This window comes from Musa acuminata, chromosome BXJ2-2, assembly GCF_036884655.1.
Source record: "Musa acuminata AAA Group cultivar baxijiao chromosome BXJ2-2, Cavendish_Baxijiao_AAA, whole genome shotgun sequence".
Taxonomy (NCBI): Eukaryota; Viridiplantae; Streptophyta; class Magnoliopsida; order Zingiberales; family Musaceae; genus Musa; species Musa acuminata.
Window position 1 is genome coordinate 19,351,780 of NC_088339.1, and position 113,786 is coordinate 19,465,565.

The 113,786-nt window shown below is 41.0% G+C and overlaps 6 protein-coding genes and 2 non-coding genes across 11 annotated transcripts; 6 read left to right on the forward strand and 2 right to left on the reverse strand.

The window, feature by feature from the left end:
* The first annotated feature begins 15,154 nt into the window (after positions 1-15,154).
* Positions 15,155-19,535, forward strand: LOC135605230 (uncharacterized). Its single transcript, XM_065095071.1, has 5 exons — positions 15,155-15,925; positions 16,495-16,962; positions 17,099-17,476; positions 17,549-17,616; positions 19,010-19,535. The coding sequence occupies exons 1-5, from the start codon at positions 15,338-15,340 to the stop codon at positions 19,215-19,217; spliced, it is 1,710 nt and encodes a 569-aa protein (XP_064951143.1). The 5' UTR covers positions 15,155-15,337; the 3' UTR covers positions 19,218-19,535.
* A 1,623-nt stretch (positions 19,536-21,158) lies between these two features.
* Positions 21,159-43,880, forward strand: LOC104000229 (protein PSK SIMULATOR 1). Its single transcript, XM_009422222.3, has 13 exons — positions 21,159-21,374; positions 21,556-22,031; positions 23,384-23,709; positions 23,896-23,988; positions 24,076-24,166; positions 26,270-26,363; positions 27,997-28,094; positions 28,225-28,294; positions 41,286-41,389; positions 42,458-42,574; positions 42,698-42,774; positions 42,869-42,913; positions 43,039-43,880. Exons 2-13 carry the CDS (start codon positions 21,702-21,704, stop codon positions 43,562-43,564), a joined length of 1,971 nt encoding a protein of 656 aa, XP_009420497.2. The 5' UTR covers positions 21,159-21,374; positions 21,556-21,701; the 3' UTR covers positions 43,565-43,880.
* An 892-nt stretch (positions 43,881-44,772) lies between these two features.
* Positions 44,773-54,313, forward strand: LOC135582746 (3-phosphoinositide-dependent protein kinase 2-like). 2 transcript variants are annotated; one of them, XM_065095072.1, is made up of 11 exons: positions 44,773-45,392; positions 48,202-48,382; positions 48,517-48,569; positions 48,650-48,751; positions 48,826-48,936; positions 49,014-49,092; positions 50,208-50,383; positions 52,789-52,923; positions 53,039-53,208; positions 53,516-53,738; positions 53,824-54,313. In XM_065095072.1, the coding sequence occupies exons 1-11, from the start codon at positions 45,186-45,188 to the stop codon at positions 53,905-53,907; spliced, it is 1,521 nt and encodes a 506-aa protein (XP_064951144.1). In that variant the 5' UTR covers positions 44,773-45,185; the 3' UTR covers positions 53,908-54,313. The 2 variants fall into 2 exon arrangements, with proteins under 2 accessions (XP_064951144.1, XP_064951145.1); XM_065095073.1 differs by having other exon boundaries at positions 48,826-48,931; positions 50,218-50,383.
* Positions 54,314-56,215: 1,902 nt separating this feature from the next.
* On the forward strand, positions 56,216-59,195 carry LOC135605231 (G-type lectin S-receptor-like serine/threonine-protein kinase At1g34300). Its single transcript, XM_065095074.1, has one exon. The coding sequence runs from the start codon at positions 56,338-56,340 to the stop codon at positions 58,975-58,977; it is 2,640 nt and encodes an 879-aa protein (XP_064951146.1). The 5' UTR covers positions 56,216-56,337; the 3' UTR covers positions 58,978-59,195.
* Positions 59,196-60,020: 825 nt separating this feature from the next.
* Positions 60,021-60,092, forward strand: TRNAQ-UUG (transfer RNA glutamine (anticodon UUG)). Its single transcript has one exon. It is a non-coding gene; the product is annotated as a tRNA-Gln (tRNA).
* A 2,701-nt stretch (positions 60,093-62,793) lies between these two features.
* TRNAQ-UUG (transfer RNA glutamine (anticodon UUG)) lies at positions 62,794-62,865 on the forward strand. Its single transcript has one exon. It is a non-coding gene; the product is annotated as a tRNA-Gln (tRNA).
* A 33,726-nt stretch (positions 62,866-96,591) lies between these two features.
* Positions 96,592-97,953, reverse strand: LOC135604915 (vignain-like). Its single transcript, XM_065094565.1, has 4 exons — positions 97,509-97,953; positions 97,198-97,433; positions 96,984-97,124; positions 96,592-96,903 (listed from the first exon to the last, which is right to left on the reverse strand). The coding sequence occupies exons 1-4, from the start codon at positions 97,951-97,953 to the stop codon at positions 96,655-96,657; spliced, it is 1,071 nt and encodes a 356-aa protein (XP_064950637.1). The 3' UTR covers positions 96,592-96,654.
* A 5,656-nt stretch (positions 97,954-103,609) lies between these two features.
* Positions 103,610-112,476, reverse strand: LOC135582741 (26S proteasome non-ATPase regulatory subunit 11 homolog). Of its 3 annotated transcripts, none has more exons than XR_010484400.1 (3): positions 112,337-112,469; positions 103,882-105,238; positions 103,610-103,759 (listed from the first exon to the last, which is right to left on the reverse strand). XR_010484400.1 is itself a non-coding variant. In XM_065095076.1 (3 exons), exon 3 carries the CDS (start codon positions 105,200-105,202, stop codon positions 103,934-103,936), a length of 1,269 nt encoding a protein of 422 aa, XP_064951148.1. In that variant the 5' UTR covers positions 105,203-105,238; positions 105,754-105,812; positions 112,337-112,476; the 3' UTR covers positions 103,610-103,933. The 3 variants fall into 3 exon arrangements, 2 of the variants coding, with proteins under 2 accessions (XP_064951148.1, XP_064951147.1); XM_065095076.1 differs by adding an exon at positions 105,754-105,812 and having other exon boundaries at positions 103,610-105,238; positions 112,337-112,476; XM_065095075.1 differs by having other exon boundaries at positions 103,610-105,238.
* Between the last annotated feature and the right edge of the window lie 1,310 nt (positions 112,477-113,786).

Consider the following 113,786-nt stretch of genomic DNA (forward strand, 5'->3'; position numbering starts at 1 on the left):
TAGATATTTCTATCATGTTTTATTGGATAAGGTAACCAAAACAGTTGTTATATCCTTTCATGATCCAATACATGGTACCTAGTTCCATTTGACTTACTTCATCATGATGGTATTGTTTCAGAAAAATGATACTAATCAAGATGTGATGAAGTATTTTGGTGCTTAATGGTAATAAATGTTCACAGCTTTTTGGAAGTATCATTAAGTTGGGATTACCAAAAATTATTCCTAAGGTATCAACATACGTGGTCCCAACTGTTTCATCATCCCATTGTCTTCTAAAATAACAACCTCTTTCTTTTACCGGGATGCCTATAATGTCGCAAATGGATTTATCCGTAATGGATATATGATGTCCTGAAAGATAGGTAGACACCCTTTCTTCTTCATATACATGTAGATTGTTATAAAACAACATAATAAGTCTAGGGTAGATAGGTTCACTTATTTGTAGGATTGGGAGAAGGTCTAGATTTGCAAACCATTGAATAGGTTCTAAATCACTTAGTTCATCTAAATCAACATATTTTCCCTTATGAACATTTCTAAATTCTATGGATGCAAATTTTAGGGCATGTTGATTTGAATCAAAAAGTATGGAATCATATTTTTCTTCTAATCTCCTCTTCCCTTTATCCCTAGAGGATCTTCTAGAACCTATAAATACTGATATTATGAAGATAAATATTGAGTAAGAGTAGATGATACACAAAAGAAATCAAGGCCTTTTAGAGAATACCTTAGTTGAGATCTTCGAGAAGATGTAGGATTGATCCTTGATCTTACAGGAAATAGAGAGTTTTAGGTAGCTAGAGGGAGAGAATGGAGTTGAAGGAGGGTTTAGAGCTGCAAGGGGGAGTGAAAAAAGAGTTGGGGTTAGTTTTACCGTCGGCCCTAGCTCGGTTTTAAAAAGGGGCAGATTGCGAGCGGTGGCACCGTTGGTTGGGCGGTGCAACTACCTGCCACCCGTGACAGTTGGTGGTTCGACCGCCAATTGGGCGATGCCACCGCCTACATGCAGTGAGCACTGCTTACAGGGGTGTGTGGGCTAATGTGGGTGATTTCAATTTGAAGGGAGTGTTTGTTTGTGGAGCACACAACCCTAATTACATAATCATATAAAGATTCATATCATAAGATGAGAAAATTCGTACATTCATGATCGATCTTGTGAAATGCATACTCTACTCAAATGTTATATAGAACTTATATGTTTTCAATATGTTTATGACTCATCATGCAAGCATCGCAAGTTGTAAGTTCATGATCTTGTAAGATATAGTTGGATTCGGAAGAATTGAGGGAGAAATGTATCCGATAAATTCGAAAATCCGGAGGATATGTGAAGGGGAATTTATGCATAAGAGTTTACAAGTTTCAAAATTTTGAGGGATCAAACTTAAATGTTTTACAAGATTCCATCATTAACGTATGGAATATAAGTATCATTTTGTAATTGATAGTTTTAATTCTACTAATCATCTTTTTGTCATTTTAGCTAGAGAGCGTTATGAGTCATTTTGGATTTCTGGTCATAAACCTTGAGCACCCAAAATGCAACATATCATCTCTTGCTTCTAGCTTATGATGGTATACATTTCTAAAAAAAAGGATGATTCTTAGGTACCCATTTGACCTTGGGTGCCTCAAAAACTGATCTAAATTGCTTATCATGTTGCATGAAGTTCTTTATGGTTCCTTTAGGAACCCAAATCAATTTATTTGGATTAACCTTCTTGAATGGACAATAATAAGCTTTATGTCCATGTTTGCAACAAAAGTTACATTTGTTTTGGTGCGAAATATGCAAGATAGGGCCTTTAATGAAGGTGGTTGGATTTTGGTGAGAGCTTCTCACAAATCCGATTCCACTTCTTTTATAAACGTGACCCTTATTGGTAAGGTTCATATTCAAGGACTTGTTATCAACCTCAAATTTCTTCAAGGTATCATTGAGTAGCAAGTTCTCCTTTTGAATTATTTCTAAATCATGACATTTCGTATATGGAGCTAAGCTATCATTATGCTCAATTTTTAATTTATCGAAATTACTAACAAGAGAATCATGCTCCTTTTTTAATAATTTATATTTTCTACTAATTATTTTATATTCATCAAATAAATCATGAAAAAGTATTTAATAATTCATCAAATGATAAATTTGCATCAATTAAACTTGATACCTCCTCTCCAATGGCCATTAGTGCATAATGAGCAACTTACTCGGTGTTGGGCTCCTCTTCTTCGGATGCGCTTTAGTCATCCCATGTTGCTTTGAGTATCTTCTTCTTTGGTATCCTCTTCTTAGCACATTCACTTTTGTAGTGTCCCAGCTTCATGCATTCGTAATAAATTACTTGATCTTTTTTGGGTTCAAATTTATTTTTAGTATCATTTTTAAATTTTTTTTTAATAAATTTTTTGAATTTTCTTGTTAAAAGTGCCAAGTCATCGTCAAAGTCCTCGTCACTTGAGTTTTTTCTTAAGTGGTTTCTTATGTTCTAAGTGTCATATCCTTCCTATTCTTTGGAAGAGCGTCCTCATGCTCTTCATGAGCTTTGCATGTCATTTCGTAGGTCATTAGTGACCTAATTAATTCTTCAAGAGGAAAGTCATTTAAATCTTTGGCCTCTTGAATGGCTGTGACTTTAGGGTCCCAACTCTTTGGAAGTGATCTTAAAACTTTATTAACAAACTCAAAATCTGAAAAACCTTTACCGAGTCCTTTCAGACCATTGACGACATCCGTAAAACGGGTGTACATATCTCCTATAGTCTGACTTGGTTTCATTCGAAATAGTTTATAAGAATGTACTAAAAGGTTAATTTTTGACTCTTTGACTCTACTCGTGCATTCGTGAGTCACTTAGAGTGTGTGTCAAATATCAAAAGCAGTTTCATAAATTGAAACACGATTGAACTCGTTTTTATCTAGTGCACAAAATAAGGCATTCATAGCCTTTGCATTTAGAGCGAAAGTTGTCTTCTCCAATTCATTCCAATCAGTCATTGGAAGAGAAGACTTTTGAAATCCATTTTCTAAATATTCCAAAGCTCAAAATCCATAGAAATAAGGAAGATCCTCAATTGAGTCATCCAATAGGTGTACTCTGTCCCATTGAACATGGGCGGACGTGTAATTGAGTGACCCTCTTGGTTCCCGACAAATGTCATCTCTCTTTTGTTTTAAGCCAACTAAGAGTGAACCTTACTCTGATACCAATTGTTAGGATCAAGAGCGCACTAAGAGGGGGGGGGGGGGGTGAATTAGTGCAGCTAAAAACTTTTACGATTTCAAAACCCTTTTTTTCGATTAAAGTCGATTCAACGAGAATGAGTTCAACTCAATTCGTTTCGGAAGGAATTTGAACTTGAAGTCTTAAGTGAAAATGAAAGAGAAGACTAAGGTGATTTGCAATAGTGTAAATCATAAAAACATAGATTTCGTAAAGTCTTCGTAGAAAGCATATCGCAGAAGATGTTTTACGTCAAAATGAATGTAGACGTATTTAAAGCACAGTAAGGAGGAGAGGCAGTTTGCTATAAAGGAAAGATGCTCAAAGTAAATGCAAACCAAGATTTTAGAGTGGTTTGGTTAACGTGACCTACATCCACTATCGGCTTCCTCCTCCGACAAGGTCACCGGCGTCCACTAGAGGCCTTCCTTCAATAGGCAAAGGCCAACCACCCTTTTACAGTTTTTCTCCTTTTGTTAGGCTTAGGAGACAACCCTTACAAGTTTCACTCCTCTCTTGAATTATCTCAACACTTAGAAGAAAGAAGGAGGAGAACTCTAGCTTTTACAACACTTTTAAGGCCTCAAAGACTAAAGATAATATCAAGTTTTTATTGCCCTTTCATGTAGGAAAGGGTGGGGTTTATATAGGCCCCAACGAGTTTGAAAATGAAGCCTAAAAGTGTCCATTCTTGGATTTTCGGGGTCCTGGCGGTACCACCACGAAACTGAGGCGATACCACCGCCTGACAGAGCTTGGAGACCGAGCTCTGGCAGTACCACTACCTGCCTGGGGTCGTACCACTACCTAATAGAGCTCGAAGACCAAGCTCTGGCAGTACCACCATTGGCAGCAATAACTGTCGGTGGTGCCACTGCCTGACAGGGGTGATACCACCGCTAAGAATTCTTGGGAGACTGAGTCTCCTGGGCGGTGCCACCGCCGGCCAGGAATTATAGGTCCGAATGGGCTATTCCATTCGGCCCAATTTGGGTCTGTTAAGGGCCCAATTGGCCCCTAATTAAATTAGTGGGATTACCTCCCAACCCTAACTTAATCTATACTCTAACTATGACAATTACGACATGATTACTGCAATTCTGTGTTCCGGTGCGTCAATCGCTTCTTCCGGCGAGCTTCCGACGTACTTCCGACGAACATTCGACGAACCCTCGGTGATGCTCCAGCGGACTCCAGGCAAGCTCCTGGACTTCGCGACGATCTTCTTAGCGAGTTCCGACGAGCTTCTATGGCAAGCTCTTGGACTTCTCGGTTGGTTCCCGTAGAACTTCCGACGAACGTCCGGACTTTCAACGAACTCTCGTACTCCCAACGTGATCTTGATCTTGACTCCGGCATAACACCTGCTGCATGTCTTACTGCCATCATAGTTAATCTTACGCACTTTTCTCAACATATAGATTAGATCAACAAATGATAATTGACTTCATCATCAAAATCTGAGATTCAACAGTAACTTAGGATAGATAGGTCCAATGGATTGGATTCCCCTATATCGCTTGGGGACTACGACGTAGTGGCCTAGTACATTCGTAGTCGATGAGTTGAGTGAATTATTATGGAGATAATAATTCACTGAGCTAGAAGGAGTTCTGACATGTATGACTTACGGCCAACTCGATATTGGGCCTAGAGGGTCACACACATATGGTAGGTGTTGCGATGAGTAGAGGTTCAGATATGAGATATCCGTCGGAGTCCCTATCTTATTGGATATCTAATAAGCCCCTGAATTATTGGATCTTATGGATGTGATCCAATAAGGGTCAATGAGAGATTATTAGATAGAGATCCATTAATCTAAAAGGCTTGGGTAGTTGGATGAAGATCTAATACTCAATATGGCTGGATCCATTAGGGTTAAGTTGATAGAGGACCTCTATAAATAGGAGGGAACTAATGGTTCATATGCTAGAGCCTTTTTGAGTTGTTATCTCCTATTCTCCTCTCATCTTCTCCTCCTCAGATAGTAGGCCTGGAGATTTGAGAAGCATCATCGTAGCCCTGCTGTGTGGATCACCGCTAGAGAAGAGGATGCTTGACCTCCTTCACCCTTTCCTACAGATCTGCAGGGATTCAGGGATATATAATCTCCCTAGGTAACAAAATCTTTCATATACGTAGTTTTAAGTTTTACGGATTTTGCGCATCAATCTTCACATGATGATGAACATATCTTTGGGAAATTGGAGATTTTATTATTTTTATATTCTTCCGCTTATGCATATGATGTGGCCCCCAGATTTTCCTACATTCATAGCTCCTGTCATATGGATCACTGCTAGAGAGGAGGACAGTTAACCTCATTCATCATTTCCTATAGATTTGTAGGAATTCATAGGTATACAATCTCCCTAGGTAACATAATCTCTCTTGTGTGTGTAGTTTATCGGTTTTATGGGTTTTTACGCACCTTCATGATGATGAAATCTTATTTTCTGTGAAAAATTCTAAAATTTTATTTTTTTTGTTCTTCCACTACGCATGTGATATCACTTAAGATTTCCTAGCAGTACTAACAACGACTTGACTGCTAAGTTAGTGGCAACAAGGTTGAGGCTTAGAGGTTCACTTGAGATAGAGAAGGTGATATGGCAACTAAGCGAGGTGGTCCTTTAACCTTTCGAAATGCTCTAGACACTCCTCAAACCATAGGAAACCCTTTGGGTTTTTTAATGTCCGAAAGAAAGGTAGATATCCATCACTTGATTGAGATAAGAATCGATTGAGTGCTACTATCCCACCCATTAACTATTGGACTTCCCTTATTGATCGATATATGTCATCTCTAATATGAGCCTTACCTTCTATAGGTTTATGTTTTATCCCCTCCGATGCACAATGAATATAAGGAACTTTCCTGAGTTGACTCCAAAGATGCACTTAGTTAAATTGAGGTGTATGTTGAATTTCTTTAGAATTTGAAATGTCTCGACTAAATCCGCCAAATACGAATCAATTATCTTACTCTTCACTATCATGTTATCTACATATTCTTTAATATTTCTTCGATCTTATGCTTGAATATTTTACTCACCTATCTTTTGGTATGTTGCCCTCATAGTTTTTAATCCGAAGGGCATGACTCGATAGTAATACATGCCTCGGTCGGTGATAAAGGAAATGTGTTCCCGATCCTTTGATATTATTCTGATTTGAGAATATCTTGAGAATGCATCCATGAAGGTGAGGAGCTCATGAACCAAGGTAGTATTAACCAACTGATCAATCCAAGAAAAGGGATAGTTGTCCTTTGGGCATTCCCTATTAAGATCAATATAGTCAACATACATCATCCAATTTTTATTAGATTTTTTAACGAGTACAACATTGATGAGCCAATGGAGGTTTATTACTAAAGTACGAGTACTGTACTTTGGTAATAAACCCTTCTGCTGACAACTTGTTTATCTCATCACTAACTGTCTACTTACAATCAAGCACAAACTTATGAGGTCTTTACTTCATTGGTCATTTCTCGGGAGAAATGTTCAGGTGATGCTGAGCTACGTTGGGGTCGATTCTTAACATGTCTCTCAACAACCACGTAAACACCTTGACATTCTCTTGAAAAAAGTTCATAAGTTGCACCCATCTCTTTCCGGGAAATACTATCCTGACCTTGACAACTCAATTGGATTGAGCCTTGTCTAGGGGTGCTTCAATAGGTGGCTCTATTATCTCAAGATGTGAGATGGACTTGGTGAAGTATTGGCGAGACTCCCTTAGGTTGCTTCCCAGCTCTCCAATATCGGTTCTCATCGAGAAATTCATCACCAAGTGATAGATCAACACTACCACCTTCAGTTTGTTCAGTATAGGTAAACCTATGATTATATTATATGCTAAGGGAATATCCATCATTATGAATTTAGCCAGTATCGTTTTGGAGTAAGGTTCATCTTCAATTGTGTTGCGGGTTTATGATCCCGAGAGATAAGATAGAGTCGCTAGTGAATCTCAACAGTGAAGAAGTCATAGGAGTAAGGTCATCAGTTAAGAGCTTGAGTTTTTGGAAAGTATCAAAATAGGGGATATCAATAGAGTTACTTGTGTCAATTATGACCCTCTTCACCGAGCATTGATCATCCTTATAGAAACTACTAATGGTTTGGGTCAAGGTACTTTGTCTCATTTTCCTTGAAAGTTATCTCTAGGTCACCCTCCATCCTTGGGCATTTTTTCAATGGTAACTTGGGAATAAGCTTTATAACCCAGAGAGCTATCTCCCCTCGAGATGAATCCATCAATGATGGTATAAATATGTATCTTCACTGACCCCTTAGGTCGAGGTGAGGGTTCTCGGTGCTTTCGGACAAACCACCTGAGGTGTCCCCGACATAAGAGTTCTTCAACCTACTCTTTCAAGTTGTGATAATCCTCCATGTTATGATCATAATCTCAGTAGAACTAATAGTATTTGGACCTATCTCTTTTCACCAACAGAGTCTTCATCACGTAAGGGTCTTTTAAGAGTCCATTCTCTTCTATTTGTTAAAAAAATTTAATTCTAGTCATATTCAAGAGAGTCAGCTTGGACCTTGGGCATGGTAACTTAGGTTGTTCATTTCTCCTTTGCTACAATAACCTCGAGATCAAAGTAGATTGTGTCTGCTCCTATATCAACCTCTTGCATAACTCCTCACACTTACTCAGGACCATTATCTCAATGGCAATGCATTGATTGGTCCTCTGAAATACCTTTAATACAATCACTAATGGTTTCTCTATCAATGACCAAAAGAGGCAAGAGAAATTGAGCCTCATCATGAAAGTTTATATTATAAGCGACGGATGGGCATCTACTATGCCTCGAATTTCATTCGTGAATCGAGCGACAAAGTCTACAAGCATTTCCTCCTCACCTTGCCTAAGTCCGAAAAGCATTATCATGAATGGCCTCGAGTGCACGTTCCTGAGGAAGTGAAATTTAAACTCTCTCATGAGTTGGGCAAAAGAACTAATGAAAAACAACTACAAGCGAGTACATCATTCTCATGCTAGGCCTCTTAACATGGTCAAAAAGGTACAACATATCAGGGCATCTGAAATATTATATGATAATATTTATGCATGAAAAACTACAATGTGCCCTATCAAATTAGCATTATCATCGAATTCCTCCAATGATAAGAGACGAAAGTTCGTTATGATCAGTTCCCCCTAGATTTTCTAGGTGAATGGCAATCGACCCAATGTGAGGTCAACCAACTTTTCTCATTTTGATTATTAAAACTCTCGTTGTATTTCCCCCAAACATTGGCCCATTTATCATAGTTAGATCATAGGGAATCCTCCATCAAATTCGTTGATTAGGTCTTAGATTTAGGCAGGATAGAGTGGTGATGCAATCTACCAAATTCCATGGTTGGGGACTGAAGTGCCCCCTCAATTAATGGTTTGACGGATCTCAAGCACTCTTGAGACATCGACACTACATTGAGTAAGGGAACCTTGACGGATGTCGATGCCAATAGCGGTTGAGATGGTGACCATGGTTGAGCTGGTGGTATCAGTTATTGGGCTAACTAGGGCAAAAATGGAGTAATAACCTATATCATTCGCATTAACATTTGCACTTGTTGAATGAGATTTAAGAATACCTCGGTAGGGATAAGCAGGTGGCTCGAGATCATCCTTAGGGGTGAGAGACTTAGTTCGTTGAATAGATGCTACTATCACATCAATGTTTGTGCTGAGTTGGATGCGTCCATGTGCAAAATAGATGATTGTTGCCCACTAGGTAAAAATACTATAGATCGAGGGCAAAGTCTCCTCACTCAAGCGTTCACTCGGAGGATCGATAGGCTAGCATTCCTACAACATTGAGCTCTCTTTCTAACACTAAAAAATATTGAGAGAAGAAATCATTGATGTCATTGTCACCCTGATGTAGTCCAGACTTGTATGGGTAGAATTGTTTGATGTGCCTACAACGTAAAAACAACGAGCTCTCAAGGTACCACCTGCATGAAGACCAATGTAGAGAGAGGTTTTCCAACTTAGTCCCTCCAACACTCAAGTTAGTAACCCGAGATATATAAGTATAGACGCGAATGGTCAAAAAGATGATCCTGACTTTTTATTATGTTGAAAATGAATTTTTATATCAGATTATAAAGAAATAGAATATTACATGAAATATTCTACGAGGAGAGATAGAAAGTGATCTCTTTATCCAAAAATATTTTTGATACCATATGACGGTCATTATTATTAATGAACGATGTACTTCCTATCAAAAAAATATTTTAAAAAAAATTCTTAAAAATTTATCCAGTATAATATATTATATTTAATTACCACTTTCTGGTAGGGTTAATTCCAAGTATAAGAAGATGGTATTATGTATAAGTTCCCTAAAATCTCAGAACTCTTAACAGAAAGTTTAGCATGTGGGCTTCGTGACTTCTCTTTCTAGCTGGTATCAGTTTGTGGATATGAGAAAGTAGAGCTTAATGCCACTGGAAAAAGACATGGCATCTAATGTACTGAACATAATTAATATGTGCCGGAAACTGTCACTCTTGGAGGAGAGTTCTGTCACTGCTGGTTTGAGAGGTCCCTGCTACTTCATTGATGGCGTACAGCAGTATCTGATGGGTTTCCTATTATTTTCTTCAGTATAAGTGTCTCCATTTGCTCTATAAGCTTTCAGACAAAGATGTCAGACTTTGAAGCTTCAGGTAAAAAGGTTGGTGGCATCTTCACTCCCTCTTTTCTCCTTTGCTTCCTTTCGGCGAATCAGCCATTACCTGTCTAAAAAGATAAGCTGTTAACTTAACTTAGTGTGTGAGACACAAGATTCTCATGTTTTCCTTCAGAAATGTCAAAGCAAGATTGCTGTGGGGTTCCAATGGAATATCTACTTGCCCCTTTGAAAGGCCTAAACTTTTAGATCATTACCACACATGCAAGGAAAAGGACTTCATCACTGGGTAAGGATGGGGGAGTTCAAACAAAGGTCTCTCTCGGTGTGGGTATATGGCCTTCGGATGAGGGTGTTTGATGGGAGACAGTTTGCAAGGGAGAGTGCTGATGAGACTGCTTGGACAAGCTGTTGGCACTTAGCATCACTGATAGCTTCATTGGGTAATTTTGTGTTAGTGATCTAACAAATTATTAACTCAAGCTGGAAGAATGGAGAGTTCAAAAGGTTCTGAAATATATCATCAGCTTGTCATACAAATAAATCTCTGCATTTTTATTCATGGATAAACAGTGTTAGGACAGGCAAAAGAAATGTACTCTCCATCATTACAACAGCGAAACAGTGATAGGAAAAGAGAAAAGTAGACAGAAATAATGTTATAAAATTAACAAATATTTTTGGATTGATGAAGTTACTATCCTTTGAGATTTAAAAAAATTAATATGCAAAGACTTTCTTGTAACGAAAAAAAAGGGATTTGATTATTCTATAAATATCTTATACATCTCTAGTATTTGAAAAAACTTTGAGTGCTCATTCTATGTTTTTTAGAGATAAAAAAAAAGTTTTGGATTTATATAAGAGGATGTAAAGTAAATTTATACGTAAGTTAAAGTTAGCTTAAAAGTACTTATAATTTGATCTCATATATTAGAAATATTAATTTCCAACATGAACATATGAACATAAGAAAATATTGTTAAATCACATAAATTTTGCATCAATTTTTAAAATTTATTTTGTTAATTATTGATCTCTAAATTTATTTTTAATCTTGACATCGAGATCTTTTCTCCCAACAATTTATGATGAATATTTAACATTGCATCTTACAACAGTATCATCAAAGAAATTACTACTTCAGGATAATGTAAACAGGTTATATTTCCCATCCTTTTCTTAGGATCTTATTTGACTAAACATTCAACAATGAAAATATAACAACTTATGTCCCCAATTATCAATTGGTAAAAGAAAAAAAAATTGCCAACATCATTCTATTTGGGATGTAGTAGTGGTTGGAGGTCATAAATGTTTCCACTTCAGCATTGGAATAAGAAAAGTAAAATAAAAGAAAAGCAGGTGCAAATGATGAAACCAATCTGACAGTGAATATGTGTTTGAATGAAAATTCATAAAAGTTCAACAGACTGGAAGAATATCTTCTAGTTTTGGCTTTCAGTATTCTGACAAAATATATATTATATATATAACAATTGCTTCAGCATTTAATCTGATTTCTGTAAACAAGAAGCTAAAGGAACAAATGCTTGAAACTTCTCACTACATCTTGTCTTTGTCTGAACTGTAGTGAGATATAGGAGAATAAGTGGATGAGTTGGTAGGCAAACACATCCCTGAATCTATGTGGAACCCTAAAAAGTAGTGGACAGTTGACAAACACATGCCTGGCAATAATGAATCAATGGGACCCTGAGTGATGTGAACTCCTGACCTGCCCTTCTCCATTATTTTCCTGTGACTTCTCTGTCACCATTAATATTGATGTTTGTGGTGATGCAGGCAGCAAAGGCAGGCCTTGGCACCTTGTTGAGCTACCACAAATTGCACCTCCCCCAATCACTTGTCACTGCTCCATACCCTTGTTCTGTATGAACATGCTTTTATGCCATTGTTTTCTTTATTGTCAATTTTAATATTAAAATTAGTCACATATATATAATTAATCAATCAGGCTCACACATTTTTTAAAGAATTGTGGAGATTTTTTTTTTGAAGCAACTCTCTTTTTTTTTGTTTCTTAAGTTGCAAGTATTACTTACAAAACTAACTTCTAAACTGAAGAATATTATCCCCTTTCGTCTCATCTTCATGTTATTGATCCGACTGGCCAAATATCAAGTCCTGATTGACATGAGATATTAGCTATATCAATTTATCAAGAATATAAATAATAAATCCCAATTCAAATTTTGGGATTATATCAGGAAAGGTGTTTGTTGGAATGATCTACAAGTCACTCAAACATTGGTAAGAACATAAATACAAAAAAATACATATTACATCATCTACAAACTTGAGCTTTAAGTGGAATGACAATGACCAATAGCTTAAAGATAATTTAGAGAACATAACTAAATAAATATTGCCTTATCTACCAGCTTTATTTTTTTATATGGAATATATTGATCATTGAGTCAATGTCAAATTGCTTCTAAGGTTAAAACACAATGAGACGTTCTTTTCTTGTAATTAATGGGGCTTGTTGCGCTGTGCCTATCAGCATTATTGAGCTCTATGAACTCCACAGTCAATGAAATTATCTTTCGAGAAGTGATACGAATGCACCATCTCTCTCTCACATAGCATGGCTTTTTAGACTTATCTATCTAATGCTTCTGAAGTAATAATATCTTATGATTTTTTTATGGGGAAACAGTCATGGGGAGTATTCATTTCCTACTCTCACATTTGATGCTTCATCCTTTTTTATTTGATCAATCATATCAAACAACAATAATGAAAATTATAAGTTGTAATGTTCCTATCAATATATGGGATTAACTACTATTATAGATCTTTGTTGTCGATCTATAAAAAAATAATATTTGAATTAAATTTAGAGCATCTAAATTATTTTAATTTTTCTAACTATAGTATTTACAAATATACTTAATGTCCATACTATCATAAATGATTCTTTATCATTTTATCCTTTTTGAAAGTTATATCAAATTGTTTGAACAATTTTTTTATATTTATCTCAATAATTTTATATCATCAATATAGGTCTGTTGTGCATGTTATTTTTAATTCTACAACATTCAGATCTACAAAGTATTAATAATAAATATTTCTCATATTGCATGTAGAAAATAGCATATCCAATCATCTCATGAAAAAAAAATCAACTGTGATAATGTTGTATGAATCTTCTCTATTTTATTATTTCATGATTTACATTAAATATACTCTTTTTATTATATTCATATAGAGTCTTTCGAACAAAAATCAATACCATCATTTTTTGTAAGGATCGAAGCTGCTATTTCCTAATCCAAAACAACATTTACTATTATTATTATTAATTTTTCGGTTAAAAAATATAAAATATATTTTACATTAATTTAAGAAGTGAGCAACTTGCCTGTCACTATTAGCATCTCGACTAGTCAAGCAAATTAATACATTCAAAATAATATATCGGATAATGTTTCAAACCCTCATCGAGCCTGATACGACCAAAGTTTAAAGTGTATATATATGTGTGAGATTTGTTCCTAAGGAAATCCAAAATTTTCCAACGTTCTCATGTGTTTTACCATAAAATTTGACTCATTGTTAATTATATTTAACCATTAGAATTATTAATTTGATTTTAAATTGTATATTATTATTCAGTCATTTCATTGTTTTTCATGATTATTACTTGATTTATACCTTGGAAATTTCATGTGCTTAGTGTTGTAACTATTAAGGAGCCCACATGGTTAATTATTAGCCCATGACATGCATCTTTCACCCTTTCTTATTACTATGCTATCAAATTCTCTTGAGATTATTGATTCTCCACTATAACCCGCACGAGAGGCATGGTTAATTATTAGTCTTCTACAATGATTTCACCTTTTTTTATTGTTTATACATTTTTCTTTCAAATATTATTTGATTATATGTTTTGAATCAAACTAGTGCAATTTTGATATACTACTCGTGTACAAGCTACTCTTTCGAGTTAGATGAGATAGATGTTGAATCTAAAGATGACAAGGGGAGAGTGGTATGAAGCTGAGACCTCAACGGTGTGAATCTGTTCTCTTCCATGCCCTTCGATTCTTAGCAGCAGTTTGCTTCTACATCGAGTCTACCCCTTGTTCGTATACGAAGTGCTTCATGCTACTGACACTTGCACGTAGCTTACATCAGATGAGGGTGTTCTTCATTACACTTGTACTGCAACAGTGTGAATCTTCTCTCAGCAGTAGTTTGGCGTCTTTAACTCCTTGTTTATATACTTCGTTGCATGGCATCGCATCTCGTCTCGCAGCAGATTCATTTGAAGAGTTCAGGCAGCAACAGGCGTCAGATGAGATGAAAAGGTGTCGGCCTTTGCATGCATCGGATCAGCACTTAATTCTACGTCTGAGATCCGACGATGTGTTTACTTCGTTGCTCTCAGCTTCTTGCAGCTTGTTGCCAGCGACAGCAGACTGGTTTATAGAGTTCTTGTAGCGGGCACTGAGATCAGACGAGGGAGTTTTCTGATAACACTCAAACTGCAACTCTGAGAGAGAGAGAGAGAGAGAGAGAGAGAGAGAGAGAGAGAGAGGTTACAAGGCAAAGGAACGCTATCATCGAAGTTTCGAAATCTCTTAAGATGGCAGCTCGAGTCATCCTTCTCTCGATGAAAGCAATGCGAGATAGATTGGAGAAAACACATAGGTTTTGACCGAAAGAATAATTCCGTCTCCTCGTTACAAGTTATTTCAGGAATTCGAGTCTTAGTCAACTGATCCCAGTCAACATACGTGAAGGTCAACCAAGAAATCCATAGTTTAACATATGTTACAATCAAAGTTAAATATAATTTTTGGATGATGTTTGTATTTGCAGGAAATTTCTTTATTGTTGAAATGAAACTTGCTGAGGACTCATGTAATTATATAAATTATCTGATATATTTGAATTTAATTTCCAATTTACGGAACCAAACAAATACATTACAAAGAGTTTGAACGGATCAGCTTCTCCCATCTTGGTCGTCCGTTCAACCTTTTAACAGATCATGACCGTTCGTTTTCTATTCACCCCCTATTACTATGGGTTGTGCGACGAGAAATGTTCAGGTACAGCTAATATCAAATGGACGGTTGAGGTGTGAGGATAAGGGTACAGAGACGGTTGAGATGGCGGTTTGGATTCTGTCCTTTTTGCCGTATTTCACGTGATGTATTTCCTTCTATCCGTGACATATCGACGGCCGAGGAGCGAAAGGAATCCAATCTTACGGCTGAGTTCTCCCTCAGCTTCTCCTCTTCCCAAGGGAACATTCGAATCCCCAAAACCCTAACCCCGCCCCTTCCTTCGTATTTCCCCAAACCCTAACCCATTTCTCTCTGTCCCTTCATTTTTCTTCTTCTACGGTTCTTCATGTACACCAGAGGCAGCAGCAGCAGCAGCGGAAGCTATGCACAAGCTCTGGCATGGAACTCCCGTCCTCTCCACTGCCGGCTGGATTGAGACCACCGCCACCCGAGCCTTCCTGCTAACATCGATGCCCGCACTCCGCCTTCTGCCTCCACCCTCCCCCGCCATCCTCCAGCGAAGCCACAATCCCTTTCGAAAACCTGATCCCGTGTCCGTCCCCGCCGACAATGGTTCCCGCCTCTTCTGCCGAGCTCGGATGTCGGCCTTAGCCCCATTGTTGCGCGGCGGTTGGGCGAGGAGCTTTGGGACGGTCGAAGCTTTGAGGGTTCGGGACAAAGGTGGGAGCTTCGAGGGTTCTGTTGGGAACGGGAGTAGCCAAGAAGAGGACGATGAGGAGAAGGGCGCGGTGGTGAAGGGGGAGAAGAAGAATAGGGTAACGCAGCAGAGGGCTGCGTCGGCTGGCAGCAGTACCGTGGAGAGGAGACCGAGGGGTGGAATTTTGGACGCATCCCCGGAAAGGAGCTTGGAACTATTGACGATTCCTGGGGTTGGGCCTCGGAATCTGAGGAAGTTGGTGAACAAAGGTTTCGGTGGCGTGGCCCAGCTCAAACAGCTATACATCGATAAGGTATATGATAATGTTCCTCCCATTGACCTGATTTTAGCTGTTGCAGTATTTCTTTGAAGCTCAAGAAATGTCCTTGAAGCTTAAGAAACTTGCATTCTTATATAAAATATAGTCCAGGGGCTGAATTAAGAATTAAATGTATTTTTTTGTTATGACATTATGTAGAATGATACTATGTTTAACTAATTCTATTGGTTCTTATAGACAAGGTTGAGTTGTTTCTCAAGTGATAAGCACTAGAGAATCAACACGATGGAGATATGGCTTGACGCCTTCATTGATCATTCTGCAATGTAATATAAATGAGTATATTCTGTTATATGATTTTTTTTACCTTTTTTGTTTTATGAGTTTCATCATCCTTTTCTTAGTATCTGTTATGAGTTCCAAGGTGTTTATTTGCTAAACATGTTGTTGGGAGATTATACGATGACACCCATATCTATGATTGTTTCAGTAGCTATTATGGATCCTCTAGAATGATTAGTTCTTTGAATGTTCACATTTTAATAAATGTTGTGTTTATGGCTTCCATTCCATAGTCTCTAATAAATTCTGTGTTCTTGCAGTTTGTCGGCGAATCCAGCCACAAGATGGTTGAATACTTACAGAGCTCTGTGGGAATCATTCACAAAAACCATGCAGAGAGCATAACCTCCTTTATCAAAGAAAAAGTAGATGAAGAGTTGAAAGAGGACACCACAGAGTCTAATGTGAAACTTGCAACAAAGAACAGGCTCACATTTTGTGTTGAAGGAAATATTAGTGTTGGGAAGACTACTTTCCTTCAAAGAATAGCTAATGAGACAATTGAATTACGTGATCTTGTGGAAATAGTGCCAGAACCTATTGCCAAGTGGCAGGATATTGGTCCTGATCACTTTAATATTTTGGATGCGTTCTATGCTGAGCCACAGAGGTATGCTTACACCTTCCAGAATTATGTATTTGTGACAAGGGTCATGCAGGAAAGAGAGTCATCTGGTGGAATAAAACCTCTCAGGCTCATGGAAAGAAGTGTTTTCAGTGATAGAATGGTAAGCCCATTATGTGATAAATTAATAACATGACCCTAGCCATTTTCTCCATAACACTGTTTTCATTTGACAGTGCATTTGTGCAATTCAATACTTGCTTCTCAGATATTGAAGCTGTCTGATCTCCTATATGCAGGTCTTTGTGCGTGCTGTTCATGAGGCCAACTGGATGAATGAGATGGAGATTAGCATCTATGACTCATGGTTTGATCCTGTTGTATCATGCCTTCCAGGGCTTATTCCTGATGGTTTCATTTATCTTAGAGCAAGCCCTGACACTTGTCACAAAAGAATGATGCTGCGAAATAGGGCAGAAGAAGGTGGTGTTAATCTGGAGTACTTGAGAGGTTTGCATGAGAAACATGAAAGCTGGTTGTTCCCTTCTCAACATGGAAACCATGGTGTATTGTCAGTCAGTCAGTTGCCTCTGCACATGGATGACTCCCTGCATCCTGATATAAGGGATCGTGTGTTCTTGTTAGAAGGCGATCACATGCATCCAAGTATCCAAAAGGTAGTTTTTCATTTTTTTTCCCTCACTAGTAATGAATTTCTTCATTTGATGTAAATGAACTTTGTTAATTAGGTTCCAGCTCTGATTCTGGACTGCGAACCCAACATTGATTTCAGCAAAGACATTGAAGCTAAAAGACAGTAAGTTTGCTTACCTCACTTTCTTCTCTAAGATAATGGTTTAAACTGAATCTTTGTGGTTTAATTATTTAATCATTGTATTTACTAAAAGGCAATAAGGTTGAATGCTTGGCCGAGCTAGGTCTGCTGTCTATATGGATCAGATTTTCTGTGCACTCCTTTTCTCACTGGTCTGCAGAAATACATATGATATATGAAGTCAGCTCAACAGTTTGGTTCTCTTTAATGGGTTAGATTCTGATACAGTGATGCATCCTCAGCTTATAGGATTTGTTCTTCTAGTTGTAGCCCCATACTTTTTAAATTTTAAATATGATTCCTCTAATCTTTTGAAAGATACCAACATGCCAAAATAAATATTTTTAAGCAATATTAGCTGTCGAAATGCGAGCTTAACTCCTTTGTAAACTGGTTAGTTTCAAAACCATGGGGCTTATGTGTTATTCTGAACCTTGACGATGCACAAGTTCATGTGCCCTGATGCAGAAGTTCAAAACTGGTTAATGATGATTCTTTGACACACATTATAACATGAATGTTTAATAACTAAAGTGACACTGTTAGCTACTAGTTTTTAAGAAGAACAAATGCTTGTAGTGTTGGAAATAGTAACATGTTTGCTTGTTGGGTCATTTTAGAGCGGTGTGTGCAATCTAGTTGATCTTACAAGAAATTGAAAAAATATCAATATTGTTCCAGTCAACTGACAGAATATTGAGTACCCTCTATGGATGTGGATAGGTGGTAATTTTTCTTGGCATGCCAGTACTGTGTTTAGTCTTACTCCAGCATTCAGAGAAACTGTGCCTGTTTTCTCAAACCCATGACCCTCATGTTGCAATATAGCATTGCATCTGCACTGAGGCCTTCCATCTGTTTTACTGTTATGAATGAGGGACACAGATTGGATGTTGGATGGAATGATGTGCTGAAGGACCACAAAATGAAAATGTATCTAACTGCCTTTGGTTGTGATAAAGGTTTGCTGTTCATCTGGAGTTAAATTTGTGTTTGTGAAAGGATTCACTGATAAATAGGAGCAAGCTTAAAGGATTGCTTACTATGGCTTGATGTATGCTGGTATTATCCAAATTAAATCTCTATCATGTGATGGTTCATTACAACTTTACATGGAGTTAAGGAATGAAACTCTTGCCTTTGTTCGGCATCTGACCTTTAAAATTGCTATATTGCATTCATCTTTATGTAGTTCTGTTATGCTGTGCTGACAACTGTTATAGGGTTTCCTGTACTATGGATGCCCCGCTGAGAAAATGAGATTCCACACTGGATCAGTTTAGATATGACTTTTATGCCATATGTGTGGAAGTGAGAGCTATTGAATGCATAAATGATAGTGATTTACTTATATCATGTTTAACTTTTTTCAAAGGTATGCCCGGCAAGTTGCAGAATTCTTCGAGTTTGTGAAGAAAAAGAAAGAAGCTTCGTCTGCAGAAACTGGCAATGATGGAAAGAACCAAGGCCAAAAGATAATGCTTCCTCATGAAGGTGCTTTGTGGATTCCACAAGGCACTCACTTCCCTGATTCTGCCCTATCTCTGGATTTCAAAAAAGCGATGTCTTTCCTTTCTGGTTAGCTGCTTGTTGACCAGCTCTCTATGGATGACCCAAGCCTTCTAAGGGGATGCTGATTCTTGGGTGCATTGTACTTCATTCTACTTGTCCCTGATCCAGGTTCACCTGTAGCTAATTTTGGCTTTAAGATAATTTATTCTTGTGGTAAGCACAGTGTGCCAATTTTGTAAATGAACTTGTCATCCAAAAGGCTGGGGAACGTCCAAATGTTCCTCACATGAACAAGATGTTAGAAACGTTTTTCTCATTTGTAAATGGTCTGATGCTTGTATGATAATTCTGGAGCGGCTGAAGTATGATATTTGTTTTCTTTTTGTTTTTGCATCAGGAACTTAATGCTGTATAATTGGATTTGGGTTTATGATGCTGAAAGCAGTATCACTGGGTGCTTAGCTTATGAGTTCACTTAGCATTCTAGCTGCACTTGAATTTGATGATTTGATCAGATGCCATCTAAGATACTTTTGCTTTCATTTTCCTGAATGAGTTGGGTGACCTTTCGCCAGCAATGCTTCATTAGTTCCTGTTATCATATATATATATATATAACCTTGCATCCTTTTCACTGGGAAAGCTTATGGTTTGCTGTGGAAATATGGCCATGTCTTTCTCTCTCACGCACATGCAGCCAAAGCAGAGAAGATGAAGAAGCTCTGTAGTCCATAAATTGCCATAAAGCATAAACAAGTGGTAAGATTTCTTGGTTGTGGAATTAGTCAACAAGATTCTTCTTTGAACAAGTTGTTCCTTGATAGCTTCATATCAAACATGATTGCTTTTATGACCATCTTGAATCACAGATATTAATTACATATGATTATTAAATCTTTTCCGATAATTAATTTTCCCTAGTAAATATTTTTTACCTGTAATGTTTTTTTATAAAAAAATATTACTTTCTTAATTTCTTAACCATGCATCTGATATCTTAATTTAACCGCTGGCATATCTCCTTAAAATCCTACCAATGACACAGTAGTTTACTGTCTACTAAGACATTTTAACTCAACAAAACGGTAATAAAGCATGTCTAAAGTTAAAATAAGTTACCTTTGAATAGATCATTAATCTTCCTCAGTTTGAGTTGTGTTACTCAATATTTACTCTCATGATCATTATTATTTTTTATCTAGATCTAAGATTTACTCCTAATTGCTTTTTTAGTAGGGTTATGCTAAATTAATAAAAACCATCACTACTCCTTAGAATTTCAATAAATTTTACATATACTATCAAAAGAATTAAGAGAATGAGTCTTTATTTCATGACAAGCCTACTAAATTATCAAGATTCCAATATGATAAGCCTACTAAAATAGCATAATTTAATAGCATATATATTGACCGATTCTATATTTTGAGACTAAATATTTCTAATTCAAAATAAACAACCCACGTGACATTGAATTTAAATTATGCAAGGATAAAGTTTATTCTTGTTAAATAGATGTATATTGATTCTCTTTAGATTCTATACTATAATATTTTTAACTTCTTTTTATAATAATTAAGTGATAAATAATTTATTGAAATATTTACCGATTACATTATTAGTCAAAAGCGATGAAATGATTATTATTAATAATATATAAAGAGTAAAAAAGAGAAAAAAATTTAATAGAAATATAAAATAAAAAAAATAAATATCATTAAGTTTACTAAACATATGAATTTTTATTTATCAGCAAAAAAATTATATGATATATCCTAAATAATTACATTTATGAGCTTTGTTGTTGTTAAAGGACTGAATTAAGTAACGAGATGTAATTAATACGTTGTCAGGGTTAAGTAACGAGATGTAATTAATAGAACATAATCACGTCATAACTTTGTACCTTCTTTCCACGGTGATCTCAAATGCGAATCTTAAAGACTAAGACGCAATAGACAACGACCCACTTGTAAAATAGAAGAAGGAGAAGTTTGTGTGGGTCTGTGGAGAAGACTTGAGAGGAGCTGAGTGGAGACTTGGACGGCCCAGTTTGGATTTGACCATTTCTCTCTCTCTCTCAGTGCTGCGGTAGACTGTGTGGTCTCCTCTCTCTAGTCTTCTTGCTACCTCGTGCTGCCGTGGGAAGCATAAAGCTGGATCTTGATCGACCGCACCATCAATCAATCGATCGATCAATCGCTTAGCCATTTTATTCTGCCCCAAAGGTCCGGCCTTTTTCTTTCCCTTGCTAGTTTTCTCGTGTTTGGCTACTGTAGGTTTCTCGAAGAATCTCAATCTTGTTTTCGTTTTCTGCCGGTTTTGGGTTTTGGATTCGGAGTTCTACTCGTTATGGCGTCGGACTTGGCTTTAGATTTTAAATCCAGATGTTTTCCCCCTTTTGTTTAGGTGTTACGCTGCTAGATCGACTCGGAGCTGCGGTGGCGATCCCTGTGGAATTTGCTCCTGGCGTCGTTTCTTTGAAAGATTGTCCGCGAAGAATTTGTGCATGCGAAAGGAGAAGAAGGATTGAGATTGGTTAGACGCTCAGCACAATGGGCGGGCTTTGCTCGAAACGATCTGCTGTAGATAAATCGCCCAGCGAGAGTACCCTCGATTCCAATGGGCTCAGGGATCAACCGATGCCGAATCAATCCCGTAGTAAGATGAAAGGGGCTTTGGCTTATTCGATAGCAGGAGAAACTATGGAGAAGCGGCTGCAAGAACAGACCGTTTCCGTTACGGAGGGGATGAGTGTGCCCGCTGAAGACTTACATGCCGCTTCTGCAGAGGCCACGGAGCCACAGTTATCGAGGGCTTTCTCACAAAAGTCCAGGTCAACCATGTCAAAGCCCTCCGACCCTGGGCAGTCTGGGACTACTAAGGCAAGTGTATCTAGTGATAGTTTCCTTTTGTACAATTGGATGGTAAGGAGTGGCAGTAGAACAAGTTATATTTGTTTGGTTGCCACCACTAGTAGTGTAGAAGATCATGGTCACTGGGAAGATGAAATGGCTTTCTATGGCATGTCTCCTTTGAATTATTTGAATTTAATAGACTATATATAAAACTGAGTAAGTGGGTGGTGGTGCACAGTTGAAATGAATCAGTGGAAGCAAGTTATGAATGTTGTTGAGTTCTTCATCCATCGTATTTCTGCTGAGACAATGTTTTCTAACATTCTATGTAATGAATATATTGTTGAATTTGATGCTTTAGATGTTCCGGTAATTGCAGAATCGTTACAATGATAGTGTAACATATTGCTACCAACCAAAATGAGTCACGGAGGCCTGATAGTCAATATGAAATTTGCTCTTGCCTCATCCATTGCTGGTAAAGGGCCATTCTTAGAACCAGGGTTTGTCATTTCGGGTACCAGATTTGTCTTGGAGATTTGTCGGGTCGGTACATACCAGTTTGTATTGATGTATTGACGCACGGTACGTTGGGGTGTGCCGATGGAGATTCGGGTGATTGACATCTTGGTCGCTAGTTGTACCGGTCCATATCACCCGTACCATACCGACTCGGGCTATACAACAAACGTTGCAAAGAACACAAACTTGTGATGCAAGTGTTTTTTTTTTTCAATTATAGAATAAAATCGTACAAAATTATATAGGCTCTCAAATGGAAGAAAACTTGATCAATCATAACAAAGAAGTGGCATAACTAATTTGCTTTCTGAATTCTGATTGGGGATCTCTTGTTTGGACTCAGCTTATGCTTTTTTCTTTTTTTTTTCTCATCTATACATTTGACCATCATAATTTCCTGTTCATATTGCTGAGTTGTGCTTCATATTTGCTACTTCACCTTTAGTTTTTAATTTATAAATTTAACTGTTCTTTTTAAACAAGTTTCGTAATTTGTGCTGGCTTTGGTCAAATTTTTTTAATGGAGGTAAAATCATTGTGTATTCTGTAAGAAATAATGTTGCCATAAACATGTCATCTCAGCTGGCACGGCTAAATTTTTTCCTTCATTTAAGCAATACACATTTTGCTGAGTTTGATCAAGTTAAATTGTTGTTATGGAACACACGTTCCTTTCTAATGTCTTCCAGATTCATCTAGAAACAACAGAACAAAATGTGATATAGATTCTTGCTTGTTCTAGTTATATGCATAAGAAGACTTGCTTTCTGTCGCCTATTGTTGCATATTCTGATTCATTGAACGTTGACTTATTAGATGTGAACTAGGCAAATTAATTATAATTTGTTGTATAGCAGGTTTCAGAAGTGAGCTCAGTTTTGGGCAAGGCAGGTAGTGTTGGGTTTGGCAAAGCTGTGGAGGTATTGGATACACTCGGTAGTACCATGACGAATTTGCACCTGAATAGTAGTTTTGTATCAGGAGTTTCAACAAAGGGAAACAAAATATCTATATTATCTTTTGAAGTTGCCAATACCGTTGTTAAAGGTTTTAATCTAATGCAATCGCTTTCAAAGGAGAACATAAAGTATTTGAAGCAAGTGGTACTTCGATCAGAAGGTGTACAATATTTAATATCCAAAGACATGGATGAGTTGCTGAGGGTTGCTGCTGCTGACAAAAGGTCCATAATCTCAAACTTTCTCATTCAATTGATTCAGTCAAATGCTAAAAAAATTGTACAATTTTTATATTTATGATGTTTTAGTCTGTTCAACAAGTAAACTATCAGAAAATATGATAGCCTTGGTCAATTAAAAGATTGCTTTTATCAATAAAGGTGTGTCAGCTTTTGATGTCAATTCAACAGGGAAGAGCTGAAAGTATTTTCCAAAGAGGTTGTTCGCTTTGGAAATCGTTGTAAAGATCCTCAATGGCACAACTTGGAACGCTATTTTGACAAGTAAAATTCCAACCTTTGTTCTATTGGATTACCCGAATGTATTTTGCTTCTGACAGAATTCATAGATCTTATGTTTATTTACACTAGACTAGCATCAGAACTTACCCATCAAAAACAGTTGAAAAAAATAGCTGAAACTGCAATGGAGCAGCTCATGACATTGGCTCATTATACAGCTGTGAGTATCTCTACCTTACCTTTAATGGTTGATTGTTGTCAAAATGGTCTTACTTCTTTTCCATTAGCATAATCTGCTAGTTGCCTATGGTTCTCAGATATGAAAATTAGCTTTGTCAAATACCATGCATATGTTTGGCGGATGGTACATGCTTATGGTTGCTTTTGATCTCTGTGGACATGCTTGAGATGAATTTTATTTGTGGGGGACTTGCATATTTACTGGAAGTATTTGATGAGAACTGTAGTGAATTACTGAAACATGATTGCCAACATCATGAGCAGATTTGCTTTTACATTTTCCTTGTTTATAAAATGAAGGCATCAGTCGTGTTGTTCTCTTAAAGAGATATTTCTCTTGGAGTTGATTTTCTGCCACCAAATTTCTAAGACCATAGATGCAACCTGAAACGATGGTTCTGTGCTTCTCAGTAAATTTCAATTGTATTCGATAAAGATTGTCATGCAGAGGGTTTCGGAGCATACCGTCTTTGTTCAGTCATTGGTTTGGAGTCTCTTGTGGTGCTGAGGCATGGCTACACACTCTTGGCAATGTGAATGGCGGTATAGCGGCGGTTGACTTATGCACCATTCCATGCAAAGATTGATATAGTACTGAAATATGACACTTTTTGATCTTCCAACAAAATGATCTTTGTTATTATCAAATTTTTTAATCATTTTTGCTTAGTCATTGAACTCAATGGTTTACACTCAAAAGGAAATACAAACATAGAGAAATTGTCATTTTATCGCCATAACAGCAGTGCTATTCTGGCCTTAGAGGAATTAGTATTGTATGGGATTCACACATAATCTGTTTAATTTTACTTATGTTTACTTGTCGTCTGATTGAATAATGCATTTTAGATGTTCGAGTTCCTTTTGACAATCAATATTGATATGTTAACATTTTGATTACTGAAATATTTGCGAGAGTTGCTTAATAGGTGAGCTATCTTATATCAAAACAATACAATTCATGATGCCCTTTCAATGAGAGGTTTAAATAATAGAATAAATGGAGTGAATTATGGTGAAGAACCAGTTGTGGTAGGGAAGAGAGAGACTGGGAATGGGACAGAACCACTCAACATTAAGGAAGAAGATAGTAATTAAAGTCACTGGCCTAAGTAGAAACTTGAAGGTTTCATTGAAATATCTTGTTTTTCATCACTGCTCTTTTCCTAACAAAAAGATCATAGAGAGAGAAACAGGATATTACAATTAAAATTTATGTATCTGAATTTTCTGCATTCAGTAGGTCACATCAAAATCACCTTATATCATGGCTGGTATGAAATCTGCATCTTTTCTGTGAAGCACATAACTAATTGGAATCTTATCAAACATGGGCTGTGGAATGACTTGTTCTGCAAGTCAGAAGCTTGCCTTTAGCCCTGCATATGGCCAGCAACAGTTGAGTCCATATATATACAGCTTAAAATATGTCACAACCCTCCAGTAGAAACCAATTCTGCTACAGGATGGAGGTTATTTTGTTCTACCGTTTCCCAGATCAAGACTCTTGAAGTGTATGGTAGTTCCCTGTTATTCACTCATAGGAAGTACTTGACCATGGATTACTTCCTAGTCGAGGAATCCATTTGAAAAGATATGCTCAATCTTTATTTCAGACCAACGAAATGAAAGTAAGGGAACAACTGATTAATGCTTACCTTCCAAACTTGGACTCTTTGGCACTTAATATTGAACTAAAATTCAACTAGGTCTTACTCAACATTTTTAAGTAAATACTAAAAGGTTTTGATTTAAGTTAGACTCAAGTCTGAATCAAATAAACTTTAACTGGACTCATATTCAGAATAACCTAACAGCTCATAATCAACATTAATTTCTGCATATCTTACTAAAAATAACTCCAAAATTATTTAAAAAATAGAAAAATGATTCATAATTAAACTTTAAAATACCCATAAATTAAATCTTAAGGTGCAGAAAAAAAAGAAAAAAAAGTGTTTCTTAACTTGTTCAGCAGCTTCATTTTCTGGTGAATTTGGTTATTGCCCATATGGGGTTTGTGCTTGATTCTTGAAAAATTTCTTGGTAATATAATTTGTATTTCTGTTTTATGTTTCTATAGGAACTATACCATGAGTTGCATGCCTTGGATAAATTTGAGCAAGATTATAAGAGAAAACATCAAGAAGATAATAGTGCAAATGGAGTACAAAGAGGTTAGCTGCTCTTCTAGATTATTTGTATGTGGCTGTGATTTACAATATAGGTTATCATATTCCCATTTATCTTTTTGTTATCAGAATGATATTTTGCTTGGAGGAACCGGAAGTTGTTCCGATAACTGTCCCTATCCTGTTCTTCTAATGTTTTGAACAAGCATTAACCATTTCGAGAGTGTTGGACTATTCCTTGAAAATGGAAAAACAAAACCTGTCTTTATTGCTTCTGATTTACATTAGCTATCTTTACTGGATACCTTTTGTTCGAATTCCTGAATGTGATTGAAAAGAGTTATTAAATGCTATATTACTCGAGAGTTATTTGTTTATCAAATTAGTTTAGATATTGTGTAAGCCCTTATCTAGATTCATCAATCTAAGTTCATAGTCTAATGATACATCTGAATTCTTTGTGTAGAATAGAGCTAAGTTCGCAATCAATCTTATTACTTGACACTCTTTCCAACTGAATGATCTCCTTCATGCTTGGTTTCTTTCATAATAATGAATGTAATGATTTTTTTTTAAAGCAGGATCTGTAATTGTCAATCTACCTGTTTTGTCAGCTCAAATTAGCTATATAATTTTATATGTGCAATGAATATGTATTGTAACTCATTAATTGTGTTGAATTGATTGCTCAGTCTGAAAGCTTGTTCGTCCAGTACAAATGCCCTTGAATGGGTAATAAATAATAACACATTAAGTGAAACTTTCCTTTACAAATTAACTACACTAGATCCCCTCTTTAGAAATTGTGCATCACTTTAGTGACTGCTACCTTAACTGGTCTGTCCTCAATTCTTATTGATACTTTGTTCTACTATTTACTTGCCATCAAAATTTTCTACCTTTGCTTCGAAACCACTTGTTTCCCTAATATACTTTCTACTGACCAGTGAAAGGTCTATCAACAATTTGCATGATTGGCATTGATATTAGTATCGTGATAGACTAAGGAGCAAGGACTATGTGATTGATGTCAGCATGATTGGCTAGGTCGGATCAGTGAGATTGGAATTGGACAAGAAAATATTTAAAAATAAAAAACTAAAGTACAAAATAACAAAATATTTTTTTTCAAAGGATAAGTAATGAAGGCAGGATTCAAGCCTAAGATTTTGCAATAAATTTTCAAAGTCTTTACCAGCCAAATAATAGAATATTAAAGTCTTTACCAGCCAAATAATAAAGCAATAAATTTTGCAATAACTAACACATTCAAATAATAAAATATTAAATTTTTTAAAAAATAAAAATATTATGTATTATAAAATTCTTTTATGATCATACTTCATGCAAGACAACAACGAGAAATTTTTGAAGTCCCAACCATTTGGGGATTGATACAACAATGATATGAGGAGTAACAACTATTAATTTGATCACACCCTTATGCCCGCATTAAGACTGCAAAATCTACTTGATGTGAAATTGAAGTAGGTGAGTGGCATTGTTTTCTATAAGAATTTCTCATTTTAGTATTATTATATACACTGGCTTGTATTTGTGCTGATCTTTACCGGAAATACACCTATGTGAATTGAAAGATGGTTTCTCTCATAGGTGTGGTTATTTATTATTTATTTGATAAATACCATCTTCAATTAAGTATTTTATTGATTTTTAGGTGATAATCTCCAAAACCCAAGGCAAGATTTGAAGAGCCAAAGAAAGCATGTAAAGTCCTTGAAGAAAAGATCACTCTGGTCCAAGAATTTGGAAGAGGTAGGTCCACATTGTTGCTTCAAGATTGTCTTATATAATGGTCAGCAGATATTGTAACTGCATATTGGTATACCATGTTGTTTGACCATAATGGCACTTCTATAGCATGCCTTTTATCTCTCTATTGTAGGTGTTGGAAAAGCTTGTAGATATTGTCCACTTCTTACACTTGCAGATTCAGGATGCCTTTGGAACTGCTGGTACTTGAACCTAAACTTGTCTCAGTTTACTTTTGCTTCTTCATTGGCTTTGATATCAATAAACATGTGATTTGTTGGTATATAACTTCTTTTGGGAATTAATCACTCTCTTTGGTACTCGATATCTTACATCTGTTATCTACAGGTCTGTTAGGTTTATTATATTTAGTTCAGTTACAGTTTGTTATGTCTATTTTGTCATAATAGGCTTACTAAGATTTAGTGCAAATATTGGTATGTGCAAGGATTGAAATTTCGTACTGTACTAGTGTACCAAGCTTTGCGGTATGCCAGGGTGTACCGAGCAGTACACTAAAAAAAATATAAAAATTAATTTTACTACCAAGCGGTATTAAATATATAAAAATATATAAAAATCGCAGCAATATAAAATGACCATTAAGGGCACATTTGTGTGCTTCTCGTCGGCCTTTATATATTGGGCCGAACCCTATTTGCAGAAGAGGGAGCGAAGAGCTGTGGCGTCGAGGGAATGATGGCAACGGGCACCACAACGAAGGAGCAAAGAAACAAGAAGAAGAAGACGAAGGATAAGTGGGGGCAACCAATGGTCGCACTTGTGGAGGACGCTGAACAAGGACGAGAAGAAAACTCGTCGCAGCGAGATGCCGAGGAACAGGTGGAGGAGGAGGAGGCGGCGTTGGGTGGCGGCAAGTCATATGATCCCAACAAGGTGGTGGTGAGCGGGATGCCCTACTCAGCACCTGAGCAGCAGATTAGAGACTTGTTCAGGGGCATCGGCCTTGTCGTCCAAGCTCTCCTGCTTCCCCGATGTCGGACTGAGATCGAGAAAGGGCGTGGAAAATAAGTTTGCGCCGAGGTTCGACGAGCTCGGGTTTATCGAGACGCCGATGACGGTGCATCAGTGACTCTGCGGTACTCTTTCTCAACGCTTCTCCCTCTTTCTCAATTCTTCTTTCTCTTCTTCCTCGCCTCGCCTCACCTTAGCTAGGTTAATACCACTCGGTAGCGGGCGATCCGCGTGTCGGTCAGCTGGCTGACCAGTACGTACCACTCGTACCGAGTGGTACGGAACGATATTAAAAACCCAAGGTATGTGTACCAGGATACCCTGTCAACACATTCTATAGAAAGTACATTGAGAACAAAAAGGTAAAACATATCATAATCGACAAAAAGCAACAAAAGAGGGTTGTTCTATCACGAACTTAGTTGGTTTTACGTAAGTCGTGGAGCACCCCTATGTGTCCGTCTACAAATGGTCAACTTCCCCAACACCTCTTATGGTCCTTTTAAGGCCCTGCAAAAGAGAAGACAGGTTAGAGGAAGCGTTTAACTCGGGATCTCACGAGCAGGCATTTCAGCAAACACTTGATAGACAATGCAAATTACAAACATAGATTTCACAAGCTCTGAACGGCCGCGCGACAAAGGATCCAAGGTGGTCTACTGCAACCAAAAGTCCCCACAAGTGCTCACAAGGCACTATTGTGGAACAAGGCAGCGAACTAGCCCTAAACACTACCCCAAAAAGCTCATTTAGACATTTGTCACATGGGTAGCTCTAAGGTGCTGTGTTGGTTGATACTTAGCACCACTCTATGGAGCTAGAAAGCCTCCAAAATGCCTTTCTAGATGTTCTGTTTTTGGGTAGTTTTGCCTCTATACGATGACTGTACACAACCTACATTTACAGGACTAAGACAGTCACAAAAGCCAACTCAAATAGGGTTGCCAAGCCTATTGCAAGCTCTTTACATGTTGTGCAAAGCATGAACAAAACTGAAACACACAAACATTACATCGAACACCCTTTGTACAGATTTGTTTGTGATATTCTCCCATACTTATTCCTTCGATGTCCTTGTCGAAGCCTTTGCAGACGCTATATCTCCTCGCCTTTGTTGAATCTTCAATCTTCTTCTCCAGTTGCAACGTGCCTCTTGGCTCTTAGTTGCTCTTCATCGCTGTTATTGAGTAGTCAAACTTTGATTCGCCAACGTTGCTTTAACTTGCCAATGACTCTGACTCTGGTGTGGGGTCGGTCGAGTTGTGCTGATTTTTTCTAGTTCCTACGGATCCTTTAGATGAAGGAGAAGACATTTCTTGTTATGCGCCAATCTCTCAAATGTCTCGTGTCTCTTGAACTGGTTGGATGCCTGTTAGAGCTTTAACAAGCATCGTCTCGTAGACTAAAGTTTTTGAGGTCTTTCCTTCGCAAAATTTGTCTATCAATTTTTCTTCTACTTAGTTGTTGCTTCCAAATAGGTTCGCATTACTTCCGCTTTTGATTGATATTTAATTATGAAATGAAGTAAATAATCTACTTTCGGTAGAGCCAATTACTATTGGTGAGGATTTGACAACTGTTGTCTACCACTAAGTCTCTTTAAAGGGTCTTTGAACATGTGCAAGGCTCCTCTACTGGGTAAATAAGAGAAGGTACTCAGTTTCGCTCATTCTCTTAAGAGTTGAGAAGACAATGACTACTTAGCTTTGCCCGTCTCGTCGAGGGTTGTACTTCATGCATCAAGCTAGTTACTAGCTTTCGCTTGCTCTGTTGACACTTTTGAAGCACCCGAAGTGTTTGTACTCTTTGCGTTGAGTTAGTTAGCTATTGTAATTCGCTTCATTACCATTGAACTTTTAGAATGTAAGAAGTTTTGCCCAAAAAAAGAAAAACTTCTCCCCGAGTTGAAGCAAGTCTTCGATAGTTTTGGTTGCCTCTAGGGTTGTACCTTCTTCTCTATCATTTCTACTGCCTACTCCTCTGAGTAGAAAAGGTACAACACCTTGTATTGTCTACTTTGTTCCTTGGTCGAGCACTCCTGCATCAGCTCGAAGTCCCTCACTTTCAGCTATCTTGTTGAGAAGCCCATCGACACCGGTACTTGGAGTTTGCATTTGCATTCTCTACCTCCTCGGCCCCCTTGGAGTTTGCGTTTGTATTTGCATTCCTCCCTCAAAGAGAGGAAGGAATCAATGAGTCTTGCCTCTGTGGTACCATGGCATTGCCATGCCCATGACCCTACTATCTGTTGTCTCACGTATACATCCCTTTCTTCGCAATCAGTGGATCCACCTCAACGGCACTATGACACTCTTCCGAGTTCACCTCCATCCTAATCAACGCATGGTTTTGGGTAGCTAAGTCCGTCTGGACTTATTGTCGCTTCCTTCAATTGTGTTCGCTCCTTTGGTAATCGACCTTTGTCCACCCGCTCTCGTGTCACACACAGACGAAGTGCAGCTCTATGACAGTCTGTCGCTCAGCCGCTCTCGAAGTTCACTGACTTTGCTGAAATTAGTTTGCTATTGTTTGGATCATGGACCCTTATCCCTAGCATAATCTTTACTACACATAACATTCTTTACGGCAGCTTGAATGATAGTACTGTGACATATTCTTCAAGAGTACCCACCTTTATATCATTTTTCCCCGTGTCAAGGCATTCTAACCCCTACTTTGCCTTCGCAAATTGAGTTGCCTTAGTCCCTCCGTCAATTGTTTCATCGAGATAAGGTGAATGTGCCTTGAAGCTCCCTTCGACTTCGTCACCATGTAAGATGAGTCCGCTCCATTAGAATGAGGGACTCATGGAACTACATAATCTTGCTCTTGTCTTTGCAAGAGTTCATGTCCTTGACCTTTTGTCCAAGGAAAGCTTCGTGTCTCCGTTCTATGTTTCATCTTCTATGTTGACTCCCTTCATGCGGCTTGAGCACTTCACCAAGTTTCACCCAAGTTGCTTTGCTTTTTGGTTTGCATTGAGTTGATTGTAGCCCTCGCGCTCACCATTCCACAGGTTAGCCCTTTGTGGAGTTTGATCTTCACATCGACTCTAAGCATGCCTTTGGTTAGTGTTGCCTACGGTCGTTCTCCCACTTGATCTCGTAATGCTTCCACCAATACATTACCTTGTGCGAGTGATACCGATGTGATGCAGAATGGGAGGGGTGTAGTAGAATAGAATTTGAAATAAAACCGATAGTATAGTTTGTCGAATAGAAAGGAGCGAACTAACGAAGCAACTTTGATAAAAACGAAAAGTAGCTCACCACCAAGTTTAAAATCACAATGGGATACAAAAAGTTCACCACCCAACGGAAATTAAACAAGGATACATAACTAGAAAATAAAAAAACTCACCACTCAAGGACGCATCCAAGAGACATAGAGTTTATGGGAGTACTCCAAGAGAGCTTCTGCCAAAATATCATCAGTTTTTAAAATCCTTTCTAAGCCCTAAACACCAACATAAGTACTAGTGCATGAAACAACCCTTCATGCATAGGGAATTTCGAAATTAAGTGTTCACAGCTACTAACCAACTCTTTTAATGCATTCCTTGGTCATGAAGAAATGTTCACAGCTACTAACAAACTCCTTTAATGCATTCTTTGGTCATGAAGAAAAGCACATTGAAACAACTTTAACTTTGTACAGGGAATATGCTGATGAGCTGTCATATTTGAGTGGGCTGAGTTGAAGATTATGAGACATCATTGTTGGCTGAAAAAAATACCATATCATAATCAAGGTTTATATGATCAGATTGTAGTAAATTAGAGACTCCCGTGTCAGCGAGATCATGTGATGACTCCTTGTCATTCGCTCGGTCATCGAGCTTTATGGAGCTATTGTCTTGAGGTACCCCCTCAACATGTGTAGTCCATTGCACATGATTCTCCCTCTGGAGAACAAAGACTTATCTTTCCTGGATATCTGTCCCGTTAAAACAACTTTTCTATTTGCATAATTCCCTTTAGAAGTTTTGGAAACCATCATCCCTTAGACTACTTTGCCTTACTAAACAAATCATGCATTATTCCGCCACCGTAAACTCACTTGCTAGATTGTGACTCTGCGAATACAACCCCCATTGCACCCTTTTAAGGCCTAGCAACATGCTGAACCTATTGCATGTTTCAGGCTCCTATAGACGTATCATTCCCATGTCGAAAAGAAAGTTTTCATGCTCTATGTCGCTTAGGTTTGGTTATCTTAGGATGGCCATGAATAGTCCATCGTTCGCGTACAAGCTCTTGTATGGGCACCGAATTCTTTGAGTTAGCATTTTCCCTCACCTTTGTGAGCTTTGCACAACTTTTTCAGTCGTCGAGCAACCCATCCCTCCTTGCACGGTCTCGTCTTTTGCCAAGCGCCCCTGCTTGCCTCGAGCACTATCAAGTTTGGTTATCAACGTCGAGCCATAGCTTGAACTCAGCTATCCCAACTTTTGTGCGCTACGCATTCTTCCCGGTTCTCTTGTCCACGTAGTGCCTCTCGCGCGAAGGGTTGCCATTCCTCTAAATGTTAATCTTGGATGCTCGCTCCTTTGATCGACTCATTTCCCTATGTTTCTACACTCGTTTCTCTCAAACTATTGTGCGTGTTGTCTACCCTCAACATTGTCCTGTTAGGTCGCTCATGTTTGCATGCCAAGTGTTCCTAAGTATGCTTATCCCGCTCTGATATCATCTGTCATAAACTTAGCTGGTTTTACCTAGGTCGTGCGGCACCCTTGTGTGTCCCTCTACAAAGGCCCAACCTCCCTGAAACCTCTTATGGTCCCTTAAGGACCTGCAAAAGAGATGATGGATTAGAGGAAGCGTTTAACTTGGGATTCCACAAGCAGACATTTCAGCAAACACTTGATGGACAATGCAAATTACAAACATAGACTTCGTAAGCTCTGAACGGTTATGTGACAAAAGGTCCAAGGTGGTCCGTTGTGGCCAAAAGTCCCCACAAGTGCCCACATGATACTATTGTAGACTTTAGACATTACCCCAAAGACCCATTCAACCATGTGCTACCTAGGTAGCTCCATAGTGTTGCGCTGGTTGATACTTCGCACCACTTTATGGAGCTAGAAAACCCCTAAAATGACTATCTAGATGGCTTGTTTTTGAGCAATTTTGCCTTTGCGTGATGACTGCATACAATCTACGTTTATAGAACTAAGACGGTCACAAAAGCCAACTAAAATTGGGCTATCAAGCCTACCGCAAGCCCTCTACACGTTGTGCAAAGTATGAACAAAATCGAAAGACACGAACATACACAAACTGACTCTTTATAGGGAGGTATTCTTTAGCCTTTGCGTCTCAAAGCCCTAGTGATTCTCTAGGGGGCCAATTGGAGTAGTAGGGAGACACTAGGAATAAGAGAGGCAATGGTTCACAAGTTGGCAGATAGTCCGAAAGGAAGACAAAAGATAGACATTAGGTGTAAAAGCTAGAAAGGGAGAGCGATTTAGCGAATATGTAGCGGAAACAGCCCATTAATGCTTACTAGTCCTGCTTCAACTAGTATTGTGTAGTTACCCCTAGGTATAGGTGACATGGACTATCGATGAGTTTTGCCTAGTTACCACCTGGTATAGGTGTACCATCAACATATGGTAATATGATTGCTGTGTGAAGATTCACTCAATAGTAATTTCACATATTGGTGTAGGCGAAATGCACAAAGAATTTAGTGATAAACATGTGGAGGTACACATTTCACATACTAAAATTGACTCGATTGATAACATGTGGCTGGTGCAATAGATAGCGGCTGGCATTTTGATGCTTGGATATTCCTTCAACTTTTGGATGTTGAGTTGGTCAAACTAGGCTACAAATCACTAGTGTTGTAGCAATCAAATCCTTTTTCATGGAAAATATAACTTGTATTTATAGTCAGTTTAGTATTTCTAGATTGGATTTAATCATCCATGTGGTAAAATGACAATGTTTTTCATCTCTAGTCGTCAGGGACCTAGTTGTCAATTGATACAACTTTTGTCGACAGTATGGAGAGGTAGCAGGACTATAACAAGAGAGAGTTGCAAGAGCCATAGTGGTGATCCTTTCCATTCTTGTTCAAGATATATAATTAGAAAGATGGAAGGAAGGAGAGAGGAGAGAGGCAAATAACTACTCTCTTCATCTCATTACCAATAAAAGGGAAGAGGACACAGAGCTGCAAAAGAAGAAAAACAGTGAGTGATGGAAAGAGGAACAGGGATGAAGAATTCAACAGGGATTTCCTGCTACCTTTTTGTGCCAATGCAATAAATTTTATGGTAGATTTCATCTAGGTCAGAATTACATTCACCGTATTTAATGGAAGAATTTGATTGCTCTAGAACTAATAGTTAGGGCAAATCAAATTGTGATATGATTGTAAAAGTCCTAGCGTTTGAATCGGTCCTCGGATTACAGTCCTGACATTTTATTATTAGGACCATTTCAGCACTAAGAGAGAGGGGGGGTGGGTGGGGGGAATTAATGCTTTCGTAAAACTTCGGATGATTCAAAAATTTCGTTCGATAAAGCTTGTATCGGAAAGCGTTTAAACTAAGAGAGCAAGTGAGAGTAATAAGCAAGTAAATAAATAAGTAATAGTAATGAAAAGCATGAAGGAAATGCAAATCGAGTTTATAGTGGTTCGGTCGTCATGACCTACGTCCACTCCCGATTCTTCTTCACTCAAGGCCATCAGCTTTCACTATCAATCTTCTTTCAACGGATGACGATCAACTATCCTCTTACAACTCTTTCTTCTTTTAACAGGATCAGGAGAGAACCTTTACATCTCTCTTTTACACTAGACCTTACTCCTCCCTTTAGAAGACTTTCTAAACCTAGGAGGAAGAGACTCTATACTTCAAGAGAGTTTACACCTTTTTTCTCAAGTATATTTCCCCCCTTACTACTCAGTTTCTTTTATATACCGAGAGTTTCTTCTATATACCGAGCAGGGATGAGTGGGGTATTTATAAGCCCCAAATAGATTTAAATTTGGAGCCAAAACGGTCTCATCCTGGGTTTTCAGGGTACTGGCGGTACCATCGTTAGTACGGGGCAGTACCATCGCCTACCAGTTTGACATTGGGCGGTACCATTGCTTAACACATTGACACTGGGCGGTACCATCGCCCAGTTTGGCGTTACCACCACCTGATAGCCTCAGAGACTGGGCTTTTGACTTTTCTAGCTCATAGGCGGTTCCACCACCAGTTTGGCGGTGCCACCGCTTGACCCAACTTTTGGGTCACTAAATGGGCCTCCCAATGAGCCCAAATCAATTTCAATTTAGGCCCAATTGACTCCTAATTGAGTTAGCATGATTACACCAAAAACTAACTCAATTAACCTCCTAAACTACTTCAATCTAGACAAATGATTATAAAGCATGAATCCTTTGTCCGGTATGTCATTGGTTCATTCGGCCTTTGTTCGACCCTTTAGCGCATCGTCTCTCCTTCGGCGTATTGCTTAATCGGTATATTGACCTCTCGCAACATCCAATCTTCTTGGCACAATGTCCGATCCTTCTGGCCCAATGCCTGAACTCATGACACGAAATCCTTCTGTCGGCACGTCGACTAGTCCTTCGGCCCGACGTCCAATCTTCTGACATGTTTTACTCCGGCCTAACTTCTGATTCTTCCTGCTACAATCAATTTGCCTTTGCATGATCGAAGATAGTCTTGCGTTACTCAAACGCTGATTAGATCATAACTTCATCAATTTATTTCATCATCAAAATCCGAGATTCAACAATCTCCCCCTTTTTGATGATAGAGTTTCACTAAACTCCTATCTATATGCCATAATTTCAATCATTAATCATATGCAATACATCATATTAACATAATCATTACTTACATCATAAGTTAGAAGTATTGCATGCATAATTTCAAATCATCATATATAATTTCAAAATATAAAAGTACATCATACCATGCATGATTCAAATTTTAAACCATCATCATAACTTCTCCCCCTTTGTCATCAACGAAAGGAGAAGTACAACCTAGTACAACTAGCAAGTTTTTGAAACATATAAGCTAACAATTCTTGAGATGTTTAAGCTAGCAATTTTTGCTTATCTTTTGAGATGTGCAAGATAGCAATTTTCTGTTTCTTTGAAATGTGCAACCTAGTAATTTTTGTTTCCTTTTGCAATGTGCAAGCTAATAATTTTGCTTCCTTTTGCAATGTGCAATCTAGCAATTTTTTTTTTCTTTGTGATGTGCAAGCTAGCAAGACTTTATCCCCCTTTGTCATTGACAAAAGGAAAGGAATAATACAATATTATAAATATTTTCCTTTTACATCAATTTTTAAACATGACATAAGGTATACAACCATAAATACAAAGGAATTGTACATATGAAAATCTAGCAAAAAGAAATATTAGAAGATCAAATAATAGGCAATCTTCAAAGGAAATCTTAAGTCATGAATTTCGAGAAATCAAAAGAAAAATCATGATTCATAAATAATCTCTTTAGCAAGAAAAAGTATAGGAGATAAAAGATCTTGATTCATATAGAATAAATCTCAAATTATAATTCCAAGAAATCAAAAGAGAAATCATGATTTGGATAAAACTCATTCAAATTCAAATCATCAAATCATCAAATCATCAAAATCACTTTCATAGTTTAAAAGATTCAAAATAACATACATAGATTCATCACTCACTAAAGATCTCTGGTTGAAAAGAAAAATCGAAAAGTTTTAAAGAAATTTTCAACAAAAATGCATTCCTTTTTTTTTTTTTTCAATTTATGTGATTGATTTCTTACAACCATGCCCTAGCATTGCATCATTGTTTGAAAACGAAAAATAAGTTTCATTACAATCAACAAGATCAATAGTATAACACATTAAAACATTTTTAATAAAAAAATTGATTTGTTAATAATCATTTTAATTCCAATGATTTTGTTATTATTTGTTGTAGTAATAAATTTTTCTTCTTAAGTGAATCTAACTCTTCATACTTAGTACAAGGAGTTAACTACAATTGTCATGCTCATTTTTAAAATTTTTCAAAATCATTAAAAAGAGAAGCATGATCCTTTTTTTTGTTTTGCATTTTATATTTCTTACTAACTAATTTAAAAACAACTCATGAAATGCATAAGTAATTTCATAGTAAGGTAAAGGGGTTTCGGTTGAGTCACTTACCTCGTTGTCGAGAGCCACCAAGGCGTAGTTCACCTCCTTGCCTTCATTGGTTTTCTCCTCGTCTTCGGATACACTCGATTCGTCCCAAGTCATCTTGAGTGCTTTCTTCTTCTTTTAATGTGAAAGCATATTCTTCTTCGGTTGTGGACATTCGCTTTTGAAGTGCCCCGGTCGATTGCATTCATAGCAAGTTATTTTGTCTTTTTTAAGTTCGTTTTTATTCTTAGATTCTTGTTTTATAAAATTTTTAAATTTTCTTATGAGAAATTCAAAGTCATCATCATCACTTGAGTTTTCTCCCAAGTGGTCTTCTTTGGTTCTAAGTGTCAAATCCTTCCTGTTCTTTGGAAGGTTGTTCTCATGTTTGTCATGTGTCATACAAGTCATTGCATAGGTCATTAAAGACCCGATAAGTTCTTTAAGAGCAAAATTGTTCAAATCCTTTGCTTCTTGTATTGCCATCACTTTCAGATCCCAGCTCTTTGGAAGGGATCTTAGAATCTTGTTTACAAGTTCAAGATTAAAAAAACATTTGCCAAGAGCTTTCAAACCATTGACGACATTTGTAAAACGAGTGTATATATCTCCAATGGTTTCGCTTGGCTTCATTCGAAACAATTCAAAACTATGCATCAAAAGATTAATTATAGATTCTTTAACTCTATTCGTATCTTCATAAGTTACTTCTAGTATGTGTCAAATCTCATGTGTAGTTTCGCATAAAGAAATACGATTAAACTCATTTTTGTTTAAAGCGCAAAATAAAACATTCATAGCTTTCGCATTTAAAGAAAATAATTTTTTCTCAAAATCATTCCATTCATTTATAGGTTTAGAAGGGGTTTGAAAACCAAGTTCAACAATATTCTATAAATTGAAATCCATAGAAAGTAAGAAAACTCTCATACGTGTTTTCCAATATGTGTAGTCCATCCCATTGAACATAAGAGGACGAGTGAAAGAGTGACCCTTTAGATTGCCAAAAAATGTCATTTAGTCTCTCTTGGGTGTTAAACCAACGGAGAGAAGCTTAGCTCTTATACCAATTGTTAGGATCGTTTCGGCACTAAGAGGGAGGGGGGGAGGTGAATTAGTGCTTTCGTAAAACTTCCGACGATTCGAAAATTTCATTCGATAAAGCTCGTTTCGAAAAACGTTTAAACTTAGAGAGCAAGTGAGAGTAATAAGAAAGTAAATCAATAAGTAATGGTAATGAAAAGCATGAAGAAAATGCAAACCGAGTTTATAGTGGTTCGATCCCGATTCCTCTTCACTCGAGACCATCGGCTTTTACTACCGATCTTCTTTCAACGGGCGAAGATTAACTATCCTCTTACAACTCTTTCTCCTTATATCAGGCTTAGGAGAGAACCTTTTCATCTCTCTTTTACACTGGACCTCTCTCCTCCCTTTAGAAGACTTTCTAAACCTAGGAGGAAAAGACTCTATGCTTTAAGAGAGTTTACATATTTTTTCTCAAGTATATTTTCCCCCTTACTACTAAATTTCTTCTATATACCGAGCAAGGATGAGTGAGGTATTTATAGGCCCCAAATGGATTCAAATTTGGAGCCAAAATGGTATTATCCTGGATTTTCAAGGTACTGGCGATACCATCGCCAGTACTGGGTAGTACCATCGCCTACCAGTCTTATATTGGGTGGTTTCATCACCTAGTCTGGCGATACCACTGCTTGACACATTGACGTTGGGTGGTACCATCGTCTGACAACCTCAGAAACTGGGCTTTTGACTTTTCTAGCTTATAGGCTGTTCCACCACCAGTTTGGCAGTGCCATCGCCTGAGCCAACTTTTGGGTCACTGAATGAGCCTCCTAATGAGCTCAAAGCAATCCCAATTTAGGCTCAATTGACCCCTAATTGAGTTAGCATGATTACACCAAAAACTAACTCAATTAGCCTCCTAAACTACTTTGATCTAGACAAATGATTACAAAGCATGAATCATTTGTCCGGCATGTTATTGGTTCATTCGGACTTCGTCCGATCCTTCAGCGCATCGTCCTCTCCTTCGACGTATTGTCTAATCAGCATGTTGACCTCCTGCAATATCCGATCTTCTTAGCGCAATATCCGATCCTTCTGGCCCAACGTCCAATCTTTGACATATTTTACTTCGGCCCAACTTTTGATTTTTCTTGCTTCAATCAATTTGTCTTTGCATGATTGAAGATAGTCCTGCGTTACTCAAACGTTGATTAGATCATAACTTCATCAATTGATTTCATCATCAAAATCCGAGATTCAACATTTATGAATCTTGACAAGTTGCTTGCACCCTTCTGAAGGTTCTTCAAATGGAACTCCAAGCATGCTTTCCCAAAACAGATTGCCATTTGACCTTAAATTTTCCTTAATCACAATTGCTGCCTCTGTATGGCTCTGGTAAGGTTGTATATCTAACCTTCTTGTGGGTTTGAGTGGCCGAGACCTTATGTGCTGAACTGAACTTTGTTGTCGATGTCCATTATGATGTACATTTAGGTTGAGCTTTAAATTTATTAGTGTAAGCCTCATCTAGATTGAACCTTTGTATTTCAATACACCAATCATTATGTGTCTCATGTCCTAGTACCTTGACATATTTGTGGCTTTACCTGGCTATTCTAATCTACAACTATTTGTTTGCCAACACATGTTTCTCATGTCCCATTTCCATGAAGGAATAATGTATCTTTAATTTACTTTTTATTGATTTAGCAATTAACTTGGTATCTGTTAATAATGCGCCATAGAGGCTTTAATAATTGTATCTGTATGTTTATTTGAGAACCCTTTATTAAATCTTTTGTAAACTATCATTTTAGTATACAAATTTGTTGAAATTGATTCCGTTGCACAATTATTTTTCATTGTTAGCACAAGTACTCTAGATAAAGAGATCATTTGTAGTTGGTGCAAAAATATACAAGGATTCCTACACTGGATCTTTTAGTTTATGTGAGGTTGTTTGCTGTTTACTCATTCTAGTATTTGTTTTTGCTAAGTGAAATTTGAATTTATAAAACTGTAGATACTGATAAACCATCAGAGTTGACTATGAAGAGTCAAAGAAGATTGGGACCTGCTGGCCTTGCGCTACATTATGCAAATATCATTACTCAGATAGACACCCTTGTGAGTCATTTCTTTCTTCTGTCTTCCCATGTCAAAAAAAAAAAAAAGAATTGTTTACAGTTATGGTATCATTTGCTCTTACACATGTGCTTCTTGACATTCTTAGAGACATCAAAATCATTATCATCTTTGAGCTTTTCTGAGAAGAAAACGTTGTTATTTGTTCTGTATAGAATTAACCTAACCCATGTAGGCTAGCATATCTTGAACTTAATTTGTCGTGCCATATCGACATTATTAATGCATTGGTGTGCCAGCACACTGAGAAGCACCCAAAAAAAAAAATTTCTGCAAAAGAAAGAACTTGTCAGGATGCAGCAGTCTTTTGGCTCTCTCCTCTGGCATTCCTCTCCTTTTTCATGGCCCCCAAAATTCAGATGTGGGAATCTGACAGCCTTTAATTCAGGAAGTGAAGCAGCTGCAGATTCCCAAAGCCAATTATAAATCAGATCTAACCCACACCCATTTTTAAGTTAAGTTTGGCCTGATCTGGATGATTTGGTCTAAAAGAATTGTGGCTTAGTTCATCAGAATTCGCTGTCTAAGTTTCCACAATGTATAAAATGCTATTTTGTACTCACTTAAACTTATAATTTGGATTTTGGCAAACTATCTGCCATGCATCATGATCAGCATTTCTTTTATAAAGGTAGAATTGTTTCAAATTTCATATTAAATACAATGAACAAACTTGAGTCATGGACTCTCACTTAGGGAACAATCTGAGCTCTTAGATATATTTGATATAATTTCTGTAAGATATCATTCAAAAAGGGAAAAGAAAACCTAATATGTTAATTCGATGGTTGACCTGTGTTAAGTTTGTGTATACTCTGCCACCACCAGCTCACATATGATTTGACTGACAAAGCACCATATGTGGTACTTGAGATCTGCATCACAATCATCATGGCTGGTGCTGGGGCAGTAAAGAATATGATTAACTATAACCAATTGCTCCTGTTCATAGTGGGAAATTACCTTGACGAAATGATTGTGTATGAATGTAATAAACGTTTAGATGTATTCTTTAAACTATGGTTTATGCTAACCGTTAGCTTTAATCAGGTCTCTCGGTCAAGCTCTGTACCTTCAAATACAAGAGACTCGTTGTACCAAGGATTGCCCCCGACGATGAAAAATGCATTTCGTTGTAGGTTGCAATCATTTCAGATCAAGGAAGAGGTATGCAATTGCGAAAATCTGTCACTCAACCTTGCTAAAAAATACATCACTAGATCGATAATAAGTTGTCTTAAATATGATTTGGTTATATGCTAATATAAATGTGTGTGTAAAATTTTGCAGCTTACTGTTCCTCAAATCAAAGCAGAGATGGAAAAATCATTGCGGTGGCTTGTCCCGATAGCCAATAACACAACCAAGTAATTTAGCTACACATCCAGTTCATCCTTTGAACATGTAAATTTAACCCATGATATATGTTAATACTTCTGTTAACTGTTGCAACTTGTTTAGGGCTCACCATGGTTTTGGTTGGGTTGGAGAGTGGGCAAACATAGGGTAAGAAACCAAAGTGTGATTATTTTAATGCCTGGTTCTGTTTAGCTGATTAGTACTTTATTTTGCACAAGATCTCTGGCTTTGTCGAAATTGGTAACCTAGCTAATTGCATACCTTACATTCAGGTCCGAGGTGAATCGAAAGCCAGGTGGTTCGGTGGACTTGATTCGGGTAGAGACACTCTACCATGCAGACAAGGAGAAGACTGAAGCATACATCCTTAACTTATTGCTATGGCTTCACCATCTCATCAGCCGCTTGAAGTCCAGTGGTGGAGGGATCAAATCTCCCATCAAATCCCCAGTTTGTTCTCCCTCACAAGAGGGTTTAACCATAACATCACTGTCTGCGAAACCGAGCCCCCCATCATCCGTGCTCTCTCAAGAAGACGAAGAAATGCTGCAGTACGTGAACTTCAGGAAACTGATCCCAGGGATTAGCAAGAGCCAGGAGTTTGACACAACAAAGTCGAAGTCGGGCAGGCACAACCGGCTGAGCAAGAGCAACAGCCACTCGCCTGCCAGCTGTACCAGGAAAGACTTCTTTGCAGGGGCTAGAAGGCCGTCGTTGCTTCCCGTCATTGACTTTAACATCGACAGGGTAAAAGCGCTGGATATGATCGATCGAGTGGATGATATCAGAAAACCGTGAAGCAGCTACAGAACATGATCCGAGGATTCATCAAGTCCAGCAAAATGATATGAAGAAGAGTGTTCATATGCAAACAGATAACCTCACATGATGGAGCGCTTGTGGATAGAGATGGAGACGGCAAGCATGATCGACTTGTATCATGAAGTTATAATGTTCTGTGTACAAGCCTTTCGGATCTAATAAATATTCTAAATGTTTTGAGATAAAATGTGGCTGTCAAAGGATCTCCACTGTGATGATGAAGGCTATTTTAGTAGCAAATTACAGAGTCAAGGACAGTAATATCATTATATAATATATTTTAATCCTGATATATTTTGTGTGTGTGTGTGTGTGTGTGTGGAGGTTTTGAAGGTATTTGTGTTAGAAAAGCCCCAAAGAGCCACTAAATCAATCACAAATTAACTTTCAGGAAAAGCCATGCCAATGGATAGTGCTCTATCAGGCTTTCGTCCATTGCAAAAAGGTTTTTTTCACTCTTACTTCTTGTATGAGCCTGGATTGCGTCTCAATACCCGTGTGGCTGATCATTCTCTCAAACCAGCTACTGAATTGATCATCCCCTTTGGTAAGTTATTAACTCATCGAACCAGCTACTGATCAATTATCAAATTGATCATCGTCTCGGTAAGTTACCACAGGAGAGAGAAAGAGAGAGAGGATGAGGAAGAGCAAATTGATCATCGCCTGGTTAAGATTTGGCTCGAGGGAAAGGGTCCAACGAAGAGAGAGAGAGAGAGAGAGAGAGAGAGGCTGAGGAGGAGCAAATTAATCATCGGTAAGATTTGGCTCAAGGAAAAGGATCCAACGAAGAGAGAGGATGAGGAGGAGCAAATTAATCATCGGTAAGATTTGGCTTAGGTTAAGATGGTAAAACTAAAGCAGACAGACAGAGGAGCGGTCCATATAAATTTTTAATGGAGGATAATTTCTAAATAAAAAATTAATTATGATGATCCTTTCTTTCTTAATAAATTATCGTTACTTTTTTTTTAACAAATATTATGCCATTTATTGCTTTTGCTTTTCGCATAAAAAGGAGTTCGTTATGTACCCACTTCCAACCGTTCGTTTACCGCAGTTTATTGGGCCCCACCCAAAAAAAGGAAAAAGAAAAGAAAAAGGTTAATTTAATTAAATGGAGTCTCCACCCACCATTCGCTCGCCATGTGCGAACTCCTCCCTCCCTCCCTCCCTCCCTCCATCCATTCCCCACCCCCCCCTCTCTCTATTCTCTCCTCCGTTCTCCAATTCCCATCTCCAAATCCTCTCCTCTCCTCTCCATCCCTCAAAATCCCTGTTTTTAACAGAGCCGCGACCAAAAAGGTGCGATTTTTAACTCGCAATCTCCTCCTCGGGGCGGCTTCTAAAGGTTCGATTTAAGGCTGCGGCGGTGGCAGGCGAAAGCCCTCGCTTTTACCCCCTTTTATCAGAGGAAGAGTTGACAAAGGCGGGGCCAAAGAGAGGCGGGCTAGGAAAGGAGGGGAATCCGATGATTCGCGGGTCCTCGTTGACCGCCCCCCGTCCTCGGAGGCCGTGACGGGCCCTCGTCTCTCGCCCCGAGAGGGAAGGATGCGGATCGGTGGGTAGATAGCCGCGGTGTGGTTGGAAGGCGGGGATGATGGCCGTCGGTGGTGGCGGTGGGGAGGAGATGGAGAGGGATTTCGAGGCGAAGCTCCGATTGCAGCAGCCGTCGCCGGCCGGGATCGGCGGCGGCAAGACGGTGCAGAGGACCAACAGCATTACCTTCAGGGCGCCGCAGGAACATTTCACGATTGACGATTTCGAGCTGGGGAAGATCTTTGGCGTCGGCTCCTACTCGAAGGTTTGAGATTTCCTCTTTCTATTTCGATCACGTTCATGATCTGTTCCTCTCATCTCTCTTATTAAACCTGTTATTCTACCTCCATTTAGCCATTATGCTATGACTTGGTGCAGTTGTCTTCTTTGTAGCTTGAGTCGGTATGGAAACATGGTGATTTACTCCATAGTTATCATAGAAAAACAAGAAAAAAATGAAAGAGAAAGAAGAGGAATGCCATGGTCATACAGTAATCTCTTGTGATGGTGACATGATCTTTTGAGGTCCTGGTGGTCCGGAAGAAGTACAAGGGATTGAGATACTTGGTCCTTGTTGATTTAGATGTGACTGCATGAGGAAAGAGGTTTGAGCCTGCTTGTTGATCAATGGACAAGGGGAATTGGTAAGTGGGAGTTGTGGTAACGTCGAGGCACCCCCATATAAAATGCACAGTACTAGATGCCATCAATCGTAGGATTCACAGTCAAGTATCGGGCAGTTGGGACACAGATGGTCAACCAATCATAGATAATTTACCTGATTTATGCAGTAGTCATTTGTTCACACTCCTGGATTTGTAAAGGATCTAGAATAAAGGATTTTCTTAGAAAGAGCCAACATTCCAAAATGTCCTTACTGATTTCTTCCTTTTTTTTTTTTGCTTATTTCTTCCACACTTAATGCCAATGCATTTGGGCTCATCCGGAGCGAGCAAAGTATATTTTGGATGGTCGTGTTTTCAATGTCAATGGCTCAACTTTTTTTCTTGATTTATCTTATGAAATTTCAGATATGTGGTAAATAAAAGCATAAGTTTGATTTCGAAACAATGTATATTTTTGGCAAACCAAAGAGAAATAAAATTGGAATTTTTCAAATTTCATATTTTTATAATAAAAAATGTCGAATGTTTCTTGTCATACAAAGATGAAACAATTTTATTAGAAAGATGGGCTTTCTGTTGGTTAATTTCAAGTGGACTTTAGAAAACTATTTTCTTGATGAAACCCTCTTAATCCCTGATTCTTGTAGCGTACTCTCTTTTCTGTAGTGTACCCTTCTTCCGTTTCTCTGACATCCTCAACTTCTTCTCTACTAATGTCATTGGTTCTGTTCCTTCCTCACCTCCCTATGCCTATGTAAGAAGTTACTTTCCTCTCTTCTTGGCTGAACCTCCTCCATACCCTCCTTGACCTCATTGTCACCCCAACTTCTACCCCATTACTACATGGGTTACCCTCCTCTGCTCCTCAATTATTTGTCCTTGCTATAATCAGTATGATTTCAGGCACATGGCCTTTATAAACATTTTTTTGCTTTGTCTTGTCCTAGTCTGTCTCCAATTTGTTTGACTGGCGGGTTCGGATCCTCTCCTTTACCTCCCTCCTGGAAATATCCAACTTTGTTAGTGGGAAATGATGAGCAATTGGTTGAGATAGTGGCCGCCTAGACCCTAGAGCTCATTGTCTAGGAGGATGAAGGGCCATCATGGAAATTGTTTTAGTTTCAATAAGTGAATGCATAGCATCTTTTCATGGAGAAGTGAATCAGAAATAAAGATGAAAAACGAGAATAAAAATATGGAAATAGATTGTTGTTCTTTCAAAGTAAAAGCCCTCAATATCTAGACATGTACAGGAATGAGACTCTTGAGCTGATGTTTCCACGATGATTAGATCATTCCATTATATATTCTTTATTATGTGTCGTCATAAGGTAAAGCACTATATTGTCATCTTATGAAAAACTCATTTTCTCTCTCTAGTTAAACTTCTCATGATTGTAGTCATTTACCATCAAGAAAAGTGAACTCTCATGGCAATTTGCTTGCAAGGATAATGTTATATACATTGACCCCACCATTTTTTTAGGGAGCCACATGCACTGGGTCACCCTAGAAGTGATCTTTCCTGTGGAACATAATTATACAAGTACACCACTGCACCATTTGTTTACCTTTTCTGGTTTTGACACATGTTGTCTCTACAAATGTTGAGTCATAATCCTAGATTGGTATCAACTAGGATGGCTCATTGGTGAAATTTGATTGCACATAACATTGGTGTCTTTTTGCAATTTCACAGAGTACAAATTGTTGGTATTTCATGTTTGCACACAGTTACTTCTTGGGCTGTGTTTTCTTTTTCAATTCTTGAACTGAATTGCTTTCAATTTTCTTGCACTAGTAATCGATAATTGTTGTTGTTGACGTTGTTTGGACATTACAGAGTTTCAACAATTATAGCAGACATTGTTCGGTTTTCTTCAAGGAGAACATGTGATGGAATTCTATAGTAATATTCCATATGAGAACATGCATTTATCTGAAAATCACTCTTAATAAAGATGGTTCTCCAAATTATAGCATACATTGTTCAGTTTTCTTCAAGGAGAACATGTGATGGAATTCTATAGTAAGATTCCATATGAGAACATGCATTTATCTGAAAATCACTCTTAATAAAGATGCTTCTCCAAATTCCATTTAAGATTATGTCAGTTACTTCATGGTGGTCACCGTCTGATACATGCATCCAGACTTGGTGGCTGGTATTTTAAGTTTTGCTTTGTGCTTCTTCTAAATGAGATTTTCTTGATGACACCAATGCTTCGAGGTTGGCACAGAAGCTGATGGATACCCACAAGCACTTATATCTAAAGATACTGATCAACTTTGAGAGAGTATAGGAAATATAGTTTATACTTGTGACACTTTTGCTGGTTTCTTTATTGAACTTACATCGAATAGTATTTTCTATGCATGTTTATTCTTATTTCTTTAATGGATCATGTTTTAGAAAGAGTTTTTTTATGTCTAATTCTTCCTTATCAGGTTGTCAGGGCAAAGAAGAAGGATACAGGAAATGTCTATGCTTTGAAAATTATGGACAAGAAGTTCATAGCAAAAGAAAATAAAGTATCTTATGTAAAGATGGAGCGTATAGTACTTGATCAGTTAGATCATCCTGGCATAATCGGGCTGTGTTTTACGTTTCAAGATGCCTACTCACTTTGTAAGTCTGTATCTTATATGCTTTGAGCCATGGCTAGAAGTTTCACATCATCTGTTGGTATTCTTTGTGTCATAAGTGATTGAAGTTAGTTTATATGATCTCTGACATTTGCACGTGTTGATGTTACTTTGAAGACATGGCACTTGAGTGTTGTGAAGGTGGAGAGCTATTTGACCAAATAACCAGGGTAGTTTTTAAATGACTTAGCATTTCTTCTTATTAAATGTTTTCTTTGCTCACCAAACTATTTTATTTGGTGGGCTGCAGAAAGGGCATTTAACTGAGGCTGAGGCTCGCTTCTATTTTGCTGAAGTTGTTGATGCTTTAGAATATATTCATGGTGTCGGATTAATTCATCGGGACATCAAGGTCAACAGCAGATATGCAAGTCTTATTCTGTTCCTTTTTATGCATAATCACTTAAGCTATATTGGTTGATGCAGCCAGAGAACTTACTATTGACAACTGATGGACACATAAAAATTGCTGACTTTGGCAGTGTGAAGCCCACCAGAGATAGTCAGATAACAGTTCTTCCAAATTCAGCGAGTAAGGTTATAAAATGTCTAAAAAATTTTCTTTCCAGGTTATAGATCAGTACTAGTTGTTTATTTTTTATTCTACTTTTTAGATGAAAAGGCATGTACTTTTGTTGGAACTGCTGCATATGTCCCTCCAGAAGTTCTTAATTCTTCTCCAGCAACGTTTGGGTAAGGAAACTCTTAGCCTCCATGTTAAATGTGAAATTCCCCCTCTTATCTTATAGTTTGATTATTTTTTGATTACTTTATTGTGTGTGTCCATTTACGTATGACCATATGCAACAGAAGTCAGAAGTGACAGAGTGAGTAACTTACACACACACACACACACACTATGTGTGTGTGTGTGTCTGTGTGTCTGTGTGCAACAATTTCATTGCCATTACATAGACCATTTTAAGTGGTGTACCTCTTAGAAATAATAATCAAACCCCTTTTTTGTCACTTTTGAACTTTTCAATGTTATAGTGTTTTTTATTTATCATTTAAAAACTATTAATTTGTGACTTATATGTCATGAACAATTCAACAAGTGGATTCTATGACATACTACCTAGCAGGTCAGTGTACCCCTGATTTGGTGGCTGTACAGAACTTGACCATTTCTTTTTTTTTAATTTGGTTTATTTACTTCGGTTGAACTATTCAGGCAGATGTTCTACAGTCTTCTTTTCACAGACCTCATAGTTAACTGATAGATTAGTAATGAGTACAACAAGCACAGTCCAATTTTTTTCCGAGTAGGATGGAAGGGATGTCACTGGGGTGATGCTCATTTTAGTAAAACTATGGTGTTCTAATTTGAAAGTCTATCATCTTGTGGGAGAGCACTTCATGATGTAGATCTGCCTTTCTGTGTTTCTGAATCTAACTACTGATTTTAAGCTGGCTTTGTTCTGACAGCCATGATTGACATAACTGGGAGGTTGGTTGTCTGGAAGTGTAATTCATCTCTGTGAATTTCAAGGATGAATACTATTTTGGTTTTTTATTCATTTCATGAAGCTTTAAATATTGAGAGGCTTGGAAAAGCTTGGTAATAAGTTGCTAAGTTTAAAACAGAAATCCTATTTAGCAAATATATCCAATCAAGAGCATTAATAGGCAGATCTAGTGGTAGGCCTGAAGATGAACATGATGATCAGTTCATGAAAGCATGTTTGTTAGGAGAGAAGTTTGCAGTTCAAGAGAAGGGAACAAGACATACTAAATCACCTCATGATGGATTTATATGTCCATTTTTTCATGCAAGTACTGTTTCAATATTCTCTGATATGTGGTAGCTTTTACCAGGAACGACCTTTGGGCCCTTGGATGCACCTTATATCAAATGCTTTCTGGTTCATCTCCCTTTAAAGATGCTAGTGAATGGCTTATTTTCCAAAGAATCATAGCAAGAGACCTCAGGTTTCCTGAGTACTTTTCACATGAAGCAAAGGACCTTATTGATAAGTTATTGGTATGCAACAATCAGTTTTCTGCAACACCTATATGATCAGTTTTGATCAATTTTTTTCTATTCTTTTCAGGATGTTTTAAGTGAACTCATGTATTTGATTTGTATGACATCAGAACTTATTTGGTTTCACAAATTTGTTATGGCTGCGAAAAGTTTGTGTCCTGGTTTGATTACAGAAACTATGTTATGATTAGATATCTCAGGTATCTGATAATTCCTTTGCTGGTAGCTGAATGTCTTTGTATTAGCATCCTCTGAGTTTTACAATTTTGGGCAATCACTTAACTTTTTAGTCCATGTCAACAAATTTAGTGCTCAAGTGGAACTTCGTTTAATTAATTGGTTTTTAGATGGTTGTACTCATTCATTTTCTTAATGAAATTAGTTGTACAAGTTTACCTGTTCTTTGTCTTTAAAAAATAAATTAAATAAGAGAAATGGAGTGTATAGATGGAATTGACAAAGACTCGATTTACAAATAAGCTTCTTGAGCTGTATTATTTTGTATTAATCCAACTACCAGTTTAAGCACATTGCTGAGGCAGCAAAGTCAAGCAGACTACTTGCTTTGTTTTTCTAGATTGTATCAACCTGTGTGACTTCTTTGTGAGGTTAAATATAATGAATAAATTCAAGACAACTACTGCAACATTATAAAAGTTGTCAATATTTGAAACAGGGCCCATGTATTGCACGAGGAACAAAAGCAACAGCAATCTGTTAAAAAGAGTAGAAATTTGGAGGAAACATTTATACCATTTTATCACATGATCTCCATTTTATATGAGAAACAAATCTAACAACAAGCTGGTTGATTGTGTCTCAGCATGGGAGCTAAGAAAAGTTATCTGCATGTATGGTTTTTCCACAATAGACACAGTAGAATAGATGTAATAACTATTCATGATCCTCAACCATATTTTGCAATTCAGTCTCCGATCCACTTACCATGGTTTTTAAATATCTTGATTTTGCTCAAGTTTATTGTTATAAACTTCAAATTTTGTTTTAAAGCACTACTCTTATATTGTTGTGATTGACACAATGACCATCATTATCTCCCTTGGTTTCAATCTGTATAATGTGTTCCTCTTGAGTCAGTAGCAACACAGGCTTACCACATGTTTGTTCACTTATTTTTTGATGAAATGGCAGTTAATTAAGATGCATTACTCTTGCATGCATATATAGGCACATTATTTTGATGAGTGGACAGTAGTTTAGGGGACTGGGTGCTTAATTTGTCCAAAATGTGTTTCTCTTTGACTAGATGGACTAAGATTTTCCTTTCTCATGGAGCCATTTGATTAGAATCACATATTTGTGAATTGTCCAAAATGTGTTTCTTTTTTACTAGATGGACTAAGATTTTTCTTCTCATGGAACCATTTGATTGGAACCACATATTTATGAATCCATGTAAAGCTTGTCACTTCAATATGAGAAAACTCTCTGCCCTCTGGTTTCCCAGCCAAAAAATGCTGTTTTCAAACTGACTAAAATCTTTTGTGAATATATGTTGTTTTGGTACATTGATAAGGGCTAGTTATTAATTATTTTCCCTTTATCTTCTTTCTTGTTGAGGATGACACGACATGTAATTGTTGTATGCCTGGAACACAGCTCCCTCTGTAGCCATGAGCAAGAATATATGTCTAAAAAATGACAAGATATAGAATATATTTTATGTGAGACTCAATTAAATGCATTTCTGTGCAATGATGCATTACAAACTCTTGCCTATTCTTGAAATATCTTTATTTTCATGATGGTTTACTGTCTGAGAGGACCCAGTAACATACTTAGTGGATTTACTCGAGTATTAAACATAGCAATCTTCAACTGCAACAGAGCTATGATAGTGTTATTAATTTTTCATTCAATTTTTTGTGGAGGCATCTAGAAGAGGAGACAGATTTAGTTGCTCTTACGACATATAGAAGAAAAATCAAATAAGTGGAATGATTCAAACATATAATTGAAGTTTCTAAATAGGATTAATTATTTGAGAAGCATCAGAAAAATATTTGCTAATTAGGCTTGGGTGAACACAGAAACAAGGTATTGAGGGGCACACATTCTTTCTATTTTAGTTACAATATTTTCAACTCTAGAATTACTGCATCACGGTGGCATTCCCACTTCCTATCTAATGGTTGTGATGGGATAATGTGCACATAGCCAATTTCACCAATGGATATTTTCCTGATAGCTTAAATAGCTTTTTTTTTTTTTTTTGCAAATTTTCATTTTGGTTTTGTGAAGGTTTTGCTAACTGGAGAACCTGGTTTCTTGGTTGTGAACCTTTATGATGATTCTTGCAGTTTGCAGAGATTTAATTGGTATATTGATTTCTAATGTTTGAAAACATATAGCTTCCTCTCTTGATCCAAGTTCCATTACAGGATATAGAACCCAGTAGAAGACCAGGTGCTGGACCTGATGGTTATACCTCTCTCAAGAAGCATCCTTTTTTCAAAGGAATTGATTGGAAGAATCTGCGGAAGGCTCCAGCACCACGACTTGCTCTGGAGCAGGATGTACATACTTATACTTGCACCTTTTTTATGTTAACTATTTTGCTACAGGTATTTGATGATTTAGTGACTTAGTCAATGGTTCTGTTCTCAAGTAGATAGTCATTTTTTTCTTCAGACCACTGCGGATTATGACAGTCAGGACACTTCATGGAATCTCACGCATATTGGAGGTTCTCCAGCTCACCAACATCTCACACCAGAAGGGAATGCTGGTGCCACATCATCTTCCGAAACACAGTCTCATATCTCTAAGCTGGCTTCAATCGACTCATTTGACTCGAAATGGTATGCTCATAATTTTTCTTTGTGCCATTTGGCAATACTTATTAGTCGTATATCATTGCTTTTTACAGTTGATGTTTTGGCAAGCATGCAAAACTTTGTTTCTGAAATGAACTTTGTATGCATAGCATGATTATGCTTTTTCTTTAGTTTGGGTTTTCTTTCTTTCTTTGGCTGATCCAATTTTCTTTTATCTTGTGTAATTTTATGAAATTTATGTTTTGTAAGTTCCTTAGTTTTCAGTCTTTTGTGTGCTATAGAAAGCTTCAAAGATTTGTTCACTGGTGCTTCATAAATTTGTTACTGCCAGGCAAGACTTTCTTGAGCCCGGTGAGGGCATTGTTATGATCTCAAGGCTGAAGAAAATTCAAAAGCTGACTAACAAGAAAGTGCAACTCATCCTTACTGACAAACCTAAATTGCTTTGTGTGGATCCCTCCAAAATGACAGCTAAAGCAAACATAATTTGGTCCGATAACCCCAGTGACCTCCATGTCCAAGTAGCAAATCCGTCACATTTCAAGATATGCACTGTATGTTTCTCCTCCCAAGTGTTTTACCATATTATCCATAAAAATCTCTGGCAAATCCAAATGAAGTGCATTGTTAATTTTTCAGCCCAAAAAGGTGACTTCATTCGAGGATGCAAAACAGCGAGCATGGCAGTGGAAGAAGGCAATTGAAGGCCTTCAACACCGTTGAATCTGCTAACTACCGCAACCATTCCAGAACATAATACTGCTTACAAGTACAAATTTTGTTCCAAAAGGATGACATTAAGAAATGGGTAGTTAATATACCAATCCCGCTGCTTGCTTCACCAGTCCAGAATACCAAGTTGTAGAAAAATTCTTTTCCGGTATTCTTACTTTCCGCTAAAGTTGATGAGCACTGATATATGATTATATCTCAAAATTTTTCTTTGTAGATCAAATCAAACTATTTTATGAGCCAGTAATTGCTCGTGGGACCATGACAGATGCTTACCGCAAATTTTTCTGGCATAGAAGTGTATTATCATTTGTATCTTACATATCATTGTTTCATATTTCTGTTAATGACCTTGTTCTATTGGCCAAGCCTGATAAAACTGATTCAGAATGCCTTATATCATGAATGTTCCATGCTTCCAATCCTGTAGTTGTTTCTTGATCTGTACATATTTGGCAGAACAATAAACTCAGATGATGAGTGATATTGACCAGTGGTTGGATATTGTCCATACACCATGGAGATAATATGAAATGGATGAAAGGTAAAAGCTATGTCTTGTGGCATAGAATCCAGCTGAAATCAACATTTGCAACTCAAAACAAGAAAAGGCATCTACTCTTTATGTTTTCTTGAGATAGTGTTGTGGATATATATATATATATGTTTTAGGAATATTTCTATATTATTGTAGATAAGTTTGAAATATGGTTTAATTGGGAGCTGATCAGGCAAACAGCAGCTGATGAGATGAAGTCTATAAAATGATAAACCATCTCACTCCCCTAATTGATAGGTTTGAGGTTCTCAACCTCCATTTTCTACAAATAATTCTTCAGCATTCATTGACACATGATGACAATCATAGACACTTTGTCACTATCCATTCACATAAAATCTCTCAAGAGATCGTAAAACGTATGTCTCCCATGACGACTCTAATTGAATAATACTCCAGCTTCGATTATTTTTCCATCATTCTCATCCTAAGCTTTGGTTAGATTTGAAATGATCGATTGATTTCGACTGTCAACTCGAGATGACAAAATTAATACGATTTGATTTGATTTGATCCGTTTCTTGATTGTTGCTGCATCCTACAACCACTCCGGTTCAATTATTTCCTATCATTTCATGCTAAACTTTGGTTAGATTTGATATGATCAATCTTTAATTGTCAACCGAGGTGACAAAATTGATCCGACCGGATTCATTTTTCCATTGTCTTTGCATTTGGAAGAGAAAAAGAAGTTTGATTGGTGCCGATATTTATAATCTCGCTTCATTCTATTCCTATAAAAAAGACTATGCTAGAAGTGCGTTGCAAGGGACTTCTCTGATGGTTCGATCGATTCCAAATTCTTCCTCGTAAGAATTTTTGATAAGTTCATAACGAAAACATATCTAGAAAGACTGATGCAAATAATGTTAATCTTCTAACCATTAAATGACTTAATGAGATGTTACTAAGTAAGCTTCACTGTTCTTTTAGTAATAACATATTGGAGTTATGACTATGTTCATAATTTGGTGAACGACGAAGAATCATTGTCTTCTGGCTGTGATAATTTAGGAAGATTGTGATACCATCATCTGATTAAACAATCATATTTTTGTGTCGCTTAGAAATTTCGGTCTCAGATATTGAGACTTGGCAACATTTTGCGCCACTTGCACGTCTTTTTTTCTACACCCATCTCTTTCGGCAATACTCTTCCCACCATCACCACTCGAAGATTGAAACTTTGTGTTCCAACGTAGATGACCAACGAAATATGCAGTCTTCTCATGTTTCCACCACAATTCGCCATGTTTGGTCTCTCTGTCATACATACAACATAGCCTTTTAACGATCTTTAATTGCATACATTTGGATAATACTTCAATGAATATAAGCATGTTAATTTGATTTACTGCTAAACAACCCAAATCAATAATATAATTATATATGTATACAAAATAAAACATTAAATATGCATTTAATCCGTCATTAATTATCCACCGGCCCAATCCCGCGTCTTAAATGGAAAAAGACCACTGCTGTGGGTCAATACAACGACCGTCTCTTCTTCGAATGCCTCCGTGTACCATTCGGTGTAGCAATCATACAATAGCGCGATTTCGTTGGTCTCCTTCTATGGGCTCCACCACACAGTCCGGAATTGTCAGCCGCCATTTTCCTGAGTTTGTGGTCGCCGCAGGCAGCTGATCCTTCCACCAGTCCAATATTTCCTGGGCGGCTCACACACGGAACTACAACGGCGTCGTTGGATCGCTCCGTAACGACCAAGTCCCCGGAATCCGACGGTGGTGCGAGCCCACGTCACACGGGTTCGTCGCCTGTGACCGGCACGTTGGCGCCGTGTCACCTCCGCTGAACTCCACAGTCAACCGACGGACCTCTCTCCTATCGTTCAACTTATGGACTCCAATTCTTCTCCCTTTCTTCCTTTATTTCTCTCCCCTGTTGCGGCTCCGATCGCCATGAGAAGCGAAGGAGACAGCTTGAGCGGCCAAAATATGGGATTGTGCGACAGAAAGGTGCGATCTTTGCCTTCCCCTGTTCTACTCTTCCTCTCGCCCCTGCTGCTCCTCCTTGTCGGCTCCCTCTGGCTCGCCGGCGCGGCGGACATCCCCCTCGGATCCTCCCTCTCCCCCTTGAACTCGTCCTCCTGGTCGTCCCCCAGCGGGACGTACTCCCTCGGCTTCATCTCCGACCCACAGAACACCTCCCGGTACCTCGCTGCCATAACCTACTCCGGTGGCATCCCCGTGTGGACCGCCGGCGGCGGAGCTTCGGTCGATTCCGCCGCCTCCCTCCAGCTCCGCTCTGATGGCAACCTCCGCCTAGTCGACGGCTCCGGCACGGTCGTCTGGGAGTCCGGCACCGCGGGCAAGGGTGTGTCCGCCGCCTCCCTCCTTGATTCGGGCGACTTCGAGCTCAAGAACTCCACCGCCGTCGTCTGGGACACCTTCGTTAACCCCACCGACACCATCCTCCAGTCCCAAAACTTCACCGTGGGCCAGACCTTGCGCTCCGGGGAGTACTCCTTCTCTCTTCTCGCGAACGGCAACCTCACCCTTACATGGAACGGCAGCACCATTTACTTCAACAAGGGCTTCAACTCCACCTTCACCGCCAACAAAACCCTGGCTTCCCCTTTTCTGACCCTCCAATCCAATGGGATCGTCTCGCTCTCCGATGCCTCCCTTTCCACCGCGGTGGTCATATCCTACAGCAGTGATTATGGCGAGAGCGGCGACATGATCCGGTTTGTGAAGCTGGATTCCGACGGAAATCTGAGAACTTACAGCGCCGTCCGAGGGAGCGGCGCCGCCATCCAGCGGTGGTCGGCGGTCGCGGACCAGTGCGAGGTCTTCGGGTGGTGCGGCAACATGGGGATCTGCAGCTACAACGACACGTCCCCCGTCTGCGGGTGTCCCTCCGAGAACTTCAATTTCGTTGACCCCAACGATCACCGGAAAGGGTGCAAGAGGAGGACGGAGATCCAGGATTGCCCTGGGAACTCCACCATGCTGCAGCTGAGTCACACCCAGTTCCTGACGTACCCGCCGGAGATCTCCACCGAGCAGTTCTTCGTCGGCATCACAGCCTGCAGGTTGAACTGTCTCTCAGGTGCCTCCTGTGTCGCTTCGACTGCGCTCGCCGATGGCTCAGGATTCTGCTATCTGAAGGTGTCCAACTTCGTCAGTGGGTATCAGTCGGCAGCATTGCCGAGCACTTCCTTCGTCAAGGTGTGCGCTCCAGCCCTCCCCAACTCACCATCAACACTGGACGAGGTCCACTCGGAGTCCTCGAAATTGAAGGGCTGGGTGGTTGCTGTTTTGATCTTTGGCACGCTCTTGGGGTTGATACTCTTCGAGTGGGGGTTATGGTGGTGTTTCTGCCGGAACAGCACAAAGTATGGGCCATCGTCGGCTCATTATGCACTTCTCGAGTATGCCTCTGGTGCCCCTGTGCAGTTCTCGTACCGGGAGTTGCAGAAGTCGACCAAGCGATTCAAAGAGAAACTTGGGGAAGGAGGTTTTGGTGCTGTCTACAAAGGTGTTCTTGCAAACCGTACAATGGTTGCGGTGAAGCAGCTCGAGGGGATCGAGCAAGGGGAGAAGCAATTCAGAATGGAGGTGGCGACGATAAGCAGCACCCACCACTTGAACCTGGTCAGGTTGATTGGATTTTGTTCGGAAGGACGACACAGGCTTCTAGTCTATGAGTTCATGAAGAATGGTTCTCTGGATAGCTTCCTCTTCTCGGGGGACTCCTCAAGGAAACTAACTTGGGCAACACGGTTCAGTGTGGCGATTGGGACTGCTAGAGGGATCACTTACTTGCATGAAGAATGCCGGGATTGCATAGTCCATTGCGATATAAAGCCAGAAAACATTCTCCTTGACGAGAACTACAATGCAAAGGTTTCGGATTTTGGTCTTGCGAAACTTGTCAACCCGAAAGATCATAGGCAAAGGACTTTGACAAGCGTTAGGGGAACCAGGGGATACTTAGCTCCCGAATGGCTTGCTAATCTCCCAATCACTTCGAAGTCAGATGTTTACAGCTACGGGATGGTGTTGCTTGAGATTGTGAGTGGGCGGCGCAATTTTGATGTATCAGATGATACTGGTCGAAAAAAGTTCTCGGTGTGGGCCTACGAAGAGTTTGAGAAGGGGAACATCAGAAGCATCATGGACAAGAGGCTTGCTGAGCAGGATGTGGATATGGAGCAGTTGGAGAGGGCAGTGCTGGTGAGCTTTTGGTGCATCCAAGAACAGCCCTCTCAAAGGCCATCGATGGGGAAGGTCGTGCAGATGTTGGAAGGGGTATTGGATATAGAGAGGCCTCCGGCACCAAAGGTCATGGATGTTGGCTTGGCAGTTGTCACCGCCAGTAGCGTGAGCACCAGCGTTGCCGTTTTCGCGACCTCAGCTTCAATTCAGCCTCTATCGAGCTCATCACAGTCGATCACGAACTCATCATCAGTTTCCCGGAGGAACGTACAGAAACAAACATCATCCCTCCTCTCCACAGATCTTTCTTCCTAGTAGAAAAGATATGGAGTCCCAAAGTTTCCGCGTGTATAACTATTACATGGAATGTGCCTAAATCTGCGTCTTTCACAGGACATGACTTGAAAGTCCAATGGATCAGCTTATGTAAGTTATTATAGTTTTTCTCATGTAACATTCTACAAGTTCGTCCAAACTGAGATTGTTGAAGCTTATCGCCATGTGTATAGGAATAAAAAGATGAAGGTTAGTTACTGGCTTCTTTGTTCTATTAATTTGGTGACAGGGGATGCTAAAACTTTCTTTTGTGTTTGAATCTGTCTTTTCATGTCCTTTCTCTCCATTGTATCCTTTGCTTTCATTACTTGATGCTAAGAGAATTGAGTGTGCCACTGGTTCAAAGCGATTGTTCTATGTTCATATTGGAAAGTTTGTGTTCTTATTGAAACTGGTTGTAATTGGATCCAATACGTGAATGATCTAACAACTGTCCTTATGTTAGCATAGAATGAGATCATTTACAAGCATTCAATCTTTTTTGGTATGTCTGTGAAACATTTCTGATACAGACAAAGCACCGAACTAAATTTTCCAAAATATACAATTGTATTACTCTTAGAAGTTCTTATACGACCACTGACTTAGCCATCCGAGATTAATGAGAGAATACAGATCAGGTGGCTAATCGGCATTCCATAATCGACTCATCCGCAAAGGTGTGCAGATATAAAGAATCCTCGATTACTGGCTTAACTTGAAAGAGTTTGGATCCTCTAATCAGCATCCATCATGCTTTGAAATGCGCACAGCGACATGATTGACCGCTTTGTGATCTGGTTATGGACATGTTGGAAATTAAATTAAACTTTTAGACTGATTAGGATCAGTCGAGTTTGATTAGTACTGTGATTTAAATAAAGAAAATAGTGATGAATAAAAATTACATTAGTGTCTTATATTTGTTTAATACGTTCGTCATGAATTATTATCTTGTGTGACTAAATTTTGAAAAATAACAAATGCATAATGATAGATGAAATTACTTTATATAAACAAATTGTTGCAAATGCAAGCAAGCGGGTTCCATGGTGTAGTGGTTAGCACTCCAGACTTTGAATCTGGCGACCTGGGTTCGAATCCCGGTGGGACCTCAGTTTTCGCCTCCATATATGCAAATGAACCCTGCTTTTTATTATCTATGTTTTTTTATATTAAAGCATTTTTTAGTGAAGCAATCGATCGGTTATTAGATAATGATTAATATATTTATCGATCTGACCAAACATTGTTTGGTACCACCTCCTCAATATATATATATATATATATATGTACGTGTATGTGTATATATGTTGAATCTTATATTTTGATAATAAAATCAATTGATAAATATTTATTATTTAATCTGCGTTTTGAGTGACGTAGGATGCTTCGATCAGGGAGAGACAATTAAAGCAGGAAGAATCATATTGGGCCAAAGAAAAACGTATCAGAAGATTAGACGTCGAGCCGAAGATTGGTCGACATATCGACAGAAGACTTCGGGCCAAGAAGAGTGGATATTACACTAAATATATCGGAGTTGTGGAGGTCAACTGGCCGATTGGGCAATAGGCCGCAAGAGAGGATGATGCGCCGAAGAATCGAACGAAGCGTTGATGGACCAATGACATACCGGACAACATGATTCATGCTTAGTAATAATTATCTAAATCGAAGTGTATTTTTGTGTGTGAAGGATTAACTACGATAGCAAAGCATAAAGCAAAATGAAGTCCCGGAGTCAAGAACGCGATTTCGTTGGGAGTTCGAGAGTTCGTCGGAAGTCCGGACATTCGTCGAAAGTTCTATCGGAACCAACCAAGAAGTCCAAGAGCTTGCTAAAGAAGCTCGTCGGAACTCACCAAGAAGATCATCGTAAAGTCCAGGAGCTTGCTAGAAGTCCGCTAGAATATTACCGAGAGATCGTCGAAAGTTTGCCGGAAAGATTGCCGGAAGCTCGTCGGAAGAAATCAGACTTATCTTGCTTAGAATATGTCTTAGGAATCATAGTTAGCACATAATTAGAGTTGGGATTGGGAGGTAATCCCATCAACTCTATTAGGGGCCAATTGGGCCCGAAGTTGGATTGGTTTAGGCCAGATTCAAGGCCCAACTAGGGTGCTGAAACCCTGGTCGGCGGTGGCACCGCTTGGGGAACAACACCCCAGGATTCCTGGGCTATGGTACCGCCTAGGCTGGGCAGTGGTACCACCGACAATAATGCTGCCAATGGTGGTACCGACTTGTACCAGATCCTGCGATGATAGTACCGCCCAGGAACGGTGGTGGTATCGCCAGTACCCAGGAAACCTAGGGTGAGAACCTTTTAGGCTCCAAGTTTGAATCAACTTGAAGCCTATAAATACCCATCTCATCCCTGGTTAACTTACATAAGCACAAAGAATTTAAAAAGTGAAAAACGCTGTAGAAATCTCTTGTGAGAATCCTCCTCTAGTCTAAGTGTTAGAATAGTTTGAGAGAGGAGTGAGTGCTTGTAAGGGTTGTCTCCTAAACCCGGTAAAAAGAGAAGAGGGGTGTAAGAAGGAGGTTGATCTTTGCCTATTAAACGAAGATCGATAGTGGATGCCGGTGGCCTCGATGGAAGAGGAATCGGTGGAGTGGATGTAGGTCACGATGACCGAACCACTATAAAATCGACGTGTTCTTCTCTGGTTTGCATTTCTATATTTGAGCAATTTACTTTACTTTAAACCTCTTAACTTGCTTTACATTCACTACGTATCTTCCGTATATTTTCAAGTTATCTTTACGAAAATGCTTTCAAGTTAACCTCTCTCTGAAACGGTTTTCGACGAAATCAGTATTTATCGTAAGAAGGTTTTTTGAACCGACGTAATTTTACCACTGCACTAATTCACCTCCCTCCTCTTAGTGCCGACTTGATCCTAATAGTTGGTATCAGAGTCTTGTTTTCTCATTTAGTTTAACACCTAAAGAGAAATGACTCTTTTTGGCTTTCAAAGGGCTACTCTCTCATTCGTCCTCCCTTTTTCAATGGGACGGACTACACTTATTGGAAAACTCGAATGAGAGTTTTCTTGCTTTCATTGAATCTCGATTTATGGCACATAGTCGAATTTGGTTTTTAAATGTCTTCTCTTCCAATAAACCATTGGAATGATTTGGAGAAGAAGACTTTTTCTCTAAATGCAAAGGCTATGAATGCCTTTTTTGCGCCTTAGATAAAACTGAGTTTAATCGGATTTCTATGTGCGAAACAGCTTTTGACATATGGCGCACTCTTGAAACCACACACGAAAGCACTAATAGATTAAAAGTTTAGAAGATTAATCTTTTAATGCATGATTTTGAATTATTTCATATGAAACCAAGCGAAACTATTGTTGACATATATACCCGTTTTATGGATGTCGTCAATGGTTTAAAATCACTTGGTAAAAGTTTTTCGGATTTTGAACTTGTAAACAAAATTTTATGTTCTCTTTCTAAAGATTGGGATTCAAAAGAAACTGCCATACAAGAGCTAAAAATCTAAATAACTTTTCACTCGAAAAATTAATTGGGTCTTTTATGACCTATGAAATGAACAATATGGCAAAAAAAAAAACTCGAGAACCACCTTCCAAAGAACAGGAAGGATATTAGATTAAAAACAATCGAAGACCACTCGAGCATAAACTTAAGTGATTGTGAACTTGAACTCATCACTATGAAATTTAAAAAGTTTATTAAATAAAAATTAAAGAATAAAAAAATAGTAAGTAGTAAATGCAAGAAGAAGTTGCCAAAAGATGAATTGAGTTCCAAGACGAAAAGAAAATCAAGTAACCATGTTTCATGGTGTAGTGGTTAGCACTTCAGACTTTGAATCTGGCGACCTGAGTTCAAATCTCGGTGGGACCTTAGTTTTTGCCTCTATATATGCAAATGAACCCTGCTTTTTATTATCTATGTTTTTTTTTATATTAAAGTATTTTTTAGTAAAGCAATCGATCGGTTATTAGATAATGATTAATATATTTATCGATCTGATCAAACATTGGTACCAACTCAACTCCTATATATATATATATATATATATGTATACATATATATATATGTATATATATATGTATACATATATATATACATATATATATATATGTATATATATATGTATATGTATATGTATATATATGTATATATATGTATATATATATATGTAAATATATGTATATATGTATATATATGTATATATATGTATATACATGTATATACATATGTATATATATATATACATATATACATATATATATATATATGTATGTATATAGATATATACATATATGTATGTATGTATATATATACATATATATATATATATATATATTCATACATATATTTATATATACATATATGTATATAGACATATACTTATACATATACATATACGTATGTGTACGTGTACGTGTACGTGTATGTGTATGTGTATATATGTTGAATCTCATATTTTGATGATGAAATAAATTGATAAGTGTTTATGATTTAATCTGCGTTTTGAGTGACGCAGGATGCTTCGACCAGAGAGAGACAATTAAAGCAGGAAGAATCATATTGGGCCAGAGAAAAACGTGTCAGAAGATTAGACGTCGAGCCGGAAGATCGATCGACGTATCGACAGAATGCTTCGGGCCATAGATTTGGGCATCGGGCTAAGAAGAGTGGATATTACGCTAAATATATCGGAGTTGCGGAGGTCAACTGGCCGATTGGGCAATAGGCCGTAAGAGAGGACGATGCGCCGAAGAATCGGATGAAGCGTTGATGGACCAATGACATACCGTTCAACATGATTCATACTTAGTAATAATTATCTAAATCGAAGTGTATTTTTGTGTGTGCATGATTAACTACGATATTAAAGCATAAAGCAAAATGAAGTCCCGGAGTCAAGAACGCGATTTCGTTGGGAGTTCGAGAGTTCGTTGGAAGTCCAAACGTTCGTTGAAAGTTCTGTCGGAACCAACCGAGAAATCCAAGAGCTTGCCAAAGAAGCTCATCGGAACTCGCCAAGAAGATCATCATGAAGTCCAGGAGCTTGTCGAAAGTCCGTAGGAACATTACCGAGAGATCGTCGGAAGTTCGCCGAAAAGATCGCCGGAAGAAATCGGACTTATATTGCTTAGAATATGTCTTAGGAATCATAGTTAGTACATAATTAGAGTTGGGATTGGGAGGTAATCCTATCAACTCTTTTAGGGGCCAACTGGGCTTGAAGTTGGATTGGTTTAGGCTGGATTGAAGGCCTAACCAGGGTGCTGAAAACCATAGTCGACAGTGGCACCACCTAGGGAACAGCACCCTAGGATTCCTGGGCGGTGGTATCGCCCAGTACCAGATCCTACGGTGGTAGTACCACCTAGGAACGGTGGTGGTACCGCTAGTACCTAGGAAACCTGGGATAAGACCTTTTTAGGCTCCAAGTTTGAATTAACTTGAAGCCTATAAATACCCCTCTCATCCCTGGTTAACTTACACAAGCACAAAGAATTTAAAAAAGGAAAAACGCTATAGAAATCTCTTGTGAGAATCCTCCTCTAGTCTAAGTGTTAGAATAGTTTGAGAGAGGAGTGAGTGCTTGTAAGGGTTGTCTTCTAAATCCAGTAAAAGGAAAAGAGGGGTGTAAGAAGGAGGTTGATCTTCGCCTATTAAAGGAAGATCGATAGTGGATGCCAATGGCCTTTATGAAAGAGGAATCGGTGGAGTGGATGTAAGTCACGACGACCGAACCACTATAAAATTGGCATGTTCTTCTCTGGTTTATATTTCTATATTTGAGGAATTTACTTTACTACAAACCTCTTAACTTGCTTTACATCCACTATGCATCTTTCGTACGCTTTCAAGATATCTTTATGAAAACGCTTTCAAGTTAACCTCTCTCCGAAATGGTTTTCATCGAAATCAATTTTTATCGTAAGAAGGTTTTTTGAACTGACGTAATTTTTGCTAGTCATAGGTGTCCAGCAAGCCAATCACGTGAATGATGGCACGTGTGACTTGATACAAAATCTTTTTGCTTATTATATTTTGGCATATATCACTTTATAACTATTGCATAAATGTATATATATATATATATATATATATATATATATATATATATATATATACATTGTGATGCCCTTGAATTTGTGCAATGGGAATCGGATCGTGATGAGATCATGAAAATGAGATCGATTCACCTTTAAACACATATCCTAAATAGTCCCGATCATAGGTTACTCGAGAGGGACATCGTGATAACCGGACAGACTGGTGTGCTGTATACCCATCCATATGATGGATGTAGCTGGTCTCATAGTTGCTCGTGTAGGGACACTAGGGATACAGTACATGTGCTCATTGGAGAATGAGTTCACTGATTGATCCGCTTATGGAATGCTGGATGGTTGATGATGCCTTATTGTCAGACAGCGATTTCGTATTCCTAGTGGTATATCTGGTCCTTAGACTTGAGACACCAAGGATGTCCTGTATGAGTGCTCCACTCTTTGATACCAGACTTATAGGTTTGGCTGTCCCAGATCTAGTACAGCTGGTCATTGGGAGTGGTAGTCGACCTTACGAGGGCTATTGAGTGTCGATAGAGGATCATCCACTCTCGGCGTCATGAGAGGAATATCACATGTATTCTTGCTCAAACAAATCCTTGGCTAGGGTCATTCGAGTTGAGAGAGAAAGAGTTCTCCGGGAGAATCCGATTAGAGCGAGACTCGAGTTGAAACTATATGGGTCTGACAGCACCATGCTCGATATATGGTCTTTGGGATATTAGATGGATGAGGGACTATAGGTACATGGTAACTAAGGATAGATAGGTCAAATGGATTGGATTCTCCTGTATCGTCTGGGGATTACGGCGTAGTGGCCTAGTACACCCGTAGTTGATGAGTCGAGCGAATTATTATAGAGATAATAATTCATTGAGTTAGAAGGAGTTCTGACAGGTATGACTCATAGCCAGCTCAATATTGGGCCTAGAGGGTCATACACATATGGTAGGCATTGCGATGAGTAGAGATTCGGATATGAGATATCCGACGGAGCCCTTGTTTTATTGGATATTCAATAAGCCCCTGAATTATTGGATCCCATAGACGAGATCCAATAAGAGCCCATGAGAGATTATTGGATAGAGATCCACTAATCTAAAAGACTTGGGTTATTGGATGCAGATCTAATACCCACTAGGGGAGGATCCATTAGGGTTTGACAGGGGACCTCTATAAATAGGAGGGATTCAGAACCTCATAGGCTAGAGCCTTTACTTGTCTCTTCTATTCTCCTTCCCCTCTCCACCTCAGAGCAGGCTTGGAGTTTTGAGGAGCGTCGTCGCAACCCTGCTGTGTGGATCACCGCTAGAGAGGAGGACGCTTAAAACCAATCTATCGCATAAACAACCTGGCTCTGATACCACTGTTGGGAAATCTTGGGGGCGACATCATATGTGCAGCGGAAGAACAAGAAAACAAAATCCCCGATTACCAAAGAGATGTTCGTCGTCGTGCGATGATTAGTGTGTAAAATCTACGAAACTGAAAACTGCCTATAGAGTAGATTGTATTACCTAAGGAGATCGTATATCCCTGTTTCCTTGCAGATCCTTAGTGTGTTGTGTTTTGGAGAAGCTTTTGACGTCAAAATCATTGACGCAAAAGCGGAAAAGGGCAGCAACTATTGCTGCCCTCGTTGCCGTCGCAGATGGCAGCACTACCATTTGCGTGCAGGCTGGTAGCCTGCAGTAGCAACCGCAAGGGCAGCGGCGCCTGTGGCCTCTGCTCTCGTGGGCAAAAACCCAACAGGGGCGGCCGCCCGACGAGGCAGCACCGCCTGTGGGCGTTGCCTCGCGGGAAGAACCGCCCGCGGAAAGGGTAGCGACCCCGCCCTTCGCCGCACAGCCTACCGTCGGCAGGGTGGCGGAGGCGGCAGCAGCAGTAGTAGTAGGGGAGGATGAGGGCATTAGAGTTTTCTGGGCAAAAGATAGTTTTGCCCCTCGAAATTTGAGAAATTCTAGTTTCTATCTTTTGTCTAAATTATGAAAATACCCCTAGGAATTAAGAAATTCCTTATATGTCCCTAATTTCATAAAATACTAATTAATTAAAAAGTTTAGTTGATTATTATTTTTATTATTATCTTGTAGTCCTACATGATGATGATTATTTATACATGTGATGTATGATGTGTGGACGGATGATCATGGACCGTGTGATGTGTGTACTTATGATTATTATTATTGGGGGTCTAAGAGTCTCCATTAGATTTCTCATTTATTGTCGGGCCTGCATGCTTATGATTAAGTTATAATCATATGAGGAGGCACAGCGGGAGCGTGGATGCGATAGCGGGACCCACGAGACGGATGATCACGATGCATGAAGATGCATCGAGATGTCCACGGAACCGACAAGGACGAGATGGACGATCACAGGGCATAGAGATGCACCGTTGCACACATAGATCTTGATGTGAGTGATTAGGCCTACTAGCTCCGGCCTAATCATATTAGGTTGTGGTCCATGATCATCTGGTGTGATTGCTTATACACATACTAGATATGTATATATATTTTCATACAATGTAGATATATATTAAATATGTATATGTGTGACATATCATATTAGGAGACCAAATCATAGAAATATCTCTCTCGATAATATTAAGTCGGTAAATGTGAGACAATTAGATTGACCCACGTGGCCTTCCATCGCTATAAGTAGGAACTGATTCCCGGTGTAGGTTGAGTTGGTCGAGTCCCTCGAGACTCACCTATATCATGATTCGTTATCTTGCTTACGACATAGAGATGTCACCAGTAACCTGAGGACATGGTATGCTTGGTCGAGTCCCTCGAGGGTATATCATCGAATCAGACTCATCTTGTAACGAAGGTGTTGACTTAACCGAGCATCATGGTTGGTCGAGTCCCTCGAGACCATGGTGATTCGGAGGCCGAACAGGACGGGAATTATAAAGAGTTGTGATCGACAAGAGTTGCCTACCTTTTAGGCTTAGTATGATTGGTCGAGTCCCTCGAGATTACACTAAGACGCTTATTGTATCATGATCCCTACCAGAAGTCTACCGGAGACTTTCGTTTCACGTGCTGAGGGTATCGCGTGACTCGTTAGTAAAATAGTGACAACATATTAAAATAGAAGTTCATATCTTGATAGTTTATTTCTTGCAAAATCTGCATGTTATTCATTTCTGCTGCATCTTTATTTTCAGAAAATGTCGCTTTCAAATCCCTTACGTGGCATACTTGATGTCAACCGACTCACTAGTCCAAATTATACGGATTGGCTCCGTAACTTGAGAATTATTCTCACAGCGGAGAAAATCGTGTATGTCCTTGATATAGTAATGCCTACGCTTGAAGAAGGGGCAAGCGAGGATGAGATCACTCGCTACGTGAAGTACATTGATGACTCCACTCTTGCTCAATGATATATGTTGAGCTCTATGACTCCTGAGTTACAGAGACAACATGAAAAGATGGATGCCAGATTCATTCTCCTATATGTCCGTAAATAGTTTGAGGAACAGGGAAGGACTCAGCGATATGAGATATCCAAGAGCCTCTTCCGCGCTAGATTGATTGAGGGGACACCGGTTCAAAACCATGTCCTAAAGATGATTGAGTGGATAGAGAAACTCACAGGTCTAGGAATGGTCCTAGAGGATAACTTGTGTGTGGACATTGTGCTTCAGTCCCTACCAGATTCCTTTTCACAATTCATAATAAATTTTAATATGAACAAGCTTGAGGTGACTCTTCCAGAGCTCCTCAATATGTTGAGGGAGGTAGAGAGTACTATTAAGAAAGAGAAGCAAGTTCTCTACACTGGTGAGACCAGAACGAAAAGGAAAGTAGAAAGGTCCCTTAAGAAGGGAAAGGGCAAGGGCAGACTAGGTAAAGCAAAGGTTGCTAAGAAAGATCCAGCAAAGGACAAAGGCCAATACTTCCACTGTGGTAAAGATGGGCACTGAAAGAGAAACTGCAAAGAGTACCTTGTAGAAAGGGTGAAACAAATGCTTGATGAAGCTTCAGGTACATTCATGATTAGTCTCCATTTGTCAGACTCTTATGATAACACATGGGTATTGGATACCGGTAGTGCTTATGGCAAGGTCTAGGAGACTAGAGAGAGAGGAGATTGACCTCAAGATAGGTAATGGAGCAAAAATTGCTATAGTAGTTGTTGGCGAGGTCGTCGTACATCTACCTGGTGGAGCTTTTATTGTATTAGATGCATGTTATTTTGTTTCTTCTATTATCAAAAACATTATCTCCATTTTATGTTTGATAGTTAGTAGATATAAATTAGTTTTTGAGAACAATGGTTATTCGATATTATTAGATGATAAGATCATCACGAAAGGAACATTGCATAATGGTTTATTTATGTTAGACACTACACATATCATGAATGTAAATGTGTCCAAGAGGAAATGAGATGAGATAAATAATGCATACTTGTGGCACTGTAGGCTAGGTCACATTCATGAAAGAAGGATTCAAAAATTGCTAAATGATGGATATCTAGATCCATTCGACTATGTGTCATATATAACTTACGAGCTTTGCCTTCGTAGAAAACTGACCAACTCTCCATTTAGTGGAAGTGGAGAGAGAGCCACTGAGCTATTGGAACTCATACATAGTGATGTATGTGGACCCATGTCAACTCATACCATTGGTGGTTACTCCTACTTCATTACCTTTACTGATGATTTCACAAGGTATGGATATGTGTACTTAATGAAGTATAAGTCCGAGGCCTTTGAGAAATTCAGAGAGTATAAGAATGAGGTGGTGAACCAGACTGGAAAGAGTATCAAAACTCTTCGATCAGATCGAGGAGGTGAGTACTTAAGTACAGAGTTTACTCAGTTTCTCAATGACCATGAGATATTATCCCAATAGACACCTCCTTATACACCTCAGCTCAATGGTGTCTCTGAAAGGAGAAATCGTACGCTATTAGACATGGTATGGTCCATGATGAGTTTCGTTGACCTACCTATCTCATTCTGGGATATGCCCTAGAAACCACAACTTACCTTCTGAACAGAGTTCTAACTAAGTCGGTAGTGTCTACATTATATAAGATATGAAAAGGGAAGAAGTCTGATCTTAAGGTTGTTAAGATTTGGGGCTGTCCTGCTCACGTTAAAAGACACAACCCCGATAAGTTAGAATAAAGGACAGAGCGATGCAAATTTATGGGATACCCCAAGGAAACTTGTGGGTATTATTTCTATCATCTCGAGGACCAAAAAATCTTTGTAGCTAAGAGAGCAGTGTTCCTTGAGAAGGAACACTTTCTTGGCGGAGATAGTGGGAGAATGATAGAGTTGAGCAAGGTTGGAGAACCAAACTCAAGCACCACTCTACAGCCCGAGTTTGTTCAGGTACCTAATGTTGAGAAATCTTGGGGGCGACACCATATGCGCAGCGGAAGAACAAGAAAATAAAATCCCCGATTCCCAAAGAGATGTTCGTCGTCGTGCGAAGATTGATGCGCAAAATCCGCGAAACTTAAAACTGCGTATAGAGTAGATTGTGTTACCTAGGGAGATCGTATATCCCTGTCTCCTTGGAGATCCTTAGGAGAGGGTGAAGGAGGTCAAGCGGCCTCCTCTCTAGCGGTGATCCACACAGTAGGGTTGCGACGATGCTCCTCAAAACTCCAGGCCTGCTCTAAGGTGGAGAGGGAGAGGAGAATAGGAAAGGCAAGCAAAGGCTCTAGCCTATGAGGCTCTGAATCCCTCCTATTTATAGAGATCCCCTGTCAAACCCTAATGGGTCCTCCCCTAGTGGGTATTGGATCTGCATCCAATAAGACAAGGGCTCTATCGGATATCTCATATCCGAACCTCTACTCATCGCAATACCTACCATATGTGTGTGACCCTCTAGGCCCAATATCGAGCTGGCCGTGAGTCATACCTGTCAGAACTCCTTCTAACTCAGTGAATTGTTATCTCTGTAATAATTCACTTGACTCATCGACTACGGACGTACTAGGCCACTACGTCGTAGTCCCCAAACGATACAGGGGAATCCAATCCATTGGACCTGTCTGTCCTCAATTACCGTGTACCTATAGTCCCTCATCCATCTAATACCCCAGAGACCGTATATCGAGCATGGTGCTGTCAGACCCATATGGTTTCTACTCGAGTCTCGCTCTAATCGGATTCTCCCGGAGAACTCTTTCTCTCTCAACCCGAATGACCCTGTCCAGGGATTTGTCTGAGCAAGAACATATGGGATATTCCTCTTATGACGCCGAGAGTGGATGATCCTCTATCGACACTTAATAGCCCTCGTAAGGTCGACTACCACTCCCAATGACCAACTGTACTAGATCTGGGACAGCCAAACCTATAAGTCTGGTATCAAAGAGTGGAGCACTCATACAGGACATCCTTGGTGTCTCAAGTCTAAGGACCAGATATACCACTAGGACTACGGAATCGATGTTTGACAATATGGCATCATCAACCATCCAGCATTCCGTAAGCAGATCAATCAGTGAACTCATTCTCCAATGAGCACCTGTACTGTATCCCTAGTGTCCCTACACGAGCAACTATGAGACCAGCTGCATCCATCATATGGACGGGTATACAGCACACCAGTCTATCCGGTTATCACGATGTCCCTCTCGAGTAACCTATGACCGGGATTATTTAGGATATGTGTTTAAAGGTGAATCGATCTCATTATCGTGATCTCATCACGATCCGATTCCCATTGCACAAATCCAAGGACATCACAATATATATGCATTTATGCAATAGTTATAAAGTGATATACGCCAAAATATAATAAGCAAAAAGATTCTGTATCAAGTCACACGTGCCATCACTCACGTGATTGGCTTGCTGGGCACCTATGACTAGTAATCTCCCACTTGACCTAAAACCAATCACCTATGTGTCTGATCCCCATCAGACCCCTGTGACGCTCAAAGACAATCTGAGACAACGGCTTTGTCAATGGATCTGCAATGTTATCTTCGGATGGAACTCTTTCCACTGCTACATATCCTCGGGTTACGATCTCTCTGATAAGTTGGAACCTCCTCAGAACACTTCTGATGAGACCCGGGTTCCCTTATTTGAGTAATCACCCCATAGTTGTCGCAATATAAGGAAGTCGACTTGTCGCTATCTGTATCGACTCCCAAATCTGTGATGAACTTCTTCACCTAAACTCCCTCTTTTGCTGCATCTGATGCAGCAATGTACTCCGCCTCTGTGGTCGAGTCAGCAATAGTATCTTGCTTAGAACTCTTCCAGCACACTGCTCCTCTATTCAAAGTGTACACATACCCTGAATTCGACTTGCTATCATCGACATCAGACTGAAAACTTGAGTCAGTGTAGCCTTCAACCTTAAGGCTATTACCTCCATATACTAGTAAAAGATCCTTAGTCCTTCTCAAGTACTTAAGGATACACTTTACTGCTTTCTAGTGCTCCAAGCCTAGATCCGCCTGATACCTGCTCGTGACACTCAGAGCATGCGCTATATCAGGCCTAGTACATAGCATGGCATACATGATAGACCCTATTGCTGAGGCATAAGGTATCATATTCATGTTCGCCCTTTCTTCTGGAGTCTTTGGAGACATACTCATAGAAAGCGATATCCCATGTCTCATCGGTATGAGACCTCTCTTGGAATTTTCTATGCCAAACCTTTTGACAATGGTTTCTATGTATCTGGATTGGGACAAGCCAAGCATCCTCTTAGATCTTTCTCTATAGATTCTAATCCCCAAGATATAGGATGCTTCCCCTAAGTCCTTCATGGAGAAGTGTCTAGATAACCAAATCTTTACTATGGATAGCATTCCTACGTCGTTCCCAATGATGAGGATGTCATCCACATATAACACCAAAAAGGTGATAGCGCTCCCACTTACCTTCCTGTACACACAAGGCTCATCTTCGTTCTTAACGAAGTCATAAGATATGATTGCCTCATCAAATCTTATGTTCCAACTTCGGGAAGCTTGATTTAGTCCATAAATGGATCTAAGCAACCTACACACCTTATCTGGGCAGTTCGTGGATACGAATCCCTCAAGTTGCATCATATACACCTCCTCCTCGAGGTTCCCATTGAGGAATGCAGTTTTCACATCCATCTGCCAGATCTCATAATCATAGTGTGCTGCAATAGCCAATAGAATTCTGATAGATTTTAGCATTGCTACGGGTGAGAAGGTTTCATCGTAGTCAACACCTTGCCTTTGACGATACCCCTTAGCCACTAGCCTTGCTTTATAGGTCTCTACCTTTCCATCTACTCCGATCTTTTTCTTAAAGATCCACTTGCAACCGATGGGTACAATACCTTCGGGCGCATCAACTAGGTTCCAAACCTTATTGGAGTACATAGAATCCATCTCAGAATTCATGGCTTCTTGCCACTTCCCGGAGTCTATACTCATAATAGCCTCCTTGTAGGTCTGAGGATCAATATCCCCAACATCCTCTCCTCTAATATATCCCACATATCTCTCAAGAGGATGGGATACTCTATCAGACCTGCGTAAAGTTGAAACTTGTGTATTAGGTATCTAAATAGACTCGGGTTGTAGAGTGGTGCTTAAGCTTGGTTCTCCAACCTCGCTCAACTCTATCATTCTCCCACTATCTCCGCCAAGAATATGTTCCTTCTCAAGGAACACTTCTCTCTTAGCTACAAAGATCTTTTGGTCCTCGAGATGATAGAAATAATACCCACAAGTTTCCTTGGGGTATCCCATAAATTTGCATCGCTCTATCCTTGATTCTAACTTATCGGGGTTGTGTCTTTTAACGTGGGCAGGGCAGCCCCAAATCTTAACAACCTTAAGATCAGGCTTCTTCCCTTTCCATATCTCATATGGTGTAGACACTACCGACTTAGTTGGAACTCTATTCAGAAGGTAAGCTGTGGTCTCTAGGGCATATCCCTAGAATAAGATGGGTAGGTCAGCGAAACTCATCATGGACCGTACCATGTCTAATAGCGTACGATTTCTCCTTTCAAAAACACCATTGAGCTGAGGTGTATAAGGAGGTGTCCATTGGGATAATATCCCATGGTCCTTGAGGAACTGAGTAAACTCTGTACTTAAGTACTCACCTCCTCAATCTGATCGAAGAGTTTTGGTACTCTTTCCAGTCTGGTTCTCCACCTCATTCTTATACTCTGAATTTCTCAAAGGCCTCGGACTTGTATTTCATTAAGTACACATATTCATACCTTGAGAAATCATCAGTAAAGGTAATAAAGTAGGAGTAACCACCAATGGCATGAGTTGATATGGGTCCACATACATCACTATGTATGAGTTCTAATAGCTCAGTGACTCTCTCTCCAGTTCCACTAAATGGAGAGTTGGTCAATTTTCCACGAAGGCAAGGCTCGCAAGTTGCATATAACACATAGTCGAATGGATCTAGATATCCATCATTTAGCAACTTTTGAATCATTCCCTCGTGGATATGACTTAGCCTACAATGCCATAGGTATGCACTGTTCACCTCATCTTGTTTCCTCTTAGACACTTACATTCATGATATGTGGAGTAGTGTCTTACATAAACAAACCTTTATGCAATATTCCTCTCGCCAATCTCCCCTCGGCTTTGCTAGAATTTACAATAAATTATAGATGTGATAAGCAATACTGGTATCCAATACCAATGCATTATCATAAAAATCTGACAATTGGAGATTGATCATGAATATACCTGAAGCTTCTCCAAGCTTCTATTTCGCCCTCTCTGCAAGGTACTCTTTGCAGTTCCTCTTCTAGTGCCCATCTTTACCATAGTGGAAGCACTGACCTTTGTCCTTTGTTGGGTCTTTCTTAGCAACCTTTGCTTTACCTGGTCTGCCCTTGCCCTTTCCCTTCTTAAGGGGCCTTTCTGCTTTCCTTTTCTTTCTGGTCTCACCAGTGTAGAGAACTGGCTTCTCTTTCTTAATAGTACTCTCTGCCTCCCTCAACATATTGAGGAGCTCTGGAAGAGTCACCTCAAGCTTGTTCATATTAAAATTCATTATGAACTGTGAAAAGGAATCTGGTAGGGACTAAAGTATAATGTCCACACATAAGTTATCCTCTAGGACCATTCCTAGACCTGTGAGTTTCTCTATCCACTCAATCATCTTTATGACATGGTTTTGAACCGGTGTCCCCTCAGTCATCTTAGCGCGGAAGAGGCTCTTGGATATCTCATATCGCTGAGTCCTTCCCTGTTCCTCAAACAATTTGCGGACATGTAGGAGAATGGATCTGGCATCCATCTTTTTATATTGTCTCTGTAACTCAGGAGTCATAGAGCCCAACATATAGCACTGAGCAAGAGTGGAGTCATCAATGTACTTCACGTAGCGAGCGATCTCATCATCGCTTGCCCCTTCTTCGGGCGTAGGCATCACTGTATCAAGGACGTACACGATTTTCTCCGCTGTGAGAACAATTCTCAGGTTACAGAGCCAATCCATATAATTTGGACCAGTGAGGCGGTTGACATCAAGTATGCCACGTAAGGGATTTGAAAGCGACATTTTCTGAAAATAAAGATGCAGCAGAAATGAATAACATGCAGATTTTGCAAGAAATAAACTATCAAGATATGGACTTCTATCTTAATATTCTCCCACTATTTTACTAACGAGTCACGCGACACCCTTGGCACATGAAACGGAAGTCTCCGACAGACTTCTAGTGGGGATCAGGATCCAATCAGCGTCTTAGTGTAACCTCGAGGGACTCGACCAATCACACTAAGCCTAAAAGGTAGGCAACTCTTGTCGATCACAACTCCTTGTGATTCCCGTCCTGTTCGGCCTCCGAATCACCATGGCCTCGAGGGACTCGACCAACCATGATGCTCGGTTAAGTCAACACCTTCGTTACAAAATGAGTCTGATTTGATGATATACCCTCGAGGGACTCGACCAAGTATACCATGCCCTCAGGTCATCGGTGACATCTCTATGTCGTAAGTAAAATAGCGAATCGCGATATAGGTGAGTCTCGATGGACTCAACCAACTCAACCTACACCGGGAATCGGTTCCTACTTATAACGATGGAAGGCCACGTGGGTCAATCTAATTGCCTCACGTTTACCGACTTAATATTATCGAGAGAGATATTTCTTATGATTTGGTCTCCTAATATAACATGTCATACATATATATATTTACTATATATCTACATCGCATGCAAATATATATACATATCTAGTATGTGTATAAGCAATCACACCAGATGATCATGGACTACAACCTAATGTGATTAGGCCCGAGCCAGTAGGCCTAATCACTCACATCAAGATCTATGTGTGCAACGGTGCATCTCCATGTCCTGTGATCGTCCATCTCGTGGGTCCCGCTATCACATCCACGCTCCCGCTGCACCTCCTCATGTGATTACAACTTAATCATAGGCACGTAGGCCGAACAATAACCGAGAAATATAATGGAGGCTCGCAGACCTCAATAATAATAATCACAAGTACACACATCACACGATCCATGATCATCCGTCCACACATCATACATCACATGTATAAATAATAATCATCATGTAGGACTAATAGATAATAATAAAAAATAATAATCAACTAAACCTTTTAATTAATTAGTATTTTATGAAATCAAGGACATATAGGGAATTTCTAAACTCATAGGGGTATTTTCATAATTTGGACAAAAGACAGAAATTGGAATTTCTCAAATTCACAGGGGCAAAACTATCTTTTTGCCCAAACCCTAATTCCCTCTTACTGCTGCCGTCGCCGCCACCCTGCTTAGAGCATTGGAAAGCAGTAAAGTGTATCCTTAAGTACTTGAGAATGACTAAGGATCTTTTACTAGTATATGGAGATAGTAGCCTTAAGGTTGAAGGCTACACAGATTCAAGTTTTCATACTAATGTCGATGATAGCAAGTCGAATTTGGGGTATGTGTACACCTTGAATGGAGGAGCAGTGTGCTAGAAGATTTCCAAGCAAGATACTACTACTGACTTGACCACATAGGCGGAGTACATTGTTGCATCAGATGCAGCAAAGGAGGGAGTCTGGGTGAAGAAGTTCATCACAGATTTGGAAGTCGTGCTAGGTAGCGAGGAGCCTACTTCATCTGGTTCTGATTAATTAAGTGGGATGAAAGGGTTGATCCTAACATTTAGTCCTTAGACTTGAGGCACCAAGGATGTCCTGTATGAGTACTCCACTCTTTGATTCCGGACTTATAAGTTTAGAAGTTTCAAATATAATACAACTGGTTATCGGGAGTGGTAGTCAACCTTATGAGGGCTATTAAGTGTCGATAAAGGATCATCCGCTCTCAGTATTATGAGAGGAATATCCGATGTATTCTTGCTCAAACAAATCCTTAGCCAAGGTCATTCAGATTGAGAGAGAAAGAGTTCTCCGAGAGAATCCGATTAAAGCGAGACTCGAGGAGAAATCGTATGGGTCTGATAGCACTATGCTTGATATATCTAATATATGATCGTTGGAATATTAAAAGGATGAGGGACTATAGGTACACGGTAACCGAGGATAGATATGTCCAAAGGATTAGATTCCCCTGTATCGTTTGAGGATTGCGGTGTAGTGGCCTAGTATGTCTGCAATCGATGAGTCGAGTGAGTTATTATTGCTAGTCATAGGTGCCCAGCAAGCCAATCACGTGAGTGATGGCACGTGTGACTTGATACAGAATCTTTTTGCTTATTATATTTTGGCGTATATCACTTTATAACTATTGCATAAATGTATATATATTGTGATGTCCTTGGATTTGTGCAATGGGAATCGGATCGTGATGAGATCACGATAATGAGATCGATTCACCTTTAAACACATATCCTAAATAATCCCGGTCATAGGTTACTCGAGAGGGACATCGTGATAACCGGATAGACTGGTGTGCTGTATACCCGTCCATATGATGGATGCAGTTGGTCTCATAGTTGCTCGTGTAGGGACACTAGGGATACAGTACAGGTGCTCATTGGAGAATGAGTTCACTGATTGATCCGCTTACGGAATGCTGGATGGTTGATGATGCCTTATTGTCAGACAGCGATTCCGTAGTCCTAGTGGTGTATCTGGTCCTTAGACTTGAGACACCAAGGATGTCCTGTATGAGTGCTCCACTCTTTGATACCAGACTTATAGGTTTGGCTGTCCCCAGATCTAGTACAGTTGGTCATTGGGAGTGGTAGTCGACCTTACGAGGGCTATTGAGTGTCAATAGAGGATCATCCACTCTCGGCGTCATGAGAGGAATATCCTATGTGTTCTTGCTCAGACAAATCCCTGGCCAGGGTCATTCGGGTTGAGAGAGAAAGAGTTCTCCGGGAGAATTCGATTAGAGCGAGACTCGAGTAGAAACCGTATGGGTCTGACAACACCATGCTCGATATACGGTCTCTGGGATATTAGATGGATGAGGGACTATAGGTACATGGTAACTGAGGACAGATAGGTCCAATGGATTGGATTCCCCTGTATCGTCTGGGGACTACGGCGTAGTGGCCTAGTACGTCCGTAGTCGATGAGTCGAGTGAATTATTACAGAGATAATAATTCACTGAGTTAGAAGGAATTCTGACAGGTATGACTCACGGCCAGCTCGATATTGGGCCTAGAGGGTCACACACATATGGTAGGCATTGCGATGAGTAGAGGTTCGGATATGAGATATCCGACGGAGCCCTTGTCTTATTGGATGCAGATCCAATACCCACTAGGGAAGGACCCATTAGGGTTTGACACGGGATCTCTATAAATAGGAGGGATTCACAGCCTCATAGGCTAGAGTCTTTGCTTGCCTTTCCTATTCTCCTCTCCCTCTCCACCTCAGAGTAGGCCTGGAGTTTTGAGGAGCGTCTCACCGCTAGAGAGGAGGACGCTTGACCTCCTTCACCCTCTCCTAAGGATCTGCAAGGAAACAGGGATATACGATCTCCCTAGGTAACACAATCTCTATACGCAGTTTTGTGTTTTGCGGATTTTTTACGCACCAATCTTCGCACGACGACGAACATCTTTTTGGGAATCGGGGATTTTTGTTTTCTTTTTCTTCCGCTGCGCATATGATGTCGCCCCCCAATGATTTCCCAACAGTGGTATCAGAGCCATGTTGTTCGTGCGAATGATTGGTTTTGAACTGCGTGTGTTGTGTTTAGGAAGAATATTGCCGTCAAAATCGTTGACGCAAAAGCGAGAAAGGGCAGCAACAGTTGCTGCCCTCGATCTGCGTGCGTGCAGCGCAGCCGAAGGCGGGCAGCGCAGGGGCTGCGTCTGCAGCAGCTGGCCGGCGGCCTGCTTGCAGCAGGCTTGCTGCCGGCGGGGCTGGCAGCCCGCGGGCAGAGGCCTCGTAGGGCAGCGGCGCCTGCCGCCGCAGGGCAGCGACGCCTGCCGCCGCTGCTCCCGCGGGCGGAACTCCCCCCATAGGGGCGGCCGCCCGGCGGGACAGCACCGCCTGCGGAGGCAGCGGCGCCCGAAGGGGGCGCCCACCCGCAGCGGCATCCCCGCCGCACAGGGTTTTCTGGGAAAAGGGGAAAGGGCATTAGGGTTTTCTGGGAAAAAGACAATTTTGCCCCTCAGAATTTGAGAAATTCCAGTTTCTGTCTTTTGTCCAAATTACGAAAATACCCTTAGGAATTGAGAAATTCCCTACATATCTCTAATTTCAGAAAAAATATTAATTAATTAAAAGGTTTAGTTGATTATTATTTTTATTATTATCTAGTAGTCCTACATGATGATGATTATTTATACAAGTGATGTATGATGTGTGGACGGATGATCATGGACCGTGTGATGTGTGTACTTGTGATTATTATTATTGAGGTCTGCGAACCTCCATTATATTTCTCGTTTATTGTCGGGCCTGCGTGCCTATGATTAAGTTGTAATCACATGAGGCGCAGCGGGAGCGTGGATGCGATAGCGGGACCCACGAGACGGACGATCGTGATGCATGGAGATGCATCAAGATGTCGACGGAACCGACGAGGACGAGATGGACGATCACAGGGCATGGAGATGCACCGTTGCACACATAGATCTTGATGTGAGTGATTAGGCCTACTGGCTCGGGCCTAATCATATTAGGTTGTGGTCCATGATCATCTGGTATAATTGATTATACACATACTAGATAAGTATATATATTTGTATGCGATGTAGATATATATTAAATATGTATATGTATGACATGTCATATTAGGAGACCAAATCATAGAAACATCTCTCGATAATATTAAGTTGGTAAACGTGAGGCAATTAGATTGACCCACGTGGCCTTCCATCGTTATGAGTATGAACCGATTCCTGGTGTAGGCTGAGTTGGTCGAGTCCCTCGAGACTCACCTATATCGCGATTCGCTATCTTGCTTACGACATAGAGATGTCACCAGTGACCTGAGGGCATGATATGCTTGGTCGAGTCCCTCGAGGGTATATCATCAAATCAGACTCATCTTGTAACGAAGGTGTTGACTTAACCGAGCATCATGGTTGGTCGAGTCCCTCGAGGCCATGGTGATTCGGAGGCCGAACAGGACGGGAATCACAAGGAGTTGTGATCGGCAAAAGTTGCCTACCTTTTAGGCTTAGTGTGATTGGTCGAGTCCCTCGAGGTTACACTAAGACGCTGATTGGATCCTGATCCCTACTAGAAGTCTGCCGGAGACTTCCGTTTCACGTGCTGAGGGTGTCGCATGACTCGATAGTAAAATAGTGGGAGCATATTAAGATAGAAGTCCATATCTTGATAGTTTATTTCTTGCAAAATCTGTATGTTATTCATTTCTGCTACATCTTTATTTTCAGAAAATGTCGCTTTCAAATCCCTTACGTGGCATACTTGATGTCAACTGCCTCACTGGTCCAAATTATACGGATTGGCTCCGTAACTTGAGAATTGTTCTCACAGCGGAGAAAATCGTGTACGTCCTTGATACAGTGATGCCTACGCCCGAAGAAGGGGCAAGCGAGGATGAGATCGCTCGCTACGTGAAGTACATTGATGACTCCACTCTTGCTCAGTGCTATATGTTGGGCTCTATGACTCCAGAGTTACAGAGACAACATGAAAAGATGGATGCCAGATCCATTCTCCTACATATCCGCAAATTGTTTGAGGAACAGGGAAGGACTCAACGATATGAGATATCCAAGAGCCTTTTCCGTGCTAGGATGACTGAGGGGACACCGGTTCAGAACCATGTCCTAAAGATGATTGAGTGGATAGAGAAACTCACAGGTCTAGGAATGGTCCTAGAGGATAATTTGTGTGTGGACATTGTGCTTCAGTCCCTACCAGATTCCTTTTCACAGTTCATAATGAATTTTAATATGAACAAGCTTGAGGTGACTCTCCCAAAGCTCCTCAATATGTTGAGGGAGGCAGAGAGTACTATTAAGAAAGAGAAGCCAGTTCTCTGCACTGGTGAGACCAGAAAGAAAAGAAAAGCAGAAAGGTCCCTTAAGAAGGGAAAGGGCAAGGGCAAACAAGGTAAAGCAAAGGTTGCTAAGAAAGACCCAACAAAGGACAAAGGCCAGTGCTTCCACTGTGGTAAAGATGGGCACTGGAAGAGAAACTGCAAAGAGTACCTTGCAGAAAGGGCGAAACAAAAGCTTGATGAAGCTTCAGGTACATTCATGATCAGTCTCCATTTGTCAGAATCTTATGATAACATATGGGTATTGGATACCGGTAGTGCTTATCATATATGCAATTCGTTGTAGGTTCTGGCAAGGCCTAGGAGACTTGAGAGAGGCGAGATGGACCTCAAGATGGGTAATGGAGCAAAAGTTGCTGTAGTAGCTGTTGGCGAGGTCGCCTTACATCTGCCTAGTGGAGCTTTTAATGCATTAGATGCATGTTATTTTGTTCCTTCTATTATCAAAAACATTATCTCCATTTCATGTTTAACAGTTAGTGGATATAAATTTGTTTTTGAGAACAATGGTTGTTCAATATTATTAGATGATAAGATCATCACGAAAGGAACATTGCATAATGGTTTATTTATGTTAGACACTACTCCACATATCATGAATGTAAATGTGTCTAAAAGGAAACGAGATGAGTTGAACAGTGCATACCTGTGGCATTGTAGGCTAGGTCACATCCATGAAAGAAGGATTCAAAAGTTGCTAAATGATGGATATCTAGATCCATTCGACTATATGTCTTATGCAACTTGTGAGCCTTGCATTCGTGGAAAACTGACCAAATCTCCATTTAGTAGAACTGGAGAGAGAGCCACTGAGTTGTTGGAACTCATACATAGTGATATATGTGGACCCATGTCAACTCATGCCATTGGAGGTTACTCCTACTTCATTACATTTACTGATGATTTCTCAAGGTATGGATATGTGTACTTAATGAAGTACAAGTCCGAGGCCTTTGAGAAATTCAGAGAGTATAAGAATGAGGTGGAGAACCAGACTAGAAAGAGTATCAAAACTCTTCGATCAGATCGAGGAGGTGAGTACTTAAGTACAGAGTTTACTCAGTTCCTCAAGGACCATGGGATATTATCCCAATGGACACCTCCTTATACACCTCAGCTCAATGGTGTCTCTGAAAGGAGAAATCGTACATTATTAGATATGGTACGGTCCATGATGAGTTTCACTGACCTACCCATCTCATTCTGGGGATATGCCTTAGAAATCGCAGCTTACCTTCTGAACAGAGTTCCAACTAAGTCGGTAGTGTCTACACCATATGAGATATGGAAAGGGAAGAAGCCTGATCTTAAGGTTGTTAAGATTTGGGGCTGCCCTGCCCACGTTAAAAGACACAACCCCGATAAGTTAGAATCAAGGACAGAGCGATGCATATTTGTGGGATACCCCAAGGAAACTTGTGGGTATTACTTCTATCATCCCGAGGACAAAAAGGTCATTGTAGCTAAGAGAGCAGTGTTCCTTGAGAAGGAACACATTCTTGGCGGAGACAGTGGGAGAATGATAGAGTTGAGCGATGTTAGAGAACCAAGCTCAAGCACCACTCTACAGCTCGAGTCTGTTCAGGTACCTAATGTTGGGAAATCATTGGGGGGGCGACATCATATGCGCAGCGGAAGAACAAGAAAAACAAAATCCCAGATTCCCAAAAAGATGTTCGTCGTCGTGCGAAGATTGGTGCGCAAAATCCGCAAAACACAAAACTGCGTATAGAGATTGTGTTACCTAGGGAGATCGTATATCCCTGTTTCCTTGCAGATCCTTAGGAGAGGGTGAAGGAGGTCAAGCGTCCTCCTCTCTAGCGGTGATCCACACAGCAGGGTTGCGACGACGCTCCTCAAAACTCCAGGCCTACTCTGAGGTGGAGAGGGAGAGGAGAATAGGAAGGGCAAGCAAAGACTCTAGCCTATGAGGCTGTGAATCCCTCCTATTTATAGAGATCCCGTGTCAAACCCTAATGGGTCCTTCCCTAGTGGATATTGGATGTGCATCCAATAAGACAAGGGCTCCGTCGGATATCTCATATCCGAACCTCTACTCATCGCAATGCCTACCATATGTGTGTGACCCTCTAGGCCCAATATCGAGCTGGCCGTGAGTCATACCTGTCAGAACTCCTTCTAACTCAGTGAATTATTATCTCTGTAATAATTCACTCGACTCATCGACTACGGACGTACTAGGCCACTACGCCGTAGTCCCCAGACGATACAGGGGAATCCAATCCATTGGACCTGTCTGTCCTCAGTTACCATGTACCTATAGTCCCTCATCCATCTAATATCCCAGAGACCGTATATCGAGCATGGTGCTGTCAGACCCATACGGTTTCTACTCGAGTCTCGCTCTAATCGGATTCTCCCGGAGAACTCTTTCTCTCTCAACCCGAATGACCCTGGCCAGGGATTTGTCTGAGCAAGAACACATAGGATATTCCTCTCATGACGCCGAGAGTGGATGATCCTCTATTGACACTCAATAGCCCTCGTAAGGTCGACTACCACTCCCAATGACCAGCTGTACTAGATCTGGGAACAGCCAAACCTATAAGTCTGGTATCAAAGAGTGGAGCACTCATACAGGACATCCTTGGTGTCTCAAGTCTAAGGACCAGATACACCACTAGGACTACGGAATCGCTGTCTGACAATAAGGCATCATCAACCATCCAGCATTCCGTAAGCGGATCAATCAGTGAACTCATTCTCCAATGAGCACCTGTACTGTATCCCTAGTGTCCCTACACGAGCAGCTATGAGACCAGCTGCATCCATCATATGGACGGGTATACAGCACACCAGTCTATCCGGTTATCACGATGTCCCTCTCGAGTAACCTATGACCGGGATTATTTAGGATATGTATTTAAAGGTGAATCGATCTCATTATCGTGATCTCATCACGATCCGATTCCCATTGCACAAATCCAAGGACATCACAATATATATGCATTTATGCAATAGTTATAAAGTGATATACGCCATAATATAATAAGCAAAAAGATTCTGTATCAAGTCACACGTGCCATCACTCACGTGATTGGCTTGCTGGGCACCTATGACTAGCAATCTCCCACTTGACCTAAAGCCAATCACCTATGTGTCTGATCCCCATCAGACCCCTGTGACGCTCAAAGACAATCTGAGACAACGGCTTTGTCAGTGGATCTGCAATGTTATCTTCGGATGGAACTCTTTCCACTACTACATCTCCTCGGGTTACGATCTCTCTTATAAGCTGGAACCTCCTCAGAACACTTCTGATGAGACCCGGGTTCCCTTATTTGAGTAATCACCCCATAGTTGTCGCAATATAAGGAAGTCAACTTGTCGCTATCTGTATCGACTCCCAAATCTGTGATGAACTTCTTCACCCAGACTCCCTCCTTTGCTGCATCTAATGCGGCAATGTACTCCGCCTTTGTGGTTGAGTCAGCAGTGGTATCTTGCTTGGAACTCTTCCAGCACACTGCTCCTCCATTCAAGGTAAACACATATCCTGAATTCGACTTGCTATCATCGACATCAGACTGAAAACTTGAGTCAGTGTAGCCTTCAACCTTAAGGCTATTGCCTCCATATACTAGTAAAAGATCCTTAGTCCTTCTCAAGTACTTAAGGATACACTTTACTGCTTTCCAGTGCTCCAAGCCTGGATCCGCCTGATACCTGCTCGTGACACTCAGAGCATGCGCTATATCAGGCCTAGTACATAGCATGGCATACATGATAGACCCTATTGCTGAAGCATAAGGTATCATATTCATGTTTGCCCTTTGGAATTTTCCATGCCAAACCTTTTGACAATGGTTACTATGTACCTGGACTGGGACAAGCCAAGCATCCTCTTGGATCTATCTCTATAGATTCTAATCCCCAAGATATAAGATGCTTCCCCTAAGTCCTTTATGGAGAAGTGTCTAGATAACCAAGTCTTTACTGTGGATAGCATTCCTACGTCATTCCCAATGATGAGGATGTCATCCACATATAACACCAAAAAGGTGATAGCGCTCCCTCTTACCTTTCTGTACACACAAGGCTCATCTTCGTTCTTAACGAAGTCATAAGATCTGATTGCCTCATCAAATCTTATGTTCCAACTTCGGGAAGCTTGCTTTAGTCCATAAATGGATCTAAGCAACCTACACACCTTATCTGGGCAGTTCTTGGACACGAATCCCTCAGGTTGCATCATATACACCTCCTCCTCCAGGTTCCCGTTGAGGAATGCGGTTTTCACATCCATCTGCCAGATCTCATAATCATAGTGTGCTGCAATAGCCAATAGAATTCTGATGGATTTTAGCATTGCTACGGGTGAGAAAGTTTCGTCGTAGTCAACACCTTGCCTTTGACGATACCCCTTAGCCACTAGCCTTGCTTTATAGGTCTCTACCTTTCCATCTACTCCGATCTTTTTCTTAAAGATCCACTTGCAACCGATGGGTACAATACCTTCGGGTGCATCAACTAGGTTCCAAACCTTATTGGAGTACATAGAATCCATCTCAGAATTCATGGCTTCTTTCCACTTCCCGGAGTCTATACTCATAATAGCCTCCTCGTAGGTCTGAGGATCAATATCCTCTACATCCTCTGCTCTAATATGTCCCACATATCTCTCAGGAGGATGGGATACTCTATCAGACCTGCGTAAAGTTGATACTTGTGTATTAGGTACCTGAACAGACTCGGGCTGTAGAGTGGTGCTTGAGCTTGGTTCCCTAACTTCGCTCAACTCTATCATTCTCCCACTGTCTCCGCCAAGAATGTGTTCCTTCTCAAGGAACACTGCTCTCTTAGCTACAAAGACCTTTTGGTCCTCGAGATGATAGAAATAATACCCACAAGTTTCCTTGGGGTATCCCACAAATTTGCATCGCTCTGTCCTTGATTCTAACTTATCGGGGTTGTGTCTTTTAACATGGGCAGAACAGCCCCAAATCTTAACAACCTTAAGATCAGGCTTCTTCCCTTTCCATATCTCATATGGTGTAGACACTACCGACTTAGTTGGAACTCTGTTCAGAAGGTAAGCTGCGGTTTCTAGGGCATATCCCCAGAATGAGATGGGTAGGTCAGCGAAACTCATCATGGACCGTACCATATCTAATAATGTACGATTTCTCCTTTCAGAGACACCATTGAGCTGAGGTGTATAAGGAGGTGTCCATTGGGATAATATCCCATGGTCCTTGAGGAAGTGAGTAAACTCTGTACTTAAGTACTCACCTCCTCGATCTGATCGAAGAGTTTTGATACTCTTTCCAGTCTGGTTCTCCACCTCATTCTTATACTCTCTGAATTTCTCAAAGGCCTCGGACTTGTACTTCATTAAGTACACATATCCATACCTTGAGAAATCATCAGTAAATGTAATGAAGTAGGAGTAACCTCCAATGGCATGAGTTGACATGGGTCCACATACATCACTATGTATGAGTTCCAACAACTCAGTGGCTCTCTCTCCAGTTCCACTAAATGGAGAGTTGGTCAGTTTTCCACGAATGCAAGGCTCACAAGTTGCATATGACACATAGTCGAATGGATCTAAATATCCATCATTTAGCAACTTTTGAATCCTTCTTCCATGGATGTGACCTAGCCTACAATGCCACAGGTATGCATTGTTCACCTCATCTCGTTTCCTCTTAGACACATTTACATTCATGATATGTGGAGTGGTGTCTAACATAAATAAACCATTATGCAATGTTCCTTTCGTGATGATCTTATCATCTAATAATATCGAACAACCATTGTTCTCAAAAACAAATTTATATCCACTAACTGTTAAACATGAAATGGAAATAATGTTTTTGATAATAGAAGGAACAAAATAACATGCATCTAATGCAATAAAAGCTCCACTAGGCAGATGTAGAGCGACCTCGCCAACAGCTAATACAGCAACTTTTGCTCCATTACCCATCTTTAGGTCCATCTCGCCTCTCTCTAGTCTCCTAGGCCTTGCCAGAACCTGCAACGAATTGCATATATGATAAGCACTACCGGTATCTAATACCCATGTGTTATCATAAGAGTCTGACAAAATGGAGACTGATCATGAATGTACCTGAAGCTTCATCAAGCTTTTGTTTCGCCCTTTCTGCAAGGTACTCTTTGCAGTTTCTCTTCCAGTGCCCATCTTTACCACAGTGGAAGCACTGGCCTTTGTCCTTTGTTGGGTCTTTCTTAGCAACCTTTGCTTTACCTTGTTTGCCCTTGCCCTTTCCCTTCTTAAGGGACCTTTCTGCTTTCCTTTTCTTTCTGGTCTCACCAGTGTAGAGAACTGGCTTCTCTTTCTTAATAGTACTCTCTGCCTCCCTCAACATATTGAGGAGCTCTGGGAGAGTCACCTCAAGCTTGTTCATATTAAAATTCATTATGAACTGTGAAAAGGAATCTGGTAGGGACTGAAGCACAATGTCCACACACAAGTTATCCTCTAGGACCATTCCTAGACCTGTGAGTTTCTCTATCCACTCAATCATCTTTAGGACATGGTTCTGAACCGGTGTCCCCTCAGTCATCCTAGCGCGGAAAAGGCTCTTGGATATCTCATATCGTTGAGTCCTTCCCTGTTCCTCAAACAATTTACGGACATGTAGGAGAATGGATCTGGCATCCATCTTTTCATGTTGTCTTTGTAACTCTGGAGTCATAGAGCCCAACATATAGCACTGAGCAAGAGTGGAGTCATCAATGTACTTCACGTAACGAGCGATCTCATCCTCGCTTGCCCCTTCTTCGGGCGTAGGCATCACTGTATCAAGGACGTACACGATTTTCTCCGCTGTGAGAACAATTCTCAAGTTACGGAGCCAATCCGTATAATTTGGACCAGTGAGGCGGTTGACATCAAGTATGCCACGTAAGGGATTTGAAAGCGACATTTTCTGAAAATAAAGATGTAGCAAAATGAATAACATGCAGATTTTGCAAGAAATAAACTATCAAGATATGGACTTCTATCTTAATATGCTCCCACTATTTTACTAACGAGTCACGCGACACCCTCAGCACGTGAAACGGAAGTCTCCGGCAGACTTCTAGTGGGGATCAGGATCCAATCAGCGTCTTAGTGTAACCTCGAGGGACTCGACCAATCACACTAAGCCTAAAAGGTAGACAACTCTTACCGATCACAACTCCTTGTGATTCCCGTCCTGTTCGGCCTCCGAATCACCATGGCCTCGAGGGACTCGACCAACCATGATGCTCGGTTAAGTCAACACCTTCGTTACAAGATGAGTCTGATTTGATGATATACCCTCGAGGGACTCGACCAAGCATACCATGTCCTCAGGTCACCGGTGACATCTCTATGTCGTAAGCAAGATAGCGAATCGCGATATAGGTGAGTCTCGAGGGACTCGACCAACTCAACCTACACCGGGATTCGGTTCCTACTCATAACGATGGAAGGCCACGTGGGTCAATCTAATTGCCTCACGTTTACCGACTTAATATTATCGAGAGATGTTTCTATAATTTGGTCTCCTAATATGACATGTCACACATATACATATTTAATATATATCTACATCGCATGCAAATATATATACTTATCTAGTATGTGTATAAGCAATCACATCAGATGATCATGGACCACAACCTAATATGATTAGGCCCGAGCCAGTAGGCCTAATCACTCACATCAAGATCTATGTGTGCAACGGTGCATCTCCATGCCCTGTGATCGTCCATCTCGTCCTCGTCGGTTTCGTCGACATCTTGATGCATCTCCATGCATCACGATCGTCCGTCTCGTGGGTCCCGCTATCGCATCCACGCTCCCGCTGTGCCTCCTCATGTGATTACAACTTAATCATAGGCACGCAGGCCCGACAATAAACGAGAAATATAATGGAGGTTCGCAGACCTCAATAATAATAATCACAAGTACACACATCACACGGTCCATGATCATCCGTCCACACATCATACATCACATGTATAAATAATCATCATCATGTAGGACTACTAGATAATAATAAAAATAATAATCAACTAAACCTTTTAATTAATTAATATTTTTCTGAAATCAGGGACATGTAGGGAATTTCTCAATTGCTAAGGGTATTTTCGTAATTTGGACAAAAGACAGAAACTGGAATTTCTCAAATTCCGAGGGGCAAAACTGTCTTTTTTCCAGAAAACCCTAATTCCCTCTTTCTGCTGCCGCTGCCGCCGCCGCCACCCTGCTGGCGGCGGCCTGTGCGGCGGGGCGAGGGCGCTGCCCTCGCCTGCAGACGGCACGCCCGCTGGCGGCGATGCCGCTGCGGGTGGGCGCCCCCTTCGGGCGCCGCTGCCTCCGCAGGCGGTGCTGTCCCGCCGGGCGGCCGCCCCTGTGGGGGGAGTTCCGCCCGCGGGAGCAGCGGCGGCAGACGCCGCTTCCTTTCGGCGGCAGGCGCCGCTGCCCTGCGGCGCCTCTGCCCGTGGGTTGCCAGCCCCGCCGGCGGCAAGCCTGCTGCAAGCAGGCCGCCGGCCGGCTGCTGCAGGCACAGCGCTTGCGCATGCGCCGGCGCTGTGCTGCCTGGCTGCGGCTGCGGCTGCCGCTGCAGGTGGCTGCAGGCATGCAGATCGAGGGCAGCAACTGTTGCTGCCCTTCCTCGCTTTTGCGTCAACGATTTTGACGTCAATTTTCTTCCTAAACACAATACACGCAGTTCAAAACCAATCATTCGCACGAACAACCTGGCTCTGATACCACTGTTGGGAAATCATTGGGGGGGCGACATCATATGCGCAGCGGAAGAACAAGAAAAACAAAATCCCAGATTCCCAAAAAGATGTTCGTCGTCGTGCGAAGATTGGTGCGCAAAATCCGCAAAACACAAAACTGCGTATAGAGATTGTGTTACCTAGGGAGATCGTATATCCCTGTTTCCTTGCAGATCCTTAGGAGAGGGTGAAGGAGGTCAAGCGTCCTCCTCTCTAGCGGTGATCCACACAGCAGGGTTGCGACGACGCTCCTCAAAACTCCAGGCCTACTCTGAGGTGGAGAGGGAGAGGAGAATAGGAAGGGCAAGCAAAGACTCTAGCCTATGAGGCTGTGAATCCCTCCTATTTATAGAGATCCCGTGTCAAACCCTAATGGGTCCTTCCCTAGTGGATATTGGATGTGCATCCAATAAGACAAGGGCTCCGTCGGATATCTCATATCCGAACCTCTACTCATCGCAATGCCTACCATATGTGTGTGACCCTCTAGGCCCAATATCGAGCTGGCCGTGAGTCATACCTGTCAGAACTCCTTCTAACTCAGTGAATTATTATCTCTGTAATAATTCACTCGACTCATCGACTACGGACGTACTAGGCCACTACGCCGTAGTCCCCAGACGATACAGGGGAATCCAATCCATTGGACCTGTCTGTCCTCAGTTACCATGTACCTATAGTCCCTCATCCATCTAATATCCCAGAGACCGTATATCGAGCATGGTGCTGTCAGACCCATACGGTTTCTACTCGAGTCTCGCTCTAATCGGATTCTCCCGGAGAACTCTTTCTCTCTCAACCCGAATGACCCTGGCCAGGGATTTGTCTGAGCAAGAACACATAGGATATTCCTCTCATGACGCCGAGAGTGGATGATCCTCTATTGACACTCAATAGCCCTCGTAAGGTCGACTACCACTCCCAATGACCAGCTGTACTAGATCTGGGAACAGCCAAACCTATAAGTCTGGTATCAAAGAGTGGAGCACTCATACAGGACATCCTTGGTGTCTCAAGTCTAAGGACCAGATACACCACTAGGACTACGGAATCGCTGTCTGACAATAAGGCATCATCAACCATCCAGCATTCCGTAAGCGGATCAATCAGTGAACTCATTCTCCAATGAGCACCTGTACTGTATCCCTAGTGTCCCTACACGAGCAGCTATGAGACCAGCTGCATCCATCATATGGACGGGTATACAGCACACCAGTCTATCCGGTTATCACGATGTCCCTCTCGAGTAACCTATGACCGGGATTATTTAGGATATGTATTTAAAGGTGAATCGATCTCATTATCGTGATCTCATCACGATCCGATTCCCATTGCACAAATCCAAGGACATCACAATATATATGCATTTATGCAATAGTTATAAAGTGATATACGCCATAATATAATAAGCAAAAAGATTCTGTATCAAGTCACACGTGCCATCACTCACGTGATTGGCTTGCTGGGCACCTATGACTAGCACCTAATACACAAGTTTCAACTTTACGCAGGTCTGATAGAGTATCTCATCCTCCTGAGAGATATGTGGGACATATTAGAGGAGAGAATGCTGAGAATATTGATCCTCAAACCTACGAGGAGGCTATTATGAGTATAGACTCCGGGAAGTGGCAAGAAGCCATGAATTCTGATATGGATTCTATATACTCCAATAAGGTTTGGAACCTAGTTGATGCGCCCGATGGTATTGTACCCATCGGTTGCAAATGGATCTTTAAGAAAATGATCGGAGTAGATGGAAAGGTAGAGACCTATAAAGCAAGGCTAGTGGCTAAAGGGTATCGTCAAAGACAATGTGTTGACTACAACGAAACCTTCTCACCCGTAGCAATGCTAAAATCCATCAGAATTTTATTGGCTATTGCAGCACACTATGATTATGAGATCTGGCAGATGGATGTGAAAACCGCATTCCTCAATGGGAACCTCGAGGAGGAGGTGTATATGTTGCAACCTGAGGGATTCGTGTCCAAGAACTACCCAGATAAAGTGTGTAGGTTGCTTAGATCCATTTATGGACTAAAGCAAGCTTCCCGAAGTTGGAACATAAGATTTGATGAGTCAATCAGATCTTATGACTTCGTTAAGAACGAAGATGAGCCTTGTGTGTACAGGAAGGTAAGTGGGAGCGCTATCACCTTTTTGGTGTTATATGTGGATGACATCCTCATCATTGGGAATGACGTAGGAATGCTATCCACGGTAAAGGCTTGGTTATCTAGACACTTCTCCATGAAGGACTTAGGGGAAGCATCCTATATCTTGGGGATTAGAATCTATAGAGATAGATCTAAGAGGATGCTTGGCTTGTCCCAGTCCAGGTACATAGAAACCATTGTCAAAATGTTTGGCATTGAAAATTCTACGAAAGGGCGAACATGGATATGATACCTTATGCCTCAGCAATATGGTCTATCATGTATGCCATGCTACGTACTAGGCCTGATATAGCGCATGCTCTGAGTGTCACGAGCAGGTATCAGGCGGATCCAGGCTTGGAGCACTGGAAAGCAGTAAAGTGTATCCTTAAGTACTTGAGAAGGACTAAGGATCTTTTACTAGTATATGGAGGTAATAGCCTTAAGGTTGAAAGCTTCACTGACTCAAGTTTTCAGTCTGATGTCGATGATAGCAAGTCGAATTCAGGGTATGTGTACACCTTGAATGGATGAGCAGTGTGCTGGAAGAGTTCCAAGCAAGATACCACTGCTAACTCGACCACAGAGGCGGAGTATATTGCTGCATCAGATGCAACAAAGGAGGGAGTCTGGGTGAAGAAGTTCATCACAGATTTGGGAGTCGATACAGATAGCGACAAGTCGACTTCCTTATATTGCGACAACTATGGGGTGATTACTCAAATAAGGGAACCCAGGTCTCATCAGAAGTGTTCTGAGGAGGTTCCAACTTATCAGAGAGATCGTAACCCGAGGATATGTAGCAGTGGAAAGAGTTCCATCCGAAGATAACATTGCAGATCCACTGACAAAGCCGTTGTCTCAGATTGTCTTTGAGCGTCACAGGGGTTTGATGGGGATCAGACACATAGGTGATTGGCTTTAGGTCAAGTGGGAGATTGCTAGTCATAGGTGCCCAGCAAGCCAATCACGTGAGTGATGGCACGTGTGACTTGATACAGAATCTTTTTGCTTATTATATTTTGGCGTATATCACTTTATAACTATTGCATAAATGCATATATATTGTGATGTCCTTGGATTTGTGCAATGGGAATCGGATCGTGATGAGATCACGATAATGAGATCGATTCACCTTTAAACACATATCCTAAATAATCCCGGTCATAGGTTACTCGAGAGGGACATCGTGATAACCGGATAGACTGGTGTGCTGTATACCCGTCCATATGATGGATGCAGCTGGTCTCACAGTTGCTCGTGTAGGGACACTAGGGATACAGTACAGGTGCTCATTGGAGAATGAGTTCACTGATTGATCCGCTTACGGAATGCTAGATGGTTGATGATGCCTTATTGTCAGACAGCGATTCCGTAGTCCTAGTGGTGTATCTGGTCCTTAGACTTGAGACACCAAGGATGTCCTGTATGAGTGCTCCACTCTTTGATACCAGACTTATAGGTTTGGCTGTCCCCAGATCTAGTACAGTTGGTCATTGGGAGTGGTAGTCGACCTTACGAGGGCTATTGAGTGTCAATAGAGGATCATCCACTCTCGGCGTCATGAGAGGAATATCCTATGTGTTCTTGCTCAGACAAATCCCTGGCCATGGTCATTCGGGTTGAGAGAGAAAGAGTTCTCCGGGAGAATCCGATTAGAGCGAGACTCGAGTAGAAACCGTATGGGTCTGACAACACCATGCTCGATATACGGTCTCTGGGATATTAGATGGATGAGGGACTATAGGTACATGGTAACTGAGGACAGATAGGTCCAATGGATTGGATTCCCCTGTATCGTCTGGGGACTACGGCGTAGTGGCCTAGTACGTCCGTAGTCGATGAGTCGAGTGAATTATTACAGAGATAATAATTCACTGAGTTAGAAGGAGTTCTGACAGGTATGACTCACGGCCAGCTCGATATTGGGCCTAGAGGGTCACACACATATGGTAGGCATTGCGATGAGTAGAGGTTCGGATATGAGATATCCGACGGAGCCCTTGTCTTATTGGATGCAGATCCAATACCCACTAGGGAAGGACCCATTAGGGTTTGACACGGGATCTCTATAAATAGGAGGGATTCACAGCCTCATAGGCTAGAGTCTTTGCTTGCCTTTCCTATTCTTCTCTCCCTCTCCACCTCAGAGTAGGCCTGGAGTTTTGAGGAGCGTCGTCGCAACCCTGCTGTGTGGATCACCGCTAGAGAGGAGGACGCTTGACCTCCTTCACCCTCTCCTAAGGATCTGCAAGGAAACAGGGATATACGATCTCCCTAAGTAACACAATCTCTATACGCAGTTTTGTGTTTTGCGGATTTTTTGCGCACCAATCTTCGCACGACGACGAACATCTTTTTGGGAATCGGGGATTTTTGTTTTCTTGTTCTTCCGCTGCGCATATGATGTCGCCCCCCAATGATTTCCCAACAATTATGAAGATAATAATTCTCTGAGCCAGAAAGAGTTCTGATAGGTATGACTCACGGCCAGCTCGATATTGGGCCTAGAGGGTCATACATATATGGTATGTGTTACGACGAGTAGAGGTTCGGATATGAGATATTCGTTGGAGCTCCTATCTTATAGGTTATCCAATAAGCCCGTAAATTATTAGATCCAATAGATGAGATCCAATAAGATCTAATAAGAGATTACTGGGTATAGACCCACTAATTTAAGAGGCTTGGGTAATTAGATGGAGATCCAGTACTAAATATGGCAAGATCCATTAGGGTTAATTGGGGGCCTCTATAAATATGAGAGAACTAAAGGCCCATAAGCTGGGGCTTCTCAGGTAGCCACCTCCTATTCTCCTCTCTCTTTCTCCTTCTCAGATAGCAGACTTGGAGATTTGAGGAGCGTCATCGTAGCCCTACTATGTAGATCATCGCTAGAGAGGAGAACGGTTAACCTCCTTCATCCTCTCCAACAAATCTATATGGATTCAGGGATATACGATCTCCCTAGATAACACAAATGTCTCACAAGTGGTTTTCTGTATCGTGAGTTTTTGCGCACCAATCTCTTATTGAGAAATTTAGAATTTTTTTTTTATTTTCTACCGCTGCGCATATGATGTCGCCCCTAGATTTTCCAACACTTAATCCATCACTCATAGTAATCATGTGAATGATAGGAAGAGAAGATACGACAAGTATATTTCTCCTTATAAATCGTCATCGCTATAGCTTTTAGCTCCGATGATGATATACCTACAAATCATATAAAAACTTTCTAAATAGCATTAAAAATATCAGAGCCATGTTTTGAAATCAAATACTTTAGATCATAAAAGTATTTTAGATATGTTTTATATTTAAATTTGTTTATTGGTACTATTCACTTGTGAAAAAATATTATTCGATTTTGATTTATAATGTTTGAACAATCTATTTGTATTGTGATCTGTTTTCTATCTAGTTCGTCATATTACCTGCTTGTAGATGATGCGAGGTTTATCGTGTTTGATCGATGGATCACTATTGACAACTTATTATCAACAACAATATTGCTGAGGGTGGTAACCTTCAACAATTGTCAACTTAGTCGTAGGTAACGACTTTGTATGCAACGAAAGCACTATAGATTATGACAATTGACAATGGCTGACATGCCTTAGTCATAGGTGATGACAGCAGAGCCGATGCTTGCAGTAGCAACAATGACTACAATAGAATCGATGAGTGTGATGGTTGTGGTAGCACCACTGCTTGTGGCGACTACGACAATGTTGCTATGGACGCCAAAGGTCATAGTACCCTCTCCACATCGACCAGTCATGCAGAAACACGACGTAGGCAGGATGACTCAAGTCCCATCTCAAGTCGATCACAAAGATAAAGCAGAGGCCCAAGAGCCAACCCCTCAACCCGAACACAAAGTGTTTCAAAGTGTAGATTTTGTTTCTACAATTATTCTTCTACTTGTGATTACACCTTTTATTTCAGCTGCCTCTCTCAGTTATCTACTCTACAAGTATCTGTTCGTCTTTGACCAAAAGAATCTGCTAGAAGTGGCTCAGAAAGCTCGAGCAAGTATTGAACATTCAAATCATCATTAATTTCATATTCTTATCTTATTTCATATAGTAATGTGGTATCCTGCAACATGATAAGTGGTTGTAGCATTAAAGAATACAGTGTAAAGCCTTCGAAAGTTCTGCATAACGGTGAATGATCAAAGCAGCTACATAATCTTCTTTTGGCAGCAGCAATCAGCTTTCAGCCCTCATCAAAGATGCAGCTTCTTCTGCACTGGATTTGGAGATGTCTTAAGAGGATAAGAAGCTTCCATGGCGATACCACACAGCCCCTCGCTGGCCGAGATCCCACGCTGCATCCTCACGTAGCCCTCTTCTCCCCACTCTGGTCCCCATGAGTTCTTCACTATCCAGTACTTCATCCCATCCTCAGATGTCCCATAGCCTACGATGGCCACTCCATGATCCAACTCTGTTCCACAGCTCCCTGTGAAGACACCCTAAACCAAAGCAGCAGAAAAGTGTCGTCTTTGAAACCTGTTTACATCAAAAGAGAAACATGGATGAGAGTTGTGCATACCTCGGAGTAGAACTGGAAGTCCTGACCGCTTGCTTCGATTGCTACTGATACAGGTTGGTTCGCCACTGCTCTCGACAACGCATCCTCGTCGTTGACGGGAACGTCCTCATATCCATCGATCACAACCGCAGGAGATCTCTCCTATAAATAACAATGATATGTATAGAGTTTACGAAGAAGATAATGACTACAACTAAGCAAATTAACATGTAACTCCTTTTACTTTGCATTTTTCTTGTCGAGCTACATAAGGATAGTTTTCCTCTGTTGTGATCCCTCCATTTCTTTCGATGAAGTCGAATGCATCATCCATCATACCTCCATCGCACCCTTTGTTGGTGTTGGTGTCGCAATCCACCAGTTGTTGCTCTGACAAGGAGATAAGCTCGTTGGTTCTGATCTGGTTTATTCCCTCCACCGAAACTACTGTCGAGAAGGCCCAGCAACTTCCTGCAATAATTCATACTAAATTTTTATTTATTGTGATCGAGCACATCAACAAAAAATAAAATATTTCGAGCTCACCGCATTTGCCTTGGTCTTTGATAGCAGTGACGGCACCCTTCTGCCTCCAATCAACGGTAGGAGTTACATTGGTGACGTTCTTGTATAAGAAGTGCCCTTTGAGGCTCGCGCTTCCTCTGAGAGTGCTGCGGCGACGAATCCTCGTCCCTGCGTACGTCCTCTTGAACTCCTCCCTCGCCATGTCGCCGAACTTGTTGAGGCTAAGCTTGTAAGGCTTGGCTATCTTGTTGGACGCGAACACGTAGTTAGCGTTCTCTTTAAAAACATCAAAGCGGATGCGCTTCTCGTCGACGCTGCGTGACACGCCATGGTGGCTCTGCCACCTCTCGTACAAGTCCCAGAGCTTCTCCTCCGACGCGATGTCATCCCCAGTGATGGGAATGCTCGTGGCCATTGCGAAGGCCAACGCAACGAGAACGGCAGCAAACAAGAATGCTCTTCTCATGGTGGTGAACGAGGAGAAACCAAACACAGGATGGAGGTTGGGTTAGGGATCGGAGGAGGTATCTATAGAGATGTTGGGAGTGAAGCATGACGACTGGGCGGTTAGGAGATTAGGGCATGGTCATGGGAGAGGCTCACTTTTACGTAACTGTTATTGTCATCTTCTTATCCCATGCATGCATGCATACGTCGAAAAGGTATCCTCTTCGGGTAGCTTGATGTGCATGGGTTCGGGCAGAAGCTTCCAAGCCAATATGGGAGAAGTGTGTGTCGTCCTATAGAAATGGGAACTGTGAGGTTGCATATCCAAATCGCAATTAGCGTTTGATTAGGGAAAGAGATGGATATTATGAAGCCTCATATGACTCGATGAATTATATTGATCAAAATGTAGCATAAATAAGACTAAAGATTAACTCGATAGGTAAGGCTCTAATAATAGCTTTTTTCCAGCTTCCGATGAAGTATTCCATAATTAATTACTATATTGAGCTTTGGCATCTACCTCAATAAGGATTCTATGGATGTCGAACGGTGATTTAGGGGGGTTGTGCCCCGTGATCCGGGTAGGACTGACCTTGCTAGTCGAACGGTAGGGGCCTATGAGGCAAAACTGAAGCGTTGAAACTGGCGAGGCGAGACCTGCACGACGAGGCTGGATTGACTCATCGGGGGGCATTTTAGAGGGGCGGTGCCCTTTGATTCGGACAGGACTGACCCTGCTGGTCGATCAGTAGGGGTCTGTCAAGGCAAAACCAAAGCATCGAAACCGGCGAGGTGAGACCTGCACGGCAAGGCTGGATTGACTCGTCGGGGGGCATTTTAGAGGGACGGTGCCCTGTGATTCGAGCAGGACTGACCCTGTTGGTCGAACAGTAGGGGCCTGTCGAGGCGAAACCGAAGCGTCGAAACCAGCGAGGTGAGACCAGCATGGCAAGGCTGGATTGACTCGTCGGGGGGGCATTTTAGAGGGGCGGTACCCCGTGATTCGAGCAGGACTGACCCTGCTGGTCAAACAGTAGGGGCCTATCGAGGCAAAACCAAAGCGTCGAAACCGACGAGGCGAGACCTGTGTGGCGAGGTTGGATTGGCCAAGATGCGTGGCTCGAGCATTGGATGGCCGAGGTGTGTGGCTCGGACACTAGATTTGGCCAAGGCGCGCTAAGGCGTGGCTCGGACGTTGGATTGGCTTAGATGCGTGGCACGGGCGTTGGATGGCCGATGTGCATGGCTCGGACGTTGGATTTGGCCAAGGTCCGCTGAGGCATGGTTCGGCCATTGGATTGGCCGAGATGCGTGGCTCGGGCGTTGGATGGCCGATGTGCGTGGCTCGGACGCTGGTTTTGGCCGAGATGCGACTCGGGCATTGGATGGCCGAGGTGCATGGCTCGGACGCAAGATTTGGCCGAGATGCGACTCGGGCGTTGGATGGCCGATGTGCGTGGCTCGGAAGCTGGATTTGGCCGAGATGCGACTCGGGCGTTGGATGGCCAATGTGCGTGGCTCGGACACTGGATTGGGCCGAGATGCGACTAGGGCGTTGGATGGCCAATGTGCGTGGTTTGGACGATGTATTTTGGCCGAGATGCTACTCGGGCGTTGGATGGCCGATGTACGTGGCTCGGACGTTGGATTTGGCCGAGATGCAACTCGGGTGTTGGATGGCCGATGTATGTGGCTCGGACGTTGGATTTGGCCGAGATGTGACTCGGGCGTTGGATGGCCGATGTGCGTAGCTCGGACACTGGATTGGGCCGAGATGCGACTCGGGCGTTAGATGGCCGATGTGCGTGGCTCGGACGTTGGATTTGGCTGAGATGTGACTCGGGCGTTGGATGGCCGATGTGTGGCTCTGTATCGAGTCTAGGGACCAAGTTGTGAGCTCGGCACCAAATTGAACCTGGGGACTGAGTTGTGAGCACGGCTTCGAATAGAATCTAGGGACCGAGTCACGAGCTCGGCTCCGAATTGAACTTGGGGACCGAGTCGTGAGCTTGGCTATGAATTGAGTCTAGGGACTGAGTTGTGAGCTCGGCTCCGAATTGAACCTGGGGACCGAGTCGTGAGCTTGGCTATGAATTGAGTCTAGGGACCGAGTCGTGAGCTCGGCTCCGAATTGAGTTTGGGGACCGAGTCGTGAGCTCGGCTCCGAATTGAATCTGGGACCGAGTTGTGAGCTCGGCTCCGAATTGAATCTAGGGACCGAGTTGTGAGCTCGGTACCGAATTGAGTCTGGGGACCAAGTTGTGAGCTCGGCATCGAATTGAATCTGGGGACCGAGTTGTGAGCTCGGCTCCGAATTGAGTCTAGGGACCGAGTTGTGAGCTCGACTCCGAATTGAGTCTGGGGACCGAGTTGTGAGCTCGGCTCCGAATTGAATCTGGGGACCGAGCTGTGAGCTCGGCTCCGAATTGAATCTAGGGACCGAGCTATGAGCTCGGCTCCGAATTGAGTCTAGGGACCAAGTTGTGAGCTCGGCTCCGAATTGAGTATAGGGACCGAGTTGTGAGCTCGACTCTGAATTGAATCTGAGGACCAAGTTGTGAGCTCAACTCCGAATTGAATCTGGGGACCGAGTTTGTGAGCTCGGCTCCGAATTAAATCCGGGGACCGAGTTTGTGAGCTCGGCTCCGAATTGAATATAGGAACCGAGTTTGTGAGCTCGGCTCCGAATTGAATCTGGCGGGTCATCAGTCGGGAGCAATCTGGAGCGACCTGGGGAGGAGTTGATGGGTTGCAGGTTGGGAAATGATCTGGCGAGGCCCACCACAAGAGTTGGGCCAGTGGGCTGCAGGTCGGGAACCGATCTGGAGAGGCTCTGGCAAGAGTTGGGCCGGCGGGCCGCAGGTCGAGAACTAATCTGGAGAGGCTCGGGCAAGAGTTTGGCCAGTAGGTCGTAGGTCGGGAACCGATCTAAAGAGCCTATGGCAAGAGCTGGGCTGGCGAGCCGCAGGTCGGGAACCGATCTAGAGAGGCTCGGGCAAGAGTTGGGACGGCGAGGCATAGGTCGGGAACCGATCTGGAGAGCTTGTGGACCTCTTGTTGCAAGTGGCTTTTCGGCGGGAGATTTTGGATGACAAGGCATCTTTCGATGGGTCCCCTAGGATGTGGAGTTGCTTCTCGGGGTTCCTCAAGATAGCGCCCGAGGTGACCTTTTCGGGTGAAGCCCTCGCTTTGATTCTAGAGGTTACGGCAATCTTCTGTGTCGTGATCGTAGTCCCGGTGGAACGTGCTCAGAGGGAGAGGCGGAGGCCTCGGGAGTAGTAGCTCTTATCAGTCGGGCCTCTAGCGGGGTTGCACTGGGGCTGCTGAAGTCGTTCCCCGGGATTGTTTCTCCCTTGGCCTCTTGTTGTTCATGCGCTTTCCCACCACCAGAGCTTCGGCGACGATGTACTGGTTGGCACGCTGGAACATCTCGGGGATGGTTACTAGCAGCTTCTCGATCAATGACCAGAAGAACCTTGAAGGCTTCAAGCCCATCAGAAATGCCAACATGATAAGAGAGGGGTGAGCGTCCGGGAATCCCCGGATCTCAGTGGCAAAGCGTGCCACGAACTGAGAGAGCGACTCGTCTTCATGCTAGGATAGCACGAGCAGGGTGGCCATCGAAGGCCTAGGTCGCGCGCTAGCAAGAAAGTTCTGCTCAAACTCCCCGATGAGTTGGTCGAAGGATGAGCCCGAGGATTGGCGTAGCCGGTTGAACCATGCTCGTGCTGGTCCCCTTAGAGTGGTTAGAAATGCCTGACACATCAATGCATCGGAGGTGCCATAGAGGGCCATCTGAGCCTGGAATGCGGAGACATGCTCCGTGGGATCGAAGCCGCCATCGTATGTCTCCAATGTCGGCAGCCTGAAGTTGAGAGGTACCGGCTTGTCCTGTACTTCCTGAGTGAAAGGAGACCCGCCCGAGCCACCTTCGCTGGACTCGCCCTGCGATTTTCGAAACTCACGTTGGAACGCGTCCAAACGTTAGTTGACCCGGGACAATTGGGCCCTAAGCGAGTCGTCCGCCGAGTCGGATGATACGGTGTCTGGCTCAAAGTGGGGTAGTGTGACTCGGCAGGGTGCGGGTATGCTCTACTCGGGCGGACCTCTCAGGTTCATCGTTTGGTCTCGGGCTTCTCCCGTCCCGACCTGCTCCCCACTCGACCACTGCCGGGTTGGGTCAATCGAGGGAGCTGCTAGCTGCATGATCTGGGAAATGAGTGGGACGAGCGTCTGCATCATCCCTGCCATCGCTTGTACTTGCTTGGTCAGGCTGAGGAACGCCTTGGGCGACACGACCGAGGGTCCAATGGTAAGTCCAGGAGGTGGTAATCCTGGGTCATTGAACGAGCGCTAGTAGCGATCTGACATCGAGGCAGGGATCATCCCTGCCATCTCGAAGGATGGGGAGGGGCTGATCTCCAGGCCCAACAGAAGGGTGACCGGTAAGTAGTTCTCCCTCGGGGAGAGCTCCCGCGAGATGCTCCTGCAACATGGCCCTCCTTCTAGCGCCAAAATGTTAGTGAACAAATATGTCGTGGCTGATGAGTCAGCACGGCTTGGTCCACGGGTCAATGTCGGGAGTCTTCTATTGGTTGAGCTGGATGCCGAGGTCGACCGAGCCCTCCTCACGACGGGGTGCTGATCAGCGTTCCTTGGTGCGCTAATCCGGGCGCTATGAATGCCGAGTGGCGTCTCTCCTTCTCCGGGGTGGTTGGCAACTCGTCTTCGTGAGGTGGCTGCGTTTTCCTACAAAAATGGCCCTCGTCGGGATCACCCGACGAGGCCCCTCCGACGAGCAAGTCAATGGAGTGATCAATTGATCTTTTTTTTTTCCCTTTCCTGGATCAGGTCAGGGGTATTTATACCTACGTGCGGGAATTGGTCGGGCCCTGGTCCTGCATGATCATTGACTCTTGGGGCGGAACAACCTCTCTGTCGAGATGGCGTCTTCGAGGGTGCTCGAGCGGCGTCAGACGGCATTGCCCTAACATCAGACGGCACCGCCCCCAGCTCTTGGGGTGGTTAGGCCGCACAGTCACACCGTTGGAGCTTGATGTGGCATGCACCCCGCGGTTCTGGAGGCATACGGTATCGCGTCGGTCTGTCGGTGGTTCACATAGGGCCAAAATACACCCTATCATATATATATATACATATATATGTATATATATATATATATATTAATTTATTTATTTATATATGTATATATACATATACATGTATATGTATAGATATATATATATATATATACATATATATATTTATAAATACATATATATATATATACATATATATATATACACATATATATATATATATACATACATATATATATATATATATACATATATATATATATATATATATATATATTTGTTTGTCTTTTTATTTGATGATATTAAATGATACAATCGATATACCGATTCCGTACCCTATCATAAATATATATAATATTATATTGTTTGTGATATCTCTCAATTGCTTTGGGAATGCAATAGCACTGTGTCAAAGAAAACCTCTTCTATCACAGCGTGTGCAGTTATAAGATTATGTGTTTAAACACTGTCGAGTCGATGAAACTTTGAATGGAAGAAGTAAATCAAAGAAAATGCTCCATCGAAGGTACAAATCAAGAATAGATTCAGTAGCCACTTAAAATTTTCCATCCATAAGGAAAACAATTAAGTTACTAGTACTTCAAGAAAAGAATTCACAACATCCGATTACATGTATCTTATCATCCAGAAATTTCCAATCCAAGTCTATCGCCAACTAATATGCATGTAAAATTTCAAACAACTTTTTCAAGCTCCTCCTAGCTGCATAAAAGTGAACAAAAAACGATCCAAAATGAATGAGAAAGATCACGACACTGTATTGTGAAGTTAAAAACATCCAGGAAATCAGGAAATCACAAGTAACGTATGGAAAATAATCTCACAGCTAAAACGACGACCAAAGTATCCAAAAACTTGGTATTGAAGGATGAGCTCTCATGCCATAATACGAGAGGATCTCACGTAGAGACTGTCCACCACTTTGCCGACGTTGGTGACAGTTTCCAGTGTGGCAGGAAAAATTGCATCGGCCTTGGGATCATCGAAGATTATTAAGCAACCGGCACCTTGGTCCAGAATCCCCGCAAACTTCCTGTCGAGTACCATTTGTGACAGTTTCTTCTCCACGTGATCCATGGGCAATTCAATCATCTCAGCAATATGAACAATCTCCACTCTCGAATAGGGTTCGATCAACCTGCAAAGATTCTGCTCCAGAAGGGTGTTGTACAAAGATGAAAGATGCCTGTGAACTATTGGATCTTCCTCCAACTGGACCCTATAATCTCGGAGAGCAGTTTCAAAGGATTTCAGGGAGCGCTTCGAGTGTGCATCAGCAACAGCTTTCATAGCATCCAAATCAGGACCCAAATACTGCAAGCCAGCTTTAGAAGCAATTATAGAAGCAACATCGTCAGCCTGGTTAACCATTATCTTGCACAGAAGCATGTACTTGAGGCTAAAGATTGCCCGAGGGTCCTCAAGAGCATTAAAGGCTTCAAATGCTTCAAAGAAGTAGCTGTAAGCTGTCTTGTAGTCCTTCTCCTCTGCGTGAAGGATCCCACTTTGTAAATCAATCATGCCCTGCTGCGCTGGTGGAACATAAATAGCATTAGCAGCAGTTCTTGCTGCAGTTAATGCAGCTTTTGCCTTCGGCAAGTTTCTCAGAGAGAAGTGGAGTTTGCTCTCTAAAATAACTATGTCCACTAGTAGTAGTTTGTCATCCAATCTTCTGACGTCCTTGATCAGGCCTGAAAGGAGCATTAAGGCTTCAGAATATTCTTCATTTTCCATTAGGAGACCTGCAAGTCTTGCCTCAACTCGTTGCCTCAAAAATGTGCGTTTCTCTGCACGGGTCCATTCCACCATTTCTTTGCAAAGGGAAATTTGCAGATCAGAGGTTCCTGGAATCTTGGCAACAGCATCCATAATTCCCCTCACTATTTTTGCAGTCTTTGCCTTTGGAATTAATGAGAAGAAGCGCCTGAGTTGGGTCAAAAGACCTCTCAAGTCCTCAGCCTTCTTTTCTTGGGTGAGAAGATCAGTAAGGTTCAAAATAGCCTGTTCTTTTATGTGCATTGCCTCTGAAGAAGAAGATGGGTTTTCAAGAACACGGTAAAGAAGAGAAATTGACTCAGCATGATCCTTAGCCTCCAAGGCCTGTGCTATTGAATCGGTAGTGGCAGGGAGGTATGCAGACTGCATCTCTAAGATGGCGAAGTTGGCTACAGTATCAAAAGTCTGCAAGATGAAATGAGAATATTTGTTGAAAGATGTCAGTTAACTGAAGCTCTGAGACAAAAATGGAAAAGCACACCCACAAATGCTGAACACTTATGTGAGCATGCTTCATCACAACACCAAGCAAAAAAAAGCATGAAGCTCCATATGGCTAAAGCACTAAGGAACAAGTTATATTATTTCAGGTCTAGGATCATATTAATATTGAGATGCATAGGAATGCTCACTTGGACCACAGATATAATTTGAACGAAGAGCCTATACTATATATATATATATATATAACACATACAAGTAAGAGATCCTACCTTCATGTGCAATGTATGTAGCTTTTAGTATTTGATATAAATTACTATCTAGTGTTAATTTTTACACATGAAATCTGTCACGTGCAACACAATGTTGATCTTTATCCTTGAGTGCTAATGTATGTTAAAATATGATTTTAAACACATAATAAAACTTTGACAACATATTTTCAATGGCTAACATAAAAATGGTGAGACTAAAATCACCTAGCCTTTTGGGGGCAATTAGCCTTGAATCTCATCAAGATATGCATCCCAAACTTTTGCTGCAAGTCAAAGATGTATTATGAATGGTTACCGAAAATTTATTATAATTAATACTTCTAGAAACAAATGACTATATTAAGATCTTATTACACATTTATCCTTCTTTGTATTCTCGAGCTAAAACAAAAACATTACATATAATCTGAAAAAAAATACACTGTATTAATGATTTATATCTGTATGAACCAAGTTAATGTTTGAATTTGATTCACTAGGCTATGAGAAAGCAAGACTATTGAAAAATAACAAATAAAAGTAAGTTTTGATAGAAAGTAATAAAAATGCATGAATCCGATGATTTTGTCAAAATGGCACACATATCGATCAGGGACCGATGTAACGTATGTCGATACACAGATACATACCGATGTTTTGGAGAGAAAGATAAAGAAGGAGAAGAGGAAGGGGCAGTGGAGGAAGGAAGATGAGCAATAAGAGGAAATGGAGGAAGGAGGAAGGAACATGAAGGATGAAGAGATGGTGGAGGAACAGGAGGAAGGAGGAAGAAGGACGATAAAGTATGAAGAGGAAATGGTGGAGAAAGAGAAGGAAGAACCAAGAGGAGGAAGAGGAGAAGAGGCGTACCCATGAGAGGCAATTAGGGCAAGTTCGGTGTCTAATGAGGTCGAGGTGTGCAATGAGGTGGCAAGGTGAGAACTGGAGGTCAGAACAACGTGCGTGAGAGGCTGAGGTCCGACAATGGAGGAAGAAGCAGAAGGAGGAAGAGGAAGAGGAGAAGAGGCATCCTCGCCCCATGAGAAATGATTAAGGAAAAGACGATATGTAGCGAGGTCGCAATGTGTCACGAGGTGAGAAGAGGAGTTGTGGCAACGTGCATAAGAAGCAAAGGTTGTGGTGTATGTGAGCTGCGACGCATGTGTGAGAAGCAATTAGGGTTAGGAAAGTTTCCCTTTTATATGAGCTAACAGGACTGCCCAAAACGGGGTGGTCTGGGTACCGATTGACACCCTGTCACGAACGGTTGTCGCGCACCCACAACAACTCCGTTCAACGAACCGTTCGTCGCTCTCGTCTACATGTACAGCTGCTTGGCAGCATGTTTTAGCTTGGTTTTAAGTCCTTTTGCTTGTAAAAATGTAAGTTCGAACAAGTTGCAGCGCTACAGTGCGACCGCTCACCGAACAGAGCAAAACAGCTCCGTTTTCGCATGCCATGGGCTGATTTCTGCAGCCCGCTGCTGCACGCGAAACGTCAACCATCTCAGCACCCTGGAACCACCCAGGTGGCACAGAGCTGGATGGGACATCGGTAAAGTGTCGGGCATTGAACACTCTTTCGCAAGTTCGCACGTTACCTTGACAAGAACTTGTTGTCACGCCCGGCACCCGATGAGCAGCTGTTTGTGGACTTGCAGCTGTTCGTTCAACCTTCTAAAGTCCTTGTTTTCCCCCTCTCCCTCTTTTCTCTTGTGCACGCAAGGTGCTCGCTGAATTGCTTGTAAAGCTTCCCCTTTTCGCGAGACGTCGGGACTTGTCCGTCGCTCGTTCTTTAAACTAATCAACTTTCTCTTTTTACAGGTCCTTCGGGACCTGTGAGAGGTTGTAAGTGGGCTCATCTTTGCAGACGCAAATCGCAAGGGCGAAGCGCGACTTAGGCAACGCAAGCTAAGTTCACGTCTTTGCCGCACGGGTGCCTCGCGACTTAGGCAACGCAAGCTAAGTTCGCGTCTTTGCCGCAAGGGTGCCTCACGCATTAGGTAATTCCAACTAAGGCCGTGACATTGTGGTATTAGAGCGGGCAAGCACTTCGAGTGACCAGCGAAGGAACTTCGCAACTTCGCCATGGCAAAGCATCGTGGCGAATCGAGCAAGACAGGGCAAGTCGGACCCTTGCCCCAAGCAGCCGCAGGTGGGCTGCAAGTGCACATTCGCTCACATGTTGTTGGAGCCGCTCAGGAGGAGCGAGGCAGCGAACATGATGAGCGAGAAGTTGGCTACTCTCCGCGAGCGGAGGAGGCGCAATCTGGAGCGCCAATCGGGAAAAAGAGTCATAAGGAGAGACTCATGACGACAGAAACCCGCTTGGATGTTCTCGAAACGAGCTTGGAGGAACTCTACCATGGCCAACGAAGGCTTGTTGGGGTAGAGAGCTCGCAAGAAGAAGCGGAGTCCAGGATCGACAAGGTTGAGGCCCTAGTCGACCGATTGTCAGATGACACCAAAAACTTCGTGCAACACCTGCAGGAAGTTGTGGCGGAACTCACTTCGAGGGTGTCCATGCTCACAAGGGCACTAAATGTGGGAGGAAGCAACACTCGTGTTGCGTCGCCACAAAACTTGAGGGCACCCGAGCCTCATGGTTATGAAGGGGCCAGAGATGCAAAAGAGCTCGAGAATTTCCTGTTCGATATGGAACAATACTTCCGAGCTACGAGGCCTGATTCTGAAGAAACTAAAGTTTCTATAACGACCATGTATCTGAACGGAGATGCAAAACTTTGGTGGCGAACCCGTTGAGAGGAGATCCAACAAGGTCGATGTCGAGTTGACACATGGGAGGACTTGAAGCGAGAGTTGAGAACTCAGTTCCTACTGGAGAACACCGAGTTCATCGCAAGAAGGAAATTAAGACAACTCCGCCAAAATGCTTCCATCCGAGACTACGTGAAGCAATTTTCTACTGCTGGACATCTAGGACATGTCCGAGAAGGGTAAGCTATTCAGCTTCCTCGATGGTTTGAAGCCATGGGTGCAATAAGAACTACATCGAAGGAATGTCGTCGATTTGATCGGGGCAATTGCTGCCGCAGAAAGGGTCTATGTTCCTCGTTTACACCAAAGGGAATAGGGTCTATGTTCCTCGAGTGGTCAATCTGAGACGTGAACTCTTAAGAGAGTGTCACGATTCCCTTTGGGCTAGACATCCAGACATTCATAGAACCTTGGCTCTCGTGGAGAGGGCCTTCTATTGGCCGAAGATGGGGACTGATGTGGAGGAATATGTTCGAACGTGCCTCACTTGCCAACAAGACAATGTGGAGCAACGAAAGCCGGTAGGACTTTTGGAGTCGTTGCCCGTACCAGAAAGGCCGTGGGAGAGCATTTCCTTGGACTTCAGATCAAGTTTGCCCGCAGTAAGGATCGATACTCGTGGTGGTCGATCGATTTTCTAAGTATGCAACTTTCATTGCTGCTCCCTTACACTATTCAATAGAGGAGGCGGCCAAGCTGATGATGAAGGATGTGGTGAAGTATTGGGGAGTCCCGCACAATATCATCAGTGATCGAGACGCTCGATTCCTGGTACGATTCTAGACCGAGCTATTTAAATTGTTGAGGTCGAAGTTATACTTCTCCACAAGCCTCCATCCTCAGACGGATGGCCAAACTGAAAGGATAAACTCGCTCCTAGAGTTATATCTTCGGCACCACGTGAGTGCCAACCAACGAGATTGGGTGAAGTTGTTGGACATTGCCCAATTCTCCTACAACTTGCAGCGAAGCTCTGCGTCCAACAAGAGCCCCTTTGAGATTATTATAGGGCAACAGCCGTCAACTCCTTATACCATGGTAATTGGGTATACTAGGAGTAGTCCGTCAGCCTACCACTTTGCAAGGGAGTGGCACCGAAATGCAGATATTGCGTGGGCTTACTTGGAGAAGGCGACAAAAAGAATGAAGAAATGGGCAGACTTGGGAAGGCGACCGCAAGAGTTCAAGATCGGCGATTTGGTGTTGGTCAAGCTCCAACCAGCATCACTCCAATTCTTTAGGAATAAAGTACATAAAGGATTGGTGCGCAAGTATGAAGGGTCCTTCCCAATTATCAACAGGGTGGGCAACATCTCATACAAGTTGCAGCTGTCGGCGTGGTTCAAAATTCACAATGTTCTTCACGCCAGCAACTTGAAAGCCTACCACTCGGATCGGCAAGATGCTTCCCGAAGTGTTCCAACTCGACTACCCCCCACCACAACCTCCTACGAGAAGCGAGTTGAAACCATTCTAGCGGACCGCAAAATAAAGCTACCCACTGGAGCTGAGCAGACCGAGTACTTGATGAAATGGCAAAAGCTTCCCCGAACTGAAGCCAGTTGGGAGCCTGAAGACGCCCTACGACATGAAGAAGCAATCAGCAACAACTATCAACAAGCGTCGATGAGGGCGTCGACAGTTTGAGTGGGGGAGAATGTCACGAACGATTGTCGCGCACCCGCAACAACTCTGATCAACGAACCGTTCGTCGCTCTCGTCTACATATACAACTGCTTTGCAGCATGTTTTGGCTTGGTTTTAAGTCATTTTGCTTGTAAAAATGTAAGTTCAAACAAGTTGCAGCGCTACAGTGCAATCGCTCACCGAACCGAGCAAAACAGCTCCGTTTTCGTGTGCCACGGGCTGATTTCTGCAGCCCGCTGCTGCACGCGAAACGTCAACCATCTCAGCACCCTGGAACCACTCGGGTGGCACAGGGCTGGATGGGGCTTCAGTATAGTGTCGGGCGTTGAACACTCTTTTGCAAGTTCGCACGTTACCTTGACGGGAACTTGTTATCGCGCCCGGCATCCGGTGAGCAACTGTTTGTGGACTTGCAGTTGTTCGTTCAACCTTCTAAAGTCCTTGTTTTCCCCCTCTCCCTCTTTTCTCTTGTGCACGCAAGGTGCTCACTGAATTGCTTGTAAAGCTTCCCCTTTTCGCGAGACGTCGGGACTTGTCCGTCGCTCGTTCTTCGAACTAATCAACTTTCTCTTTTTACAGGTCCTTCGGGACCTGCGAGAGGTTGCAAGTGGGCTCATCTTTGCGGATGCAAATCGCAAGGGCGAAGCACGACTTAGGCAACGCAAGCTAAGTTCGCGTCTTTGCCGCAAAGGTATCTCGCGACTTAGGTAACGCAAGCTAAGTTCGCGTCTTTACCGCAAGGGTGCCTTGCGCCTTAGGCAATTCCAGCTAAGGCCGTGACAAACCGGACAGATGTACCAATTCAGTTGAAACGTCATTCATAATATCCATGGATATACAAGTAGATACTTCAAAGCTGTTGTATGAAAAATGAAATTGGGGGCACAAATGCAATGCCACAACACAGTGAAAATTTCATGTCGATTGACACAGATGCAACTCAGCAAAGCCTTTGCAGGCAATACACAGCCAAAATTTCAGGCACTGAGGATAATAAATGAACTGATAATTGTACAAAGATGTTTTATTTTTAATCAATCTATGATTTTCTATTTTCCTTTGACACCTAAAAAAGAATATTCTACCTTTATAGAAAAGCATTCATACATGCTTTATTTTAGTAAACTCTATCACATCATTTTTGTAAGTCAAGTACAAGTTTTTCAAAGATCATTTAAGCAGTTCATTTGGGTCCCAATAGAACTCATTATGCTGCTTAAACTTATATTATGTCATTTTTGTAAGTAAACTTTCTTCAAGATCATCTCCGAGTACTCTTCTCACTTGTGTTAATTGAGCATTTCAACTAATGCATCCAACCCTCAGATTTGTTGTCCCACATCTGATGTCAGAGGAGAATTGAAAACTTAAGTATTTTGGACCAATGGTGCAGACCTATTATGCTAATGGATCAGTTATCCCATCTCATGACAATGCCTTTTGTCTTTATTCCATGATACTATCAGCAAGAACCAAGAAATGATTCAGTTCTTCATTTTTATTGATGCAATATATTAGATTCTTCCAACACACAACTAAATTATCCTTCAATAACTCATAACTCTAAGTTTCATCTCTAACAAGTTGAATCATGCATCTATAACACTTTAATCAACAACTTTTGTCATACTAAACACCATTTGCTGGACCATTCATCAGCAAATAATATATAAGACCCTAGAAGCTATATCTTAGCTTTGAAGTAAATTCCCTCTTTTTCTCTGTCTTTCATCCTTGGATGGTCTAATTCCCCTTCTTGAATTGGAGAATATTCTAATGAGGGTCATATCCTATCACAGCGTTAACTTATAATACTATTAAACAGTGTCTTCAATTCTGCTAACTGAACCACTGCAAATTTTAAGGCCTGCTTTGGCAATTTTTTGAAACACAGAGCCAAAGCAATCAAATCATTTAAATTTAATAACAATAACTAATAAACAATATTGTCTTGATTATCAAAAAGATGGAAACGCAAACTTGACAACTGGGAGTCCTTGCAGACCAATGAAATAGATATGACGTCTTTGTCAGACATCACAAAGGTCACACAAGATTCAACCCAGAGCATCTGTTTCAAAAGATCAATACAGCATCTGCTTCAAAAAAATTCAGTTTTGGGGGAATTAAAAAAAATAATGCTTCCTTAACAAGCATAAAAATTTCGATTATCGAACCCTAGAAGAAATCAAGGGACGAAACTAAGAAATAGTCCTCTAAGAATAACCTAAGCCTTTCAGGGAGAAGATCCAAGTTACTGGAAATCTACTAGATCGGCCTGTTCTTCTTCAAAGTCATCAACTCGGCCCAAAACCCAAATCCGAGAAGCCAATAACTCAAAATACTTGTCTTGAATAATGTAGGTCAACGAAAGAAGCAGATACCTTGTCCCAATTATGGGCAAGGCTGTGCTGAGCAAGGACAGCGGACGGCAGGATGTCGTTGAGATAACCTGAAGCAGAGAACGCCGGCGGAGATGGGCTGGGGAGATGAAACCAGAAGCAGAAGCATAAACCCTTTCCTTGGGCTCCACGAAATGCTGCAAAGATAGATTCATACGTATGGTGCAGTAAATTACATATATATCCCTGTAGGTGATTTCCCTATTTGCCTCATTTTTATTTAGGTTCGGCGTTTATATATATATATATATATATATAATTTTAAAAATATCCAAACTATCATTTAATTTTTTTTCACTTATTATAGTGGTTTGGCTTAATTTAGTGTTTTGGCCACCGCAACAAAAATATTATAAAGTCTAGTTGAAAATATTATAAAAGAATAAAATAAAATCAGAATATATTAGAAACCATTTGATATATCATATTATCATTCAAATAGATATTTATTCATAGTTTAGAACAATATCATCCAAATAAAAATGAAAACTTAACTTATTATAATGTTTTGACCATTATAATAAAAATATTATAAAACCTATTCAAAAATATTATAAATGATCCAAATAAACTCTTAACCTCAATCAAACAATAAAGTCTCAAAATATAATATCGTAAGTTTATGAGAATAAAAACAAAAGAGACGTAATAATATGATATCATTTATAGTATTTTTAAATAATATTTATGATATTTTTAGCATCTTAATAAAGATATTATAAACGAGCCAAAAAAATACTATAATAGTTTAAAACTAATACAAAATAATTAAAAAAATTAGATATTTTTTAGGATTATTTTAAAACTAAAAATAGATTAAAACTAAAAAATATTTTAGGAGTATTTTAAGTTTTTTTTAATTATAGATGCTATTTGAAAAAAATTTAAAATAGGGGGGTATTGATTGGAAAATACCCAAAATATAAGAACTTCCTAGGGAAATACTCTCTCTCTCTCTCTCTCTCTCTCTCTCTATATATATATATATATATATATATATATATATATATATATATATATATATAGAGAGAGAGAGAGAGAGAGAGAGAGAGAGAGAGAGAATTATTATTATTATTATTTTAATTGATATTAACACCCATTGAAAGTATTTTTTTTTACTCTTATGATGCTAAAAAAATTAAAAGAATAATAATTATTTTTAAATTAAATATTTGACTATAATGAATCAGATTTAACAATGTTGAATGCCTTCTTGATTGGCCTTTAACAATCCTTATCATGAATGAAAAGGATCATATATAGTTGCAAACTTACCATGATGTCAGGGCTCATCCTCTCAGAATAAAAAATAAATAGAATAGAACATCCATACGAAATTGTAATTCCAAGCATATGATAAATTTTGAAGTGCAATTTGCATTAGATGCTTATATTTTACGTAAGATTAGAACATAAGCTTTTGCTAATTAAT

Coding starts and splice junctions, on each gene's coding strand:
- LOC135605231 (XM_065095074.1), top strand. CDS start 56,338: ATGGACTCCAATTCTTCTCCCTTTCTTCCTTTATTTCTCTCCCCTGTT.
- LOC135582741 (XM_065095076.1), bottom strand. CDS start 105,202: ATGCAGTCTGCATACCTCCCTGCCACTACCGATTCAATAGCACAGGCC.
- LOC135605230 (XM_065095071.1), top strand. CDS start 15,338: ATGCACAAGCTCTGGCATGGAACTCCCGTCCTCTCCACTGCCGGCTGG. Junction 15,926..16,494: donor AACAGCTATACATCGATAAG/GTATATGATAAT, acceptor GTGTTCTTGCAG/TTTGTCGGCGAATCCAGCCA. Junction 17,477..17,548: donor TGCATCCAAGTATCCAAAAG/GTAGTTTTTCAT, acceptor TTTGTTAATTAG/GTTCCAGCTCTGATTCTGGA.
- LOC135604915 (XM_065094565.1), bottom strand. CDS start 97,953: ATGAGAAGAGCATTCTTGTTTGCTGCCGTTCTCGTTGCGTTGGCCTTC. Junction 97,125..97,197: donor AAAAATGCAAAGTAAAAGGA/GTTACATGTTAA, acceptor TGTTATTTATAG/GAGAGATCTCCTGCGGTTGT. Junction 96,904..96,983: donor ACTTCCAGTTCTACTCCGAG/GTATGCACAACT, acceptor GCTTTGGTTTAG/GGTGTCTTCACAGGGAGCTG.
- LOC135582746 (XM_065095072.1), top strand. CDS start 45,186: ATGATGGCCGTCGGTGGTGGCGGTGGGGAGGAGATGGAGAGGGATTTC. Junction 49,093..50,207: donor TCTTCTCCAGCAACGTTTGG/GTAAGGAAACTC, acceptor GATATGTGGTAG/CTTTTACCAGGAACGACCTT. Junction 53,739..53,823: donor CACATTTCAAGATATGCACT/GTATGTTTCTCC, acceptor TTAATTTTTCAG/CCCAAAAAGGTGACTTCATT.
- LOC104000229 (XM_009422222.3), top strand. CDS start 21,702: ATGGGCGGGCTTTGCTCGAAACGATCTGCTGTAGATAAATCGCCCAGC. Junction 42,575..42,697: donor CATTTCAGATCAAGGAAGAG/GTATGCAATTGC, acceptor AAAATTTTGCAG/CTTACTGTTCCTCAAATCAA. Junction 42,914..43,038: donor GGAGAGTGGGCAAACATAGG/GTAAGAAACCAA, acceptor CCTTACATTCAG/GTCCGAGGTGAATCGAAAGC.